The following is a 144,179-nucleotide window of genomic DNA, read 5'->3' as shown; positions in this document are numbered from 1 at the left end:
CATACTAACAGCTTTCTGTACAGATCTGTCATCTTTAGGTTTGTTTGTCCCTCCCCATTCCAGCATAACTATCTGTATAGTTACTGGTTATGAAAAAAAGCATTTTGCCTTTCTTACACATGAGAGTAAAAAGGCTACTTCAAAAATCTTTATACAAAACATGTCACTATGGATGCATATGATTTTATAATTTACAAGCATCTCCCTCAAACTTTTTTCCATTATTATTTGTTTCTTTGTGGGATGATACCCAGGGGAGGAAGTTTACGTTTATGCACAAACTACAAAGTATACACAGGAAGTATGGAGCTGCCAAACTGTCCTTAAAACAAGCACAAAGAAAAGTTGAACCTTATCTAGATTGTTGTTGCTCTCTAGGATATGCTTCTCATGAAACACTGACATACTCATCTCACTGCTTTCCAGTCTTTTCTGCTTGCTTTCTTTTCCTATGAACAGGATAACAAAAGCAAGCTGATAACTGAAAGCAGAGTGAGAGTTAGCAGAAAAGTGTCAGATAGAGTTGGGAGGGAAACTCTTTTAGAGTAAAAGAAAGAAGCAATTCCCAGTCTTTCTGTTTGGGGAAACAGTCTTTGCTATGAACTTCATTTTCTTCCATTTCCCAGCCTATTTTTCTATCTACCCCTTTAGCTGCATGCATGATGTACATAAAATACTTACATACACGGGAGAGTGTGTTAAATTTAGCCTAATCATAACTGGCATCTCCCTTATGTTGTTTTGTAGGATTTAGCTTTTGTTCTTCATTGTGGGACTGAGAGCTTCACACAAAAAGATGAAGAGATTTGTATGAATCATTGGATTAGAAAGAAGAATTTCCTGCTGGAGAGAGAGAGAAGGAAAAGAAGGGTATCAGTCTCTTTTTACAAAGGACCAAATTCCTCAGTAGCACAACATTCTGATTTCCCTGGAAGTCACTGTTCCCTGCCAGCATGACTTGGGAGTGTTTGGAGACCACAGACTGAGAAAGGAAACTTGTGATGGCCCTCTGGACAATGCAACCAGTACAGTGCAATCACACAGGGTTTCAGCATAGGCAGTAGGTGCCAGTACTGTGATGGGATGTTCTCTGCTCTTTCCTGTTGGCTGCCAAAATGCTACAAACCACCAAGTTGGCTTTAGTTTAAGGAAGAAAGCCAGGGAAGTAACAGCTAAGTGTAGTACTGTAGGCATTATTATTAAATACATATTACTTACAAATATGTACATATAACCTCCATATAATTATTTTAATAATTTTTAAATTTTTGATTTTGATGAAGAATATTATGAAATTTTTAAAAATACAAATACATACATTTAAAAAACTACCACTCTCCCTTCCTGTTTTTTCGACCCCTGCCTGGTGCAAGACCAGTCACAGGCAGTGACAGAAGTCATAGTGTAACCACCCAGTACATATCAGGTGGGTCAGGTTCAGCCTGAGGTACACGTTTTCTGATAATTGAAATTCAAAAAGCAATAGGAATACATTTCGTACTATCATTTGCTGTAGTTCCCTTTTCATGTACATGGTTCCATCTTTAGTTTCGATCGTTTAATTCAGGCTAGTTTATGATACAGGTACTTATGACTTACCTCTTACACCAGCTCGGATTTTAGCCCTCTGTAGGTATTTCTTCCAGCAGCCAGAATTACGTAAGACTGAGCTTGAGTTTTGTCTTCCTCCACCCTCCTGTGTTCACAGCAGTCACTGGCAGCAGACCTTGGGTTCCCATTCAGTCGGGTTGTATGCAACGTTGCAGAAATCATAGAGGAGATTCTTGTAGAAATACAGAAATCAAAACTGCTGGGGAAAAGGAGCCAGACAGTGCCTTTCAGAAAAAAAATAGAACAAGCAAAGGGATTCCAAATAGGCAAAGGATATCTTTAAATATTGGCAATTGCTTATTCAGCATGTGAAGCTGTAGAAGCCATACAGTCCTAGGCAACGACAGCACAATAGCATGGATATTGATGGCCTGAAAGTCCTACTGATCCACAAAAGATTATGTTATTATGTTCCTCTACTATAATACATGAATTTTTGCATGTAAAAATCTTTTTTTTAATCGAGTGGGATATGCTAAATGATGTTCTTACATGTTTTTGACTGCATTTGGCTCGTCATGTAGTGTAGTCAGCACATCCCCAAATTTAAGAAAACAGGACTTAAGCCAGCCAGCTGTTGAGTACTCCCAGAAGGGAATCAAAGGGAGCAAACACCTCTTAAGCAAAACTGTACATGAGATATTTACTATCACAGAAGACCTGCTAAAGGATGAAGAAATATACAGCATTTAAAGAGAGAGGATGTCTTCATGCTCATAGTGTCTAATAAGACAGGCAAAAGTGAACATGACGATGAACAGAGACTGGCTGTGGCCTTGGGGTTGGCCCATGACTGTGTATAAAATCTCTCTAGGTGTTCTCTGATATGTCTGCTCACCTCACCCTGCAGTCTGTTTAAGTATTAATTAACCTTTCAAGAAAACAAAGCTCAGATGAACAGAACCAATGTTGATTTCTTAGCTTGGGTCAGTGAAACTGGCTTCTGACAACATCTGCTTCACGTGCTTTTCCACTTGCACACTCTTGGGTTGCCCACGGGTGTAGGTCAGGTCAAAGTCACACCAGATACTCTGAGTGGGTGCTACCTCAGCAGCTGGAAGGAATAAAAAATTTGGAGCAATTCTCATGTGAGCCACAGTGATCTGGGCAGCCTCTCTAATTCTGAGACAACTCAAAGACTCTCCCAGAAATTTAGGAGCCTCTGTTGTTTCAGTGGACTCCCAGGGTCAACTGTGAGTGGCTGCAGGAGGTGAAACTTTAAGCAGACTACAGCCTTATAAAATTTCAGCAGACACATACTTGAAAGCCTAATGATCAGTTTAGCTTGGCTTAATTGGGTTTATGTGTTCAAGGATATCCTGGCAGCTACTCTGGGAGAAAATTAAAGCTGGAACAAAATTTTGTTGATCTAATGGAGGACCTGAGCCTACCTCTGCGTGAGAGGTTGCTCTTAGCTGGTTCCTTGTAGCTGGGGAGATGGGCTGAGCCCAAATATTTCACTGTTCATCAGTCATAAACTCTGTTTTGGGGGAGTGACAAAGCTCTGTGCTTGGGAAGCTGGTGAGTTGGCTCAGTGCTGCTTGCTCACTCACTTTCTCTCCCTTTCAAGTCTCATCCACCCATTGCAAAAATGAGTCCATGATGAATAGACTTTTGAATTGGCTTATAATTGGTTATTCTACTCTATAATATTAATTTTCATCTTCAACTGTTCATTGATCGAGGAATACTGGATGTGGATTGTTAGTTTTCTTTGTGACACTTAAATTGAAGAATGATTTGGAGAGCATGTTACTGCATATTGATGACATTCTCCATCTCTTATGTGTTTTTAGAGTCTTTCTCTTTGCTTCCTTGGAAGAAGCAAATTTAGCTTCCAAGGCTTGCATATTTTACCTATTTTTATTTAATAATCAACTATTATTAACTTCTAAAAATGCTGAAGAAAAATAACAAAACATGCAACTCTATTAAAATGAAGAGAACTCCCCTCAAAAAAGAATTAGTCAGCTTTGCCCCTCTTACCAGTCTTTCTGATTTGCTTTCAAATACTTCCACTTCTCTGTCTATGCTGCAGTATTTCCAGGTGCATGGTAGCATCCTGACTTCTTGGGCTTTCTTACAGACCACAGTGAAGCTGAAACAGAAGCATTTACAGTCAAGATTATTTATGCTAGTCAGCTCACTGCAAAATGTGTGAATACAATGGATTATGTGAACACTTATGAACAAATAATGCACTGAGAGCATCCATAATATGGAAATTCAACAATCAGCAGTTTGCCACCCACAACTGGAAGAGATGACTCAGTTTGATCTCTGGGAAAGGCTGACATTGTCATTGCTACATGCAAAGTGGAGAAGGGCACTGATGGCTGCTCCACGTGAGCATTTAGTGGCCTGGACACTCCTGCAACTCAGGGGACACTGATCCTCCCTCTGGCACAGTTGTTCCAAGGGCTTCAGGGACTATGTGCTCTCATGTGAGTTGCTTTCGTGGGGAATTTTTCTGTCAAAGCTGCTTGGTGGCTTTCATGCCGTCAGTCACACCCTGTGAAATAAGTTCATCATGCAAGTGCAATAACCTGCTTTCAAGCTTCCCTTGATGATTTAATTTCAAACAAAAAAGTATCACAAGGCTGTACTCTTTGCACCTCAAACTTCCATACTTCTAACAATTTGCTGCTAGAGCCTGCCAAATAATGTAACTTTGTTCATTTAAAAATTCGTTTATTTTATCATTGTCTTCCAAGAAGTGCCAAAATTAATTTTAATTAAAATTTGTATTTAGGAAACAATCAACAAACCACACACATAACCACAAGCACAGCTTGATTTGCTGCTGGGGTGAACCATGGTATGCCAAGCTTCAGCCTGAAGCTAATTTTTTACAGCCAAGTTATAAAGCCCTGAAAAGGGGGTTTTATTGTGGAAATGCTGACAGAACCATAGTGGTGCTACTAGCTGCCTCTCTAATTAGTTTAAAGAATGGAAAGTTGTATTTTGCAATATGTGGTAAGCCCTCTTTTCCTGATGTTGCTGGTTTATGCCAAAACTACAGCATTAATTTGATGTTATTACAAGTTTGAAAAGAGGAGTTTTTTGCTGTCATGAGAGTTTAGTACTTTCAGGCAGTAAACTGGATTTGTACTTTCAATTATATAAATATTAAAAGGTGCAGTTTTGATTTGGTTTTGGTGACAGTAGCAGATCCCTGCTGTGTTTGCTCTACTTTGAAGAAGATGTGGAGTCCACATGGTGTTTCTTGCATGTTTTCCAGAGACTACTTTTAAATTCCTTCAATAAAAGTTACTTTTATTCCTGCTTAAGTGTTTTGTGGTAATGTTTACAGACAAACATCCTGCCAGCAGATTAAAGTAAATAAAAGACAGGACACCAGTAACATAAAACACATCATTTTACTACTGTTCTCCCACCACCTGTACTCCATCTTCTCCAGAGCTGCCCATTTGTAATTATGCCTACCTGCTCTGGGTTCCACTGGTTTCAACTTTTGCAGTGTACAGGGAAGCTGGCAGAAGCCATTTACCCTCCCACTTTCATTGTCTACTGCAGGGTTGCTGTAGTATCACTGGAGTCAAGCAATTTCTGTAATTTACCATCTCTTCAACAATAAGTAGTTACTTTTTAGCTGACTGTGGCTGTGCATCCTATTGCAGTGCTTACCAGCTCCTGCTAACAAGCCCACACCTCGTACGCCAGCTACCCCTGACCAGTAACAAAAGAGCATTCCTTCCTCCAAAGGTAGGGCAAGCATAAGGGAAATGAATGGCTGCAATTATAAGATTACACAGTCCCATGACATACCAAGCATGTCTTAAAAACATGCATAATTACACAAAAATGAGTCGACCCACTGATTTAAATGAGACAACAATGTGATTAAGTGCCGTGCTATACTTTCATTTTGCTAATTTGTTTGCTTGTTTTTTTTTTTCTCCTAACACAGTACCCACAGTGTCTGGAAAATGTTACTCACTTACAGTTGCTATATAATTGCTGTTTCTGCTATTGTTAGTGTGCTGGGGCTGGGCACAGACCTGTGCATCAGGGAAGGGCTGTAGTGAGGATCTAAAAACTCATACATATTTGTTTAAAAAATACTGCTATTCCTTCAAGGGCCTACAAATCCTCATTAGTTATTATACTGTCAGGAAAAAGTGTTATATTTACACCTGAAAACAAGCCATTGCAATCCCTCTCTCCTTTTAGGATATGTCTCCTGTTGTAGTCAACATTATGCTATTTTGCACTACATGGATTAATTGAGAGACAATAAGAAATTAATCTGTTCTCTTTCTTCCAGTCCCTGCTTTCTACTCCCATCCATCTACAAGGAGTGCTTATGTCTGGTACTTGACAGTACCTGCAAAGGCTTTGACACTGAATTTTAGTATGTCTGCTGAGATTACACTAAAGGGAACAGCGGATTATTTTCTAAGTGCTAATCCTTAATGCAGAAATTTATGCTTGTTCAGCAAAGCAAGGTCTCCATTTCCTTTCTCCTTTGTATTTTATTTGCTGCCACCTAGGTGGGAGGCAGCCCCTTAGGAAGGACCCGATGGGCTGGTGCATCGCAATTTGACTCAACCAGATCTGACCCAAGAAGCAGTGCTCAGAATTAGATCACAGTCTCTGCATGCATTAAGATCTGCAATCTACAGTAGCTCTGCTAGTCTGCTGAGCAACCAGACTGGCTCTGATTGAAATTACCATTTTGATGCTCTGACCTTCAAATCTCTTAATAAAGCAGAAAACGACTTGTCCGCTTGTCCTTCTGGCTCTGGGGAGGCAGAGTGGCACCAGCTGAGTGAGCCAATACAAGATTTAACTTAATACATGTTCCCAAATAAGCACCAAGGCAAGAAGGAGAAAACAATTGAAGAGGCTGATCCTCATTTACAGTAGGGGCTGCTCCCACTGTCACACACACAAGGTCAACAGGGGTCCTGCCAGTGCTTTGCTAAATGGGCAGTAACAAACACCTCCTGCTTCAGCTCCAGCACCTGGGTACAGTTTAAAACCCACCACCAATCACACACTGCAACATTCACTCCAAATACTTTGTACTTACATGACCATGTACAGATGTCTGGCCACTCTGGAACTATGAGCTCCTCTTCAAAGCTCAGAGGAGAAGGAATGGAAATGGGGAGTTTCTTCAAAGGTGGTGATTGTAGCAAAGGGAAATAACTTCTGTGCTAATCTGAAGATCACGTATAAGGTAGATAGAATCAGTGATACCCCCTCCTAGGGCAGTTGTACCCCAGGAAGCCTGGAGGAAAAGACAACCTCATCTCTGAAAAATAAATTTTTCCTGTAAGTGTTGTGTCACCATTTGATACTAAGTAGTAGGTAAAAGCTAGTAGTCTGGTATAAGCAAGAGAGGATCCAGTGAAATAAACTGGATTATTTTATATCTATTTGCATTGATTCCAGAATAAATACAGGAAAATACCAAGACAACAGCTCTCAAGGACAGTAAGAATTGCAAGATTCTTTTTCAGCCAAGAGATATAAAAATACTTATGTCATGCTCTATGCAAAAATCACTGAAACAAGCTACACCCATTTCCCTGACAGACTTGCTCACAAAAGTAAATAACCATTCTGCATTAAACTACTCATCCTGAAATTCAAAGCAAAAGGAGTAAAGTAAAACAATTTGCCAAGGTCTATTGTAAAAATAAATAAATAAATTGGAGAAATAGTAAAAGCAAATTGAGAAGACTGGTAAAAATAAAAATGAAATGCATAGATATGTGAGAAAAGATTTTATGTTGCATTATCCATGAAGCTGATAACTGGATCTTATTTATTAAACATTGTCATTATTAAAACTAAAATATATTGACGTTTTTCATGAGAATCTACAAGTACTTTTATTGCTTTGTAAAATACTATTGAATTTTACTCTATAAATCTAATGTGTGCATAGATTTTAAGGTTGTTCACTTACATATACTTACAAGCATGCATAATTAATTTTGAAATGTACCTTTTTTTTCTTTTAGTAAAATCCAAATCTCATACATTGCAGCTGATCTCGTTTTTTAATATAAAAATCTGTAAATTGCAACTTAGTGTATCTAAATAACTTTGGTCTGGAAATCTTGTAGGAATAGAACTTGATGTTATATTTCCAGTAATTCCTTACCTCAGCTTTGGGGAAATATGCTATACACACCTTTCCAATGCTATTTACTCTTTCAGATTAAAGTAGTAAGAATAATAATTAGTATTTTTACTATAGTATGTTGTCAAAGTGGATGAAAAGGATGATTAAGTAAGCACTGAAGAATTGTCTGAAACCTGTATCAATGTTCCAAAGAGTCTGATTAGCTGCTAAGAGAGGACCTGGTTTGTTTTGACTAATTTTGAAGAAAGGTTCAGGTTGTTGTAAGTGACCACAGATAAACCCATAATGAAGACCCGGTAGGTGCACATTCAGGCTTTTGATGTTTGAGGAAATGTTACACACCACCATTTCCCTGGGAAAGCAGGAACTTCCATATGGAAGAAAAATGACCAGAGAACACGAAGTGCCTCTAAGGGGTGAAGCATTCTGTTTGTCCCAGATGTAAAGAGCATTAGAGGTACAGATCCTGAAGGTGACATCCAGCTGGAATTTGCAATAGTTTCAGTCACACTACATTGACAACAGCCTCAGGGAAAGGGCTTTGTGCCAACAGAGGCACTGTACCAGAAGGGACAAGAGGAAGGAAACATCTGATTCCTACTCATCTTACACCTATCTCTCCTCCTGCTGCCTACAAGCACCATGAGCAGGAAAGCCAGCAGCGCTGTAAGGGCAGCCTGGGCATATCCCCCACGCCTTTGCAGGGTCCCAGCCAAGGGGCTCTCCATTCCCTGGTGCTCCTGCAGTGGAGCAGTGCAGAGTTTCTGTGCCTCTTGCTACTGGGGCCAAAACTGAATCACAGCTGGGCTGTGAGGACCTCACCTTCACCTCTTGGGAGGGAAACTGAAACAGAGGGAAAAACGATGTGTGGAGAGAGCACTAAACCTGAGATGAGTAAGACAGTAGTTTTCCTCCAGAAATGTACCTGGGTGACACTGTGGGGAGGTGGCCAGCATGGCTCCAGCTCAGCCATCAGCAGCTTGTGGCTCCCAGGCACCAAACCAGCAGTGGGCTGAGGCCAGCACAAAATAAGCTGGTTTTGAAAATGCTCTGATGCTTTGTTCTTGGAGCCACGGAGGTTTATTTTGTTTCCGCTGATACCAGTCATGCATAGCAAGAGACTTTTGTGGACCCAAAATTAGCAGGGCTGTTATATGGGGTTTTTTTCCCTCCAGAAAAATTGTTATATACCTGAGACTTCTCTCAGGGAGGGAGTGCACCATAAAGATTTTATGTGTGTAGTAGAACTCTAAAAGCACTGTGATAACAAGCCCTGTGTTTTAAACAAAATATAAATACCGAATTCCGTATTAGAAGTGGTGTAGTGGAGGCTCAAAGGTTCACTCTAAAAATTAAGGACCACTAACTCTAAACCAAAATGAAATCCAGGGAGCTGGGAATACCAGACTGATTATTAACAAAGGTGTGTTATCCACAATGAGTTTGGGTGATCAAAGATGATAAAGATTCACCCAGACACAAATGGGATTTAGGAGCTGGACATGGGGGCCAGCAGAGCAGGGGAGTGGGCTGGATTCAATGTGTTCTCATTGCTGAATGAAGCAGATGAGATGCAGGCTTCCCATCCCTCTGCCAGCTTCCTGCTACCCTTATGTGGCCTCCTTGTCCTTGTGCCACCACCCACCCATGACCTGTGTCCAACCTCAAAAGATTCTCCCAACTCACACTGGGGCCCCATGCAGGCAGAAGAGACCATGGCAGCCTGTAGCCTCTTCTCCAGTTCTCTGTTCTATCACCTTCACAGAAGTCTGTGTCAGATCCCTTCAGGAATGTGCAGCCAGTTCCCTGCAGGGGAAGAGGCAAGAATTGGTGTTGGCTGCCACACACACTTCTCAGTATGAGGTCCAAATTTGACACAAGTGAGTCTCCAAATGTGCTGTGCATAGAAATATTTAGAATTGCTTTCTAGGCAGGTCTCACCAGTAATGTGTGTTTAACCTCAGCTGTATAGTAGCTCAGAACTTTGCTCAGTTTTGTAATTGGACTGCATATTGTCTAGTGTACTGGTAGCTATAGCCTGAGTCTCCCAGTTTACCCTCCCCTATCATTTATCCCTCTGCAAAAGAATTGCTAAGTGGATCTAGAAGATGCCATTCTAATCCAATAGGCTTCTATCTCCATTTTCTATTCTTGCTCCAGAAGCACAAGCCACAATTTTAGGGAGGCAGGTTTATATGGAATACGCATTGAGTGCTACTCAACACTGCTTCTACTGAACAATATGATAACTGTTCTGGTTCTTTGTTAATCAACAGGCAAAGAACAACAGCCAAATATGCTTCAATAAGCAGAAAATTCATTACCCCAAAAATGAGTAGGAAGAAGAAAATACTTAGTACTGTGCTTTCCTTCTGTTCCTTTTGAAAAATTTTAATGACATGTTCCAAATGTCTAAAACATTTATTAAGAACATGTGAAGCTATCATCTGTATACTTTTCTTTTAGGGCTCTTTAACAGACCTTCTGAGAAGTCCCAGAGATGTTAGCCAACCCATTAAGGGTAATGAATCTTGGCATGAAAGAAGAGCACAGCAGCAGCTACACATGAAGCAGCCTATACCATAAATTATCTCAAATACAAACCCAATTCCCCTTGTTTATCATGTATATAGAGCACCAGCATTCAAGATTCCCTCCAGAAGTGCTGGACTGTGTGTAATATTACTCATAGCATAACAAGGTCTAGTTCTGTCATTGCAATTGCTTCTTTCCTCAGATGATAAACTACAGACATGCAGCAATAGGAAGGCTATCCAGAGAAATAAAAATATCAACAGGTTTAACAAAAAGTCTGGGGCAACTGAGTGAAGAGGTAAATAAATGTTACTGCAGACGTCTTTGAAGTATTTAATTAAGTCACCATCGCTGACAGAAGTTCTTTGCTGGTGCAGCACAGTGCAGCCCTGTGGACCTCAATACTGAGAATGGGTCGATTAAGAGTAACTCAAGATCAGAATACATCAGAGAATGTGCAAAGCCCACCATTCTGCATGAAGATAGATTTATATCACAAGTAATGCCCCTTAGTGCCAATATTTACCTGCCTGTGCTACCTCCAAGAAGGAATCTCCACATGTATTGCTAAACCTATGAAAATAGCCCATTTTAGTACAGCCCTACCTGCTTCAGCTATGCAGAAATAATCCCACCAAAGGTCTAAGAGATGGTCAAAATCTGCAGGAATCAGAATACAAGTCTGGAAGTCATAAAGAATTAGAAGCAGAGAGGTTCCTGAACAAGGAGCTCTTGCCTTGGGTCCCACAGGCACGTATTTTTAGGCAGGCAGGCAATGCTGACATGATGCTCTGCCAGTTTAGCTATGGTTTGTAAATGTATTTATTTACAAATGCAATGGAAACCTCAGCCTGTACATGTTGCATTTGCACATCAAATAATACTGGTTTGGTGTGTCTTCCTGATTGTATTTCAGCAGTCCAGGTTTCCCTGCCTTTTTACACGGCATAACTGGCAAACTGTAGGTGAGGTGATTTCCCCTAAACACCTGAGGTACAAGGTTATGCATGTACAATCAAAATTGGATGCTCTTCCCAAGGAATGAGGTGAAACCAATGTTGTTTGAGAAATGTATGACCCTGTAATTATAACATTTCCTGTGCTGGGGTGGTCAGAGTTTTACACTTAAGATGCACATTACAGTTCTACTGACTGAAAAGTCAGCCAAAGACTGGATGTGAAACTGGACACTAAGGTAGGCAGCTCTTCTGGAATTCAGTTCTACAGTGCAAGGAAAATGGAAGCATTTATCTATCAGATTGCTTGAAAGAGAAGATTGTAATTAATTGGAAGCCCTTGGAGGTTTGCAATGTTGGAAACAATTCCCAGAGAGGAAGGTATCAGTACATAGTCACAAAAAAGCTGCTGGCAGGTATGGGCTGTATATCAGATTTCTGCAACATTTATCTGCCATAGTACCATAGTGTTTTTCCTACAAGCAAGTACAGTATACACTTATTTTGTATATTTATATGTACAGAATATCCATCGCCTGGTATCTATCACCTGTTTACACACACACATAAATGACATCCTGTTAAAACTTAAGAACAGTCAAATTTGAGCATCTGCAACATCTTTTTTGCTGTTACATATTTCTTGAAAAGAGTTCTTTTGTATGATTATTGCCAACCCTTAAAAATTAACCCATGGAGCAACAATGTATGAAGCAGATGTAGCCAATAAGAATGTAAAAAAAATTAAGTATTTCCACAAGACTTATGCTGCTTGGGAATTTGTTATCTCTTGTAGCTGGAAGATTCTGTTGGAATTTGTGTATAAGCCATGTTAGTTTTCTGTGGCAGGTTTTGTACATAACAGCAAGTTTCTTGTTAGTTCAGGGCAAAAAGTCATCTTTGGAGCAGTTGCCCCTGCAGGAGGATAAAAGATGATGGTTGGTAATTACATCAGGATTGCACTGTTGAGCAGATGTTCTTGCAGATAGATTTTGGCTGGCATTTATAGAACAACACTAGTGATTCTCATGATAGCATTGGAGGAATGCTGCCACAAGTAGATGGAGCTGCCTGCTTCTAATAAAAAGATTTTTAACAGAAGAAATAAATTAAAATAAGAAAGAAGTGAAGAGTGCACAAGATAAACTACCTCACAAAACGGTTTTTGGGGTTTAAGAGTTAGACTTAACCCTGAGTAACCTGAATGTGGCCCAGCCAGTTAGACCTTGTCTTAATAAGCTATACATGGTACCAGTTCTCAATATCTGGAATGGTCACAATGCTCTGCATAGGGCCAACATTAGAGAAATGGAGGCAGATTCAGGGCTGGGGGACATGGGAGCAGCAAAGAAATAGAAAACTAAGAATACCCCTTACCTGCCTAAAGCTGACAGCAGTTTGAAGAAAACTGGACGGCAACCAAAAATTCAACATAAAAGTTGTTAGAAAGAGAACTCAGCTCAACTTCCACGTCTGACTTTATAGGGATAGAAACAATATAGTGGGAAAAAGGATTCTATTTACATCTTCGAAGGCAAATCTAAATGTTTAAAAATGTTAACTAGTTATAAACCAACATTACTCACTGCTGGGATGGAGAAGCATTATTTCATTCACTTTATGTTTGGAAAATAAGCTGCTTAAGCCAATCAGCAACTTGGCTGCAAAAACATCATTGTAGCTCAAAATCTCCCACTCTCAATCCTGTGCTCAGTCTGTAGATAGGTTTCTGAACAGATTCTTTTTTAAGTGTTAAGCTCAATGTAAAAGGCAGAATGGTGGAAATATGCCACAGTCTGGGAAATTCTCAGTATTTCTACCAAAAAAAGCTTCTGAAGACTGAACACATTTCTAAATCACCTAATTCAATGTAACTTTCTACAAATTTGTTGTGCATTGAATAATGGAAATAAAATATCATAACTGGAGCTGGACTCCTGATTTGACTGTACTGAGGGCTGCCAGAATGTCTGTTAATGGAAAGATTTATTGACAAGAAGTGTTTTAAAAACAGGGCATTTACAATTAGATTAGAACCATTCCCCTTCATTCTACCTATCCTCAGGAATGCTGACTTTCAAAATCCCCTCTTTATTGTGTTGGGTGAACAATGCTAAAAAAAGCTGCAAACCTGTCCTTACTGGCAGGTGCCAGCTTGCAGAATCAGATCTGTGAGCTCCACTTGCTCTATCCTGAACAGGGCATCAGACACTGCAAGGAGTGTCAAGTGGAGTTTCCTGTGCAACGCCAAGGGTGTTGGGAGTAATAAAAGAGACTGCGTGCTTGCCCAATGCTTTGCTTTTAGCGCTAAGTTCCAAGAGGGAAAATTTCATCCAACAGTCAAATTACAATAAATTCAGAACATTTCTTAAGGCATTCCGGGCTAATACATGCCTCAACTGCAGCTAAAGGTGTTGTTTATTGTACTCACTCCAGGACTGAATTTTGCTGCAGTTCTTCAAGAAGAAGAACTGTGTTTGTGTCAGGAGAAAGATGTGAATAAGAAGATGGCTTAGAGCAAGGTTGCTAGAAGAGAAAGTATCAGGAATGGGGAGGGACAAACCAGCCAGTTTAAAAACTTGACTTTTAAATATAAATTTAAAATAGCCTCAAAATATCTCGCTCAAATTATGTTCTTTTATTCCTTTCTCCCAGTTTTGAATTGAACTAGACAACAGAATTGCTGTGAGGAGGGTATTGCCTCAGGGTCCACAATGGGACATGCTGATGCAGGGGGCTCTGGTCAGTATAGATTTCTAGAAGGAGAAAGCAAGCAGCCCATCTGAGTCCCAGATCTGTAGTGTCACTGCTCACAATGCATATTTGCCCAAACTGCCAGAAGACAAGAGAAAACCTTTTCTCTCAAGTTTACACTTAGGTAATAGGCATATTTTTTTTTAAATGTGTTTGACTCCTCCACCTAAGGAATAATTTGATTATTCTCAACAGTATGGTTTACCATTGCAAATGTATAACAGAAAATGGAATACAGCAACTCACATGGGTAATTCCTGATTCCATTGCGGTTTTCTCATGGTCTCTCCTGTCCACTGGCAAGGTGAGGTCATTCTGCCTTGCTTCCTTTCAACCCTCTTCAAGTGCACTGAAGTGCAACTGGTTCAGTTTTCCTGAAAATCTACAGTCTGAAAAAGAGGAAGTGCAATTCAGGGATACACTTCAGGTATCATATAGAAAGGCACCCCAAGGAAAGCGAGAGGATAAAGAATCAAAAAGTGGAGGATAAAGGAAAGGTTGAAAATACCTTGCTTCAGAAAGGTAAAATGAGATCACCTCAGTTACTATATGATCCACACAGTGTGTTCTTGACCTTTTTTTAAGAAATGGTACTCAATTCACCATGCCATCACCTATATTTGTAATAAATCAAATGACAAATGTCATTTATTAGAACACTGAGGTTTACTGTTTAAGTGATTAACCGAGAATTATTTGTATGATTAAATGCTGGAAAACAATTTGACTTCACCATGAACCTATAGCATAGTTCTCATTACACAGAAGTGCTGCATATTAGTTGAAGCAAATTTACATTCAAAGAGTTTCTGGAGTGGCTGCTAATCACAGGCTGTCAATTACTGTCATTACATTCGACTGCTGAAGAGACTAACCAAGGAATCAGTCTCATGATCTTGGTATTTGAAAGTGATCTTCACCAATAAAAACACATCAGACATACAGAAATTGCAAATTGCTGAATTTGCTGACGCAGTGGAAAATTCTGCTGACTATAAGTACCCATCTGGTGATAGATGCATTCTTGACACAGTTTCAGTGTTTGGACTTAGGAAATAATGAGTATCAATGTCCTAGCTAGGGAATATGCAAAGATGAAGGAGCCCTTTGTATCGTTAATTAAGGAAAGTAGTAGCAGAGCTCGTTCACAGATAAGTGACTGTACATAATAATCATGTATTTATATGAGGAACTGTTATGCTATATAACTATAGTAGCAATTAGGTTTTCACAAAGTAGTTTTAATAAAAGGCATACTTACGTAATAAATAAACAATTAATTTCCATGGCAGATTAATTACACACGGCTTAAAATGGTCACCACGCTAAGTGAAACCTACAGAGGCAGATTCTTACAAATGCAAATGTACAACTACACGCTTACAAGTGAACATATTTTTCACTTGTAAATCAAAAACTTACATGCAGGAATTTCAGAATAGATACCTCTGTAAAAAGCAGACCCATACATGATTTTTGCATGAAAGAAAGACCCAAGCTTTCTGTATTCAAGGGACATGGAAGGCCAGCCTATAAACAGTCCCAAGCAAAGAGAGGAATCTCTTGAAAATGTCAGATGCCCCACTTAGAACTTGTAACCTGATGATGTGAGAAATCTTTCCTGCAGCGTCTTCTAACATCTTTTCTTAGCTTAGTCTTTAACCTCGTGAAAAGAACAGGGAGGGGATAGCTCTATTTTCATCCATATGGCAGGGAACCATTAACATGCTTTCTCGGATACAGAATAGGCCTATAGAATTTGGAATTAATACATTGTTTATGTTATTTCTCACATAACTCTAAATTATATTCAAAACACTGCAATGATATAGCAAAGCCAGATGCTGTAGTATATTAATATTTCATAAAAATACGGTTTAACACTTTTTCAGTTCATGAATTATCTGTAAACAGACAACCGCCTTCTTGAATACATTCATTATTGGAAGTTATTGTACTATAACGCAAGGAAATAATTCCTGATTAGTTGCTTGTTTACAAAATAATTTGTTGCAGATACTCTATATTCCTGTTGATGGCATGCTGCAAAAGCCAACAAGCTTTTCTGGACAGAAAAAGGGTTACGCTTCTGAGATTATGGTCACCTATGGACAATGTATTGAGAGTTTTGCATGCTGTGAATGTTGAGGAACTCAAAAAGCTCAATTACATTTCAAAGAAATGCAATCTCTTTTTGGGTGTTATCAGTAACCTTCATGGGAGGGAGTACGCTAGGAATAACAGCTCAGAGAACTGTGTGCCAAAGTAGCATATAAATTTAGTATGTTCTCCTTCAAAGTAATGCTCTGTATTGTCCATGCCATACTCCTGGAAAAATACAGATTAGGATACAAATCCTGCCTTTGAACGTGCACATGAAGCTCCTGTTTGTTGCAGTGGCTAAGTTCACTTTATACCCCCCAAGTTACCCTAAAAGTGGTCTCTCCTAGAAGGCTCTCCCTTTGTCTGGCTTCTGCTGGCCACTGGCCCTCTCCCCCCTCCCATCCCTTTTCCCATTAGCCCCTGTTATATCATTCAACCTTGCCTCTGCCCCCTAGCCCTCAGACCACTGGTTTTGGATACTCTGCCCGCCTTTGGGAGCTTTCGGGATAAAACTGGCGCAGGCTTTCAGTTTTGTGCTCTTCTTGCCTCTGCTCCCTTCGGGGTGTTGCCATGAAACACCTCGGAATTGCCTGCAGAGAGCCCCTCTCGCCTCCCTGTCTGCGGTTCGTGCACAGCCTGTGGGTGTGAGGGCTGTTCGCGACCCTGCGAGGGTGAGGTTGTGCGCGCGTGGGCGCTGGCAGAGCGCCGCCTCAGCGTCTCCACGAGGGACCCAGTAGCAACAAACGCGGCATCAATCCACAGAAGCTCTCATCCAATACCTGTTGTGCTCCAGTTTAATGAGCACCATTTATTTTCTGAAATTGATTTGAAATTTCTTCAAAGAGATTCTTTTAAATTATTCTTACTTTCCTGGCTACAAGGGAAACCCTCTTCTTCATCCACAAATAGTGCTGCAGGACTTAAGGGCAGCTAAGTTTAAAAGTTGAGATACCCAGATATTTTGAGGTGGTGGTGGTGTCTTGGATTTTGCTTTTGTTTGGGTCCCCTGCCCCTACCATCCTACAGATTTGGAGCAATAGAGAAACAGTAACTTTCAGATTATCTAAGTAGAGATGGATCAAGTGATATTGGCATGATTTGACACTGCACCTGAAGAGCCTTAGTATCTAGAGATTTAAGGAATTTTGGGCATCTATATGTTTTTTCATAATTCTAACTTCCTCTGCAACATAGAGAATTAGAACTCAGCCTGGTACAAGCAAGTACAACCTAGGTAAAGCCCAGGTAACTTAAGAGTCATGTGTCTAGTTTCACTTGTAGAAATGACTGTATCACCAAAATAAACTTACTAAAGTTAAAACCAAAAAGTTTACAGAACAAAATATAGATATAGACTCTTTTAAAAATGTTTAATACACTGAGGATTATCTGTGTCTACTTAATTCCTCCTAAGGGAGTCTGAATTACTGTCCTTGGTAGGCTACCCAAGGATGACAGTGTCAGTAGGTCTGAACAAAAGTTCTGAGTTGTCAAATTCTTTGTGCTTACACCACAGCCACAGCAGTACTTTGAATAAATAATCAGAAAAATTGCTCTGCAATGTAATGTTCTTTTCCACTTAGGTTCATTGGGGTAGTGCTTTTGAGGTCTACTAAGTCACTATTAGAGATGTCACAAAAATACTGATTGCATCATTGGACAAAAAAGGGATGTTTTTAAGCAATATTTTTCCAGTTCTCAGGCAGCTCTATCTGCCAAGTTTGTGGATTTGCCTTTGTACACCACCATTGTGTTTCAAAGTGGAATGCAAAGGTGTAGATAAGTGTCTGAGGCATGAAGCCATTACACAGCAAACCCTGTGCCTTTAGCATTTCACAGGAAAATAAAAGCAGCTTAAGCAGCCTCTGTCATCTTCTTTTTCCCTATTGGAGACCTCCCACAAGTCTCATCCTGAAAAGTATTGGAAAGAGAGAACTTTCCATCTGCTGAGTCTCCTCCCAGTTTATGACACAAGCTGCTGTGAGAAGCCTCCAAATCTAATGTGGAGTTTTCCTCTCCTTACCCTTTCCTGCAGGATTTTCTGTAGCAGCAAGGATTTGGACCACATAAATTTGGTAGGATTTTGTTGCTGCTGTTGCCAATATTATGTGCTACTAAGAAGATATGACAAAGTTCAGTTATAAAATCACATACATGGGAGACGCTTAAAGCATTCCAGGAATCCTGCTCCCCTGCACTGAGGCCACACTACATTTACCTACAACAATGGCTAAATAGCTTCTGATAACCACTGAGAATTCAGGGACTATGTAAAGACCTGCAAGAGGCAGCAAAGACAAGCAAGCTGTTTTATCAGCAAGCTATATTCCCATCATGAGGGGCCACAATTCTATCAGGTGAGAAAGGCTTTTCAAAACACAAAATATTGGAAGTTACTGCTCTTGATCATTCCTGAGTGATGATCCTCTCTCTTTTAAAGAAATAATCTCCTGAGAAAAACTTCAACACAGCCAATTCTACTGTTTTTCTGTGCCTGGTGCTGTAAATTTTTCCCCCAATATTTAAATTTTGCCTGTACAAGTGAAATACAAGAGATTTTTCTACTAATTTAAGCAGACATTGCATATTCTGTACTTTTTATTTCTTCATCATTGAGAGTAACTATAATTGTTTTAAGAGATAGGTACTCAAAAAATCAGATTCATTTTCCCCTTTTCTTAGTGTTTCCTTTATTTTGTTATGTTGCCATTTGTGGCAGAAATAAGATCAAGTTGCATTATTTAATATTTGCTGCAGACTTTCGGTAAGTGATCTGAAATATTTACTAAGATTTTCTGCTGCCACAGAAGATGATGTTCCAGACCCCAAAGCTGTCCCAGCTCTATTTCTCAGAAGGAAGTGCCTGTGGCAGTCAGGGTCCCTCCTGAGATGCCCCCCCACTTACGGATGTAATGGTTCCCTCTCTGGAACCTCTGCCTCGTGTTTGAAGCCAGGCTCTCCACATGGAGACACAAACCAGCCGATCCCTTCACAGCTGCCCCAAGTAGAGAACTGTCTGTCTGTCACCACAGGGGTGGCACTGTAGGTGATCAAAACGAGACGGTCTCATAAAAATTCCCAGTAGTGCCTCAGCTTACTCAAACTGAATCCTAATCATTTCACACAACTAAACTACCCATCTTCTTGTCTGGTTTGGATCTTTGCTGCAGGCTGCTTGTGTTGTGCAAGGCTTTGTCCTTACTGAAGAACTAGCAGGGGCAATGATGCTGCTTTCCAGGTGGTAGAAGTATGAACAATGAGCCCAATATGTGCCTGGTCACCATGACACGTGACATTTAGAAGAAACCACTCTTTCTGTCCTTTTGACCCATGCTTTATTTGCATGGAAATTTTGTCCAGTTAACTTACCTCATCTATTAAATCAGCAAAGTACCGAATAATGTTTGAAACACAGCAACTTCATTACTAAAAATCAGTCTGTGTATTATTCAAATGCCCAGAAGATTAACTGCATAAAAAAAAGGTAAGTTTCAAGATGAAAGATACTTGCATGTGTTAAATGTTTTCTTGATCACATTTGAGTCTCCACTGGAGTAGTCACCTCACAGAGTTCAAGTAATTAAACACTGTTTCTTTCACTGCAACCGTAAGTTATATGTCCTTTTGGTTAAATGTGATTTTTGTGGGTTGTGGTTATCCAGATTGTTCTCAGTGATAAATTTTTCCTGCATAATTGATTAAATAATCTGCTTGCCAGTTTATCTTGTTAAAATATGTTTGTTCATTGTTTTAAGTGTGGATGACTGCAAAGAATGGAAGCCAGGAAGAGGGTAACAACCTGACGGTCAAATGTGTGCAGAAGGGACCTGCCTCAGGTAATCCTTGCATTTCAAGACCCTGCCTGGAAAACACGGAGGTGTTGCCCAGAAAAAGGTTTCATCAGGGACCCCTGATGAAAAGGAGAGCAGTTCGAGGACTGCAACAAAGGCGGTCAGCCACAAACACAGACAAAATGCTTCGGTTAGCTCAGGGCACATTCTGAACATACAAATCAATGACAATTAGAGCAGATTATGAAAAAGCAATAGTAGATAGTTGGGTCTTTGTGTGATTAAAGTGAGCTGAAGGTGCAGGGCCAGATTCTTCCCATATGCTGATGGGTTAGAGATCACAGTAACTCTGAGGAGGCAAAGTCTCATTTCCTGGGGACCTTTGAACCCGTTCCTGATGGGAGATCACATAATGACTGTGGGGCTGGTTCTGTTACTGAGATTCTGCTGCTGCTGCAGGCGCAGTAACTCAGCTGCCCATGCTCAGACAAGACATACTGCTGTAGCAGCTCTTGTGATTTTTTTTAGGATACTTCAGGTCAGTTTTAATGTATCTCTGATTAGCCTGTTTCTAAAAATGATCTTACAAGATTCCAAAGGCCACAAACATTGTCTGAAAGTATAAACTGGGTTAGGACAGATATCCTCCAACAGCTCTGGTTCTCTAGGAAGAGAGTAAAAAATCTAAGATGTGTACCGAGTAGTTTCTCCTCAGCTATATTAACTGAATCTCCAGTAGCCAGCCATTTATGGGCTGGTATTGAGAGTTTTCTCAGGATCCTTTCATTTAATTATTACTAAATAGCTGAAATATCTATGAATTTATCTAATCACTTAAAAAACTTATTAATAATTTTGGTCTTTGGGATATCCTGTGGCAAGGTCCTCAGGACCATTGCTGTTTGTACTTGACAGGGCTCTGCCAATCCAAAGAGTCTGACCCATTGATTTGAAGCAATTTTTCTTGAAAGCCAGCCACAAGAATAAAAAGCAGTAATGGCCCTAGAGAATCTATCATGTGAGAGCAGTGTGTTTAAGAGACATAGTTTCCATAAAGAGGCAAAAATAACCAGACAGTTTGCACAGTTTCCAGTGGAAGAATTATATGTACATTTTAGGAAGTAAGAGAAGTGAGTTTCCACATTTATGAATGAACACAACTGTTCAAAAGCCAGGTATAAGAGCAAATAAACTTAAAGGTTCCCTGCTGCAACACAGCAAAATTAGTGAAGTGCTTTTAGCACAGAAATAATGAACATGCTCAAGGCTTTGGGCTGCAGGGAGAAGTCTGGTTCTGGAGATCTGCACAAACTGCAAAAGCTCGAAGAATAATACAGGGGAAAATGAATTGCAATTAACAAGAGATTATTTTAAAGCAAAAGAAGGTCTGAACAGTTCCATAAACATACTGAAAGAATGCTTGAGGATGACAGGGTAGGTGACCTGAAGAGATTGCTACTATGAGATGCTAAAAATGATTTTACAATAAATCAAATCTTCAGCTGGATATATGAACTCAACAGTGCCTTTCTACACATAAACTTGGGAAACTGAAATAGCAGAAATAACCTACAAATTAAACAGGTATAGTGAGGGCAGTGTTACTGCTGTCTATTCCAATCAATAACTACTCTCTCTTATCGATGATCAAATTATTTAGCAATGCAAATGGGGACATTAAGGAGCCAACACAGCTGGAGGGATGTTGCAATCCCTAACAACTACGTCATTTTCCACCGGCACACAGACTTGCAAACCTGAGAACGAACCATGCCACAAAGGAAATTTGGTCTATGTGTGTGTTTGAATAACCACTGAGGCAAAAACTTAGGTACAGCCAACATCATCTCAAAATAGCATGGGCAATGCATTATGGATTAGGAACTGGAGTTACCTAGACTGTAGGTCAGTACAGAGCTACCAGCAGTTGGTGTCAGAACTCAGAAATCAAGTGGGACTATCTGAGCTCAAGTATACTGTTTGATTAAAGTGCACCTGATTGCCCTCAGCCAGGGTCCTCTACCAGCAAGGATTGCTAGAAACTGGCAATCTACCACAGTTCTATCCCAACAGAAAATATACCTGTGTATGGAAATGAGAGGAAGACCTTTGTTGCTAAGAATGGAACCCATGTTCCTAAATTACCCAAACTTCAGAGCTAAGTGACAATGACACTGAACTGCAGTGGTAGCTGGGAATAGTGGTAGAGTAAAAGGCCAAAGCAGGGAACAAAGACAAATATAAGTTTAGAAGATGCAGCAACAGCTTGTCAACACCTCTGTCAATTCTTCAAGATGCAATTCTACATCTTCATAATCAGAAGCAACATCAATGCATTGCATTTTCTCTGTGGTGGGCTCACTCTTTCTCCCCAAATACTTCAGTGCCCCTCATTCTGTCACTGGAAAGCTACCAATCTGTCAGTCATAGCCCCTGATGTCTCACCAGTAATTCTTCCCCTTGCTTTCCAAAAGCAATTGCTGCATTTACAGCACTCACAGCAAATCAATCTCTGCATCCTGCCAGATTACCAACTGCTTCCAGCACCTCCCAGCCCAGCTCCTTCCATGCTGCCCTTCCACTCACTGGCAACAGCTTTCAGGAGCTTTCTCTGCCAGTGCTGCTTTGCTCTTAGACACATGCTCTTGGACAGAGTTGAACAAAGCTCCTCAGTGCTACCCTGAAATCTTAATAACACTCTTTCCCATCAGTGCCATATAAAGATAACAAGGGAAAAACACAACCAATTTCAACTCCAGTGTGAAGTGTGACATTTCAAAGAAGTCTTTGGCAGATATTTGTATGACAGGTACCTCACTGTTGTTCAGAAACCTCCTTTACTCTCTGGTGTAATTATAGCATTTTTATAGAATTACGAGGAGCAATTTCATATAGTTTTCCATATAGTTGCCTGCAGAGTGCAGCAAAAACCACACTGTCTGAATCCAAGTTGGGCTACTCCTTGCTCACCTCCATAGTCTGTGGTCACCTCAAACAGGAAAGGGAAACTGGCTCACTTCATCCTGCCAGTTGTTTTCCCTTCATCTTAACTGATCCTTGAGAGCCAGTGTGCTAGGACAGAGCAACCATCCCCACCCACCTGCGAAGCAGTGAGAATAACTTAATCCAACAGAGGGGTGTCAGTGGGCTTTACAAAGAAGGGCTTGGTAGTTAGAGGGAGAATCCAAATCACAGAGACTGGAGAATACTTGCCCACAGCTACGCAGGTGACTGCAGCACAGAAAAGCCCAAACCCCACAACTCCAGACTTTGCCCCACGACTTACCCAGGACATCAAAGCACAGAACTGCCTTTTTTTCTTTCAGCTCTCCCACACAAGTACATGACTAAGGTGACAGCAACAGGAACTACAAGAAAGTTTTCCAGTTCCTTGTTAATCCTGATGAACATTTAGAGTAACAGTTCCAGCACAGGTATGTAAAATCTAGAAAATATACAACTAGAAATTTCAGGCCAATATGAATAGTACAAATACCCTTATTTGCAAGAGGGCATGTTGCACTTATCAGGATTACTTCAGCCTTTGAGTTTTTTGTATGGCTTTTCCCCTTGTCCTCTTTTTGCCTCAGTTAATTCTAATGAATATGTGTGTGCAAGTGTAGGGGATGCTATTTCAGTTGTACTTCAGTAGGTAATGTTATAAATGTGTGCCCTTTCAAAACCAAAAAGATGTATGTGGTACCTCTCCTGCTTTGAGAGACAGGCCTGCAGCACTGAGCAGCTAAATGCTTTCTTGTGGCAGCAGTATTTTTCCGTGGCTGCGTGCTGCTGAAGTGTTTATCTTTGCTCGAGTTGCCTGAATATTGCAAAGCTACTTGAAATGATTCATGGGTCTGACAGATGTCTGGTACAGCTGGATGTGTCCTTGATTATCCCAAAAGTCTGGACAATGCTGTCATTCACCATTGCCCAAATTATCTCTGTATTGACTGCAGAAGCCTCTGTGACAGTACTGTAATGGCTAATTACCCAGGATACCTTTGATACTTACTTTATAGTGCTTTAGAAGAGTTAAAAAAAAGGAGTGAGACAGAGGAAGAGAAAAGGAAAGAATTGGAGCAAAAACATACCAGTGAAAGTTATATTCTTAAATGTTCTAAAACTGTATATGCTTTAGTCTACATGAAACTATACTGCATGGGTTATTATTCAGCCTGTCCTTTGAAAATGGTCAGATTTCCAACAAAATAGATAAGGAGGAAATGCAAAGAATCCTGACAATGATAAGTCATGGACAATAGAAGGAGCTATTAGCCAGGAGAGAATTGTACGTACAACATTCTTGAAAAGAAGATGATGAGCAGCCATTTGCCTGCTTTATATGTTGCTGGAAAAATAACGTTCTGCTTAGTAGATAACAAAGACTGTCATAGGTAGTGATGCTAAACATGTATATTGCTATCTTGTAAAACTGCCAATAAGGAGGTGTGAAAGTAAAGATCTCCTTTTCCCATGCTATCATTAGCCTGCTTTGAAAAAAGCAGTTTCTGCAAAGTACAAGAGAAAAAGGGTGAAAGAAGATAGAGTACAAAAATGTCATTTTCGTGAAGATGAGGTCTTAATGACAACTCACGTAAAAAATAATAGCAAATCTCTGCTTTTTAGGGCAGTCACTCCTTGTGGTTCAGCATAGGTCCTGACTGGAAAAGCATGTGTAACCCTTTTCCCCATGAGATTCAAACAAATCAGAAATTGCCCAAGATCCACCACAGTGAGATTGTTCCCACAAAGTTAGTGATGACATTCCCATTGGCTTTGGTGGAGGAAGAATTTACTTACCAGAACCAAACCTTCCAGTTCAGACTTACATGCCATCCATCCTGGACTGGAAGATGCCACCCCAGCAGCTTCTGTGGCAATGAGCAGATGATTCTGTCTAGAAACCAAATTAGAATTAGGTGACCCAAATGCATGTGCCCAGTACTGCCTTAGTGACAACAAGATAGAGAACATAAAAAGAAAGATCACACCTCTGGTCATGTGTTTGTTCATCTTGCTTACTATTTATCTTTGTTATCTCAGACTAAATAATGTATTTGTTAGAAGGTGATGAATTATTGACCAGAACATTTGGATATCCCTTCAGATAAAAATAATAACTTTATAACTCAGAAATTAACAGTCAAATTCCGGTTAAATACTTAAGAGAAAGGTGCCTTCTCCTTGTTTTTCAGGCCAAAACTCCAAAGAATTTATGTTATTTGCAGGTATATGTTATACAAAGTCATTTGCTAAAATATAACAGTTAAATAAAAAAACAACAATTAGAATGTTTGCTGTTTAAAATGCAAGGGTTATCCATTCATTTTATTTGGGTAGAAGATGATATGCTATTATTTACATTTCTTACTATGATGGCATTATTTTTACAATTAGGGTTCTGCTAATGTTATTTAAATTTCAAAAATTCTTCTTTTTATGGCTGAAAATTTCCTTACCTCATTACCAGCAGAAGCGTCTATTTGTCAATCTGCTACAATATCTGTAAAAATTAAGAAATAATATTTCAACATTTGTAGCAGAGGAACTAACCACAGACAAGCACAGAAAAATATTGTCTACCTCTTTGCATGTTTATGGCACTGCAAATGGAAAGGCTACATATTAAATATTGAGCAGAACTGAAACATCTGTAGACCCATTGCTCAAGCTTCTGGAAGCTCAGACTCAAGTGCATGCAGACAAATGAAGTTTCTACATCTTGCAGTGTGAGGTAAATCCTGACTGCTGCAAAATCTTGAAAAACTTTGTTACAAGGCAGGACAAATATTTGGTAGCACAGGCCCACTGAGAACATGCAGCAAGGTGTCAGCTAAGGATCTGGCCTGACAACATATATTTGAAACTTGTAATAAGTATTAGAAAAGTTTGGATAGAATAAAACTAACTAATCTAAATGATCACCTGTGCTGATTTCAGTTTTAATTTTGCAGTATCTCAATACCTTGAAGACATACATGGGGGCTGAAAGTATAAATGAAAACTGTCAGGGAAATGACAAAAAAATTCAAGTACTTTTTTCTGCTAGAAATACAGACTCTTTCTCATGCAGTCCTTTTGAGCTGAGCAGTCAGGAAGAGAATCATTTCTGATATTCACCTTTTCAGCTGCCTAAACAGGATTGTGTGATGTTGGGAATACAGAAAACCCCAAGGTTGTTTAACACCAGTTATATTTGGTGACAGGCTTTGCCGTGCGTTAGGTTTCAGCTCTGGACTTCCCAATGGCTTTTGATCACATTGCATGGTAGAATTACTTAATTTGGGGCCATACATAAAAATTCTCTGAGATGAGTGTATGTTTTGCAAGCTCTCCTTCAACTCAGCATGTAGGAGTGAGACACTGACTGATGGTGTCCTGATGTGAAAATGTAGAGTGTTTTAGTGGAAATTTCTGAAAAGATTTAATTTACCAAAAAAAACCCCAACAAAACCAAAGCATTCTTGTATTTTGCATTTTCATAAAATTCACCAAGATCATTTGGCTGGGGCTGGACAGATTGGCAGGAAAAGGTGTCACAGAGCAGTGCTCTGCCAATCCATAGCCCTTAAACCCACTCTTGATGGTGGAGCCAAGAGATCTCCATAGCAGGTACTGGCCCTTATGTTTCAGTACTTCTTTCTTTTGTTCTAAATTATTGAATATTCTAAAGACGAGTTTTGTATTAGTATTCCATACCTGTGGTACTGGGGATGAAGTACTTGATACCCTCACCAGCCAGGTACCCAAGGAATGCATGTTCCCTGCTTTGACTGACCTTTTCTGCTGAATCTTGGTACCATGATTTTCAAGGGACCACATATTTCTACTTGTTGTACCTGAAGCACTTCAGATGAGTTTTGGAAAGAAGGTCCATAGTGTTTTCTAAAAAAGGCTGTATGAAGGACTCCCAAATTAATCTCTCACTCTTCCTTCTTCCTAGTCACTTTTGAAAACCTAGAGTTAAGAAAAAGAACAGTGTGACACAGATTTTAGATGCCACAACAGACTGTTAATTGTGAAACAGTGCAACAGTAATGATATCCATTCAGCAGCTTTTCCATAGTCTCGGTCTTGAACAGGATCATTCTCTAAAAAACAATCACTCTCCCAGCTAGCTATCAAAGCCATATTTATCCTCTCTCATCTCTTGTCCAACTGCAGGTAACAAAGCTAATTGTTTTACTACAGTCACTCAAGGCTGAGAACGGCAGTTACATCACCTTTACTCCTAAAAGGAATTTCTACAAGTCTTCCTGATTGGGTTTGAGCCAGTCCATACATTTATGCTCAGATCCAGATGGGACCTGAATTGGGACTATCCAATTCATGATTGTGAAATGAGAACTGGGATGCATAACAGGTTGTATGTGGAACAAAAATATTTCACCTCTGCAATGACTTTTGTTTTGGGAACACAGGAAATAGATAGGGAAAATGTTTTCTAAGGGAGAGGGGACCCGAGCTCTGCGGGGAAAGTGCCGTGCCCTGGTCACATCCCATGGCAATGGGTGCAGGGGGACTGTATAACATTTCTTTTAGGCTTCCTATGGAAAAGAGGCAGACTGTGAACTGCAGAGCTTGAACTCACTTCATGCTAATGCAGCAATTCAGAAATGTTAATTTTAATCAAGATTTCCTTTAGTATGCAGGAAATATGCTATACACCTAGGTCTTAAGAGTTTTACTGCAATTTTGTTTTAATACTGTAAATCAAACACTTGGCAAGAGATGAAAAAATGGGCATTTTGCACAATAGGCAATATATCCTAGGATTTAAAGGTTGACAAACACAATTTTTGCTTTTCATAATTTTTAAAGACTTTACCACAATGTATAAAAGAATGAACATTGTATTAGTTATTTTCACCAGAGTTTTTGAAAGATCTAGGGGGGCTGGGGGCAAAATAAAAATCTGTTTAGAAAATTGTCACAGAGCCCCATATATCTCAGTATTCCAACTACTAACAGGATCACTGCAACTTTCTTACCAGCTGTCATACACATTTACAATTCCAATGATTAAAAGTTGCAAATATATTATAAACTTCACCACGTGATATTTTCCAATAATACAAACAGCCTTTGCAGCTAGAGTAACATGAAATTTGAAGGAGCATTTTGATTACATCTAATCTGGTAAAGAACTAAAATCATAAGCATGCTTATTTCAACCAACAAGGAAAGAAAGCAAAATAATGCATCAAATCCCTGACTAAGCAGTCACAATAGACCTTTAAATAACCCAACTTTCTACCATATTTTATTATCCTTTCCTAGTTTTATAGCATTATCTGCTATAGAAATGCAGAGAGATTTGTAAAACACTATAGCATTTAAGTCATTACATTTTATAGCTAATTTCTAATGTGGATTTGATTTTTTATGAGCGCAAAAAGAATCTAATTTGCATTAGTGACAGTAACTAGAGAAATTTAACACCTGGCACTGGTTGTACCAGAAATTGAATATTAGTTACTTGGGTGCTAAAAAGCACATTCATACCTTCAAGGGGGATTTTTCATTTATTTATGCTGTACTCTCATGTTTATCATTACAGAAGTGTTCTTACATCATGATGGAGGAAAACTCTCAGGAATGTAAAAATACTATGCACTCGATAAAGGGAGTTTGCAGCAACAGCAGCACAATGAATCATTTATACACTAAAGAATGGACAAACCCAGAAATAAATCTCCATTGAGATATAAAATTAGAACAGCAGCAATGTACAGACAATTCATTTCCATGAATGCATTTTATTTATTTTTCCACAGATACTGCTGCTTTCTTGGAGCAATGTATTAGACCCAAATTAAACCTCCATTTAAGGAGGAAAAAACCCCAACAAACTATAGCTGACATGAAAAAGAACCACATTTCCACATGAACAATCCACGTATTTATAAAGGGTGGAAAATTAGGAGCTGCAAAATAGGCAAAGCCGCTGTAAAATGATATGGGAAGTGACATTTTACATAGCCGGCTACAATTAACACATTGATGGCATTTTGCTGGGCTCCTTGCAGTGATAATGCTGTTGTCAAATGTGTTTAGTGCACCAAATCTCCTGGAGCCTTCAGCTAGGCAGCAAGCTTTTGACAGATTGAAGGTTCGGAGATAGGCTATCATGACAGATGGAAACTGGCACCGATGTTCAGCTTTCGCCGATCACAGGGGACCTGCCCCCCTTATTCTTCAGGGCTCAGCTCTGCAACCTTCCCCCTTCTGATGAAAGCAGGGGATGGCATTGTTAAATAGTGCATCTGTGTGAGTTAGACTACTCTGATGAAAGCATAAGGCAGACGCTCTGTGAAGCAAAAGACAGCCTCTGCTCTAACTGCATTTTAGATAGACTTGGGGAGGACTCCAGGGAGCTGGGATAAAACTTTGGTAAATTTCAGACAAAAAGTAAAAGCCCACACTAACCATTAAATGGTGCTTCTTATAGATCTGTATTCATGGGCTGGAGGAATCCATATATATGAGCAACCAGGAGCTTTTGTGCGAGACTCCGTAGTAGCCTCTTCATTAGCGTTTGGATCATTTATTGAAATTGGTCTCTAAGAACCCCATCCAGACAGCAGATCCAAATAGAACAGAGATCCACATAAAGGGAGGCTGTGAGAACAAGTCTGCTTTGCTGTGAGCATCCAGCTTGTTCAGAGGCTAATTAAATTATTAGGAGAGGCTGTTCTTGCAACTGGTCTTGATTCTTGGATGCAATGTTAAAACCAGGGTGGGAGCTTGTGTTATTGAGCTTTACACAGCTGGGCATAAACAGGCAGATAATACAGTTAATTAACCTTTCACCCCCCAACACCTTTTGAAGAAAGGCATTTGTTATTTTTTTTAATCAGCCTCAGGATATTTTCAAGGCACTTGTCCTGGCTATATTTGCTTCTTTCTATCCCTGACAAATTCCTGTTTGATTTCTTTAAACTGGGCTGTAGAGCTTTCTTTTTGCTGTCTTAATCTTCAATTCCACTCTCGCTGATATAGTATTTGGAGCAGCACACTGCAGCCCATTTGAGGTATGATAATCAGCTGATTAGCTAGTGAAGTCGTTTTCCCTGAGGCTCTTTTGTGTGCAAAATCCTCACACTCAATTGACATGTGGACATCATAAAGCTGATGAAATGCAATTGTAATGAACAAGAGGGAGAGGCATCTGCAGCAGTCTAAATGAAAGACCCTTCCCTCTCGACATGCTAATTCAGAAAATCTGCTCTTAGCTTGTACTCCCTCTGGATCCCGATGGATGCGAGTCTCCATGAATGCATATTCAAAACAGCATATTAGCCTCAGTAGCAAGTGAAATTTGAGCCTGGATGGACCAATTCTAGTTTCAAGACAGATTATGCTGCATCAAACGTAGTAATGATTTGACAGTTCATTTGTGACGAGAGTCCTACAGTCAAGGTTTAATGCACAGACAGGCGCAGGTGTGCAGCCAGTACCAACAAAATCCAAAGGCTGCCAGTTAGGAAACCTCATGCATGTGGAAAGGTGAAAAATATTTAAGAAGTTAACACCATCTTCTTTAAAGCATCTCCTAGCAGTGGTTCTACAGCCAGCCCTTCCTTGTAACTCCATTGAGTCCTGGTTCGGAGGGACTGGGAAGGACAGCCCAATATTCCACAGTCGCTACACATTAGTCCCAGGATGGAACAAATTGGAAAACAACATCAGAGGATGGATTGCTTTCTTAACCATACTCTAGAGAAATAACTGTGTGTGCCTTCTGGTAATTTAGGCAAGCTCTGTCTCTGTCCCTGGAGAAGGTGTGGGGATACAAACTGCTGGGACTAAGCAGGCACCCACAGCACTGCTGAGCTGTGCCAGGCTCTGCCTATGTGTGTGCTGGATGCAGTTTTTCAGTTCTTCCCCAGTATCTACCAGTGTCCATTCTGGGCCCTTCTGCCTCAAAATGCTCTAAATTGTTAATTGCTTTTACCGTGTGGACACTGTATACACATAAGATTTTTTCATTCCTTTGTGATTTTTAAGACAGGGAGAGAAATTCTAACCTGTATATTCCTGTTACATAAGTGTGTGTATGTGTGTGTGTATATATCTATGTATTTTTTAAACAACACTTGTCTTGAGAGATCAGAAATTCTTGAAAAAATATAAACTTTTATGAGTTAAAAATAATTTCAATTTAACATAAAATTCATACATATATAGCCTTTGCTACGCAGATGTTTAAATACTAATTAGCTGACATGCTCTGGTAGCCAGAAAACTCCATCTAAGCTCAGGAAGAGTCATTGCTTGACAGGACCTTCATGTTAACCCAGTGAAATTTGTGCCATTGGGCAGGAAACCATACCTCAAGGAGTCTGCTCTTGCCTCTTTTCCTCTGTGGTGGCCAGGCATTCAATATGCAGGTAAAAGGGAGGGGGTGTGGGGTGTGTGCACCACAGTTCCCTTTAGTAAGATTTGTTCTAAATCCAATGCATATTAGGCATGACTCACTACTGGTATGAGAAGTTATCTACAACAGAGTTGAAAAGCACTCAATCCCCAGCAATACTTCCATTGCTGATGTTCAGTCCACATGATTGTGGTTATACTGTGCCTGCTTCAAGTTAAAATACATCTTCTCTTTGCAGGGACATTTCCTATAAAGATTTAATTCACAGTTCCATGTCTTAAGGTTTTCCACACAACTGTTTCACCAGGACACAGCTTAAAGGAACCATAAAACCTCCTTAGATTACAAGAATTCCTACTTTTCAGTGTGTAGTGTGGCTCTTTCAGCAGCACAAAAGAATCTCACCACACACTCTAAATAAATATCAGTGGTAACGACTGCTGGTTAAATAGTAGCCTCCTAAAAAGCCTAAGGACTCATCTTCACTCTGACAATACTGAATGGGTGGAACACTGGTGTCCCTCTATGTTCTTTTTTTCCTATTCCAAGTTGGTTTTTGGGGAATGTGAGGAACAAGTTTTAGCATCTTAACAGTTTAACTTGCCTTTTTTTTTTTTTTTTTTTCTTCAGAAGAGGAAAAAATGGGCCGGAAAGTACAGCAAGGAAGGTATCTTGAAATAGCACGGCTCCTGCCATGGATCTACTGAGAACAGCACTTCCCCTTGCCAGGAGATGTGGAAAGAAGGGTGATTTCTCTCAGTTGGCCTGCAGCTGCCTTGGCTGGTTTTATTACGAGCAGCTGGCTGATACCAAGGCCCCAGCATACTCATCTCTAAGTACTTCACTGCTCGTGAGCCAAATGATTGACTAGCTGCCTTCATTGTATTACAAGGTGGCAAAGCTACCAGAAAGTGGACTTGGGAGAAATCCTCCCTGGCTAAGAAGTCTGGATTTGGGAACATTCTATCCCCATACTGCAGGAATTGATCCATATTGATTGGCCCCCAAAGTAATGGGTCTGAGCCAGTTTCCTCTCTTGGGAGAAGGGCTGTGCCAGGGATTTAACTATGTTGTTTTAAAACCTAATTAGCCAAAGAGCCCACCAAAACATGTACAGATACCATTTTGTGATGGCACACACATGCTCTGCATAGAAGAGCAACATTATCAGGGGATGTGGCTACAGACATTTTCTGCTTACAAGGTACTCGTGTAAAATATAAACAAAGTAATAGATTAATTTGTGTAGCTTTAGTTTCTTACTGAGCCTCCCCAAAATAGGGAAATTATAGAGTCTTTACAGGACTGAAGAATCAGGGACCAATAGTTATTGCAGACAGACTAACAAGATAAACATCACAGATGTTGCTCAGACACACAAACATCATATAATACCAGCATTTTTAAACATTTCCCCTCACTCACCAACTCAGTAGGTACTTTTCAGTAATAGTCATGGCTTGGATATTATGCAGTCACTACCCATAATGTATTTTGAGGGCTGGGAGAGGTAAGAGAAGCAAAAAACCTGCAGAATCACATTAAGTTTCTCATTTAGTTCTACTTACATATTCATGAACACATCAGAACCAGTGGTTTGAGATCTTGCAACTCCTTATCTCCTGGTTTCTGCCATGTGTGCTTAGTGAGGCTTAGAAAGTGGACTTTTATTTTCTTCTTCTCAACAGTCTACAAGAGTTATATGGAATCATTAATCATGAAAATCAGTATCATTCTAAACATCAGACTTTGATAAGATGATAAATGACATTCCTACTATACATCACAAGCTTGGTTCATATTTTGTGCCGTCTTCAAATCTGCTCAAGTAGAGTGTGAACCTGTGCCACATTAATACATTACAGCAAGAATACCTAGTATTTGTTGCTTGTTGCTCCAGAAGCATCAGATTACAAAGATGTTTAACAGAGGGGTTTTTTCCTTTTTTTTTTTCCTCCATTGAATGCTTCAAACCAGTTTGGCAATCTTTAAAAGGTTAATGAGTACTGTCTGCTACAGAATACCAAACTGATTTAATTCAGAAAATGAGAAAGCATTCCTAAAATGTAATCAGCTGTCACTTAGGAAATGACATACAACAAGATAAAGGTGTTTTACATTTAATTTCCTAAGCAGAACTTCTGAGAGGTCGAGAGAAAATGTCAGGTGGTTCCTGAGCAAAATGCGTCTCTCCAAAATTGTTTCTACCTGGAAAAGCAAACAGTACTCATTCAGTGCCCTGGTTTCTTTCCCTCCAGATTGTCACGGCCTTGATCCCCCTTTTCATGTGCAGCACCTTGCACGTCTCATTGAGTGGCAGCTTTTGTGCATCCCAGTCCTCCTCCAGAATCTCAGGATAATGTGAACACAGCCTAGCTGGAACAGTGCACAGGAGCTCAGCAGTTTCAGGACCTCCTTCTTGTCCTTGGGGATGCCTTCCTGGGGCTGGAAGAAGTCTCCTTCAAGTCTACTCTACCCAGAAGAGTAGAGAAAAATGAGCCTGGGTGTGTGGGCTGGGGAGGTAAGAGAAGGCAGCACTTCTTTTCTCACCCAGGAGCAATCCACTACCAACAGCTTTTCAACACAGACCCATGGACAACAGAGCTTCAGAGGCCTTGCACTTCTCCTTATCAACATCTGCTGCAGGCCAGTTTGGCAGGCACACATTCTGCAGTTTTGGCAAATCTTCAGAAGAGTTGTAGAAATTACATCATTTTTCTTGAGTTGAAATGCTAAGCAATTTTAAATTGATGAAATTAGGAAAACAATTTCAGATAGTACGATCTCAGAATAAATGCAATGTCTTACAGATCTTCAGACTCTACAATTTCCTGTGATCCTGAAATTCTTGTGACAGAAATGAGCTCTAAGTTGGCTGCCAGATCCTGCCCCTTTACACAGCACCATCCTGCCACACTTTGCACAACATTTCTGCACCACTAAAGCCTTTAGTAGTGATACCTGACACAGAAGGCTTTTAGCCTACAAGCAGTAAAGATAAATAATTTTTATTTCTTTTATAGAGTAGAATTAAAAGAAAAATCCATCTTGAGTCACTTGCCAAAGGCTGCTGGAAATCCAGAGCACGGTCCAGTTTTGCTGCTTTCCCAGCTCCATTTTTCTGCAGTCTCTGTGCCCAGCTCCATGAAACTCCCAGGAACGATCCCCAGAACTTTTCTGAAGTAATATGCAAACAAACCATTATTAGGTGCAAGCTACTTGCTGATATTGTTGGAATATGATACAATGTGCTTCCAGCACTGTTCTTCTGATCACTTTACCCCTGCACTGCACTCCGTAGCAGAGGAATATCCATAACCAAGATCAGCGTTAATTACAAAAATTTAATCCATTAACACCATAATTTTTAATTTTTTTCTTCACAGTTGTATTTAGTGAGCCTCACTTTCTGTCAGCAGAAGGAGCCCTTCTTGTTTCATCTCCAAATTCACAGAAGTACAATGTGTTTCTGCTTGCTGGCTGGCACAAACCACCTTCCATACATTCTGAATGTATCAAGAATGCTGTAAAGTTTAAATTGGGCTATCTGTAATTAGCTATGTTTTTAAGAGTTTGTAGGCAATTTCAGAGCAGGGCTCTACCATATTAACCGTTTCACAAGGAGGAAGCAGAATTTAAACAGAGGAAACAAACACAAACACATTCTTTATTTGATGGCAATGAAATTCATTTAAAAAAATGTGGGATTGCAGTAAACTGATTTTTTTTTTTTTGCATGGCAGCTTCCTATAGACAATATTTAATTAACTACTCAATTAATTAAATTAACAAAAACACAAGTAAATTATAATTCTTGGTAAACAAAGTCACCTAAAAACTCATTAACTCAATTTTTATCCCATTTGGAGTTGGTGTAAGTGTAATGGTTTTTTTGTTTACCTGCAGTAATGATTGTTTCCTTAATGGTCTTTTATTTAATAGCATACAGGGAGGGGCAACACCAGATTCCAGGAATTTGGAGATAGACACAGAAAAGAAGTCACTTGCCACTAACTGAGAGGTTTTCCTCCTGCCAGCTCAATGTAAGGAATTGTTACAAACAAGTATTTTTATTCTGGGTCTTTACAGAGAAGTTCTGGTGTTGGTTTTATTTCCAATGGTTTCAACAGATACACAGGAAAAGAAAGCATTAGTAAGTTTCACAGCAGACTTTGAGAAACTTTGACAGAAAAGCATAAAGTAAAATTTACAGAAGAGCAGCAATTCTAATTGTTACTCTAACTGTCCTCTAATATAGAGGACAAAAGAACAGCAAAAGAACATATTTCATAGTCCTCTTATGTCCAGGCATCTTGTGGGGGTTTTTTTTCTCAACACCTCAGAAACAAAGACAAGAAGGGTAGTAGCAGGAGGAATGGGGACAAAACTGATAAAATGCTGCTTATCTCTTAGCTCATGTGAGCTTTACTCAAGGACTATCCTATACCTTAGTAAAGCATGAGAGTCACATCTTGAGCACCTCTGAGCCCCGCCAGAGTGCTGAACAGGCTGCAATGCCTGTGGAAGGTTTGGGACCAAGACCTCACAGTTCCCTCTCTGCCTGGGAAGCTCAAAACACAGCCTGGGCCTGGCACACGTTTCCTACCTTACCTCCCCTCTGTAGAGACTTCGAGTTGTAAGCTTAGGAGCAGACTGCAAACTCTCTGGGACAAGCAGGAGGGTCTGGTTTAAAGGCATGGTTCTGCAGCAATATAAAGGAGTGGTTATTAATAATGATACCTTGGAGCTTATGCTTCAGTAGTATGCTGCCTTCAAATAATAACTTTCTAATTAATCAGCTGATACTTTGTTCAGGATCAGCAATAACATCTCCACATCACCTCACTCTCTGCTGGTGCAGTGGGTGCATAGGACAGTGGCTGTGGTGAAATACAGCAATGCCCACAGCTACCACACATTCCCAGGTCTGGCAATCGATAGAAAGGACCCTGCCTCTTTTATTTTCTATCACCTCTTTAACGTCTTTATTGATACAGTACTTAAGGTTTGCCATTAGCTCATACATATTCTTATATCCTTTTTCTTTTGCAGTTTAGAGTACCATACAAAAAATAAGAAACAAAATGTATTACTTTTCTAAACAGGCAGGAAGATTTAAAGGTTATGGTGTAGTATGGTTTGATATAAATCTGTTGATTGTCTGTGTGCAGTACTTCAGATCATGTGGAAACTGCACATTTATATAAAGGTTCTCATGGTTCTGAATGGATTTTAAGTTCAAACTTATTTACAGTCACTTATTTCAATGAAGACCGAGAATAAAAAAATTGACCATATAGTGAGAAAAATGGCCTGTAAATACAGGGCTTCACCAGATCTCAGGACACCCCATTTCCCCACCCCAAACTGCAGTGCCCCCACCATGCTGCCTGCTCACCTCCTGCAGTTCCAGGCTTACATGCTCTCTCAATCCCCAGCTGAGCCCGTGTCTTCAGAGGCAAGGAGACACGTGACACGGCTGCCCACCCTGACACAGTGGTACAGCACCTTTCAACTCATCCTCCACAGACTTGCAGTTGGTGCTTACCTGAAATTTAGAGTGAAATTGTGGGTTGATGCAGCTGAAAAAAGAAAATTAAAAACTTCTGGATATGCAGTGTTTTGAAAATAAATTACTAGTTTCCTGAGTTGTATCTAGGAACAACATTACCTACAGCTAATAAGGCAAACCAAAGCCATCCCAAGTAGTCTTGCATGCATGCCACTGGCTGACAGTACCTCAGGTGACCCTGCCTCAAATCAATGGCCGAGTGCTGGACTTCACTCCTTCATACGACAAATACATTATATAAATACGAAAATTCATCCTAGGTGTTCACTGACACACCCTTCTTCATTCAGATAATTGCTTCTCCCTTTTACTTAGCCTGGACTAAGCTCTCTCATCTTGCCAAGACTTTAGAAGATTTTAGGGAGTTGTGTGGTTTTTACCATTTATCAAAGGTGGAGAGGTGAAGGTACTGCCTTGCTTGAAGAGAACCATGCATGCAAGTGCTGGACCACAGGTGCTCTAGTAAACCCCACATACAACAGCAATGAACTTTATACTCCAATAATTAGATGAACACACTTAATCAGGCTAAAAAGTGAACCTGCTTTTGGTTTCCCAGTACAAATCATGAAATCGAGGAGGAGTGCTTCCCCTTAATTCATCCCAAACATATGTAACCTGCTTATAAACCCCAAGCTTATTTTTTCTTCAAAGACAATTGAAGAGCAGACAGTTCTGCCTAAAGTCTCAGTAAATTAATCACTGGCACTGAAGTTACTGATTGTGTCTGAATATCTCTTCCATCTGACAGATCAAAGGATGGTTTCTGCTGTCTTGCCTGTTCACCTCAAGTGAACCTCAAAATCAAGCACCTCTGAACTGCACCTCTAACAAAGCAGTCGTGTACTCTGCTGATGCTACTGCTGCTTTTGAATGGCTCCACAAAGACAAAAATAATGGATAAAGCTTTCTACAGTTTTGCTTTTGTCAAAATGAATGGCTAAAATGATTTATTTTATTCTCTTGCCTCAAATATCTTTTCAGAGTTCAGAATCATTGCATACTCTTCAGTGATTGCTTTCACTAAGAGCAATATTTTCACAAAGCACTTTAACTAATACGTTTTCCCTGTTTTTCAGGACTACTCAGCATAAATTTCCTGGTGGTGAAATGGCTGAGTCCATCCCTGGGTGAAGCACCCTAACACAGCTGATAGCTTTGGGGAGTTATTGTAGAAAAGTCCCTGAAACCGTCAGCCTAGCACACAGCAGCAGGCAGAGGCAAATACCAAGTGGCATTAGCAAGGGGATAAAGCAGTAAACAGGAGGTGATATGTTTTCTACAGAAGATGATCCTTAATAGCTGTAACCCATAAGGAGCTCGCCCAGACCTGTTTGCAGAACCGTGCTGCAGGAAGCACAGTACTGCCTTGCCAAGGGTGCACCATAGGCCAATGAAGATGCTATCAGGTCTCTAGAATCTCAGTTGTAAGAAAAGGCTAGGGGGGTTGAGTTATTCTACCTGGAAAATAACAGCCACAGATGTGACCTAAAAGACATCTTAACAATTATGGGAAGGCTCTGATGACATTCTTAGGGATGCTTTGGTCACAGTGGCAAGACACTCACAAAAAGAGAAGTGTAAACATAAAAATGTTTATTTTTGTTTATTTCTGAATTCTGAAGAATTCAGAAAACTGAAATATTTCATGCATAGATAATAAAAAATAAAGGTAGTGTTCATTCCCACTGAAGTCAATGAATAATTATCATTGATCTGAATTAGGTAGAGCTATCCTGCAGTAAATTCCCAAGATGAACAAAAACTTATTGCACAGCTGTTAAAATGGTGTTTTCCTCAGCTATTAATTTGTGAACAAAAGCAGCAATGGAAGAGAACCAAATAAATGGTTAAATTACAGTAGAAAGAACAGGTGATGTTTCTTCTTTCTTCCTGAGAGATCGCATGTTGAGGGAAGTTTCTGGATCTGAGTTTTCTTGGGCAGGCACAGAAAGCTGTATTTTTCACAGGTGAGAAGCAAATGTCTATAAACCAAGATTTTACTGCTTTGTGCCCCTGTCTGTGCATTCAGAGATGGGGAAGAGAAATTGTTGAACGTTGCCACTTGGACAAGAAACCAAGGCCACAGGAGTGGGGATCTGTATCCTGCAAATCAGGTCACTGTTGAGGCTGATTTAGGCAGGAATGTGCCTGCCATTGAAACAAAGCAGCTGTGCTTCTCCTACCCAGGAGCACATGTGGGGAGACAAGGAGCTTTTGTGATCCCTAACCAAGGAAAGGTATGGGTAACCATCAATCCTGCCTGAAACAGGGGAGAAGCAAGTTCATCCAGCACACTGCAGGAATGGAAATGCTTCCCAGAGCTCTGACAGAAATGCTGGACAAGCAGCTAAATTCCTTCCCAGAAACTGCTCTGGTGACAATGCAATACCTCCTGGCTCCCTTCAGCACACCTCTTGCAATAAATGTCAGCCTGCAGCCGTATTGGGCATAATTAGCCTATGATAATAAATTACCCACATTTTCAGGAAAATATTAGAGACCATCATTATTTGGAATAGAGCTGCATTCAGCTGCACAACCCTACCTAATATGATGGATGGAGTAGTCATAGCACTGAATACATTTATCTAGAATGAAGTGATTATTTTGAAGATGAACACAGTCAGATGTAAGTGCATATGAATCATATACTACTGCACACTGGAGAGTATCAGAGTAGCAGGGGTTGTAGGTCAGCTGACCAGCCTGTAGGTTTTAGTTGGTAGATTATTTCACACATATACCCCAGGATTTTAAAGCTCAGTCTCAAAATCCCTCTGAATTTAAAAATGATTCCATGTTTTCTCTTGGAAAGAGAAGAAAAAAAAAAAAAAAAGAAGATATGAGAAGGGTTTTTTTTCTCCTACCTTAGAGAAAATCTTTGGTGTTATTTGACTCCATTGCCTGCCCGCAGATATTGCCTAAAATACCCAGGCAAGCATATTGTTAAAATAATGTTGCTAATTCCTAGTTATTCTAAGAAAAATAAAGTAAAAACTTAAGGGCTTCTTGTGAGAACTCACTCATGTCCAACTGACTGCAGGAAAAAACAGGAGTCATTACAGTAGAAGAGTCTTATTAGTGCTACAACAAAACCATGCTTCTCTTTTTGACATGTTCTAATTCCCAATAATATTTCTTTGCTATTTTCCAATCATTTTAGTGAAGTGAAGGAAATCATCCAGGATCATGGACAAGGCTCACAACTCTGTTCTGCAACAGTACCCTGGCACTGGCAGCATCCTGCCTTTTTTTCCATGTGTTCTGATAGTAGGGAGGGTCACTGAAGACATCAAGCTGGCATACCTGTGAATGAAGACAGGCCCCTCCTCAGAGTCTGGGGTCTGCAAAGGACTCCAAACAAAGTTAGAGGCTTTGAACAGAGTACTGGAATATGCAGATGTGTGTAGATTTGCCTTTCCAAAATGCTGTAGCATAAATATAATCTCTACACATTCCTCTGAATTATGAGCATGGTTTATGCAATTGGAACAACGCATGGACACTTCAGGCAAAGGAACCGTACCTTGCAACTCAAGCAGAAACAAAGCTCAGTTACTTTTTGGTTGCATTCCATGTTCTCATCATCATCATCATCATCACTGGAAGAGATGGTGTTTTTCCTCCCTCAATCTGTCCCAACCACAAAAAAAACTTTGCCATCAGAAGCCACATCTAGATTTCTGCAAACACAGGTGGTGTAGTCAGTTTGTGGAAAAGCTTGTTTACCAACAGTAGTAACTGTTGTATGAAACATCTCCAGCTGTGAAAAACTAATAAATTGACCTCTCTTACTGTGACTCAGACTAGTGAAAGCATCTGTTTGGATAAGAAAACCAAAAGCAATTTTTTAAAAGTGGAAATTATCTGCTGTTAGACGTATTTAAGATGAGTTACCACTACACGTATGGCTGCTTTTTTTATTTTAGATTTATTGTATTTCTTTATAGGTCATCCGTTAAAGATATTTATTACAACAAGCATCTGTCCTAACATCGAAATGCCTTGCTCATTGTAAATCAGAATTTTAGGCTAGTTTCTGAACACGGTACAATTCATATCCTAGAGCCAAGTCATAACCAGTGAAAACAATATTATAATTGCATAAGACTTAATGCAAAGGGATATTTCTTTGGATATAAAGGGTTTTCTGTATGAAATGAACTTTTTTTTTTTTTTTTGAGATTTCCCCAAATTACATAATTGTTTTAAACCATAGACCTGGTTAAAGGTAGGAATCAATACTACTCCCAAATTGCAAGTGTTGAATATTTCAAACCTACAACAAATTCAGAGAAGTTTAAATATTTTAGGATAATCTGAATATTTGTTTTCATATGTTTAACGCATTTAGGAAGTACTGAGGCAGCTGAAGCTCTTTAATAAGGCTTTCTGAAAGTGGCATACCAGTAAAAAAAGAAAAGGAGTGAGCAGGGAGGAGCCTTTCATAGCTCAGTCCATATTCAAGAACTGTGATGCTTGAAGGAAACACTGACATTGCATCTAATTTTTCAGACTTTACAGAACAGTGTGCTACTTTTTCTTTGGATGGAAAGTCTGTACAAAGAGCTGAGTAAGCCTCTTCTGCTCTCCTGCACTGAGCTGTCTACACAAAGCCCTAATGCATTGCTTCAGGGTTAGTGTTCAACCCAGAAAGGGCACTGCCACAGCATCTCTGATGTTAACAGGGAGAAAAATTCCCTCTCCTCTTTTTCTCATGCGAGAGCAGTGTCTCTTCAGCTCTCCTCTCTTTCACCAGCTGATAACTAAGAACTTGTCAGGCAGAGTGAACTCCAACATGAATAGGAAATATTAGAAAAATATTTCGTCTGTTTTGTTAGTGCTTTGGGTTCTCACCTGCACATGGTCATACAAGAAGAAATTTCCAGATTTCTTTACTCATGCTATGGAGGTATTTCACTCATAGTTTGTCTGTTCACCCGAAGAACGTGAAAAAGGGAACATCACACCTTTCCATAGCCAGACTTGTTTCTTCATAATTCCTGGTCAGTTGAGAAGAAAATTAATTCAAGACTGAGGGATTGAAGAACAGGAAAGCGAAAAAGAACAGCATAAGAAATAGAAAATAGTGAACTTTCTGTTTCCTCTTTTGTTCTTTTATATAGTTAATTGGTCTTTTTCTGTAAAATTGGCATTTTCAAGTAGGTGCTCATGCCCCAGCCTAGGTGAAAATTAATATTAAAACTTATTAATCCTTCAGAAATAGGCTGCTCCAGCAGGGCTCCCCCAAAGGGTCAATAAGTCTTGCCAGCAAACCAGCTCCTGTGTGGGCTGTTCTCTCCACTGGTCCACAGGTACTGCCAGGAGCCTGCTCCACCGTGGGCTTCCTACAGTCTCCCTCAGGACTCCAGCTTCTCCAGTGTGGGGTCCTCCAGGGGCATCTCTGCCTGGAGCACCTCCTCCCTCTCCTTTGCTGACCTCGGTGCCTGCAGAGCTGTCCCTCTCACATATTCTCACTCCTCTCTTCTTTGGCTGCAACTGCTTGTGAGTAATAGCTTCTTTTGCTGCCTTAAATCTGTTATCCCAGAGGTGCTACTGCCATCTCAGATGGGCTCAGCCTTGGCCAGTGGTGGGTCTGTCTTGGAGCCAGCTGGCATTGGCTTCACTGGATACAGGGAAGCTTCCAGCAGCTTCTCACAGGAGCCACCCCTGGGCACACCCCCTCCCCCCCCAAACCTTGCCACACAAACCCAATAGCATTTCCTTTATGCAGTTTAGCTATTCCATGTGAGCACACTTACAGAACAGACACACACTTGCAAATTTTGATACTGAAATAATTTCATGACCAGAACTTGGCGTTTAGAAGAAAGAGCTTGCTAGGTTAGTAACACCAACCAATACCCTCTCTGTCAAGGCAGAATTAAGCCATCATATTTCTTTAAGTGTTGAAAAACCTTCCTTTATAAATTTCATAAAACGAACTCGAATACGGAATAGAGATGTAATGATCATCTGCTTTGCTTTTCTGATAGGAGTTTGACTCAAATCCCAAACCTCTGAAGGTATAAGACAAATAGGAGACTTGCTCAAATTAATTTGCTAAAAGAACAGGTAATCATGGAAATTATCCCCACATTTGATGACAGGGAAGCCTGTGGTCATGCACACCCAGTCACCCACGCATCCTGTCACTGAAAACAAAGGATGCATATCAGAACTGAATTGCTAGGAAACCACTGCATAAGAGCTATTCATATATTCACAGGTAAATTAATTAGTAAATAAGCAGCAGCTTATATGAAGCTGCTGCATCCTCAGCAAACTTACAAAGCCACCAGAGGCAGCAGGTCAAAAACATAATTTTTTTCATTGTCATTCTGCAGGTATGTAGCAATTATTCAATGTAGTGCACTAAACACAGGGTCAAGCTTTTCCCACAAAAGGCAATGTCAAAACTCCAATTGACTGCAATGGGAACAGAAATGGGCATTAAGTGTGCAGGAAGATTTTTTTCTCCATCTCCACTAAGATACATAATTACTTAATACATTCTTTGTAATCTTTCTCTAAAGCTGTTAGTATTCCATGAGATTTATCCTCCAAAATACTTGTCTAATCTTTAGACATTGATTACTCAGAGATTACTAAATACACAGTAAAATTTTCAACTTACTATTTTGCAAGGGAGTCTTCTATTTCTCTGTGCATTTTGGCTACATTTTTACTGTACATTTACATTTTACACCCTGGGAGGTGTGTTTTGGATAGTCTTTCCTTTCGTTCATCCTCCTCTCACCAGCCAGAAGGTTGCTAGTATTCACCTTCACCCCAGTCAAACTGCTCAGAGACATGTTGCTTTGGAATAGTCACCATTGAACAAAAAAGTTTTACAGAAGATTACATGGAACTGAATTTCATCTCTGTCCATGGAGTCAATGTTCCAGATCTCACTGAGATAAGGATAAGCCATTAGATGTGATCTTATTTTAAGAAAATCTACACATAGTGTTTCTTTTATTTTCTGTCATAACTTTTGCCTTTCGTAAACATGTGTAAACTATGTTTTCAAGTTTTTTATTTTTACAAACATATGCCATTTGATGCACTTTACCTTACATTGGTTTGAGTTCTGTGAGTTAAGAAAACTGAAGAACAGCAAGGCAGTGTTGATCCTAAGGCCCGGCAAAACCTGCTCTCCTGCACTGCCTGCGTCCTGTGCCTCACCACAGCATCCTTGCCAGTGTCCAGCAAGATGCAGAGAAAATCTTTGTCTGCGCTATACATGTCAGGTGGAAAGGTGACACCACAAAGCTCGAGAGGGAAAAGTTTTTTCCAGAGACTCTGATGGCTCTAAAGCGTCTCCAGCCAGCAATAAGGTACCAGCATATGCCTTCAAACCTGAAAGCCAGAGGGGAAAGTATCCATCACATTTGCAAGCAAACCCACATTAATCCTTTCTTAAAATGTGTTTGCCAGGTCACTGTGTTTTGCAGTGAGGCTGCAGACACTTAGTTTCTCACTGTTTTACAGTGATACATTCCATACAGCAATAAACATTCTATATGTTTACTTTGGCTGAGGGCCTTTGACCATTTCCACTCAACAACCCTTACCTGACATGACAGCCACCACAAGTGACAACTATTTTACATCTCTTCTCAAAATTATTTATTACTGCCATGCAAATGTTATGTATAGCAATACAGGCACACTTCCCATGAAATTAACTTTAAAAAATTCTTTCCATCCAAAATCTGTTTTTCTAAAAATGAAGCATTTCTATACTATATTGCTGTTCTACGGAATTTCTGTTCTACGGAATTTCTACGTGCATTTCTTTTGGAGTAACATCGTTGTCACCACCAACAAGGAAACATGAAGACAACACCCTTATTTTCAGAAAAAGAATACTCTCTGAATGTCATGGCATCTACCAAGAGTTCTCTTGTACCAACAGCTCATAGCCAACCAGCTATGAAGAGAAAGAAATATTGGTGGAAGCAGTCTGTTTCAACTGGATTGGGAAAGTCCCTAACAGCAAGTACCTGCTGATCAATAGCCCCTGTGCATCAGATTTACTTTTGAAATAAAACCTTCAGGAAATACACGAATTTTGCTAGAACAGTATTTACATGAGTTTAGATGATACACCTTTTTAGCTCCTTGTACAGTTTCTTAACTACAGAATCCAATTTTGATTTTTTTTTTTTATTAAAAGAAGGGTACAAACTCTAATTCAGTCTGTGCTCAAACTACTAAGATTGCACTGGTTTCTAGTCAGATCAGTGAAATTATCCCAGATCCACTAAAGATTAACTTCAAACTGAAATGCAGTTTTCAGGGATAGCCAGCTGAACATTTGGGGTAAACCACTGCATTTAACAAACTTTTGGTAAAGCTTGCTGGAATATCTCATTTCCAGGTCTAGTAGCAAAAAGAATAAAAACCACATAAAGTATAAAGCATGTTTTTTTTCTCCAAATATAGAGGGATTTTAAAATTACATCAGTGGCGAATTTAATATTAAGGGGGGGGGAAAAAAGCTATGATGGAGCATATTTAGGTAAAAATTAAAGGAACAAGACCAACCTAAGAGCACCCTTGGCAGGGTTGTCCTTCCCAGCCTCCAGCAATTGATTGTGTAGGAGTTTCATGAGCTGGAAGATGAACCTAGTCCATTGTTATGAATAACTGCTGCTGAGCTCTCTTCCACAAATGTCTCTAATCCATTTTGGTCTTCAGCTTCCATAACATCACAAAACTGTGAATTCCAGCTGAAGAATCCCTTCATGTGTGTCCTGTGTCCTCTCACTTTTTCCCAAGGCATCTTCAGATCATCACTGGCTCAGATGCAGTTACAAACACCAGGGTTTTGGCTAATACAATGTCGCAACAATTACTTTAGCAATACAAGCAGTTGAGCATTATGTTCCTGAAGGACAATCTTGTGTAATTTATATATACTCTTTCATTATCTTTGTGTCTTCTATATAAAAACACACTCATGCCACAACAGGGATTTTTTAAAAGGCAACATATTTCACACTTTTAAGCCATCCTGCTGTATTTCTTGCTAATCCAAGTTTTTAGTACATTTAGTACACTCAAAAATGCAAGCATATTTTTGGCTGCTCACATAGGAGTACTTCTTTTATTAGACTTGCCTAATTCTTACTTGATTCCTTATTTAATCATGGGAACAGTAAGTTTCATGACCACTCCTACCATGAAATTCTTCCCATATTCTTTCCCAAAGGAGATGCAAGAGAGAAAATCAGGATCAAGGGTAACTCACGGTCAAACACAACTAAGGCCACAAAATATTGTTACATTATTCACCCACTATGTAAAATTCATATGTGGATATCATAGAAAAGGGGTCACATACAGTTACATCTGGTACTTCAGACTAAAGAATTCAAGGAAGTTTTATTCACCATTTCAAAACACATTCTCAATCACATTAGTACATCATCAAAAATCCTCCTCAGTCCTAATGCTACATTTGTTCTCATTTGCTATAAAGAACCATAAGAAGGAAGTAAAGCAGATATGCATGTGTTTCTGCCTCAAAAAACAGGTATTACTGGTGTGTTTGTCATGGGCTCGGAGATGAGGATGCACCCCAAATCTCTACGTCTGCAAACATACTTCTCCAAACCCAGGGGAAAACTGAATTTTAAGGTTTTTTACTTAATTTAAGCTCATAGAGATTTAGTGCAGCAGTGAAGCCTCCCCCATACCCAGCCTTGGCTCAACCCTTCCATTCAGACTGGCACTGCTTTTTCTACAAGAGTGGTTCAAGATCAGCCCCTGGCTCAGGATCTGGTCCTTACCAAATGCCCAAAGCTTCTGACCCTGGTGCAATGCTCTGGAAATGACTTGCTAACAAGGGTTTGTCAAAATAAATTTTAAAAAACACATGGGAAAAATCTAAGGTAGCAGCAAGCAAACATATATCAACATCAGTAAAAAATCAAAGCATGAATATACAAAAATGCAAACAGCCTCCCCCCAGAAAATGGGTCCCGTTCTCAAAGTTTGCACTCCTGTGACAAATGCACAAACAAAGCATCACTTGGTGCTGCTAACCATGGTGTTCGAAGAATGTTCCTCTTGCTTCTCTTTTACAGCATTTCCAGCCCAGCCTTTTTGTCTGTGGGGAGAGGCAAATATGTAAATGCTTCCACACTTTCTTCAAAACAAAAAGGAGGTCCTGGGAATTGAAATTCTATTTATATTTATCATAACTTGATAAGATAGAGTGTGTTTATTTAAATACCCTACCATTATTTCTTCTTAACAACAGGCAGCTCTGAAGTGCAGTTATAAGTCTGTTTACACCACACAGATATCAAATTGACTTGCTAATGGTAACTTTTATTCGGTATCCATGGGTTACTGTGTCATGTGATTTGACATCAAGTACAGACAGTGCTGATTAGTAGCATCCAGTTCTGTCCATCTCTGTGCATCACTGAACCATCTGGTCATTTATTCACTAATAAGCCCCTAATGGCCCAAATATTCACCGGCCTGTCATTGTGACATGGCATAAAATGCCTACATCTTTCAACTTGCTTTGACATGTTGCTTGTTTCACATCAAAACCCGTCATTTACAGGAAAAGAGCTCAGAGGGGTAAAAACTTGACCTAATCTGCAGTGTTAACACAAAGACAGAGGCTTTGTTATCTGGTAGCCTGACTGAAAGCATGTAAATGGGCATGAATTCATTTTGTACATTTTTCCATGCTCATTTTACAACATTCTTTAAGTTTGGTATCACTCCTAATATTGGTTTTTATGTGGGTTTTGCTGTGAAATCTCTTTTCTTAATCTGTTAATATGCTTAGGAGTGCTTTAAAGAGAGCTGGATTTCCAGAGACATTTGTCAGTTTTCTGTAAGGAAAATATGTATCAATGGGAATATTACAGGCAGCCACAGAAGTTTTCTAAGCCCTTCTATTAAAAATTAGTATGATTAATAATTTTACTTTGCATTTCTTTTATCTTTGCCTAGATAGCAATAGCCAGTGTATTACTTTCTGCCCTGAAGGATGTGAGATGCAATAATTATTTCCAGTTTAACGTGTTAGATTTTGCAGAATCTTTGCAGATGAGAAGAATTCGGCAGTATATAATCACATAGCACGTTATTAACTTAACAGTCATGAATACTCAGTAACTGAAAAATCTCCCTCTTCAGTCCCATCACACAAAATTGCTGGAGAAGAAGGAGGTCACAATCAATGCTTTATTTTTTTTTAATCTTACTGGATATAGCCACAGTTAAAAATAGTTTAAAAAAAGCAAACACCCATTAAACTAATTGCTGTTGAAATCTTGGTTAATACATCATTAAAATGTGATTAAAGCATGATGTAATTGATTGTAACTAGAACACTTAGGGTGGTTTTATTGCTCTGCAGTCATTGGTGTGATGGGACACATAATTCACCCAGTATGTTAGCTTCTCTTGGTGTGTGCCTCTATTGGCACACTAGCTCCTTGAAGCAAGCACACTCTGCTCCACAAAAACTTCCATTGTGTCGCCTTGTGGCTGTTACACTGGGTGTAAAGTGATAAGTAAAGCAAAAATAACAATATTTTAACATGACAGAGATTTGCCTTTTTGGGTTTTTTGTTTGTTTTTTTGTTTTGGTTTGGTTTTTTTTTTGTTTTTTTTGTTTGTTTTTTTTTTCCAAATAACTGTGGTGTTTGAAATGGTCTATTATTTTCTCTTTTTTTGTGGGCTGTCATTGTGTATGTTGTCGGTGGTAGTTCCTGTTAATGACACGAACATCATCCAGGATAAATCCTCTGACTGTGCCTGCTAGTAAATTTTATCAGAGAATTCAGGTCAGCTAATGAATCAATTTGAATGTTGGCATCTTCATGCTGAGACTCAATCAAGTCTAAATTTCATTTAATATTAGTTAGTTTACAATACTTACAGACAAATCCTTAAGCCGGTCTTAGGACACACACACGGAATTTAGCCTATGCATTCAAATGTTTCTATTTTTTGATTATTCACTTCACCAATCCTTGCTGCACAATGTGATCCTCAAGGGCATCAATAAACACATTCACTCCTGTCTCATAAGCTTGAGAATACCTTTTGCACTTACTCAGAGCCCTAAAACCTTGAGAGGGCTGAAAAACAGTTGTGTTTTGTGAAAAATGTTGAGGTTTTGAAACTAATCTCTATTCAGCATTAAAATAAATCCTAACAAGAACCAAGTCAGTCAATATATCAAGTGATATCTGATTCCCTAAATGGGCATCTTATTCATAATGCTGTTAATATCTCTTACTCTTAAAAAAAATAAATTTCTCTTACTCTTAAAAAAAATGTCCAATCTGATACATGCAAAATCTTTTTAAAAACATTTAATCAAAGTGAAAAATTTCTATTAACAACAAAAATAAATCTGTTTTGATGACCTGTCATGTTCTGATAGAAAAATCAGTTCTGTCAACAACACAAACGTTGATCAATTCAGGATACATTCCCATTTGTACAAACTGGACTTAATACCAAAATACTAAATGTGGGTTCTCAGATCCTTGTAGGATTTGGGCTTGGGTTCCAACCTCTCTAACATGCTGAGCATTCTCAAATCAGTACTTACAACATTAAGTAATGTTAAATATATCTATTGAGTACAAGTGGTATCTGGAGAGTCATTCTTTTGTATCTTGGTTTTTTCAGATTTTGAAAATAAATTCATGTTAGCTGAAAATTTTCATTTTAGCTGTTTCAGTCTTACTGACACTTCCAAGAAACTTTTACAGTTTTAATTTGTTTTCAGATACTGAACCTTTGAAATTTAGTTTTAAATTTTTATTATTTTAAATTTAGTTAGAATAAAAGGGAATACTTGAAATAAATCAGAAAGAATAAAAGATATAGTTTTAGTTAGGTACATTATTGAAGTGAACTGGTTTGTTATTGAAAAAAAATTATAATGTTGAGTAAGAGAACAAATTTTAACTACTGCCATGACCCTGATGTCTCTCAGAGAAGATGTGCTGTTTGTCTAATGGGCAGTGTCTCAGAAAAATTTCAGTTCTGCTCAGAGCCTAATAAGCCTGGGCTTACCACCAGCTCTCATGGAATAGTGCTGGTGGAATGGGAAATGGATAGAAGTGTTTACTTCTGTGATTTAGGGGAAAACTTCCTCAAAAGAGTTACACTGCTCTGTGTGGAATATTTTTTTTTCAGGAAGATGCAGCACAGAATATCTTAAATGCATCTTGAACTTTGTGTTTTGTCTTATTACAAGATTTGCGAAAACTTTAATGATGTTGTTAGTAGCAGGAATGCAGACACAAATGGCACATTTTTTGAACTAAAAAGGCATGATTCATTTGAACAAGTGTAAATGTGTCATGCAATGACAGTCATAGGTATTGGGTGCTAATATCTGCAATCATCAGCTGGCTTATTTTGCATACAGAACACTTACAAAAATTTTTTCCTGTTTTTAACTCTATAAATGCAATATCCTATTTCTGACATGTGCAGTTAATAGCAGAAAGACAACTGTGCACATATTGATAATGCATAGGTATTTCAATTATTGGACCATGACTTCAGCTAGATCCCTTTGAATCAGAATTAGCAAAAGACAGCACCACCTATTTTTCTAAAAAACAAAACAAAACAGAAGACATAAACAAATTGCTTGGCTACTGCTAAAACTCCAAAGCTGTACTTTTTTCAGGAAGAGGCATTTTTAATAGCTGATCTACTACACTTACCAGACACAAGTGGATGCATCCTCAAGGTGGCCATTTAAGAAGCCAATTAATAAGTATTTAAAATAAATCTTAATATTTCCATCTGAAATACAAGATTGTATTTATATCACACTAACCAAAGATCATACAATACTGAAAATGGGAATGGATGCTATTAATAAATTTAAAGCAGGTGAAAGAAAAATACATTTGAACAGATGAGAAAGGAGTTAAAAAATGCTGCAAGCCCAATCAGTGGAGTAGCACGGCTGTCCTGGATACATTGCTGCTATTGACAGGATAACTTTGGCCATCTTCCCCAGATCTCTTTTGCAGAGTGTTTAATTCCTTGCTCTTCAGAATAAATAACAGTGTCTTAACACTGGTAGTATGACAAACTGTCTCTCTGCAGCAAGCAGCAATGCTTCATTTTTAATGCATTTTTAATTCAATGTAATAACAAGGAAATAGTTTCTGGCCACTGATGAAAAAAATCTGCCACCAAGCTTATACACAGTGAAACAGCAGCATATTGCTACTGTTCACTTAGATGGAAATTAATGTGGTAACAGCACATTTTAATACTGAAAGCCAAAAATGTAAAATCTATTAGACCAGCCTCTGGGTATTTTTCTTGAAAATATCCATTTCATATATCCAAGTGTTTGTGAAAGTGGTACGTGTACAACCAACTAAAACAGCAAGCATTAATACTGCACACTTTTAGATTAGATAAGATCATAATGGTATTTTTTAACGTTCCACTTAATTACTTCCCAATCCTGCAAAGACATTTATGCATTTGCTTAACATTTCATAGATGAATATTTCCATTGATTTAATATGTATCCAAGTCTTTGAAATATTAGGGCCTGAGCACAAAGCTAATTATATGCAAAGAGCATTTGTAACTCTTTTTATGACATCAAATGTCCCATATTTGAACCTAAACATGCCTACTGCTGTGGTTAATTGAGGACTTTCTATTAAATGTTTTACTTGGAAAGCGAGTGGTAAAAAAATTGAATTTTAAACTTGCATATTCATGTATTCAGACCCAAAGTGATGCTGGTCATACAGAAATAAACATCATTTACTAATGCAGCAGAAGTACTGCTGATACATTAACCACACTATAATCAAGAATCTCAAAAATAGCATATGGGTCTGCATTGGCAGACACACAAAGTGCACACTGTGTGAACCTACATGTGAGAAAATTTATAAAATTCACATCCATTAGTACTTACAAACTGTTAAAAGAAACTCTCTAATTAAATAAATCTCAAGTTGGGTTAAATAGATATTGTAAGCTGCTGAACAGGTTATAGTGATATTCATAAGGTGATTTGAGATCCTGACCTAGATTTTTAGTGATTTTAGTCTGATTCCTTCTTTTGAAACCATCATCACAACCACTCCGACCCGTCACACTGATCTCAAACTCCCCTTTTTTACTACAGCAATGTCAAACATTTAATAGGCAATACAGAGGAGCAGAAGAACAAAGAGTCCACTTCCACACATGTACAAAGTTATCAGCCTCCTCGCATTTCCAGACCCACTAATCACTCACAAATTATCTGATCCCATGTTTGCTCCCCGAAGTAATTAACTAACAAAGGTGATTATCCCAGGTCACCAGCAGGCTACCAAGAAGCAATTGCTACTACAAACAGGACGACTGGAAGTGAGAAAACCACAATTGTGAGAGCAAACACATAGCTCTGCACATGGAGTACATTCTTCTGCAATAACAAAATAGTGACTTAAAGTCCAGCATGTCTTTGTGTGTTTGATACAACAGAGACTCTGAGCTCTACAGCAGAGATGCATCAAATGCTGCTTCGCCTGCCTACTTAGGCAAGCAGTCTTTCATTATATTCTACCAGAACCCATTGCTGCTGTAGCTTATTTTTTAGGTTTGCATGGGAACTAACAGAACCCCACGAGGGTCCTTGGGTGACAGAAGCTCTGCCATACTGCATTTTCTGCCAAGATATTAATTAACATATTTTAAAATTCCATGACAGAAAAACATATGATTGGTACAGCAGATATTATGTCATCCCTCATATTAACAAAAACTTTAGCCTCCATCAGCTGAAATGCACCTATCATACAAAAAGTAAGTAAATAAATTTGAGATAGAGCTGTCATATGAGCCTATCACTAAAGTTTGTCACTAACAACAGGCTTTCCTGGCTCAGCAATAGAAGTCTTTATAAATGTTTTCTTGATCCACTGTATCTGATGACAATTTCATTTGTGAACTGGCTTTCTACGAAACTTCTACTACAAAAACCACACATATTCTCTCAGCAGTCAGTCTTTAAAAAAAAAAAATCTGTTTTGTTTTGGAAACACACTTTCTAGCAATATACCTGGTATCTCCTGAGAGATTCTTAGATTTTAATAGGTATGAATCAATCCAAAATTAATGGCATTTAAGGATGTACAGTAATTCTGAAAAGAGAGTCAAAACAAACTCAGAAACTCAAAATCACAGATGCTTTAGTAGGAAAGAGGCTCCTGGTGTACACCCACCACAGGTCAAATTAAAGCTGTAGCACAAGGCTTGATCTTGTTCTACAACCAAGTGTAAGAGAGAGCATTCATCAGCATGCATTTCCCAAAGGGCCCAGTCCTGAAAACTTCACTCAGACAAGTGTTTTTTGGTTTGGGTCTAAGAGTTCATATTTTCACCCTTCAACCATCACCCTGCTGCTGCCTCCTTTTCCCCTCTGCACTGAGCAGATGGTGCCCTTTGGTCTGTGACACCACCAGTTTTGCCACTGTAAATTGGCAGAAGTATATCCTGTTTTGCAATGAAAGCCAATACTAAATACAGGCAGAACTGCTCTTCCTTCAGCTTTTTGTATGTATCAGGATCTATTTCTGCTAAGAAAAATCTGGAGGAATATTTGACTCATCTTTACCTGCCTATTGCAAGAATGACTTGCAGACAAGAGCAGAAGTAGGAGGAGCATGGGAGCCATTCCATACAGGTTATTGTTGCTACAGCAGATCCTGGAAAATGAAGCATTGCTGCTTTTTTCTGCTATTATACGGTTAAGTATCTAAATTTTGGATGTAGTTAAACTGAAAGTCTTCCTATGCTTTTCTCAAGCTTGTACCCTACTTTCCTCTTATACCCTTATTCATCCCAATCCAAATTTACGGACAATGCCAGTAGCCCACTATAGTGGCAAGACCCAATACATAACGTTCTCTGCATTCCAAGTTCTGACTCGTATTCTTTTCTCACATACATCCAAAATTCAATTCTCAGAAATAAGCATTAGGGCACAAACCACCAGACCTTTCTCTCCCTTGTCATGCTGCACTGCTCACTCACTTTAAGAGAAAGATGAGCTTCCCTTTAGCTGGCTTGCCTCCAGAACTAATTAGCTGAGATTAGTGACCTACACAAACCTCACTGATTTCAAGGAAATTCACCAAGCAGGCTCCAAAACAAAAGCAAAACCAATTTTTTTTCCACAGTGATAGCAGCAGTTTATTTAAAGTATTCTTTCCTTCTCTAAAGTCATGTAAGAAAATGCAGACCAAAGCAGAAACTAGGAGGGTGTCACTCTATGGTTTCAGATACTCTATTAACAAATCTCCCTGGTTTTATACATTTATTTACATTTTCTTTTTCCCCATTGATTTATTTCCTTGATTTACCCCCATAGGGTAACTCCTACTGAAGACTATATCCTGTCATTACTCTGTTTCAGGTCTCGTTTTTGTGCTTTTTTTCTTATCAATTGTGTTATGCTTTGTCCAACTAGACAGATACAGCCATCAACCCTAGCAAGTTTCTAGTGTAAGCAGAAAAAGGAGAAAACCAGAGAACAAAGGGTATAAGGATAAGCCTTTCCATTACAGTCCAAACCAACAAGGTTTGATTGATAAGCTTGTTCTAGATAAAGGATTGATAAACTGTTCTAGATAAAGACTGTCTTCTCACTGGTACGAGCATCTGATAATAAAATGAGATATTACGTGTGGGGATAAATACCACAATAAAGGAATAACAATGGTGTTATTAATATTGCTTCTGCTTTGACTCATTTTCTTGTGACAACTTAAAAATGCTTCCCAATCGCTGAGCTCAAAGCTGCTGTATACACAATGCTTGGCACAATCTTGAGCAGTATCAAGGGCAGCTTAACAAAAGCAGCATGGAGCCACCTGCCTCTGCATGGGCTGGGCTGGATCCTGCTGTCTCACACAGCTCCCTCTCCTTCCTTGTCACCCTCAGTTTACAGCAGTATTTTTACAAAGGCCTTTGTGCATGACCCTTGCAGGGGATGCTGCAGTTTTGAGCAGTTCACCATCATTATTGATTTTTAACAATATTTAGGCCACAGCAGCCAACTCTATTTACATGTTCAGGACATTCATTGACTTTTCCTAGGGGATCACAGGTACCTAAAATCTAGAGCTAGGATCATTCCCAAGTTCATGTGTCACATAAGGAACTTCATCATATCTGAGCCTCTTAAATGCAATGAAAACACTTTCTTCTCCAAGTCAAGATGTCTTCTATGGAAAAGCAAAGTTTCCCTAAGTTAGAGGTTTCTCACAGTTTAAATGAGAGAAAATTGTTTGTTAGTAATTTCCAGCTCATTTTTAACACATAAAAGTGAAGCCTAGTTAGACTACTTAGGCCCGACAGGTTAAGGAGGCTGCGAATTAAAAGTTTGGGTTTGGAAGGATTATATCACTGGAAAGAGAATAATCAATACTACTTAGTTTTGGCACTTTTATATTCTTTTAATTTCTACCTACTGTAACAAAAACAGTGCTAGGCAGCATTCCAGAAAATGTTGCTGAAACAAAGTATAATACAGAGGGCTGTAACTTTTAATAAAAGAAAGAAACCAAGATGCTGAGATAAATCATTCATATTTATTCATATGCTTGTCTGTAGAAGGAGCATAACTTTTATATTCATTCCAAGACTAAGTCTTTTGACTGAGATTTTACTGGCAATATTCTATTCTATAGACAAAATTGTATTAACCCCTAAGACTGCATGTTAAAGCCAGAAGGGTTATCTTCATATATAATTAAATCCAATGTATAAATAAGTAGCACTTACTGACACAAACTGTAGTGCTTTCTTATTCTGAGCATAGAAGAAATATAGGCTGGATTAAATCAAAGAAATGTAGGGGATTCTCTCTTTACAAAGGAAACATTAAAATGCAGTTGCAGAACTTCATTAATTCCATTGACTACAGCATTGCAGGGAGGTGCTTTTTTTCCCTGCTTTGTTGTTGGTGGTATTTTCTTTGGGTTTTTTACGATTAACTAAGTTTGCACTTTTTTTTTTTAAATGTGTAGCACTGTGAATGAGTGTGCTAAGCATTATTTGCTTATTTTCCCCAAACTTGTCAAATGGACAGCTGAAAAAGCGTTCAAGCATTTGTATCATAAACAGACTTGCTGCCTTTTAATTTTGTGTGGTGTCGAACCAATCTAGAACTTCAGCTCAAATGGGCAACCTCTAAGTCTGCCAGACAACAAGCATCCTGATATCAGATACTACATATAAAAGAATAAGTCAGTTCAATGCTCTAATGGTTCTAGTATAATCACAATTCATACAGATATTCTATTTCTTCCTCAAACAGGTATTTTCCTCTGATGTTGATCAGAGGAGAATTTTAACACCTCCCTCAGTTTAATGAAGGTAAGATTCCTGCCATGCAGTAATAATTTAAGTTTATAGTACAGAGCATTATAGGAAGAAAAGGCAGAGGCAACAAACTGAGAAGACCAAGACCCATCATTCCCAGTTCCACTTCAAGTCTGAATACTTACTGGCTGGAAGGATCTCAAGCCTATCACTTGTTACTTAACCACTTTATTCACAAAACAGAAATACGGGTAGTAGAATCTCAGGGGCACTGAGAAAAAAGTTGAGATGACCCATAGATCCCAGGAAAACATTAATTTCTCTCCTGAGTTTTGTAAGCCAATGAATCCTGTCAGAAATTAAATGGTTGTGAAAGAAATGGTCACACACATTTATTTGTACGCTTTTTCTAAACTCCATTAAAGCTCCTGCTTGCAGACCTTTAGCAAAAGATGAGAAAATTTTTATTTATTCTCTGAGAGAAAAGCCTTCTGTGTATTTAACTTACACTTTATTTGTTTTTAAAATATATTCAGGCACTCCTATGTGATTTCTTGCTAATGCTTAATGAACCAAATCCTTTTAGGTATTTGTCTACAGCTGTAAAATTCTCAGCTGGCTTCTTCCTCAAACTAGAGGTTTTAGCCCCAACTTATTAATGGATGCCAGTGAAATCATCAACTCCAGAGACCTTCCCAGGTGCCTTGTTCAGCCCGCTGCCCTTTACACTTTGCTTGTAACCGATAGAGAGCCTTAACGTGCATATCCACAGGTGTGTAAGGCAGTCCAGGAAACACTATCTATGCACTGGTATCACTCTGAAGGGCAAACCAGGCAATCAAGCATCTTGATTTAGTCTCCATCCAAAAGGTCAGATTAGGCACTCTCTTGAGGTCCTTGCTATGTTTCCAATTCCGTGCTCATGCTGTGACGCCTACAAGAAATCCAATAGCTAGATAAAGTGGGGTTGTAAGGAACATGTGATGAAAAAAATCAGCGTTTGTTACTCAAAAAAAGAGAAATTCAAAACTATGACACACAGTCTCCTATCTGCCCTTTCTCGATATTTTTATTACTCTTTATACAAATCCTACCTAGACAACCAGCTTTTTATGTCCAGGATGGCAGCCAAACCCCCACAAGAAGGCTTGACTACCTTGCCTCACCACTCAGGTAGGGTCTGCACACCCAGTACCTCAGCTCCTACACTGGCAACTGAGACTTCTGCCACAGGGAGTTTCCTCCCTGGCACACAGCCACCAGCTTGACCAAAGCCCTGCACAGTGTGGAGCCCTGCTCTTGAATGTGGAAACCTAGCAATGGTGCTTTGTTCCCCACTGGAAGTCCTATCTGAGGGCATCACGCTCTTCCTCACAGTCCTGGTAGGAAAAGCTGCTCAGCAGGCAGACAGTGATTGCTTGTATTAGCTGGAGGTTCAACACTGCTTTCCAGAGTAGTTCCATATAGGGAGTAATTCAGTCTGGGAGTGAAGAAAACCAGCAGGGAACCTGGTGAGGTTCACCCGCCTCCCCAGAAAAGCTCCTTTGCTAAGTGTGCAGTCAGCAATCTCTTCCAAGAATGTTTAACCCCGCCAAGATTTAGGCAGACTGTGTGTGGCAGCAGTACTCAGCTCTAACAGACTGTAAGCTGGAAAGCCTGGAAGGGACAGGGCTGCATGGGTGGTCAGCACCATCAGTAACAAAATTCCCTTGCATGGGGAAATTTGGGTCCTCTTTCCTTGTGGAGAACATCACACAGGAGATCTGGAAGAGACCAGCTCTCTTGGGCACTGTTGGTAACCTGCTCTCCAGAATTACAGTAGCAGCATCAGAGTTAACTAAACTCTAAAACTGTTAAGATGGAGAAACCTTAGATGAATACAGCACTGCTGGGAAATGAAAAATTAGAAGAAATTCAGCTGTAACCAATCCTGACTTCCTTTAGACATGGCAACTAAAGAAAGAAAGACCTATAAGAGCCCTCTGTAGGCTATTCAGACACCTTATTTAAGTTTTGTGAGAGGATCTGAAACCATAATGATGGTCACATGTAAATATCAAATAGCTCAGTTATGTCAGGGATCACTTACCCACAATTTTTTTTTTTTTTTTGCAGAGGATGCCAAACACTTATGGATTTAAAAATAAGATTCTAATACATAACAAAAGCTTTATTTCTCTTTAACAGTAAAATCAGATGCCAAAGCTACAGCCAGAGAAAATCCTAACATGGTCTTGAATCCACTTTCTGCCAAAAGGTCTTCCCCTAAATTTTTAATGGAACACATCTTTGGGTCCTAATTTTCAAAAATATTGATACAGAACCTATCTTTCATAAATAAAATCTTCTGTGTTGAGCAGATATGTATATAAATCAGGCCCTGGGGCTCTATAATCACTGCATTTTAAAATTTCTTTTAAAATGCAGTGCAGTTGTCAAATATGTGCTCATTTTAGTTATGCATAGGTAGGTTTGCAGTGGCATCAAGTGTTCAATTAGCCTATTCCCAGGTGAACATTCTCTGCAGATATGTCACTGGAGAGATCCCTTTCACATCTTTGCCTATTTGAAGACGGCAATAAACCACTTCTCATAGCCTACTCATCTCAAACTGATTTCTTGAGCTATGTTGTGACAATACCTTCCTACAAGACAGCACTCTAGTAGTTCTGAAATACTCATTGCAGGAAGCTACAGAGGAAGGGATTTGCTTTGCTGTGGTGCTTTTCTTGGGAGAGGGCTGTAGCCACAGTAGCAACTCCTAAGCAAAAGCACTGATTAATAATGCTACTTTAATGGGACCTGCTTGTAAGTCAAGCAAAACAGGGTGGCTGAAGCACCACAGCACTCTGCCAGTAATTGTTTGAGAAACATCCAAGTCTAATCCTTCACAAACACCAACTAAATGACACCAACACCAGCTCCAGGGCAGTCTTTGGCTCAAGCTGGTGGAGCCTCAGTTGAGCACAGCCAGTTTAGTCCAGCAGAGCCTCTACCTTCACCTTTGCACACTAAAAGTGTCACATAGTAAATAAAGACATAAAAAATAAAAAGAATCAAAGCATTTTCTTTTTCCCCTCTTGGCTGTTTCTCCCAGCACCATCATATAGGTAATTGTTAAATCACTACCCACCCACTCCTGGAGCAGTATGCAACCATGTTAGAAATCTCTTTTCAAATGGTTGGTGTAAAATGAACATACTCTGACATGACAGCCCTTACACAGGGCACTACAGGCACGTGGCTCTCAGTTTCCCCTATTTGCTGTTAAGTACCACCAAAAAGCAACCAAAAGACCCTCGCCATTCTAGCTGACCATTAATATGCTGCTTTCCTATGCCCCAAGCCCCTGATCCCCTCCTTAAGGCCAGAGCATGCTGCAGTGGCACAAATGGACAACTGAGGCTGGAGGACAGGGGTCTGAGGTCCCACAGTGCCCCAGTGGCCAGCATGCCACCCTCCCTCCCTCCCTCTGCGGGTCTCCCATGCCAGCCGCCTGCGCTCCTGGTGTTTGTCACCATGGGACAGACCGCAGGGTGCTCCCAAGGCTTTACAACCAGTGAAAATCGGCACCAGCTTCGTAATTCTGGCACAACATGTCTTCGCTTTGAAGTCTGGTTACTGGTTTTTACAGTTCTATTTTTAAAATGTATTAAAGATGTTTAAAAGTGGCAGGGACTTCCAATAAAAGCCATGTTGTCCAGAATCAGGATGCTGGTCCCAATTTAAACCGGCTGTTAAACAATAGTATAACCAAATAAAAGTTGTCTGATTTACAAAATACCTCAGACTGATTGAACATTTATTATCCAGTTTTTCTCTTTTCAGGTCTTCAGAGGTCATTCTCTCTACTTTTTTTTCATTTAGATCTGCAATGCTTTTCACAACTACTGTATGGAAAATGAATTCACCTACCATATTTTAAAAATAACTGTTAATGGCATATAATAAAGTATAATAAAGCAAAGAAGCTAATAAAGATTTATATTTCTCTTGGCTCTATGACTGGTTTAAAAAGCTTACATCATTGTCAGAGCTCCATCTTCTGAAACACACCCAGGAAATACTGCTTCTGTTTTTATCACTGGGCATTTCTATCTCCCAATATAATTTATATTTAAAATTTTATTTCTGCAACACATTTAAATTTCTATTTGGAGAAGTGAAAGAAGATAAATAGGACAACGTCTGAAGGAGAACATCACTCCAAGGAGGAGCCTAAAGGAGCCAGGGCAGCCTAATACCCTAAGTCTTCCTGGAGTTCAAAGACCTTATGACCTCCTGTTTCTGGAGTGATCCTGGGTGAATAATTTCACATCTCCATTTGTCTCATCTGTTAAAGCTGAGCTCCTCAGAACAGGGGCTTTATTTTGCTTTGTATACTTATGCAGGGTAACTCTGTAACTTAGGAACTTATGGTGCTAGTATTACAAAGCAGTACAAACCAAGCACAATGTGAGTAAAAAAGGTTTAATATACAAAGGGACCAAGTTTGATGACCCAGGAGGAGTCAGCCTCTGTCTAAAACTTTTGTGCAGATTTTCATCACTAAATGTTGCATTTCAGTGCTCTGTGTTCATATCTTTTAGTTATGTTCTAGAAAAACACAACTAAGACAGGCTTCCTGTCCTATCAAGCCCTCCGGTCACGTAATTCCACCACAAAGCTTCATACTAATATCCAAAAACCTACAGTATTTTCTAATACCTTGGGCAGACACATGTAGTAAAAACTTTGTGCAAGACTGATATGTAAGAAACACACTTGAACCTTCTCTCCTGTCAATCCCTTTCCTATAAATGGGAAAATCTCTATTTCCCATTCCACAGACTGGAAAATTGGGGCAAAGGACAAACAAAGTAACCTGCTCAAGGTGATGCTGACTTGCACTTGTACATCATCTGCAATAGATGACACCCCTTGTCAGATAAATTGCACAGTAATAGCTAAGTAGTTAGGCCTTCAAGATTCATGGTTAGCAAGTATCCCTAAAATTCTGATTAAACATTTTGTTTCCTAGTGGTTTTAAATTGGATGTGTCATTTTGTAAATGACAGATGGCTACAACAGAGTTAGTGATCAGGTTTTTAGTTTAGAACAGCAAATACACAAATACATTGGCATCAAGTTTCAGGTAATTCTTTCTACTGAACCCTTGCCAAAAGTTATGTATTTGTGTTACGCTTCTAGAAACATAGAGATCCGTAAGCAGGTTTGTTTGCCTTAAGTAAAATCTAGTGTGCTGAAAAAGATCACATTAAATAGTTGTTGAAATAAAACACTAAGCTGCAAGGAAATAAAAACAAATCCTAGCTTACCACTTTAAAAAAGAAAAAAGAAAAAGAAAAACCCAAACACACACACACACACACACACAAAAACATTAACCCACTCCCACCCCAAATTAACCAAACCATCACACTGAAAAACACAGCATATATCTATATATACACACACATATATAATGGAACAAATGTGGAAGAATGCTGTATATTTAATAGTATTATTAACTACATTTAATATATTCATATAATTTTCACTTACTTCCTGTTGACTGTTTTTGAAAACAGTGAGGTTTGACCTTCACACAGAATACTTTCACTCACATATTTATTTCTACTCACTGGTCTCACCAGCTTAAAAAATTGGAACCTACATCATATAAATGTTCAAGAAATCCAAAACACATGGACGAATGAAAACAATTATTTGTTCAGGTCAGAGCAGAACTTTTTAGAAATTTCACGGCAGCATAAAGGACTTCAACAAAGAAATCACAATGTTGTCAGTTCACAATGACACCCAAAAACTCCTCCAGAATCTACAGATCTCATTAAGCCAGCCCGTGTAACACATCTATCCATGAGGTCCACAGCACCCTGGGCTGGGCAGCAGGACTGGCCATACTCACGGCCATCTACAGGCACAAGCTCTTCCACATACCTGGAGCAAAGCCTACAATTATGCCTCTGTCTTCAAACAGAAATGCTTCCACCACTGGTATTCCATCTTCACAAAAAATTCTGTTTAGAGGCAATAATTGGACAATGGGTAGCAACAGATGAAAATTACTCCAGCCTTGACTATTCACCTACTGGCTATCAAATCATGTGCACATTTTAGCAGCTTTTTCCTGTGAACTCTTCATTCTTCTGTCAGTGGCCATTATTTGGCCATTCTTTTTCCTTGGCAATTAGAATCTGAGTTGTTTTTAAACCTGATCTGATTCATTTTTCTTATAAACCTCTATTCCCTGGAAAATGCAGTCAACAAGCAGAAGAGACATAAAATTGAGTCTTATCTCTATTCGACTAGATTCCATTCACAGACCAGAGCTACATAAAGTAATTTAATGGAAAGGAGAGGTGATTTCCTGAAGCTATCTGGAAGAAAAGAGGGGGGAAAAAAAAGACATACAACTAAAAGAAACAAAAAAAAAACCACAAAAGAAAACCTAACTGCGGGATCACTTTGATATTGGGAAAACAATTATACAGATTTTTGAAGAATTAGTAGATGGTACAAGGTGACTTAAACTTTTTCTACTTGAAAAGCCAGCTAATACATGTGGTTTCTAGTACCCACTAAGTGTGGGTGCCAGATGAGGGATCTGAAGGATAGTACTAGGGACAGTGGAAATGAAGAGGTAGCTGCCTACAGAATTAAGCTTCTGTGTAAACAAAAACAAAAAAATTAATTTCAAAATTTGATTATATTTTATTTTATATGAAAACCAAGAAAAACAAAGCAGAAAAAAATTTAAGAGCTTTGCTGAAAAAGGAACATCTCGGGAACATTAAAAGAAATATTAAAAAGTGCTTGTCCATAGCAGATTCAGATCCTGTTATAATGAAGGACCACATTTGTAACACCTGGAGCTTCACAATACTAGTCAGCTGCTTAACTGCTACACAATGCTAAACCTTTTCATATTTCCTTATTAGCCCTTTTTTTCCCAGCACATCTATGTATGAGTCTACAGTAGAGTATCACACCCAGATTTCTCCGTTACTTAACATTTGGACTGGGATGCAGCTATTTCAATTACTAATGTATTTTTTCAATATTGAGAACATCCTTAATTTAACCTGCAAGATGCTGAGTGTGACACTTTCATTATTTCTATCTTTTAGGGGGTGTGCACTAATTGCCCTTCTGCTAGTTTTTTCCTCAGACACCAGAGCAAAAGTAACAAAGGCATGAGTAGATTATTATCCACTGAAAAAAACCATATTTAAGTTTCTGGCAGAGTGGGTTTACAGCTGTTGCATGTTTGCTTTGAGAATCTGCCACTGTAAACTGGCTTCTGGAGCTCAATATACACATGCAATCTTCCTGGCCTGTATGGGCAATCATAGCACTTCATTGTCCAGTGCTATCATTACAATATTGTTATCATCTGATCTTGAGTCTGACACTTTCTCTAAGACCTTTCAAATAACCCCTTTACTAGGCTTCAGTACCAAACCATTCAGGGCAAATCTCTGCTTTGTGCTTGTCAGCCTTAATAGACTGGATGTCACTTTTGCCTGTAAAAAGTGCCCGCTCTTCAGCTGTCAGTCAGTCCTTGCGGTGTCAGCCGAGAGCGTGGCTGGAGCTGCTGGATTAGAGGGTAGTTACCATAGCTGTCAGATTACTGACAACCTGACACCCACATCCCCAACTTCCTTTGACTGTATTTGGTTTCCATCTCACTCCTTGGACCTTTCTTAAGGTGGATCCCTATGCTCAAGTTAAACAATGTTGTAGCCAACTAGGAAAGTTTTGTTCTCGTCTCCAACTCCGCTTTTAGCCTGGTTTGTCTTTTGTAGACAACACTGTCAAAGTGTTTTACAGAACATTTTGCTAATTTATAAGGGGAGAAAATAAATTTTCACTGGTCTCTAAGTTAACAGCATTAGTTTTTTGAATCATGCCTCTGTGTTTGGAGGCATTTTAGTTATTCATATCTACCTTTAGTCAAAGGTGTTGGAGAGCTTATACAGTTTTCTCCACATATTTTAAATGTACTCAACACCCTGCTCTTTCAATGCTTCTTTAGTTCTACTCTCAAAAGGTTACAGACTATGCAGTTCTGTGAATAGTTTACAATTATTTAAAGTGGTGTGTATTATACCAACACTTTATAGAACCTGCCTTGTGTTTCATATTCCACAGTTGACACATATGTTTCTCCTACTTTTAGAGGATAAACTAGAACTAAGCAGAAAGAAAACAAAAACCACACCAAAAGTTATGCTATTTAGGATCAGAAATAAACTCACAGTCTTGGCTGTGTCTTCACTTTTGAGGGACATAGTTTGCTTGAGCTTGTTCCATTGCTGTTACATCTCCCAAGGGACAAATCCTGTGGCTCCATTCTAACCATGGCTCATCAGGGTAATTCATCTGTATTCTGCCTGTATTTGATCTCAGCCAACTAGGCTGACACAAAGACTAGTTTTACCCTCTCTGCTTAGATTGCAAATAGAAATATCTATCTTTAATATTGCCTCTGTAGGCTTATGGAGAATTGAAGGGAAGAACAATTTACTAGGAGTCCCTCCTGTGATCAAAGACAGCACATATGGAAAGCTGGACAAAATTTGTACTCAGATCTTCCTTACCTGCATTAATATCTAAATTTCTCTGTAAAAAGGGTCTGGTTTTAGTTATTTGTTTCAAGATAATTGTAACATGTCATATAAGCCCAGCCATTATATTTTTATCTCCTTGCATACAAATTTCATGGAAACAGTTCCATGTAGTGGAGAAAAATGTGGTGATGCATCATTAACACCAAATACTGTGGGGTAACCTATACCTTAGCATACATAAAATGGAAAGTATCCAGACTATAATAAACACTGCTCTTTCCATTTCCATTCTTCCTGATTGCACACTCATTCTTTGGGTTCTTGCAGTTTCAGTACACTTGGGTGCATTGCCCAAAAAAGCTAATGAGATATATCCTATCTTCATTAGCTGCTGAATAAGCACATACCAAACAGCTTTTTCAGGAAAGATCAGAGAACTGGAACACAACATGAATTATTTTGCCCAGATGACACCTGCCTGCTACTTTGTCTCCATTTTTAATTTGCAATTCTTCTACAAGATTGCAAACACAAATTGCTTCTTTTTTGTAAAATCTAAAACATAAGATGGCTTATACCTAATGAGCTTTACAGAGATACTATTAGCTCCTCCATAAACAAGGCCACTTCAATTTTAAAATTGAATTTAAATTTGTGTTTAGATTGAAACTACATTATGATGCATGAACTTTGCTACCTTTCCACATTTCTTTTCTGTGTTTTCTTTCTTATTACATTTCATGCTCGTGCAGCTATTGCCTCACAAGGCAGATGTGATTATGAATACTCCACACCTCATCTGAGCTTACTATTCAGAAAGGCAGGCAGCAATGGTTTTCTCTCTGGAACCAGGAGGTGAATCATCCAGACACCGGGAGTGCATCAGTGTGACAACCTCAGAGTAAGGCAGCCTGGATCAGCTGCTGCAGGGCTGGAACAGACAGTGCAGATTTGCCCCATAACAGCCACTTTCTGGATTGGTGTTGCCCTGTGGGCAGGTACTGTGGCAACTACAAGGATACAGGTATGGTGACTGTACAGAACTTAATGGCAGTCTATTTGTGAGGAGGGGAACTCAGGGAAACTGGTAGGGTCCGAAGTTCAATATCTTACCAAGCTGCTTTCATTAACAGACTGATTTCTGGTTTCTCATCACTATCATAGAGCAAAAAGAAATAAACAAGTAAACATGGATTCTTGTTGTGCTTGTCACACATTTTTCCAATTTGTATGAACTGCCACCTCAAAACACGATTGATATGCTTTAATTTCCAAAATCTTGCCATTGTTCCAGGTACCTTTATACTTTTTCCCAAGTTGCAGACACTTTACTCAGTTCTGTGGTGGGGACCTTGACATATTGCAAACAGACCCAAGACCTAGGAAAAACTTCAGGATTTGGTCCTTTGTTCTTATGGTAAAAGATACAGCACTGGCATTTCCCAGCCACATTTCTGGCACATGACATTTCCTTGTGAAATCAATTAAGGGGAAAGACAGAAAATACCTCCAAATTAGTGACAAGGCTTCAAGAACATGCATTGAGTGTTTTTCTTCTTTTGCCCATGTCTACCCCAAATGAGCCAACTTTATTTTAATATATTTAAACTATTTCTTTTAAAACTAGAGGCTATCTCAATACATTGCACTGTAATATATTTTTAAGTGAAAAGAGGATCATAAAAATGCATTATTAATCCATTTCAGCTGAACAACTGTCAGAAATGTCATACCTAAATCTATTTGCAGAAATTAATGCATAATATTACCCAGTAGATACTAAGGCACAATTCACAGTAGTGGATAAATCCCTGTTTGAACAGATGGGCTGAAATGTTGGGACATCAAGCTGACTAATTTGGGTACCTCCCAAGTAACCTCCATAACCATGGGTGTGCTGTTATTTTTCTTTCTCACTGCCAGGTACAGTTACAGAGCAAAATCCAACATTGCTCTTCCATCCACCATGCTGGCACCTGGACAATATTCACAGGATTGAATAAAGGAAAGAGCACTGCAAATGACAGCCACACCTTCCCCTTCCAGATGCGAGGAGAGGCAGTATCACATCTCCTGTATGACAAGTCCTCAAACTCAACTCGAGGCACATCCCTTCTCTGCTCAAGAACTTTCAGGGAATTTGTGGCAGGATGAGGGGCTGCATGGCCTCATGACACAGCTGGTGAAAAGTGCCAGTGTGTCACATAGTGGCTGAAGCCATCAATCACCTGGAGACTGATGAGTGAGCCTCTCCCCACCGAGCAGTTCGCCAGCAGGGCTGCCTCCATAGGTATCCGTGTAATGCAAAGCAGGAAGGGAGCTGACCTCCGTTGTCTCTGAGGAGGTGCAGTGCCAGGCTTGGTCATACACGCAAATGGAAAGGCTCTCAACCCATTTCTAGAAGTTCTCTTAACCTCTACCACTTCCTGATCATTTCTTCCTGCAGGAGTGGAGAGCTTTGAGGAGACATTCTGACACTACAGTGACTGGGGCTGCTGCTGCCATGGATGTGACTTAAAAATCACACCTTGGTTTCCCAAAGAGCCCAAGGAGAAGCCTAAAAGGAAACAATTCTTTTCAGTCCTTGAAGGAGTGAGCACTTCAGAAAAATTAGATCTATGTTTGGCGATGGCAAGGACCAGGCTTATATTCTAGAGCTAAAAAAATTCTGTAGTTAAGAATCATCTACTGCGCTCAGTAGTCAATTTTAAGCTGTAGTATCCTGGTATACAACTCTCTTTTGCAATGCCCAGTCTATATTTCATTTGCAGAACAGCACTAGTGAGTATAACATTAACAGATTGTTTTCTAAATTTCTTTCTCTCTTTTTAAAGAAAGGTTTGTGAGTTACAGAAGTGCAAAAAGTGCTTTAAACCTCTTAATTTGTTTTGTTTACTTCTGTAGCTTAAAAAACAGCCAATTGTTTTTAATTGGTTTAAAAAAAATTGCTCGAGGCAGAAACCTGGAAAACCAATCTTCTGTCTGGAGTAAATTTTTACAGCTGCCTTTTAAACCTCTGAAAATAGGGTTTATAATGGAAGTGCTGACACAACCTTATCTACAATATATCAGTGTGAACTGTACCGCTATAATAAGCGGTTATTATGTATGTGTAAAAATAATGAGAGCCAGTGTCTGAAGAGAGTTAATGTAAAATGCTAAGCAATTGTGGTTGGTTGCACAGTATAGGTTAATATTCTTTCATATAGCTACGCTTTTTCCCCTTTTGTCCTCCAGAACTCCTAATGAAAATTCTGATACCTGACGGTAATGATAAGCAGCCATTCACACATCCTTTGTGTCAAGGCTAGAGCATTAATGCTTTCCTTCATATAACATTTTGCATAGCCTAAAGCATCTATTAAAATCCTTTGTAAAATTCATGAAACAAAAGTGGTGGGTTGAGTCTAGTGGGAGAGCAAGTAAGCTGCTTATTAGCAAAAAGTCAAAAACACAGGGCCAATTACAGATCTGAACAAGAAAGGCTACAGAACAGCATGGGGAGTAATTCTTTCTTCAGCCCAATGGGCTCAAGTGAGAGGCAACCTAGATAAAAATATAGCAAATATTCTAAGCAGTAATTAAACTAAAATGTTTGGAGTTAGAAACAGCTCTATAACAACTGAAGGATATGCTCAAGTAAAACAATTGTCTGGTCTCACATAGATGCTAAATTGGCAGGATTTAAGACTGCTCCCTAAAGGAATGACTAAGGGGTAGCCAAGAAGAGCTGCGAGCTCAGGAGATATGTAAAAAATCTGTTTGGTATTTCAAATGCTATAAATTAGATAAAAAATGAGCTTTTCTACTGAACAAGCAACATAAAACTGAATAAACCACAATAAGATTGCCCTTTTTCTGTTATAAACTTTACATTAAGCCTGTCATGTTCGATGACAGCCTAACAGACCTCATTCTTTACCCTTTGGAATTTGAAAGATTGGCAGATGTCGTGATTTCCTTAACACAAAAGACCTTGCAGATAGTGTTCAACACACATAGTTTTAGTTTCCTAACTTCACTTCCTTCCAGAATCATCAGGTAAAATTTCCAAGTAGAACTTGAGATTTTTCTCTGGTCAATAATTGTTTCTGACCCTGAGGAAAATCTTTTATAGACAAAGAAAAAATACGACATGGGCAGCAATTTTTATGATTTGCTTTAGTAGTCCAAACATGCCCTTACATTCATAATAATGAGCTGCTTTGCACAAAACAGCTCATTATTATGAACAGAGGGGTATAATATTGTTAAGTAAGCTGAGTCAAAGCAGAACTCGTTGAGGCTAGCTCTCAACTGAAAGCAGTTTTCCCTTTAAAACATCCCTCCTACCCTTTAAAATCTTTTGAAAAACCACACACAGTTATTTTTTAAAAATTGGAATGTGGTAAGAATCACAACTGGCATTTTCTAACACTTGGTTAGCAAAGTTTGTGTGTTGTTATTAATTTACTTTTCAATGTAAGAATTGTTCCAAGATGTTCTGTAAGTCAGGGTCATTATGCAACTTCTTAGGGGGTCATGCTTTATTCCTGTGAATCTGAGAGCGAATTTAACACCTATTTAAAACAAGGAAATCTTGGCCCTGCACTTTTGCAGCCAAGCAGCATCAAAATGCAATGGAGCTGCTGTGCCATATGGTGGGAGGGAGGGAAGCAGAGGAAAAGCTGCAGAGGCTTCTGCAACCTGCCCCATGCAGCCAAACCCTGCATTCACCTTCCTGAGGAGGAGTCTGGGGGAGACCAAGGGAAGGGCGGTGGGAAGTCATTGACTCCCCTTGCTCTGGGGTCAGAGATCACCTCACCACGTGGGAGAGCTCCTGTGCAACCCTCTCCTGGAGGGCAGGGTTGTGAGGACGATGGCCAGGAAATGCCCTGGATTTCAGGAAGGGTCGGGATTTCATCCCTCCTGCCATTCATTAAGCCACACCTTAAAGATATGTTCTTAAGCAGATAGCAGCAGTGAAGTTCAAGCTACTCCTCATTCAAAAGCTTGCAAAATGTATTAATGTAGCACAATCAATTAAAGAAATTGTAATATGTCTTTCTTAGTCAATAGCAATGATATAATAAAATAATCCATTTCTATTTCTAATACATTTTACTAGAGAGATTTGGGGCCTTCAGGTTTTCAGAAAGTGAAGAGGTTTTGTTTTTGTTTTTTTTTATTGTATCCCAAGTAGTCATATAGCAGTTTAGCTACTACCTCATCAAACATAGAACAGTCTAATTTAAAAAAAAATTGTTCAAGAGGCATATAGCATGGATGACATAATTGCATTAGAATAAGGAAATCAATCGAGCCAACCAGCCTTTCACTCCAGCTAGCCATTTACATACATTAAAGTCACCATGTTGATTGGAGTAGCATAAATATGACTAAAGTATGCTAGACTCTCTATCTAAATGAAAAAAAAAAAAACCCACACAAACCAAATCTACAAAATTATTCCAAATATAGCATCAAGAGATTCTTGTGGTTTGTGTTTGCAAAATGAGATTTCTTAAAATAAGATTTTTTAAAAAATACATAACACTGAACAGACAAAAGATTTCAAAGCTCTATCTCCCTGTAGTTTCACTAACATGTTAACCTACTTACAGCAATTAGTGCTTCATTAGTAAGGCTAACTAACTGTTGCTATGCCCTGTAATGATTTGCCAGGTTTTCTATATACAAGTGCATAATCAATGTTTTCCAATTACTGCTATAGTGCAACCACTATTTCAAATAAACTAGATAATAATACAAACCCATTACTGAATCTGAAATAGCAGAGGCATTTAATTGCAAGGCAGTTCTTTTCAGCTTTTAAAATTTTTCACACTAATGAAGTGTCATACAAAAAAGTTGTATTGATTTTTCCACCACATGGCTTCAACCACAAATATGTAATTATCCCTTTTATATCTAGCAAGGGGATTAAAATAATCTATAGTATATAGCCTTTACTTATCCCTGATGGGTCTAGTAGTACTTTTACCCTTTTCAAAATATGCAGCTTTTTGATGAATGAACTTTCAGCAAAATGTTGCTTTATTTGCTTCATAGCTCTACTTTTTTGAAGCTGTCTAGCATGCAAGGATTGGAATTTTAAGTTTTCAGTTCTACCATCAGCAGAGGAGAAGAAAGACTGATCCTGCACTGCCAAAACAAGGACAAGTCTCTGCTGCAGATCAGGGCCACATCACCTCATCCTGATCCTCTTTCCCACCTCAGCAGTTCACACCAATTCAATTAAGTGCCCAGAGTCAGCATGTTGCTGGTAACATAACTTTTAATTAGTACTTTCAAATTCTTCACAGAGTTCCTGTGCAGCCCTCCTGGCAGAGACCTACATACCTGTGGTACAGCTTGGGCAGGGCAGCTGATCCTCAGTTTGGCTGGAGCTCCCAGGACCTCTGTAAGCAGAGCATCCCCTCTGCCAGGAGGGTTTGGTGGCCACTTCTCCAACAGCAACAATGGGACTGTGCCCAACACCTACAGCACTTGGGATGTCTTATTTTCTCAGCACCAGTTGGGTGCCACAATTTAAAACAGCAGGATTCACCAGATGCAAACTATATCAAAGGAACTACTGTCCTACCAGATGAGGCTAAGACACATAATAAAAATTATCTTCTTTTCATGGATATTGTACAGATTATTTTATTCCTCAAATGCCTGAAAGGAATTCCAGCTTGATTTTAATATTGTTTCTATTAAAGTCTACAAAATGCTTTAACATGGATGGAAGCTAAAACCCCATGCAGAAAAGTTTAAAAAAAAAGCCCAAATGAACACAGTTTTTTCATGAAAAGAGGCCACATTCTTCATGTTATTAGGGCCAAAGCAGTATCTCCCAGTAGTAGTTTCACTAATATGTTAATTTATTGGCAGCTGTCAGTTCTTCCAGATATGCTGAACTTCACCAAAATTTGCTGGTCTTCTGTCTTGTGGAATATATGTTTTAATAAGAAATTTGTGCAAATCAGATATGATTGAAAATCATACACCTATTAAAACTAGATAGATATTCTAAAAAATCTTATAAATGTAAGTTAAAACTCTTGGATAAAATATAAAACCATAGTACAGTCATTGAATGAGAAATATTTTTGTAGAGGTAGGTATCTTTTTTCCCAAGATTTTTATTTACAGGTTAGTACTTGAGGGCCAAATATTGATTACCATCAAAGTAACCAGATAGAGAAACCTATCTAAGCTTGTTACTAAAATTTAACTTAATTAACAATAAGTACATATACTAGACCACTTTACAAAGCTCTGAGGAAAGTTAAAACTTGCAAAAACATTTTAAATATTAGAAAGTATTTAATATGCAAAAGAGCAGAGAAAACTTGAAATATTATAATGCCCATTTCTTTCTCAAATGGATGCATACTATTCCTGGCAGTATATACATGTGTTACAATCATTTTCTTCACTAGTACAATAGACTGGAAAATTCCATTTAAAAATTAATATTTTTAACCATAATAATAATAAGTAAAAAATTCAATGAAACACAAAATTATGTCTCATCCAATTACTGCAGAATAAAGCTGCTCTATGATTTTTAACACTGAAACTCTCTCAGTGCTGCATTTTGTACTTTTTTAAATAGGTCAGTTGCATATTTCCCTTTCTATTTTCATAGATCTCAAAATACTCTAAAATACTTCTACAGTCATCACAAAGTTTACAATAAGACAATTCAACATTCACTTAATTTCTTTCTGCCCCAGCACACAGTAATAAATAAAAATTAGTATATTATTCTTCTTTAATTAAAATGCCTTATAAATCAGTTACGAAGGACAATGACTAAAATTGTATGCAAAAGTAAAAAAAAAAGTCTCCTCAGAAGAATTTAAGAAAAATATACACACTCCTTGTGGAAGTGTGTTTCCAGGGTAATAAAAGGCCATTACCTTGACCGTTGACATGAAGCCATCAGAGTCATATTTATTGATGAAACTTTCAGCTCCCAATCTGCTGCACTGAATGAGCATCATACAGCTGTCAGCAAAGGCAGAGCACAGAAACAGTGATAGCTTGTGACATTTTCCTTTCATAATTTATGAAAACAAAATACCTTAGGAGTTTGCAGAACACCAGAAGGAAAATTTTAGAATAGTCCCTTTAAGGAAAAAGCCCATAAGATAAATATCTTAATAGTTTATTATCAGAGAAATGTACCTGTTAGACTGATATATCCATGCAGAATTAATTGATAATGCCTAAGTAATGTACTCAATGAAAAAAGAAATGCTGCCACACTGCAAATAAACATAAAGTGAAAAAGACCTAAAATTAGAAACTTCAAAGTAATGGTACTGTAAGAATGCTTTGGGATCCTTTACAGGGAAATAAGCTTTTAAACCTTTATAAAATTAATTGCATTAATAAATTGAAATTAGCATAATTTCAGAGGAACTAAGACACAATTAAATGACAGTATTATAAACTCAAGGTGAACATTTTTTAATATTTTAAAATGTCATTTACACATATTAGAAACAAGCAAAGGGGGAAATAAGTCATGATATGTTGTGTATCTTCCACCTCTTCATTTCACGCTGGTTGGATAAGCTACAAAAATGAATGTGCTTGAAGTTTCTCAGGTACCAGTACTTTTGCTCACAACTCAACTTTAAAAATGTTTGGATGCCAACACCCACTCTGCAGTATCCCCATCAGGATGGATGCTGTTAGCATCAGATAAACTCAGGAATCTTAAAGCAGTTCTGCCAACAACCCCAGTTCAGGATGCTCAGCATAGGCCTCCCACTTCGCCCAGGAAGATTCCCTTTACAGGTTGAGGAAGCGTTAAAACCCACACAGCATGCACACAGTAAATATCCTCCCCATGTTTTTCTCCACATGCTTTTCACACACCAGCTGCCACCAGAGAGGAGACCATGCTCACAGTGGGTTGCAGTTTCTCCCATAACAACCCAGATTAGAATATTGTATATTTCATATACACGTGCATATTTCTGATTAGATGAGGCTTTCCACCTTTGAAGATTCCAAGCGAGAGCTGTGCGCAGCTACTACTGCTTGGCAAAGCTTTGGCAGCAGTTTTGGGGGAAAGAAGTGGATATCATGAAAGTGTTCATTCACCAATCCATTATACCTGCTGCACATTTTAAAACTATCCACTAGACGCTGGCAGGTGGGTTAAAACATACTTACAGAAGACTGAGCATTTTAAGATTTTGTTGTGACTTCTCTCTACAGGCAGGAGTGGGTGAACACACCCTGGCCAGCATCAGCCCTGGGAAACACCATGTCTCACAGGGAACACTTCACAGACAGCTTCCTTTACCCCTCCTGAAGAGCATTTGTGGAGCTTAGTGACAGCTGGGGAACAGGCGATAGTGATCAGCTGTCAGGACTCTTTTAAAGAGAAAATGGGCAGGGTCAGTGCATGAAGCTGGCCACTGAAGTGAGTTTTGGGGCACAATAATGCCAATGGTGCCATTTCCCTGTAGCAAAATCTAAACTGCATCCTTACACTGCCCTTTGTAGGAAGTGGCTTTTCCCATTTTAAAAATTACTTGGAAACATAGATCAGGCAAAGGAAGAAAGAATAACTTACATCAAGTTATCTTAAAGTGGAGGGAAAAAAAACTTAGACTTTTTAATAGTGGATGCTCCTTCCTTCTGTTTCTCAGGGAACAAACCCCTCTGTCTTCTCTTTCCCCATTTCTTCCCCCACCAGTCCAGCAACAGGGCAAACCCCTCGTGTTGTTTGCATAGCTCTCCTCCTGGGGACAGCCATTCAGTACTAACCTCGTTAATAAAAGATTATACAAAGTTGCTTTCAAACATCACGCGGGTCTCTTCTACAAGATTAATAGCTGCAGCAAGAAGCAGTGGCAGCTGCAGAAACAGGACACTTTTTACAGCTACAGTCACATGGCAGATCTTGGAAGTTTCTTGGTTCTGTAGGCAAAACGCTGTGGAGCGGGCTGATGGATGCCCATGCACCCTGGCACCAGATTGCACAAGGGCAACGTCTGGATGGAGCCTGGAAAACAAAGCCAAGAGCAGAAGAGAGAGGCAGTCAGGCAGTGCTGCCAGGCTTGGCTCGGTGGAGGACGGAGTATTTGTATCCGTTAAGGATTTGACCTCGAGCCCTACGGCCATCAGCAGCGAGTTCAGCACCCGCACCACTGCTCGAAGGGAAGATTACCAAAGTCATTAAACGAATGATTAGCCTCCCAGTAGGTCAAAAATAGTGAATCAATCCACTTTTGTAAAGCATTACAGCCAGAATATGTGAAAGCTTTATAAACCGATACCCTATGGATTTCTGGACGAAACCTCTTCTCTGTCTGCTTATAGCCTTTTTTGGATTTGCTCCTTTTTGCTTAATAGGGTCTTAAAAATTGGATATCTTCTTTGTAGTATTTTATAATAACCTCTGAAGAAACAGTCAAGTTTTAAGGGAAAATGCTAGGAAAGATGAGTTCAGAAGATCTTCAAAAACAGGAGGAACTGTTGAGGAAGCTGTAAAAGTACTACAGATTGAATATTTACAATTACCTATCTCTACTTTAAAAAAAGAAGTGCTTTTAAAAACAGGATAATTCTGATGAGGACTTAAAAAACCACAATTACACAATTGTCCACTGAACACAACTGAGCCTGCTAAGAAATGAAGAATACCTATCTATACCTGTTTTCTTTAGGAGTATTAAAAGCATGCTTTCATTGTCTAAGCAAGTGCACAGACTATTGTGTTTTCAAATAAGTTACAAGAGAAGGACTCTGCAAATATTGTATGTGTGTCTATATATTTTAAGGCTTGCCTACCTATATGACCACAAATTAGATGGCCGATTTGGACCCAGCAACCCATCACTTTTCAGATGTTCACAGCCACAAAAACTTTAAGGTCTCTTTGACCTCAAAGTAAGAAATTAATCATCTTCAAGTCCTGCATAAGATATTAAAAGAAGTAAATTTAAGCCTAACATAACTGCAAAGTCAAGTGCTGAAATTCTTTTTGTTAACCTCTTCATTGGTAAACTCTTAATTAGGTCAAATTCTGAGAAGCAACAAACATCTGGCAGCTGCAGTGGTTTGCCCAGCATCTGTGCTCCGTTCCCCTCTGGATGCAGCTCCCCGGGAGCTCTGCCAGAACAGCCACTCAGAGAGGTGTTAACACCTAGAAATTATAGTGGCATTTCTAACTAACCCTGCAAACCATACTTGTTGCGTTCACATGGGCATGTGTGGCTTGGGTAAATAATAATTTATGCCAGACTTTTTTCCTCTTGTGACTTTAGTTTTGATATCACATCATGATTCAAAGCCTGGTGCACCATAAATTTTCTCCAAATGTGTAGTAATTCCTTGGCGCAGTCTAAAGTTATGATTCATTTATACTGGAGTGACAGCATAATACCTAGGTGTCAAAATCCATTAAAACTGTTCAATGTCTTCTGTTTATTTTTAGAACCAATTGAGACTTAACTGATGGTGAAAAATATACAGTCAAGTGTGTTTACTTCACCTTTACAAAGAATCCGTTATAGTCCCAATTAATTTGTTATTCCTGTCACAACAGGTACTGGATACTTCAAAACTGTCATTACCGTTTCTCTCGGTTTCTTTTGCCTTTTTTTTTATATGAAGGCTTCTGTTTATTTTTAACCCATTAGTAGGTAATGGCTTATTTTTTTTGGAAAATAGGGATTTCACATCACTTTCCATTCTAATTGAAATAAATGTGACGAATAAAAACGTTTCCTAGTCAACTTACATTTATTGTGCCCAAAATTCTCTTTGTCAAAATCAGGTGTCCTAGCCCTGAGTTTAATGACCATTCACAGGATGATACAAGTTGTATATCAGTATGATTGGCTAGATAGAAATTAAAAGTATGCTATGTCACAGGTGCAAACATCAAAACAACTCTTAGCAAAAATTCAGAGCATCTTTTGCCATGCTAAGTGCTGACAGTTCATTCTCGCTTATAGAAAACTCAGAACATAGTTTCAGGGGGGTAGGGAAGGGCAGGGAGAGAACCCCACAAAACCTCCATGAGATGGGCACCAAATGTCAGAGCCAGGCACCAATGCAAAATTAATCAGGATAATTCTCTGCAAATAGCTGTAAACATAACTCCAAAGAGTTTGTAGTGGTTGTGTTAGAGAAAGGGCAAATGAAATACTGATGTTCAAATTGGTTTTACAATACTGGAACCAAGTATCTCCCCATCCCACTTGGGGAGATGGGCCCACAGCCTCCTTTTCCCCTTCTTCTCTTGCCTGGGAATTTTGGCACATCGCAGGCACTCATCACATCCCTGCCTACCGAGGGAGCAAAGCAAGGGGTTCCTGGTCACTGCCTCCACTCCAGCAGCAAATGTGACCCAACACTCACAGGGACAAGACAGAAATAATACCCCACAACTCAAAACCTGTGGCTAAGGGTACCAGCCCAAATACGAGTCAAACCCAGGGTATCACATCCTCATGGGTTAAGAACCAAATGGGAAGGAGCTCTGGAGTATGCACTGTAGTTCACAGTTTTACAGCACTCAGAATCATCTACTTTTGGGCTTTTACTTCTGGAAAAACAAAATACAGGATTACAATTGAGTGTAGGACTTGACATTACTTAAATGTATCACTGGTGACCCTGCTGCTGCCCCAGCAGCACGGACTGTCATTCATTTCTGAGGCATGTTAGCTCACTGAAGCAAAATGCGACATCATTCTTTTTTTATTAATCTGTTATAAGGATTTTATTGCAATTTGGATGATTATACTCTGTAGTCATAACTATGTAAAATTAAGCATAAATAGCTTAAGTGACTCGGAGGAATTAGAAATTAAATAGGCCTGTTGGAGTAAATCTATCCTCCTATCATTATATTATGCTATCTATAGTATATTTTCTGGTCTTTTGACTTGTACAGTTTTTAAAAATCTCAGAAATTGGGCTGTAGTGATTTTTTTCTTTTTACAATTGCTGTCTAACCTAATAGACCTTACACTTAGCTAAATTTTTAATACTTAGTTTCACTACAATTGGGTCTCTGATTCACCCTAAGGACTGTATCTGCTTCCTGCATCCTTAATCATTACACCCTTCCACTTCTTTTACCAGTTGCAAACGCACACTCTGCCCTCTCCCATGTTGGTGCTTTAGCTCTTAGAATACAATTTAGAGCTCTTCAGTAATGCCATCATGTCTAAAGCCTGCAGCTGTTGCTGCTGGACACCAGAGTCCCAGCACAGTGGGAAAGACCTGAGCACAAAGCCATGTCTCAGCTCCCCCTTGTACCTTGGACCATTTGCAGATTTCCACACTGACCTCGTGCTGTTGCTTCCCACCACAGTCATAACCAGGAAAAAAAGTATTTTGATAAGAAAATAAGTGGGTTCTCCTTTACAAAACCATCCACTCTCTTTGCAGGATGGGGTTTTTTTTTATGAAAGTGAATTAAATTTTTGCAAGAGAGAATTTTCAGACATTTCAGAGTAACTATGGCAAGTGAGGGGAAGCACTGCAGTAGGGGGAACAAGCAATGAGAGATTACAAGGGACTGCTAAATTAGCAGATTCCTCCATATTATTTCTTGCAAATTATTCCTTTCCTGGTCCAAACTAATTTTTCTGACCCTGTACCTGTAAAATCACATCAGCTTATGCTACCAGTTTACAAAGTTAGAACTCATTCCTCTGAGGCTGCCCAGAGTGACTTAACACACTGGCTTACTTCCTAGTCTGCACTGCCTTTATACAAGAAAATGGAACCAGCAGGAGACAAAAATCCCTCACTGCATCTAGCGGCTCTTTGTGAAAATCAAAAGCAGTAGTTTGGAGCTGCTTGCATATAAAAAAGAGGCTTTTTTTTGCAAAATCCATATACAACTCCATGCAACACAGCAAGACCAACTAGCCAAGCACTAGAGGTTTCAGCACAATCACTATCACAGCGAGTCACACTCTGGGACTCTTTTCATGCCAGAAACTCACCACTTTTAAGCCCAGTCATGACCAGGAATAATATGACTTACACTCAGTTAAAATCAACTGGCCTTATTTGGGTAGTTTCAATTCTCATCAGCTAACTCTGCCTTCCAACACTTGGCTGCCCATAAATCTATATTTATATAAATGTTGATGTTCTATAATAAAATGTAAGTCTAGTGAGAATGTCATCTCCATGTGTTAGGGATGAGGAAAAGAAAAGACAATGAAACATTTTGGGGAACTTTGTGTTAATTATCACAAAGCAACCAATGATACATGGCCAGATAAGTACTAACATCATGCAAATACTATTTTAAAAATCTCAGCACTGAATTTTTCTTTAGAAAGAGTGTTGGGGCTTGCATAGACACTCATCCAATTATTGGACTAGTTTAGGAAACAGGCAGAGGTTTGGAACAAAACTCTTCCCTTCTACAGAACAGTTTTCAAACACGTGCGACACCCACAATGAAAAAGCTTTAGGGTTCAATTGGACACTTCACTATACAGCTGAATTTTTTACTGCAAAGCATCACCTTGCAGGATTGGAATTTCTAAGACAGAACACATATTTTTCTCAAGATTGATGTTTGTCCACAAAGGGGTGGTTTTGAACACAGGCTAAGGGGAAGTTTTGAACACAAAGGGTGTTGGACTTACCCTACCAGCTTTCAGGTCCTCCTCACTACAGACTTTACAACAGCTGCTTAAAGCTGGTTAATGTATCTTAAATCACAATACACAGATATTCCTCTTTGGGTTTTCAGAAGTGTTTTACACCTGTAAGAAATGGTTCCATAGTTATGAATATCTGGATCCATAAACATGATACTCTGACTTTGAACCAGCTGTAGAACGGAGCAGTAGTGTCTGTTTCAGAGCTCTTGCTGGCCTGTGGCTTTAGTGGTGAGCTAGTGCCACACGTTGTATGGGTGAGCTGTTTGGGTTTTGTTTGGATGTTATAATCAATGTCTGTAAGAGACAGACATTGGAATCAAAGGCTAACACACTAGATAAATCGAGAAATTATTATTCAGTTACTGCAGCTTTTTCTTATTAAAGAAGAAACCTCATGGAAAGCTCTCCCCAGCATTAAGGTGAGCTTTTCTGCCATTTGTTTCATTCACAAAGATTCCTCTCTTTTCTCGAGAAGAGAAACTTAATTTTTGCAAGATGAGCACCCAGTGTCATCCCATATTATCAGTTTCAAACAAAATTTAATACCTTGCATTGGAGAACACAGTTCAAATAAAGTAAGTTCCTGAAGAGATAATTTGTGTTAAGAAATAATCTTGAAGGTCTGTGATTTTTTTAACATACAAGGAAAAGAGGAACCAATGCAAGTAGAATGGCAGGAAAATATATGCATTTACAGCTACTCCTACAATTTTGTAATAAAGGGGAAGGTTTCTTTAACTTTTAATAAGACCTCACTTTCCTCATTCATTCTTTTTTCCCAAATAGTTGCTCCAAACTAACACGTTGCCTTCTTTAGCTTTCACTATATGAGCTCACAACCAAGCTACAAGGTTTTTGTGTGCACAGTTATGGTCCATCATTATGAAATGTCTCTGGTTGGGCAGGAGAGGTGCTCCATCACAAGCAGCCATTCATCAGCGCTTGCCAAGCCGGCTCACACCTGACCTCTGCAGCAATAATGCCGCATCAAGTAGGCCAACTACCCGGTTTAGCAGCAGAGGAGGGAGCCAGAGCCAGCCTCAAGATTAAGTGCAGTGTTTCAGCTTTGCATTCCCAGGAGCTAGGCGGGCTCATGCTGGATCGATTGCGGAAGTTTACGGGTAAGTATCACAAACAACAATAGCCAGGTCAATGATCGGCAGGGCCTGCTTCGGAATCCCCCCGGAATGCCGCGCGCTCCGGGCCCAGGCGTCGCGATCATGACGGCTGAGTGCAGGGTGAACGAGGTTTATGGGGAAGGGAAGAGTGAGAGCCTGCAGCATGAAATGACATTTAAGCAAGTTACACATGGGAGCACAATGAGAGATGATGCAATTATATTTTTCCAAGTTTCCAACTTGGAAAAACCCTGTCAGCTCTCAGTGTTTATGTGTTCAGCCAACTCCATGCTCATTGCACTAAATAGCTGCTCAGGAGCAGAAGAAGGATACACAAATGCAGGTATTAGTGAGTATAAACTATAAGAATCTATTTATAAAATCTGTGTGTGTTCGCTTTGAAGACAGAAAACCCCACAGACTGTTCAAAACCCTGGCCAAACTTTTGAAATAAAATATTTTTTCTGATGCTATGATTAAATGGAAGCCTGCATTTAGATCACACTAGGACCTAAATGAGAGGAGCCTTGAGAGTTGGACTTGATGATCCTTGTGGGTCCCTTCCAACTCAAGATATTCTATGGTTGTATCAGAATTAACATCCAGACTTATTAGCTATCCTCCCGTGTGGAACCAAATCCCACAGACATACTGAAAATCCAGTATTAAATTTTTACAGTGTATTACATTAAATGTCTACCTAAAAGCTCAAACTTAGAAGTCTGGAAGTTATACTGAAGTCTTGTTTGATACCAGTATTAATGAAACAATTTTGAGTGATGTTGTAGGAATCTACAGAAATTCCAAAGTCTGCCTAGGACTCCACCAGTTCTAAACCTGTGTTTTAATTATCCTGCTTAGAGTTCAGTATACTCTTAAGGTGCTTTGCCTCTATGGAAATTCTAACATTAAAAATAAATGACAGTAAAATTGGAGTTAAATTGTTGCATAGAATACACTTTAACTATAGTTTCCAACCTTTCAAATGATGGAGATTCTAAGGCAGTGTCATAGGGGCTTAACTATGGTATATTTTTTCTTCTACCTGAAAATGAAGACAAAATAATTGTCCATGTGTATCTATGGGAAGAAATTAATAAAACCTGAGCAAACATACTCCTTTTTCTGTTTAAATAATAATGTACATCCAAAAATATTTCAGTACCATGCAAACAAATGTCATTTATCAGATTGCAGCAAAGGACCCCTAATGATGCTTTAACTGTTCAGAAAAGTAATGCTAGTGTCATTGTAAGTCTATGCAATTACTGAAAGGGTCAATGTATTTAATACGAATATTTTAACTACTGCTGTAACTCAAACAAACTGCATTGCAAGTTTTGCTTTGGGGACCATATATTTTTACTGTACTAGTTCAATGGTGTTCAAAAATAATTGAATTAGAAGAAAAAAAATGTATGGAATTTATATTTTCTTCTGTGAGAATTCTGGAGTAGTCCTAAACAATAAGTTAGGTGGATGAAATAAAGAATACACACTCTTATGTCTTGATGAAATTAAAAAAAAAAAAAAAAAAACCTAAAGCTTTTTGCTTTTCTTTAAAAGATAAAGGTATGTACTCCAATAAGACACAGGGTAAGAACATCCCTGATAGCTCAATCTATTCTAAGATAATGTAAGAATTTGGTTACAAGCTTGCCAATTAATGATGCTATTTGACACTTGGGACCAGCTGAAGTCTTGCTGATGTGATTAAACACATTTTATCTGCTCTATGGAAACATTTATGCTGCAGTATTTATAATGATTTCATTTTAAAAGTGATTGTTACATAAATTTGATAAGAGAAAACAAAAATTTGAAAATAACTTAAGGCTTTAGACAACAAAAGAATCCAAGTGCCACAATAGGCAGTCCATCTCATCTATATCCTAGCAATTAATAGGAAAGAAGTCTCACTCCATGATCATTGTTTCATCCCTATTGGTAGAAGTGCTCAGCAAACACGTTATAACCCACAGGTTTCCATTAGAACAGCACACAGCACCAGTAGTTTATGAATAACACAGATCCTGCAACTGTAACAGGGGAATAGCATAACAGCCTAGAAAAAACTCACAGAAACGTTTTTTTAAGGTGCTATTGGGTACAGGTTTTTCTTCACAAGTAACCCCTCAAAGCCACCCTGTAGCAGCAGAGGAAGGTTGGTCTTTCATCAGCTTTCCACATACCCAACACAGTCACATTTTTCGGATGGGATTGTCTTTCATGAGACAAAACCGTGTGATCCCATCACTGCTGCCCACCCAAGGCATCAGGAAAGTACAAGTGTTACTGTTCTAATCATTCTTTCTGTGTATAGGGTAACAATCATAGAGCTCCTTCCTCTAAGCTGAGTGTTGTTACCTGACAGAAGTAATTAAAACAAATAAAGAGAAAAATTTGTCTGGCTGCAGCAGCTAACTAGCCTTGACAGGGTTTGCATGTGACAGCACCAAAGCAGCACTTGGTGCCACTGGACTATAGGCAGAAAGTAAAAGGTGGCTGAGGGGAAAAAAACCAACAACAAATAAATTAAAAGGATTTTTGCCTTTTAACCACTCAGGATAAAATAAAGTCTCTTTGTCATAGTCAGTTTATCACATTAAGCCTGAACGAATATTTTCTAATCATAGTGACCTCATCCTGCCAGAATGCACCAGCCCCTAATCCTTGCTGTAATGTTTTCTCATTAGCTGCTCAGCATTGGCCACACTGGTTGTAGCAGCTAAGCACTGCCTCAGGCACCACTGGAATTAATTACCAGAAGAAACACTGCTGTTTTGAATTGTCATCTTGTATTTATCACTTGCCACTTAATGTACCTCATCTGACCTAATAGCTCCTCCATGTCACCGGAGGCTCGGGACCAGCCCGGGGAGGGCAGCGGGGGGAGCTGCGGGTCCCACCTGCCCGGGCAGCCCGGCGGGCAGCTGCTCCCGGCCCGGCTGCAATCCTGCCCCGCAGGCAGAGCAGGATAACGATGCCCCCAGCAAATTGCAGATTACCCGCAGCTCACGCCGCATCCGAGCCCGAGGAGGGCTCACTGGGAGCTGGAGCTGATCCACACAGCCGGCCCTGCTTGGAGACAGCGATCTTTCATTTCGCTGGATGGGGACACATCAACCGCTTGTTTCACTCATGTTACATTTTCAAAAAATAATGAAAGTGGCTGTTCACATACAGAGGAATAAATGGCTGCAGGGGAGCTCACAGAATTAGACCTGTGGCATTTTCTCCCAAATCGTGAAGAAATTGCTCATTAAAACAGAATGGAAGTCAGTATTATAATACCGGTACTCCATCCCTCCCCCCACATACAGTTTCCATGTGTGTCAAGATGAAGGATCTTTCTAGGGTTTGCATCTTTAAAGTCCATAATAAATGCATTCTTTTGCTTAAGGCAAAAACATTTACCCAGTATAAAATACAACTTTTGCTGTGCACACACTCTCATCCCCAAGCCTGAATTTTATTTGTGAAGAACTTATAATTACAATTGACTCATTTCATCTCTTTCTGACAAAAAACGAAATACTCAGAGCACCCAAATTTCTGCTCAAAGCTGTGTATTTGCAAGCTCCACTGAAGTGCTTAACTCCTTAAGAGATGTAATTTTACTATTGGTGAAAACAGGGATGGCTCAGTGTAATAAGCCAAAACTATCCTACAGATAACATAAATATTAAAAAAATTGCCTTTTAGTAGGCTTCTAACAATAACAATTCTGAACACGTTTCCTAGGCAAAAAGGTTTCCTCTTGTTATCACACTGTATACTCATCACAGTAAACTTAGAGAGATGTATAATGTGATATAAACATTAATAGTTTCACAATTGTGTTTTAGAAAGACTATTTATAGAGAAAATACAAAATGCCTCCCAAAAGTATACTTAGACGTAAGCCACCATAATCTTCTTGCTCATGCAGCAGGAAATCTAATACACCAGCTCAATAAACCTGTAGGAAACAAAGGTTTTATGTAGCATTAAGAGTCACAATATTAAAATACCACATATTACGTTCAACTACTCTTACAACACTCATTTTAAGAGCCAAGAAAATTAAGTGCCAGTTTGAGAGTAATAATATCAGAACATGCAGAAAGAGACTAGAGAAGCACAAAACTAAGAGGACTCCTCATGATATATTTGATGTTTGGGTCAGATCCAAATATTTGATAGTATTGACATTCTGGGTTATCACCAGAAAATACTGCCCCAACACTGTAGTATTCCCTAGAATGTGCTGAAAAATGTAAATTCTCATCAGCTGACTTAAAGATGTTATTTTAAAATGTATACTTTACCCTCTTTATTATTAAGACCAGCAAAGTCATCATTATCGTTGATGTGTCAGTCAAAATCCATGTTTAAATATAGGTGCTTGAGAAAATGCATAAATGGGCTTGTGAGACTACATTAAAACAGGGTATAGAGATCACTGACCTTGAAGTGGAATAATCTAGATGACTGATAAAAGTACTTGTGATTTAGTCATTAAGTCCTTTCACCAACATATTTTTATTATTTGTTGAAGGTGTTTAAGTGTTAACCTAGTAACTGCTCCTCAGATTTTCAGTATAGGCAATGCTTTGTAGGATTCAGCTCCTGGACACATGGCTCTAGAACTAAAGATGAGACCAAGAACTGGGACTCTAAGTTTCCCATTCCCAGAATTCAAAGCCTTTGCTTCACTTCCAGCTAGCAGTGAAATACAAAATCTGTTAACAATTTATATTTTTTTTAGATAGCACAAAAGGCCTAACATGGCTTTTGCATTTGTTTATAAGTTCACGACTGGATACTTGGTGGGGTAGGTTTGGGGAAAATAATTGGATGGAGAAGAAAAGAGTCTTTTCCAGCCATTCTTACTTTGTAAATGCTTGCTGGATGGGCAGAGCTTTGGAATGTTTTGGTAAAATGGGTTAATAGATGAAGAACAAATGTGGTGATTGAGGTACATTTATCATATAATTCACACTTGAATATATTGTTTATGCATTTATCTAGTTATAACAGCCCCTTGGGAGCAATATCAGTTTTATCAAGTCATAGGAAGACTGCAAACCCCTTTAAGATCATGAAAGAAACTTTTTTTAAATAGCATATCCAATTGTAACTTCAACCAAACTTAGATAAAAACATAATTGAATAATACAGTCCTCACAGTGGGAGTATAAGTATTCTGAGCTTATATTTGTATCACACATCTGGAAAAATGACCTTAGGTGTGCGTTTGTGGAACATAAGTGTTTATTTCACCCTGTTCTTTAATTATAAAAATCCATATTATAAACTAGAGGAAGCACCAGCTGGCGTAAAGAGATTCCTTACAAGAGTGAAGTATATCTAAAAGCAAATTGTGTCTATTTGTTATGGGGAGACTGAGTTTATGCAAGCAATTGTCATGCAAGCAGAGTTGGGAGTAATAATGTGGCCTTTAATGACGGAATGATGGACCTGCCAAACACTAGCTCCTGCCATAGACTGCTTGTATTTCCCTGCACAAAGATGCCCATCTGGGAGTTATTAACATATTCTCGTCAATTCAGAACCTACTTTAACATAATCCATATTTGTTGGAGAAAGTCCAACATCAGCCAGAGAACAGTGGACACGTGATCTGATGACACATTTCAAGCAGCACACATAAAGCATGCTTGGGCAGCTAAGCAATTCAGAAATGCAAATAGCAAAAACATTTCTCTTCCTAGATAAAAAGGACAAATCCCTTCTGGCATAACATCTTCTACACTTTTAATACTGAATGGAAACAACAGAGGTAGGAAAGGGACAGGTAGGTGCTTTTTCATTTCATTCCAAGCACACTGACAGAGTCTTGCAGAGAAGCTGCTGTTTCCAATGCCTAGCAAATGCTCTGCTGCATGGAGGCAGTGAGAGAGAATACAAGTTTTCTTATAGCAGCAGAATCTCACACTTGTTTGGACGGTTCTTATGAAAGTGAGTGTTGTTTTTTTTAAAGGGACCAGAACTCAGCATCAAAGAAGCCCTTCATTACAGGACAGTCTACTCTTGGAAGCTCATGTTTTCATAGAATTAGATTTCCATTGTCGTTTATAATTTGGGGTGATTCACTATTAATAAGTTTTCTGATGTTTGAAATTTATTTTAAAGTCTTCACTGGTCCTTCTGAGGCCTCACTGCATTATCAAAACTTCAGTGCCAACGGGAAGTTCTTCTCACCACTGTGGAAGTGCCAGAGAGTGTCACAGAGGGTTTGGTGCAGCACTCAGATGTACAGCATTCCAGAATATATATATATATATCTATATCTATACATATATATACACACATATATATATACACACACACACAGAATGTTGACACCTAAAAACTAAGCCCCTTTTTAAACCCTCAACTCAATGGAATGGGATGTTTATCGACCTCAGTTTCTGAATGGATAAAACCCCAGAAACTGATTTTTTCCTCCTTTTTCATCCAGTCTTACTCAATTTTGTAATTTTTGGTGTTCAAAGTAATATTGCTTATGACCTTTAAAGACCTTCAGGGAGATACCACTTTTCCCATCACCCGGCCACTATGGATTGATTCCAACACGTCTGTGAGCTACAAAAGGAGAGTGTAAACAATAGCTTCCCATTAAACTTCAGTTAAACATTAGGCCTGCTGTCCAAAGATCATACTTAAAGATAACTGAAGTGTTACTATATTCCTTTGTGTAGCTCAGTCATGACCCTAATTAATGTGTCTAGTTTAGACATGTATTTCTTTAAGTAATGGGTGGTTTGTTTGGACAATTAGGCAGAGTTGACAAGGAAATTTTCCATCAAACTGGGTCATAAAAAGTACATTATTCAGCATTATTATGAGTAAAACACTATTTATTACCCGAACTTTACAATACACCATTATCAATCATTACCTGTCATTAAGGTATGTTAACATGAGATCAAAGAGACAAAGCTAACTTAAACAAACAGGGGTGCAGAGAAGGCTTTTAGACTTGCTTATTTAAATTGAAACAAGTGTAGCTGAGTCCATTGATTAGCTAGAATTTCCTTTCAGCTGAAGATGCAAATCAGGTAATCACTGCAATCTCAGAGCAGCCCTTATGCCTTGACACAGATCACAGATGTGCTCTTTCCGAGAGTGAAGTGGCTGGATGCACCCATTGAAATAGAGGAAAATCCCACAGGGCTTTCTAGCTGCAAATTTAGATTTGCTCTCACATTAACTCTCACCTACAATAGTATTTGATCATTCATTAAAAAAAAATCAACAGGAATAATCTAAAACAGAGGGATGTTCCTGATTTTAAGGGATTCATAACTTGCAAAAAACCCAAAGCGCTCATTCAGCAAGTTGTTCCAGGCCCAAGAACCAACTTTTTTAGCTCTTTTCTTAGCAGCAACACCCCAGTGTTTGAGACCTAGCACTGGATCCCTTTTGTCCTAAGTGCCATGCAATGCTCTCAAACACAAACTCAGTACACTTTGTGTCAAATAGAGAAGGGCCTACAAGAGTTCTCTCACCACACTGTGCCATGGATCTCAGCAGCCATCCTGAAAATCAGGAAATGATTCCTGAAAACACAACCCTGTTGTGCACTCAATAATACTGCTCTATGAGCAACATAACAATCAAACTGATGCAATATTTCCTTGGAGCTAGCAAAACATGTAAACTGTTGGGCAAGGTTTTCACTCAAAATCACAGATTTTAGATGTGTGAGCATGTTTGGATTTTTTCCAGCTACATTATTTAACAGTCTTGCTGCAGTCTGCAATTTTATTCTGCCCTGCAAGATTCAATCAATATTCCAGAGAGCTGAGAAGGACAAAACTAGAAGTCTCAAGCTATTTCTGATCAACCAACCCTGTGCCAGATCTTTCTGAAATTTTTGAACTATTTGAATGCCTTGTTTCTCAGTACACAGTTAATCACGTTTTTTCTTTTCCGAGTAAGATTATAAGTCATAGACACACATCAATCCTCACTTCCATGGAAATGTTTCCCTCAAAAAGAAGTTGCATATCAAATGCATCCATATCATACTCTAATTTCTTCTATTAATCACAACTTCTGTACTATGATAGAACCAAACATTTAGAAATAATTGACAACTATCCCCATGTTTTCTCTAACACTATATATAACTGGAAGACTATTGTCAAGGAAATGGTACTGTGTCAGAAATTCAGTTTCAGAATGCAAATGAGGAGTAGACAGGCAGAAATATATAGCCCAAATTTGTCAAAGTAAATAGTGCTGGGGCCAATTTGAAACCTTCCCAATGCAAAGAGAATATGTGGTAGGGCCAAGCACTTAAGAAGCGAGTGAGACCTATGAGGTAGAAAAAAATTGTAAGAGAAAACACTAATTGTACCTCACACTTTTCTGATTAATTATGGTATTTTCAGGGGGTTTTTATCTGGGTGCTCCATTAACATGTTATAAATATTCTGAGAAAACAAATCCTGCAAGCATCAGGACACCTGTTGTTGTGATGGAGCTACCCCTGTTGTCAGAAAAGCTGACTATTCTCCCACATTCCACTTTCAGAAACAACTTCATTGAAAACAACACTCAAAATTAGAGCACTTTCCTTTCATTCTCCTATCTTTTTCTGGTGTAGTTGTTATGTTGCTTTACTCAGCCTGGTCTATTGCACTGCATATTTTACCTTTTATAGCTCATTTTTAATTGCATATCATTGCTACCTTTCATGTAAAGAGACAGGGCTCTGCCATTCTTACTAATTATCCAAATCACTAGTCACTGTTTGCATGTGTGTGGCCTCGCCTAAAGCTTTTAACCACAAGTTATGTCACTAAATCAAAGCAAGTTGGAGGTGTCTCTGCTGGAGTGATAAACTAATAAAGGTTGCATGACATTCCTTTTAAGCCTTTGGAAGTATTTTTTCTAGGATTACAACACTCAAATACAATGAATGATTTGGTGGAGGCAGGCAGACAGGGAAGGCTGGAAGGGTATCCCATGCTGTGGGTTAGTGCACTGCTGTCCCACTGAACTGCAGCCACAGCAGCACTACAGCTCTAACTGCACTGACTCAGTCTCAAGCACATTTGGTGACAGAACCCACCACAGTGAGGGCACCACCTTAACTCTTGCCTCAGGATAGCTCCAGATTCAACAGCTGTGTTGGGGAACACTCTGGAAAAGGTCTTCATCCTATTCACACTGACCAGGGTCTGCCTTTTTCCTCACAGTACACTTCAGCTTACTCTGATTCTTAGGAATTTTAGTGTTAATTAACAATATCACATTTATTAAATGAAGTAGTAAGATCCAAAACGGAGAAAAAGCTGACATGTCCCTCATTGAGCCACAGTGGCAGTGTGTACAGGCATGTGTGCACTTTTGCCATGTCCTGCTCTTGGACAGGATCAGAGTGATGCAGCCGAAGTGTCATGGCAATGTAGACATCACACCTTGTTTTTCTGAATGGATACACCTTGCCCTGTCTCTCACATAAACATCCACTTCCTCTGTATAGCACTTCATCCTTTATTTTTCACTCTAAATCCATCAAAATAAGAAGTAATGGATTAGCTGTACCTGTCCAAATCTTCCCCCTTAGCCTTCTCAATTCCAATCATATGTGAAGCAGGGTGGCAACATTTTTCTTTCTTTCCAGATTTTCTCATGATTTTCTCAGATTTTCCTCAAAAATACTAAGATCTTCTAAAGTACATCACTGCATCATGAGAGAAGGAAAAGGGAAGAGAAAGCATCTCTCAGTAGATTGAGGGGGCTCATGGAGCAATAATCTGACATAGGGGGATACTTGCACCATTTCTGACTCTCCAGTTTCCCTTCTCATAAATCAGTCTCTGGGGTAAGACTAAAAGGTAGCTCATGCTGCTCCATTCTCTGGTCTCCCTAAATCTTTAATACAAAGTGGTTCACCTGTAGCATTGCAGGTGGAGGTGCTCATTCTGAAAAGGACACTTGGCTGGAATTGCAATGGCAGAAACAGCAATTTTCACCTTACAGCCCTGACCTAGGCCTACATGGTCCAGACTAGAGAGCACACACAGGCCTTTTGATAAGTCTGTGTCCTCTCTGACAACACTTTCCACCCTCAGCCCTGCAAACCTTGTCCACAGGAGAGTTGAGACAGGCCACTGTGCTCCTACAGACTATTTAAGCTTTGATGAATCTGCTTTTGCCCTTCACAAGAATATGTTAAAAGAAAAAAAAAAATCTTGGATTGGTGCTAAATGAAGCAATTGCTGAAATATCAGTTAAAAAGAAAATTAAATTTGATTAGTGCACATTTTCCTCTTTTCCTCTGCATTTATTTTTTGGTTTTTTTTTTAAATACTGGTTAGTAATTTTACATCTTGGCAGAAAAAAATTAAATACTTATAATACCACTGTTACAGTGAAAATATTTAGGTTTTATAGTGTCTCTCCAGAGACAGATATTTAATACTCTACAGATAGGGTAATTTAGCATAAAATATCTTCCTTATGTAATATCTTCCTTATTTCTGTTCATTCATTTTCAAAGTATGATGCCAGGCCTAGAACAAGTTGCACATCACACACTAGTCATCACACACAGATTTCCCATTTCACTAAGAAATGCAAAAACCTTGCAGCTAACACCAGTTTGTCAGCTCTGCACTACCTCTGTCAAAAAAGAAATGTCTGTACACTGAAAACAAGAGCAACCACCAGTTGTGGTGCTCTGAACTGCCATCACACAGAATTCATTCAGGTCACCACAACTTCATGGTCAAGTACAAGATCTCTGTTTCACAATTTTGCTAGAATTACGCTTGTCCAAATGGGTCTATTAAATTTTTTCTTTGGCCAGTCTTTGATAGAATTCAGAGGAAGTTTTCTCTGAATCAAGAAAAATACTTCAGAGCAGTTTGCCTACACTTCATGGTTATGAGTGCCAGCAAAAGCATGCTCAGAGCCTCTCAAAGGGGGAAGCCTCCCCCAGACATCTCACCAGCACTAGCTCGTGGCTCGTGAGGGCAGCAAAGGCTCTGTGCTGCAGCTGAGCTGGGTGCTGGCAGAAGGTGGGCTCATCAGGGCTGGGCTCAAATGCTGCTTGCTCTTATACAGCTCTTCTCAAGAAGACCCAGAAGGTTCAGGGAACATGATCTTCAGTTATTATGAACATCAATCAGCTTCATGCGACCACATATTCCTCTTTCAAAAGGATTAACGCAGGGCAAATCCCCAGTAACCGCACTAAAATCCATCTGCAGCAGCTCTAAACTTGTAGGAATTGTGTGCCTCTTCTCTCATGGCAGGTCACCCACAAGACTGAGCAGGCCTAAATCCTAATCTATTTTGCAATGAAAGTATTGTGTGAAGCATGCAGGATCTGGCCTCAGGGTGGACTGGTGAAAAAACAAACAAAAACCAGGTCACTGCCCCATTAATCCTCATTACGGATGTTACCAAGGAGGAAACCTTTCTCTAAAATTTGCATTTCTGTGTTATCCCTTGCCCTTGGGTCAACTCAGTTTTGACTTTCAGCAACTGGGGTGTTCACAAAGGCATAAAAAGTTATACAACTGACCCAATCTTCTGTTAGAGTAATGAGAAAATCATGTGTTGTTGGTAGGTTTTTTGTTAAATCACAGCCTTTGCTATTCACTAACAATCAAGTGCTGAAGAGCCAGTAATTTCCAAAAGGAAATGTAAACAACTTTCTCTGAGGAAGGACTGCATACAGTAGGCTGGAACCTCCTTCAAGTTAATTGCAACACAGTTCACTAATGAAACTTTCCATCTATTAAATCTTAACAGGCATAACTATAAAAATGGCGCCAAGCTCTCTCTCACCTCCCTAGGAATGCCCCAGACAGCATCTGCAGAGACTTTCACACTTATTGTCTTTGCAGGGATTAGCTATTATCCCTAAGCAGCAATGGCGACACACAGCTAACTCCACACCAGTTATGCTCTTTTTGAATTAATTTGAGCACTGTAGCTGGCTGCAGGAAAGATCATAGCAGTGGTACCTGGTTCTTGCCAAGTACTATGCAGTAGATCTGCCCCAAAGAGCTCTGAAGTCAACAGGAATCAGAGCTTCCTCTGCTTTCACAGAGTTCAAAATTAGGGTCAGGAGAGGCAAGGACATAACTTGCACTTCAGCCAAGACCTGTGCTTACTTTAGAGGCAAAAAATTTAAATTCCACCCCTTCACACTGTTTAAAAGAGAACACATGGTACATCTCTCCTGAAACACAGCATCTTGCAGGGACTACCTCTGCTTGTTTGTGCTCCTGTAGAATATCGTGATCTGCTACTGCTCTTAATCTTACATTTAATTTCCTATCACCAATGCTTTTAGCTGTTCAGACTCTTAACTGATGCCTGTGTTTCTCATCTGCAAGAGTTATCCGAGCTCATCTGCTGGCTCACATCAATGCATTTTTAAGCCTTGCTTTTCTGCCACCTCCTCCATGTTTTCAGCTGTCCTTTGCTCCTTATCTTTATCTACAACACATTAAGAGTGACCCAGAACATGTGGATTCATTCACTCCTGAATACTTTAGTGACTGTTTTATAAAAGAGTAAAAAAATTCTCTGTGTCCTGGTTGACTTGAGACTTGCTGTCCAGAGAGGAAAGACTCTGTTCTTCCCCTATTCAGTGAGACTACTGAAATTTTATGGGAAAGGCTTTTTAAAAGCTGTCCTGAACCATTTAGTTTCCTACTGAAAATAGGAATCTGCAACTCAATGGCAATTTTTTATTTAAAAGGAATGACAAAAAATTTGGCTTGCAGCAACTGCTTATTTATATTAGTGAAAATATTAATGCTCAACTACATCTTTGCTTTGCATGAAATAATCCTAGAGTAATTTCATGTCTGCTAGGTGCCACAGATATGAAGCTGAACTATTCTAGAAAAGGAAGTAATTGCAGAAAGGAGGGTTGGAGCTAGAGAGTGGAAAAAAAATCCCGCACTGCTTTTGTTTTAGTAACAGATTCTAGCATCAGATGCCTTGAAATAGCTTTTATATTTTTACAGAGACAGGGAGAAGAAGTCAGCCTATGCTGATCTCATACTCCTGAGAATTTCTCTGGGAGCATTTTGTTGAACAAGTCTTGGCAACCCATCAGCATCTCAGTTCAGGGGCAAACACTGAGATGAAGTATTGAGAGTTCACTAATGAGTTCTGGATCTAGCAAACACTTCCTATGGAAAGATATAGTGCTATCCATGCAACAGATAAAGCACCTCTTGAACTCCAAGAGCCATTAACTGACCTGGATATTGCAAGTACAAGTCCTAAAGTGCTTTTCAAGGTGTTCCACCTCCAAGATTAGTCCAGGCAAGCTGTACATAAATGTTAAATATTAGCATGACACTGAACTACCCATAACATTAGAGTATTCCCCTGGCAGGACAGCTATGGAGTCAGCACCGGTCTACACAAGCTCAAAGTGAATCATCCTCTGCCTAAATCCCTTCACTTGAAGGGGTGTGCAATCAGGTGATGGTAGAATGGAGCTTTTTCTCTTTTGAAGGTCAGCATCCTCTTTTTGTCTTTCCACCTGAAATTAACTGTTGCTGGTGAGTATCGTGGACCAAGAAAACTCTGCAGATATCTGGCTCACAAGGAGCTGGGTTGGCCAGAGAAGCAGTTCCAAAGGTGTAGCAAAGCACTTGGCTCCTGCTGAAAGGCTTTCGTGAGAGAAACTGGGAATGAAAATTGCTAAAATAAAATTAAATGGGCTATCCTTAGATTTCAGCTGGAACCCTATCTTGTCCACTTCAATTTTCCAGACAGCTTTTTCATGTTGGAGCTGCCTTTGTTTTCTGTGTTTGCTGTACAGCACACTGTGAATTTTTGGTAGTAAGCAATAAATAAAAAAATTCCACTGGAATTATTTTGATCATTATCTATCCATAGGATACTATCAAGGCATTTCCAGTTGTACTTGGAACACAGATACTAGGAAGTGAGATAGTTGTCCAGCACAGATCTACTCTCATCCCATTAGCCAGTTTTGAAGTATAAACTTAAAGTAATGTTAATAACGGTAATTGAGATGCAAGATTAACCTCATCCAAATTTCTACAGCCATGAATTTCTTCCCACCATATAAATGCAAACACACACCCCTGCAATCCCACCAGCAACCAACAAGTACCCTACTCACATTCAACTTCACCTGTCTGTGGCATTTCTTTCTGTTTGGCACCTTTGGTTTGTGTTTTTGTGCAGTTTCATTCTTTTGCTCCTTCAAACTTCCAGTTGTAATTCTGCTGACTGAACCAAACACTACATCAAAGCAGAGGTAATCCATGCAGCCAGTGAGGCCATGTAGTGTATGGGCTCACACAGCACCTGGATCAAAAGGAAGGTTGGGGTGCAGTAGCAGTTACCAACAGCAAGAGCAGCCGAGGGGCTGACGTGGGAGGAGCAGAGCCTGCCTTGTGTGTGGTAGTTCTGGTGAGGGGTAACACTCAGCCTTCCTCTCCCAGCTCACTGCAGTGCAATACCAGCTCTCTCTCACACGGTGTCTGCAGACAGCACTGTCACACAAGCTAATCCCTTGCATTTGGATGATGGGCCTTTGGCTGTAAGTGACATCCAGTAAACTGGGAGGTGACTGGTGGCCAGAACCTGCACAACCTACGTGCCATAAGATCAGCTTGTTTGCTCCCCAGCCAAGGCCCACCTTCTCCCAGGATATCTTTGTCTTTTCTCATGGGTGGGACAATTCTCTGTACCATAGGAACCAGGACAATATATACAAGAAGGGAAGCAGGCAACTGACTGGTTTAAGATGCTTTAGCAAAACTTGCTGAAAAGTAAAGAAGCAGCAAAGAACAGGAGACAAAAAATGGTTTCTGATAATCATCACACACAGTGAAACTCCAAAACTAGCGGAGAGTTAAGAAAAACACTGAAGGAAAATGGAGTCCTACTTCAGTGAAGAATTTCTGCTTTAAAAAAAAACAACCCAAAACCTCCATACAGAATAAGCAAATGATTCTGAACCATCACAAGCACATAATTTTCTCAACTTTTGTTCAAACTTTTCATCCCAGACCCATTTGAAGTTCATTACATTGTCTGTTAAGACTTAGGTGGAAGGCCTTTAGATATTCTGAATCCCTACATGGAATCCTATCACAATGAGAACAAATGTACTACGAACAGACACTGCAAGAATAACTGATAACAGAAAACATCACCATGCTTGTACAGACCAGACATGCTACAGCTCGGAATCCCTTGCTTTGTGTGTGTGTGTGTGCCAAAGACCAAAGAAAAACAGAAATAACTTTCCTTAACCAAGACTTGAATGAATACTTGAAACTCCAGCTTTTCCTTGTTATCTCTGTTAGAGTCCTTACAATTACACGTACTCTTCTTTTTGTTATGTTTCATGACAGCTTCCCAGAATCTATGAATAACAGTGTGGTACAATTTTTTAAAGGATGTGCATATTTTTAAGGAAAATGAAAAATAGGATAAGACTGTGGTGTTCAACCTTTGCTATACTGCATGATGGATATAGAGCAACTCTGCAAGAATTTATGAATACTACATGCTGACCTGGTTATTGAAATGTTTATTGTTTGACTGTATCGACTTAAATCAACAGGACTATTGCAGAAATAGCGAGAAATCACTCAAAATAAGATGCCCCAATGTAGCTTCTTAGAGCCAGTTAAGAAAAAATTTCCCAAAGTATTTCCTGTGAAGATTCTGCCTCCTGAACAAAGCAAGGGTGTAAGTCTTTCTTGCCACGTGAAGCCATGTTTGGCAGCAGAATAAGGAACACTCATGTTCTGTATAGATAGGAAGTCAAGAGGGAGTTGTTCACACAGGGGACATCTGCCAAAGCATTTAGTTTTTTCATGCTTTGTTTGAGCCTAGAAATTGATAAATTTATAGTCAAAGCTGAGAGACAGGTAGAATTTCAAAGTTATGGTTTTTTACTTCAGATTTTAAATTTATGTAGCTAAATAAAAATAGTTGGCCATTACCAGTATTATATTTGAACATAGCCCCAGCTAGAGAAGTATGATTATGAACCCAGGTCAGTGGCCTGGTCTACTGCACTGTTCTCAGAGTTCATTTTTGCCACATGAAATGAAAACAAAACATCTGCCAGTTATTCACATTAAACCAGAACTTGGAACTACAACAGTGTGGTTTAAGATAAAAATCAACATTAGTAGTTGGTTTTGCTTGATTATTTTGCTTCAAAAAAGGCTCAGTTGTTTTAGTAAAAGAAAAAATATTTAGTGTCAATATTGTTGCTATATAAAAGTTTTGAGGATTATTTCTGTAATAAATGACAGAAAATGAGACTTCAAATTTGCATCTGAAATAGATTACAATTACTTGATTAGAAAGATACAGCATACTAGAAGCATTGAAGTAAGAAGATTGTTACTAAATTTTGTATTCAGAACTATTCTTTTATTTCAGAGGATTATAATTTTAATAAGACATTTGCTATTTATGTAATTGTTTCGAGAAACCTTTACTTTCTAGTAATGTCATTGGAATGAAAGAAAATAAAATTATTATTAGGAATTATTTGGGCATATCTCTCTGTATATAATAAACAAGTTTTCATTCAAAGGAAAGTCTTTTAAGTGCACTTTGCACACATTCATTTGCCAAAAACAGAGAAGCAGCATAGTGAGAAATAAAACTTCTGTCAAGCAGTGAGCAGGAAGGGCAACATGACAAGCCTGAACTGAAGTAGGCATCCTTTCAGTCAGTTATCCACAAGTAGCCACCTTTGCCATCTGTTTTCCCTCTGGATGGCTGCATTGCCCTCTACAAAGGGCTGTACCTTGATACCAGTCCGGGTGCAAAGCTTCGCCCTACTCAGCAATTTGTGCTCTGGGAAAGACATTTTGTCAAGAGCAGATGACAGGAGGGCTCCAAAACTGCTGTGGGTAACATTGAGAGGGACTTGAGTACCCAGCTATCAGCCATAGGTACCACAGAAGGTCTCCAGGTGGCTGAGCAGAGGGGCTCATCACCCTCCTGTGTGACGCTTCCAGGAGAGGCACTCCACGTGGAAAGCTTCAGATGGCCATTTGCAAGGTGTTGTTTGTGGGGCTTGGGAGAGTCTGGTACTTGTTCCCTCACACTCAGCCCCAAAGCAGACAAATCTCATGCCTCCCCAGACATTCTGCAAAAGCTGTACATTTAATAGGGCTTGCAAAAAGACCAAGGGTTTGCTTCTCAAATAAAGAAGGGATGAAAGGAACTTTCCTGGGGTTGTGCTGGCTCAATTCCTGTTTGATTGACTGCTCATGCTGTTGCAATGGTGGTTATTAGAGCTGGTAAAAACACAATTTCTGTCCCACAGGAATTTCCTATACTTCAACATTTGTTTTCATTCTGAAACAGCATTAAGTATTTCAAAATAATGAACACTTTCAGAGATTGCGTGGCCCTAAAATAAATTTAAAAATGTCATTGTGCATGGGCACATTTTCAATCTGAAGGTCTAACCTCTTTTCTCCCCTAGCCAGTCACAAGGGTTTACAAGAGTTTTATTTCCAGATTCATCATATCAGTATTCTAGCTGATTGCTATTCCTTGGGAAGACCAGAGTGCAACACTGAGCTGCCACCACGCTGCTTTCCCCCCTCCCTCCTTAGGTTCCCCAGTCTGCTCAAATCCACGATATCTTGGGAGCATAAAGCAATCATTTGAAGATTTCTCCAGAAAACTCAGAAAGCCCCAAGTTGGCAACAGCTAGATTCTGCACCCTCTTTTGCTTACTGTCTTTTTGTGGGATGCACTGAAATGAGGAGAGTAGGTTATTAACGATTGTGAACCTTAGTGTTCTCAGTTGCCAAATGGTCATTTGGTTCTATAGATATCCCAAGAAGTTCACAGCAGTCTTTACACAGAACTAATACAATTGCACTTCTTGCTTAGCTGCAGTGCACAACCAATGACAAAATCCACCTTCTTTTATCTAACATGGCTGCATTTTGAGGGAGGAGGAGGATGTGAGAACCAGCAGCTGGCAGCAATGGGCATGTGATGACCTGCAGGGTTTTTCCAGCATGGCAATTGCCACCTTGCTCTTTTCTTCGCCCTTTAAAGCAACACATAGCCTAAAATGGGCAAGTGACATCCTGTTCCTCGCTAAGGACACACATGAAGGAACCAACTCTCCTATCTTCACACCTTTCAAGGTTCCAAGGAGAACCTCGTCACCATTTTGCATCATTCACCCCTCAGTCACAGATCCTCCCATCCCTGGCTTCATGAACCATACAGCACTAAAGGTAATATTACTGCATCCCAGCCTACTAGGTGGAATGTAGCTGCCCGACTGTCTTTGGGCTTAAAATAGTCTCTATGAAAAGCTCTGCTTTAGGGAAATAATGTTAGTAAAAGAATGTCAGGTTTTGCTCTCGTCACTGAAGAACAAAATCTAACAAGGGTGGTTGTCAGCTATTATGCTTTTGTACTGAAAAATTGTACAATCCTTTTAAGTTACATATAATGATTTTATAGCCTTTTAACAAGAGGAGCACCACTGGGTAGAATTTTAACAAGAGAAGCAGGATTGGCAATTTATTAATTTATTTTAAAACAGCTGAATTCCCCAAGTTCTTCCTTGATTTAAGCCATGGCCTGTATTACAAACAGAAGGTATTATAAGCATCTAAAGTAGCCATGGTTTTGATAAAACTCTCTTAAGTAATGATGATCCTGCAGCATTCAGACAAGTCAGGGGTCAATATGACCTTATTTGCCTGGGCCTTTCATTAGGAACACTCCTTCTGCAGTACCATGCTTCTGGTACCTCTGAATACACAGAGGATTCATGCTTCAGTTCTGCATGTATTAAGAATGCAGCCATAGCAACTACTAGCATTAATGAACTATTTGCTTATGCAGTAATAATTAACTTCCATTACATTACTTTGTGTGATTACTTTCTTAATTGCCTGAATTATGCATCCATTTAATATTTAATAACCATTCTCAGAAATCAGACACTGGTAAAAAAAAACAAATTGCTCACAGTTTCCTTGCAATAATTAAGCTCACAAGAATAAATGAAACCTTTTAAAAATGAATGCCTTGTGATTATATCCTTGCATATAGAGCAAGATCCTAAATTAGCTATTTATTAAGTCTAAATTTAAGACCAAATAGTACATTTTTCACTTACGCCTTGGGAAATCAACCTATACAATACCTGACATCACCAGCATAATTAAGTGCCATCTATTTACTTTGAGAGTCACGAATTCTACATTAGTAGTTAGAACATTCAGAAGTGTGGAGGGGAAAATATTTTAAAATGCTTCCTTGGAAAAATAGCATCTTCTTTACCTGAGGTAGCTGCTTAGTTGAGCTTAAAGTACTGGAAAGATCTGTGAAGCATAAATAGCCTTCTGATGGGGAGGGTTGGGAAGGATTTTTTTTTTTTTTTTTTTTTTTTTTTTTTTTTTTTTTTGGTCATGTTTTAATTTACATACAAACAATGGAAATACATTTATGCAGCCTGAGGTCAGGCTTACCAAACAGGACGAAATTCATTGTTGTATATGAAAATAATGTTTGCAATCAAAAACAAGCAGTCTGATCTACTTCTTTTTACATACAAACAATGGAAATACATTTATACAGCCTGAGGTCAGGCTTACCAAACAGGATGAAATTCATTGTTGTATATGAAAATAATGTTTACAATCAAAAACAAGCAGTCTGATCTACTTCTTTTTTCATGTTGTCATCTGTCTCTGAGCCCTCATGCCCTGCTAGCACCCAAGCAAAGCCACATGCTGATTTGCAAAGTGATAATGCCATTACATTATTGCACACCAGCTTTGTTTCCCAATGGTTTGCAATGCAGTCCAGCTTAAATAAAATGTGCAACTGCTTTATTGGATATTGTTTTGATGAATAGAGTCTATTGAGCTGGACAAGACCAGTAACCTGTTGTGAGGTTTTATTATTTTGCCTTTTTTCCTCCCTTAAGTTGCATTTGCAAAACTGCTCTGCTGTTCCACATTGATTATGGCAGCCATGTACAGATGTGTTTATCCAAACATTGCTGCTGAAGCTACAGGGATACCAGCATATTACTCCCTCTCTTTTCCCAGACACATGCACTACAAATAAAATGTGTACAATGAAAATCATTCCAGGCATCCTGCACCCAAATACACCTAATCCAATAAAGAAAATAACTGAAGGGCTTATTTGCCAAGAGGTGGGTGAAGGAGGAGTGCCTGCTCTCCCCCTTCCCATACAGGTGGATCATTTTCAGCAAGATGCACATGAAGCTGCGGGGAGCCAGCGAGGGAGCAAGGGATGGCTCCCATTTGGGGTGTCAGGAGCCAGCAATGGCTGCTAGCCCGAGTTCCCAAACTGAGCTAAATTGATGCCAGTCTCACTGGCTGTTGCTACAGTGGGCAGCATCATTAGGATTTGCTTTTTAAATGATCTCTCAGCCTGTAAGTCTGAGAGCTGCTAGCAAAGCAAGGTTAGAAAGAAAATGATGGCAGCATGTTGATGCTTCACAGACCTCATGATAGTTTCCGTCTGTCATTATTTACGTCTGACTAGATGCGTCATGTCAGCTACCTAGAAGGCACTTTAATATGAAGCTCTTGTTTTCCTCTGCTTTTTCACATCCAGACTGGGTATTATTATTTTTTTTGCATCACTACACTTAGGTGAAGCTTGCTTCAATCTCTCCGTAATGACACACAAAGAAATAAAAATTGTTTAGCTCATGTTATTATACATGCTTCTATTCTAACAGACCTCTTTGACATTGTTCACAAAATGGTGAATTTAAATCAATAAACAGACATCTATCAAAAGGTCAACTTAATTTTATTCTCTCAGCTTTTTTTACCAATATTTTAAGCAAAATCATTTCTTCCTTTATTTTTCAATAAATATTGTATTAGTGGATTACACCAGCAACTGGTAATTTTAATGGCTGATAGTATTTAGTAGTTCAGTTAACATTTTATTAATATTGCTTTATAAAGTGAGGAGTTCTGTCAGAGTCAATGTAAATAAGGTTACAGCTATCAAGTATATGTCAGTTTTGCCATTATACTACCTCTTGGCAATTCAGATTCAAAGGATTCACTGGCACTGGTTTGGGATGAAATGTGTAATTCAGTCCTGAGTAATACAGCCAGCCCTGAATTCGATCCGATAACTTTTTACAACGATAGCAGCTCAGTGACAGAGAAGGACCCAATCCTTTCAGGTTTCTGGTGGACAAACCTCTTGTTCAGAGATGCACTGTGTCTCAGCATGCATTCCCATCCCAAATGGACTTTAAAACGCATCCCTCTGCCATTTACCAGGGAAGTACTCAGCTACAGCATTTTTATTTGTGCCCAAAAATAGCAGTTCAATCATTCTGTGGCCTGACTTTGCTGAATAATCATATAAACTTATTAATACAACCTTTTCTAATCCTTTAACTCAGCAAGCCTGCAGTTCTGTTTTCTCATTTTGCCCTCTGTGAAATTTAGCGACAAGCTTTTTGCATGCTTTCATTTGTCTGAGCTGTGAGGGGTATTTCACAGTCTTCAGTACAATAAAACAGCCAACCATATAATATTGCCAAAAATTATTCAATAATATTTGATCAGCTGAATTTTGTTAACTTCTGTTTCAGTTTTACACATTAGAAAATACTTTTAACCAGTTAATGGTATATTTGCACTGTGTACACTTCAGACTTTCTTATGATTTTATTACTTTCTTAAAAGTAGAACTGGAAGTGTAAACTATTTTTGTTTCATAAGCATCGCACATTATGATCTTTAAAATTTAGTAGGACATCTAGGCTTCGGTAAACATTACTTATGCAAAAGAAATTTTAAAGGTCATCAAGTTTTCCATTCATCCTCTCAAAGAGGAGTTTTGTTTGTTTTTTAAGGGGCAAATTAACATTACCAAATCAAAAAGCATTTTCTCTTAATCACTAAAATAACATTTACCTTCACATGGGCTCCAGACAAACAAACAAATGATAATGTTTTCCCAAAGTTACAGGTACAGCTAGCTCATCTACTCATTGAGTTGAATTCTATGGGTACATTATGGGTATTTTTGGGTTCCTGAAAAGCTCACACATAGATCACAATTATTAGAAAGGTGCTGGATCTCTGACATTCTCCAAGCAATCTACTTAAAGCAATTTTAAGCTCAGAATAATGTATAAAAGGCTCACCCCACACAGCAGTTTGTTATTCATTATTTGTGTAATTTGATTGGTTGCCTAAATTATAGGATCTCTTTCTTTGTTGCTCAGTTGGGTGATGTTAGCCCTACAAAGACACTGCTGATTTGTCTCCATGGGCAAGGCCCTAATGGTTAACTCTTTGGGAAGCATTAAATCAGTTTTCCTTTACTCCTGAAATAACCCATAGGGCTCTGACAGAACTTTGTGAAGAGGAGCTTAGTACTCCTTTGCTTTTCCCCAGCATCATAACAGGGAGAATCATAACACCAAAAACATAGTGAGAATGAGCTCTTATTCATGGAAGGAGTGAAAGGCTTTCATAGGAATAAAATCCATCTTCCATTACTGGCTATTAAATTGTGAAAAGGAGTGTTGCAAAGGAAACACTGAAGGTAACAAACTGGCTCACTATCAGCAAGACAATTACACCAAATCTCCTCTACATGTAGCTTATGGTGACAACACTTATACTTTTTGTAAAGAAACTTTATTTCACCTCTTATTTGGATCTCATTAGTAAAGGTTAATACAGCAATCCAGTTACATCCTCATGCTTATCATTTATCTCATACAGTGTGCGTGCTCTCGGTGGTTTTGGGCAGTACCTGTTATAACTACTGTAGGGCACCAAGTGACACCAACAGCTCTGGCTGGTCCCTAAAGTAATGGCATAAGTCTGTAGATTATAGATTGGGTTGTTCTTGAGGTTTGTATGGGTTTGTTTTTCAGGTTTTGGGGTTTTCTTCTCAGAAATGTTGCCATGAAAGGGTCTGAACTGAGTAGTGTGATTCCCAGGATTTCAAGACTGCACAGGACTCTAATGGTGGGCAGTGCCAGATCCCCATGAGAGCCACTGCTAGAGCAGGCAGTTCTGTGTGATGCAGGATGGGGACCTTTTGCAAGCAGAAAATAGAGGGTGTTTGGCAGCCAGCTTCTCTGTTTTCCCCTTCACCAGGAATTAATGCTTGCCTGAAAATGACCTGACAGTCCCCACTAAAAAACTGCTAGGTGCTAAAAAAATATATGAAAACCTGTATTTCCATTTAAAGTCCAAGAGCCTTCTAAATCAAGCTTTCTCCTTTGTTTAACTTCGTAGGTTTTAAAATTCAAATGTGTCTTCTTTAGCTTGTTACCAGCTCCACATGCTAAACATATCTCAAGTTCTTCAGCATCTCTTACACCGGGAATTTATAGACTGTAAACCACCAGCAACATTTAATTTGTAAGTTCGGTTGTGGCCTCTTCATAGCTCAAAAAACGCCTTCGCCCCCCGCCCAAGTTTGGCAGAAGCGCTCTCCCCGCAGCCGCCGGCGCGGCAGCCCCGGAGCGCGGAGCAGTGAGCGGTAGGTGGCAGTCAAGCCCCTGAGCTCTCTCCGTCGTCCTCCGGCACCGCATCCTTGTTAGGAGCAATGTGAAAATAGTGTCTTTTAGGTTTTAAAGGTATCATTTCCGAAACGATCCTTTCCAAGGCCTCGGGCTGCAGAGGCAATAATGGATAGTGATATGTTTTAGATAAAGAGCACCAGAAGCCCTTAAACTCTGTTGCCTGCTTTTGAGTTTTGAGTTTGTATGGATCCCAGTTTTCTGGGGAGTGTTCTAAACTTACGGGAAGGTTGTCTAGTGTAAAGAAGTGCCATAATTGTCCGGGAGCGTCCTGAGGCTGTGTACACGGGATCTACCCCCGCCCAGGACAGACACAGCCCCCTCCTAGACGGGGCACAGCTGGGTCAGCAGATCTGCCCACATGAACTCTAATGGGCTAAAGCCCTTGTTTCACAGGCACATACAAAAGACAAAAAAAGCCTCCCCGTGAATTAATGTTTCATTTCCTTTCCTACATTGCACTGAGAAAAGCAATTTAAGATCATCTCAATCTTTTTCCTCCTATTGAAGTGGCAAATATCATTAAACATAAGTGTCTAGCATCGGGAAAAGTTACACAGCAGCACAAATATGTCACACTCACAGCAGGGCTATTAATCAAAGAGGCACTCCCCATGCACACACAGGCCTCTCAGTATATCTCCTAATGGGTCAGCATCAGTAAGTCCTCAGGTGTCTTCTATAGCAATATTCAGCAATACTCCAGTGACAGATCAGACCAAAATTTGCATTCATACTTCATAAAATATTGCCAGTTGCATGAATCCATTTTCTAAGTAAGATTCTTTTATCTTATTCATCGCCACATGTATGAAGTAAACCAGAAATAAACTGAGAAAGCAAGACATTTTCAAATCCTTAGAATCAAAAGAAAGTGCATCTCTAGTTATGTTTTTTAATCACTGAAGCTATGCCACTAACAGCCCTCTCAATCTCACTTTCAGTTCCTGAAGTATTTTGTTTATACAAGAATTTTTCTCATGTTACTTGATCACGCATAAGGGACTTCTGGAGAAAAAGGTAAGGAGAGGTGGTACATTAATATTTCATTTTCAGATGGATCATTCAGGTTTCTTCATTATGGGGTAAGAGCCATAAGTTTATTTCTACATGGAAGTACAATAGCTCTGGGAAACCATTTCGACCCCCCTCCCCCCCATCTTTCCTGGGATCTTAGCTCGAGCAGAAGTTTTGAATTCTGTGATCACAGAAGTGGTCCAGCTAAAGCACTCCACAGCTGTTAATTAGCTTGTATCACTCAGCAGAACCATCTGAAGAACACAAGGAAACTTGACTTTTCAGAGTGATTAAGAGTACCTTGAATTTGAGCAATGACTTCTGTCCCAAACTACAAGATGATGCAACCCAGCAAACATGAATAACAAAGCATCAGAGCTGTACAGTGATATCCAAAATTATACTTCTTTTGAAGGTGTGTTTCTACAAGGATTGCTATAAGATTAATCAATTAAAGCTCAGAAATATTAAAGGTCTGACTGAGGACATTCTCCATGTTCCAGAAATATTTCATCAAGGGGTCAAGAAAGTGAACTTATGTACTTGTTCTATAGGTAAAATGAAAAATGAGAAATTGAAGTGCTGTTCCATGAGTTGTACAGTGAAATACAGTGATAACACAGGCAGACTGTGGGCAAACTATCACTTCTTTAAATTTTTTACCCGAGAAAATTGAAGAAAAAACTTTATATTACTGTAGAGTAGTAGTTTTAATTACAAAAAGAAAAGAAATATTAATAATGTTTAGTCTTTCAATTATGCAGTTTTCTTCCTTTTTTTTTTATCCAGAGCTATGTGACATTTTCAAACTTACAGCAAAAATTTTGAAACCTGAATAAGATTCTCTTTGTAACAAAACAGTTTAAGTTGCAAACTCAAATTACCAGCTTTGACAGTGCCATAGACTGCTCAGGAATCATTGGTAGATCAGAATCTTTTGTTTTAATGCTGGTTTAAAATTTCTGGCTCTGCCAAAAGGCAATCAGGGACCATTAGGTGGGAACAACATTAAACTCTGGGTCAAACTAAAAGCAGTATTCAGACTAATACTCAGTCTTGAGCTGACAACTCTTGCTGATGGGAATTCTACATATTTCCAGTTAAGCAAGTCCAAATCTGACTTGGTGAACATCTGCATCTTTTTATACTGGAAAGTGGAAAGGTAGCAAAGGAAAGGGAAACTTCCAGTAATTTATCTTATTACCTTCAGTAGCACAAAAGCCATCTCAATTGTCCAGTATCCTGGTGATAATTCCTTGATAGTATCAGCTGACATTTGAGAGTCTGAAAAATTTATCATTCTACTAGCATAGAGAGAAGGACCACTGAACAAGTTTGTTTACATAAAACAATGCAGAACCACGCAGAGGTGCTAACTTTGGCCCAGAGCAGCACCAGCATGACTGAGTAGCTCTGAAGATGCAGCACACTGCTCTCCTGAAATCAGGTGCAGGCTTAGACTGCTCAGGAACCTCTTTGCAAATCTCTTTGCCCTTAGCTGCCTTCTACATGTACAGTTAGAAATCCTCCATCAGCTACTTGCAGTGGTTCAACACATACCATATGTCTTTGCTGGGAAGCACTAAAGTAGGCAACAGACTCCTTTTACAGTTGCCCACCTTTTCTCCTACAGATACTAAACTTTTTTGCACATTTCTCTAGTAGCACTCTTATCTTTCATTCTGAAAGAAAATACAAAGCATGAAACCAAGATGTGAAGCATTCAAACTCCACAAAGCACATTAAGCATTTAAGATTAACCTGTGTAAAAAAATAAAAAGGATTCCATTTCTTTGGCCAATCGACAGGATCAAGCTAATGACATCACCAAGAATCCAACAGAAATGTTGGAACCGAAATCATCCACAGAACTAGCCCTACAGTAGCAAGCACTGTGTATTAATTAAATCATCTTTGAGAAAAGGTGTTCAGGCTCACAGAAAAGCTTCAGATGGCATAGCATATTAGGCTGGAAGGCAAAACCAACAAGTTTACTGGTTTAGTGCTTGCTATAAGATATTAGAATTCTATAATACTTCCAACAGCCTGCTGAAAGCACTTTACTGAAAAGAAAAGTACACCATAGCCATGCCAGGGTTGCTGGTCAACACATTAAAACTTAGGCCCAACGATCACATGAACATTATCTCATTCACATCATCCAATACAAACAAGCAAAATATAAGCATTCTACAGAGTCAGAGCTGCTAAAATAGGTGTAGAATTAGAAAAACAAACTGATTGCTACAGACAGAAAGCAGCTGGTGTTTTCCCCCCAGTGTTGTAAGTCTGTGTTCAAAACAAAATGGGTGGTAAGGGACAGCAAAAGTCATAGGAAAACTTTTGGCAGGCTTTTTTAAAGAAGTCAATTATAGTCCAAAGAGCTGCAGAGCAGTGTGGCTGGCTGCTGCTGCAGCCACACTGCACAGAACAGCTTTTCCAGTTAATTCTGGAGTCAAGTATTCCTTACCTGAGAGGAAACTAAATACCTTACACGAGGTTTTTTCTTTATAAGCACACGCTATGCAGCACCGCTCTTTGCTATGAATGGCACTTGTTCTGACCTTATACTATTGCTTGCTCCTTATTTTCAAATTTTCATTGTGGAGGGTTAAAAAAAAAAATCAAAATAAATGAAACTATGCATACGCTGTCAGGGACTGCTGTAACAAGTGTATTTTAACAAGGCTTTTATAGACCTACTAATATAAATATTATATTGGAACAGGTCAGTGTAGACCTAAGGTTCATCAGTCAGCAAAAGAAACCATCATTTGATCCTCAAAAGCACTAGCTAGCATGCAACATTGCATTGTACCAGCAGCGTATTTTAAAAACAAGTGCATATTCTTGGCTCATTGTAAGATATTACTAAACTATATGTATAGGCCAATACTCAGAAGATTATTTGAATAGGTCACAGTACTTCTAGCTGCATAATGCAGACTTGTGGACATAACATGCTAAATGGACACTGAGCTGAAAACTCTTCAGCTCCTTTCCCTGTAATACATATGACAGGGTATTTTACATTTGATTCTTCTACTTTCTGAAAGAAACAGGAAGAACATTCCCTTGTGATAAAGACAACTTATGATAACATATTAATTAAATGTCTCATTTTCTAGTTCTTCTCCCCTTTTGGTTTGCTATGTTCCTCACCTTGCATTTTCCTTTAAAGACAGACATAAGATGTTGGTCAAGGAATAGGTATAGAAGATCAGAAAAAATTAATTTACTCATACATAAAGGAAAACTTAGGCTCTCCTGGCCTTTTAAAAGTTTTTTTTGTTTTTTTTTAAACAGAAGGCAGATCAGGAACAAAAAGGGTAATAGCAAAGTTTGGGAGTAACTCAGCAGGAGTTTTTGCTTGGTTAGACTACAAAATGATTGGGAGATTTAAGTCATTCTTGCTTCTGTCTTAACACATGAGAAAAAGTAATTTAATTGATAAAATAAGGTGTCATTTTGTTTAATTTATTCATAATGCAAAAGAGCTTTTGCATATTTGTCATGTCTTTGGTTCTTTGTGGCACAAACGTGAAAGTTGCAAGTCAGGCTATCCCTGAGGCAACCACTCATCTACAATAGTTCAAAGCAAGAAGAACATTACATAGGTGGCCAGGGTTTTTCAGAGAGCACATAACCTGCTCGGTGGAACAGATGTGGAACATCTATGTTACCAACCAGTTTGAAAGGAGTACATGTCACAGGTATAGGACACATTGAGACAGATGTTAATCAAAGTTTAGGCAAGGCATTCCGCTGCAGGTTTAAGTTTTTCCATCACTAAAACCATCGGAGGAACTTGTTTACCACCCTAAGCAGAAATGTCAGGTCCTTTTTGTCACCACATGTGTCATGCAACCATCTGTCCTTTCAGGCAATGGTCACAGGTTTTAAGAAGCAAATCTCTGATTTAACATATCCTTCACTGTGAGAACAAAGTAGAGGAAGGGGTCTCTGGAGAGGCTGCAGAGCCAAAGTCCTTCTCTTTCCACCAGGGTCAGACTCAGGACTTTTAAATCCACTAAAATTCTCAATACTGCTTTACTGCATTGGTTGACATTTAGCCAGTTATGTTTTCCTTCAAGTGTCAACTTATGCTCTGTTAGAACCAATGGTACCTACTACAGTAGCAACCAGCAGTCTATTTTTAAAGGCTTTTAGCAATCAACTGGACTTTGTTTTTATGCTCAGCCCTTTCCTCTCTCCTGCACATCTAATATCCAGTCCACAGACCTTTCATAATTTTTGCAGCAGCCACCTCATAAGAAATGCTGAATTTAGTCTTTGTCTCTATTATATTCAGCAGACACATTCTGATTTGGGGAATGGAAGACATGAAAAGTGTAATACTGACAAAACAAGTAGGCAGATTCAAGAGAACACTCTCTACTCACCTCAGTTTTACGCACTTTGCACATTACGTTTGCTCCTGATCTTCCTACAATTTGCATTGCCATGTTTGCTATACACATCATACTACTTTGTTCTCATCCTTAAGTTAGATTTCTCTTCAATCCCGAGCAGTGCCACTCATGTAAATCAGCACTCCTTGGCAGACAGGTAAGGAAATGAGTGGTTGATCTGCAATTGCTACACAGTAGTCCATTTATTGGAATTGAGTGAGCAATACTCGATCTCTCCAATTGAATAATTGTGTAGTGAAATGAATGCTTATATATAGTAATAAATGCAGTAAATACAGATGACTGACTTTACAAAAATTTTAAATGTATGAAGGAGAATGCATTTATTATTTTATTGCAAACTTTATAGCTTTATATGTTTGGAGGAGGGTCTTACCAAAATCTTTGATTCCCACCTGTGAATACCTTTATGCATAACTTCAGAAACTCTTTGATTTCCTTGAATACTACTCCACGAGGTCTTCGTTTCCTACTACTGATACGTGCTCAGAGACTCCAGCATCAGTCACATTTGAATTTGTACTACAAGCACTTGTAGGAGCATTAAGAGTACATAAGACTGGAGCAACTGGCTTGCTGTGTTATCAGAGTCCTTTCTCTGTAATGGTCTTTGCACTCACTGTTGGACAAGGAGAAATAGAAGTCCCAGTAGCCTGCAATTGGTATATGAATTGTCTGCATGCATCCCCCTCATAGATCTCTGACAAGGCTCAAATGGTCAGTCTATAGACCCTCCCCTCTCAAATCCACTTATCAGTCTCAAACAGAAAGCAAAAGCAGTCACAATTGAAAGTACACGACAAACATACATAGTATTTCTAACAAAGCTCTTGCAGTCTCCAGCATTTTTTCAGGAGATTTCTCAAGCTTGTTTTGGTTTCTGCATCTAGCAGTCCTTGACCTGCCATTTCATCCAATTATTTGTCCATTCTCCCCCAGACCCTCTGCACAGCTTTGATGAGGTACATTATTCTCTTCTGGAAGAGATGCCTCCCCCTGCTCTGAATCAGTTTCTACAAGTTTCATTCAATGGTCCTTAACTCTTGTGCTGAAAGAGATAGTGACAGATCTGTCCCTCTCCACCCATTCACCGTTTTTTTAACCTCTCAATCATTATCATCCTTTGCTGACTTTTCCCCAGACAAGAGAGTCCCAGCCCACTCAGCCCTTTGCATGCATCCTCCTTTCCCACCTCTGAATCTTCCCATCTTAATGTATCTTCATTGAGATTAGCAAGTCAGACCTCCTTGTGGTACCCAAGGTAAAGGTGAACCATAGATTTATATGGCTGCATAATGACATTATCGGTTTTGTTCTCTGGTCCTTTCTTCATAATTCCTAAAATTTGATTTGCTTTTTAGCCTGCTGTCAGGCACAGGCTGATGTTTTCATGGAACTATCCATCATAACCCAAGGTCTCACTCCTGAGTGGCAACAGACAGCTTGGAGCCAATCATTTTATATGTGAAGCTAGGACTGGTTTTCCCCACTTGCATCACTTCACATTTATCTACAATGAATTTCATCTGCTATTTTATTGCCCAGTCACAGAGTCTCTTCAGATCCTTGTGTAATTCTTCACAGTCTGCCTCCATCCTCACTACCTTGAATAATTGTGTATCAACAGTGAACTTAGCCACCTCACTGCTCTCGTCCCTTTTCAAGCCCCTTTTTTATACATTCTCATAAACAGTGCAGAACCCTTGGAACACTACTGCCAAACACCATCTGCTGCAGTAACCAAGTGCTCACTCCCCTGTCTATCTTAAGGAACTATCTCCTACCTTAAGGAATTATCTCTCTGTGCAGGGACTTCCTCTGCTCCTAAGACTTCTTAATTTCCTTAATTTTGGTGAGGGGGACTGTTAAAAACCTATCAAAATTTCAGGTAGAAGATAACTTAAACACTCCTTCCCTTCAGTTTATTGGCTCCTTCAAATAAAACAACTCCAAACTTTTTCCTCTATTAATATCAATCTGTAGAAAAAGTACTTTTAAACAGTTTTTTGTTTTCCAAAGCAGCTTAATTTTGAGATGTTAGGGAAAATGCCAACCAGATGAAAGAGGAAAGAAAAGAGGCAGAAAACCCACTTTCCCCTTCAGCTCTGAAACTGAAACTTCATTCAAGTCTGACCCAGTAGCCTGACTACTGTGATCCTCCATTTCTTAAACCACAACAAGCAGTCTGGTGAATGGTAGAACTAATCCAGAGTGGTTTCAAATGAGTTTTTTCTGACACATTTGGGTGCCTTAGAGGCTTCAGAGTTCTGCTGGGCTCATCTCTCCTGTGTCCAGCAAGCCACTGCAAACCTACCAGAAGTGAATCCAACAAAGCAACCTAGCAAACAGAAAGCTGTTTGTCTGAGCAGCGCTATTTCTCACCAGCTCAAGTGAATACAGGAGGACAGAGGCAATGGTGGCATGAGCCTTCTTACTATGACAAACAGGACAGGCATGGAAATAAATGAAAAAATTCTTAGTAACACTAGACGTTATCTAGGTATTTCTAATATACACTGGACTCATCCAAAAGGAGTTTATGAAGCTTCAATTATTTTTACTTGTGTAACCCTATTTGGCCATAAAAAAACAGCCCTGATAACGTGTACACAGTAAACATTAAGGGCTTTTATGACTTGGGCTTTGAAGATCAAGTAGCTTGGCAAGTCTCTTCTCCCTGGTGCAATGAGCCAATCTCACTTTGCCTCTGCAAAGTGGGGTTTAACCTGACTAAATTAAGCCATAACCTGTTATTAAAGGCACCAGTTTGCAATCATATCCAGGTGCAGTGGCTACAACAATTTCTCCCACATTCTTCTGGAAATCTTCTTTAAATGAACAATGTTTTCCTTGTTTATGAAGGAAGATTATTTTGATCCAACCACAGCACAAACACAACCATAAATTTTCCATCAGAGAGAGCACTGGCAGGGAGAAATTATGCAGGACCACTCAGCATGGGCAGTTACAGATATACAGGGGTGGCTCCAATTATCTGCTCCAAACCAGGTATTTTTAAGCACTTACAGTTTTCTAACTTGAGCCATATCTACAGGAGTGAAGCTAAACAGGGGATGCCTTCCCTTACCTCTGCACACCTCCCTGCCCCACAGCTGCAGGAGCCCCCTCTAACCTGGCTGTTCAGATCTGCCACTGCACAGCCACTTTCTGCTGAGAGTCTCAGGGGACTGCACAGCAGCCCAAAAGGAGGGTAGCACAGAAACATTTGTCATGGGTTTCTAAGTAATGTGATCTTAAGGGAGAGGTGAAACAGCAGTTTTACAAGGTGAAAACTGATATATATATATATTTCATATTTGAATCATTCAAACTTCATAATTAATTTAAAGAGAATGAAAAATTCATTTCACACACTCCAAGGAGTGTACCCAGTTTTGACACTCAAGCATAGAATAACTTAAAGATATAAAATAAATTAAGGGCAATTTAGGATCTGACAGCTATACTCAGGGATCATGGAAGAAAGTTAAGACTCCAATTCTTTAAATATAAGAAGCTTAGAGTTTGCTGCTGTTTGAGCAGCAAGAGGAGCACATACCTCCCCTTTATCAGAAGAAAATACCTCAGTGCAAATCCTAAAACTGAGGTTAAAATAATGCCTAAGCTAGGTGCTTAAACTTGTTGTTCTAATACACTCTGTAGGCTTCCAAAATCAACCTAGATTCACTTCTGAGAGTCTGGACATTGTTATTTAAAAGCCTCAGTAAGACCTGAAAGTCTAATTTCAAGCACTCAGATTTGCAACTTGCAGCCTTATTTACTAAAGAAGGAAAATAAAGGAAGTGAAATACCTTGAAGACAAGGCTGGGGAAAGTATTAAGCTGCTTGCTTGTAAATCTCACAGTATGATACTGTTCACGCAGTGAGGGAATACAGTTCTTGCATTCAAACAAGCACTTAAAACTACAACACTTGAAGGCAACTGGAAAGATGAACTTACTAACCTGGTAATTGCTGGGACTTTTTTGAAAGAGCAGATTGAATCACAAATAATAACTAAGCCCATTCTTTCATATGTATGAATAATATCAGCTGACAAAAATTATTCCAAATCTCATAAGGGTAGTTTTCTGGATTAAGAAGAGGGTTGTATTTTCTGAAGGCATAAAATAACTTTGTAAATGAAAATTGGAAAGGAAAACCATATTCTAAAATTGTGCCTTTGAAAATTAACCTTTATTTTTCAGAGTGAAAAGTATAGTTCTAGAACATCTATAAAGCAGTTTCTCTGAGTTTATTTTTTGCATTTGATATGCAGCAGTGATGCATGCTGATGTAACTAAGTACAGCTATGTGGGGGGGAAGGGTTCCTCCTTGACTTTGGTAATAGGGGAATGACCATTTTGAAAATAAAATGTACTTGTATCATTGAATTGTGAAAACATTCACACAGCTTATGAATAGAATAGAGTGCTATTTGAAATCTAGATCTTAAAACTTACAATCATATTTCCAAGGAAAAAAAAAGGCTATGCAAGAATACAATATTTATTAGAGAATCCCTAACACAATGCAGGACTTAGGAATAGAATAAAATTAATTTACAATACTTCCCGATTGGTAGTTGCCCATAACAATGCAAATTTTTGGTAATTGAAATAATATTCACATGAAGAAATCTTGGTTCATTCTTCACCCCTCCCATTTATTTTTTCATGGCAGGAGAATGAGCTGAGACACATTTGTGTCCTCATCTTGCCCTTTTGGAATCATATCTTCAGGGTTTCCAGGGAAAGGAAACTACAGATACATCAACCTAACAGCAGCCCAGCACATCTTTCTTACCCTTCCCTAAGCAGCCATACACTTTTGCTTCAGGACACACACTGGCAGTGATTACCAATGCATCTTCAGTTTAGCAGAAAAAGAGAAGAGGAAATCAAAAGTGAGAAGGAATAGCAGCGTTTCACCCATACTAATGTCAGAGGAAACAAACTGAACAGTCAGAGCATTACAAGTGAACTGAAGAGTTAACAAACAAATCCTCATATGGACAAATACATTACTGTTAATAACCTATAAGATGCACAACAGCAGCTCACCAAACTGAAATCAGTACTCATGTTTTCTAACTTAGCTATTTCTACTTAAGGCATTTTTGTGTATAAATAACCATGCAAGAAGCAAACACAAGGTTGGATTGTTTTCTTCGTCACTACATTATCACCAGCTCCATCTGCTTGTCTCATTTCTGCCTCACATTGAGGACCAATCCCTGCCTCTCCTGCCAAAATGGTTTTTGGCACTGAAGCCCAATACAGTAACATTTTCAGATAGTCCTGCCTGAGTCATCATGGACAGGAACATTATCTCTCCCTGACACTAAAACTGAGTTATCAGGGTTACCAAAATACTGTGTTTGAGAGGACCACGCTTCCACCTTTTCAAAGAGTTTGAGTCCTCCCTAGCTAAGCAGTAATTTTTAGAGAGCTATAAGCATGACCTGTGCTTGATGCACCAATAAAAGCCGTGATCTGCCTCTTGAGGTCTGTCTTGAGTCTTTCCCTCCAGGACCATAACAGTTTTCAAACAGCTGACTCGCAATGAAGTCTCAAAAGTTAGTCAAACAAGAGCCTCTGGAGTACAAAGGATAATTTTTCCAAGATTTTCTCTATGGAACTCAGTGCTGCAAGAGCCAAGTGAAAAGCTCAGCTTAACTCTCTGGCAGTAAAAGAATAAGCTCTTCTTACTGATGTGACTTTGATGCAGTAAAGTTTCCCACACATGCACTTCATTCAAACTCATGCAAACCCAAAGAAACAAAACTATTTCCTGTACAGTCTTGGAAGAAAAGCAGAAGAAAAAACTTTAAGTAAACCTGCATTAATTTCTTTTTAATAGAGAGGAACACTAAAGCCAGAAAAATGCACATCAAGTTAGGTCAACTTAGTTTAGCAATGCAGCTGGCAACAGTAACGTCATAGTGGAGATTAGCTGGTTCCACCAAGTCAGAACCCTGGTGTCTCATGAGAAAAGCTCTTCATGGTCAGCTTTGTAGCCAGAGAACACAATAGGTCGGTATAAGCAAATGTTACTTAAAACAGCACGGGCTGGTCAATAGTCAGGATCCTGCTTATCCGGAGTCACAAAGTTTATTTGCTTTACTGTCCATTGTGGCAGTCATAAATTATATTGCTCACCTAGGCAGCCATCTCATCTGACACCAGATGATTATTATCTGCTCCCTGATGAGTCAGGAATCAATAAAATAACAGCTAAAACCAGCAACAAAGGAGTCACTTTTTTTCCTTCTGTATCACATTGGTCACATTTTCTAAAGCTGCTCTGTACCTTGAAGGGTGCAGAGACTCCATGTAAAGTACCAAAAAAGAAGAACTATCACTTTTAGAAGCACAAGAGAAAAAAAAAGGTATCTTCACTCCAATTTAGTCATACGATGACACAATATCTGCAAGTCCAGTACTCAGTGCAGACTGACCCGTCACAAAAAAAATTGCAGACAAATGCCTTTGTGCAAGGTCTCAAAACTAATATTTTCATATGTGATAGAGCTATTAGAGGAGAATCAACTAGTAAAGAATACTGCAATTTCAAATTAATATATAAATCCTTCTTTTAAATGGGTACAATGTATTTGCATAACCTGGATCAAACTCTGCATCTTGAAGATAGGTTTGGTTGTCACTGATTCAGTCACGCCCATATTGCTGAACTCTCAGGAAATGGAAGGTGTTTTGGCTTTCTCTATTCAGTACTGAAAAATTAAGAAAACAGCCAACACAAAAATCCACAGACAGTTCCAGAAGTTATATACCGCTGACCTTAAGTTTTTAAACTTCCTAGTTATCTATAACATTTTATATTATAGCAATTGTATCACTCTGATGCCCATCTCAGGCTGATCAAAGTGCCCAGTTTGATTTTTTTAATGGGTTATGTTTAGAAAGGTTATGTAGTTAATACAAACAGGCTTTTCCTCTTTCAGCATGTGCTCCTTGGGGGGATCAGAGGCAGCAAGGGCTGCCTAAGAACTAAGAAACATTCATAGGGGAGCATTTAATCCTCACTGTGAAGACACAGTTATTCTGCAAATTAAAGCAAAAGAAAAAGATCACAAGTTAAAGTCCAGTTTGCAGAACCCTAAATGCTACACCCCTTGAATTCAATATCCTTTTACATTGAAATAACTTTTTTTTTTAAAGAAAACAGAACACACTGAAAAAGAGGTAGAACTGTTACAGCAGAACTGACCTTGGCTGTAAGTATTGGTTTTATTCATACTTCATCATGAGACATAAGAGAAAAAAAACATATACTTTTTTTGCCAAATATGTATCTGCAAATTTTTTCCTGGCAGTATTTATTTCCAAAAGAAAAGCAGAGGGAGCTTACTTTTTTTTTTTTTAGTACTTGAAAAATGTGTTTAAACTATTGAAAATTTTACCTTTCCTTTTGAGATTGTTTTGTAATGCTGTTTTCTCAAACACCTTGAGTGTCATAGATCTGTAAAGACTGGACACTTCTGCAGCTCTATGAGTTGTTTCTCCATATAAAATGGATTCATCTTTATATACAGCAGTTTAAAGCCAAGTTTAGTAGCAGCATAATTGTTATAGGTGAAGTAAATAAAAGTCCATAAATAGTTCACTACTTTGAGCTACCTAGTGATGTCAAACCAGAAATTTTGAGTAAACAGAGTCTAGTTCTGAAGACCTGTTTGTAGAATTTACCCAAGCACTTGGAGAAGGCAAGTAAAAAATAAATCCATAGCAAGAGTGTCCATGAGAAAACCATATCTCATTTTGTGGCATTACCTAAAGTTTTCACTGCCATTCATCTCCAGCTGAAATCTTGTTTCCTTTTTTTCTTTTATCTTTAGATTCATGATAATAAAATCCAGTTATTAAAGAGGTTTTTTAAAAGGAATTGCCAGTGTTTCCTAGCCAAATGCTTTTCTTTGAAGTCAACAGTAATATCACAAAACATACCAAGCTTCTTTTATAGATAAAAATCCTATGATGAGCGCTGAATGATTATAGGAATAGGCCAGAAAGCATTCATGCAGTGTCAGTCCCTGTGCAAGCAACCTCTTTTCTTCTGAACCAAAAGGGACAGAGAAAGGAAACAGAAGCAAATACCTTAAGAGATACCTCCTCATCCTGGTTTTCCCACTTGTGGGAGAAATTAGCTGTTGTTTCTGAACTGTATGTTTTGAAACTTATTTGGGTTAGAGCTTTCACATTTTCATTTTCAGAGGGGCAATTTTAAATACAGTTAAAACTGGTGTCAGAAAGAAACACCTGCTATATCAAAATAGAGAGGAGAGGGACATTCAGCGTGCCATGACACACATTGTCACCTTCCTACTTAGGTAGTTTCTGAACTGCTACTCATCACCACTCCACAAGGACTTTAAGTTAAACAGAAAAAGTCTAGTGCTGTTTCTACTGTATCTTATTTTTATAGTCTTGTTTGGTTGTGGTAGAATTCCCCTTTCAACACACTTTTTTCTCCTCTGTTGATTTTGCTAGGTGATATTTTCTCTACACATCTATATCATTTAATCTCTGCTTTTTTTTATGAGGCAAATACGTTTGGGAATGAAGCACAAGTGAGACTTGGATAGCTCAAAGATGGCTACAAAAACCTCCTGGTGCCAAAGTCTTGAATTGGCCCAGCTATCCTGTTAGTTGCTATTATGTAGTTTCCAGTTTTCTGAATTTTTTGTAGATGAAGTACATGAGGGTTGTTCTCTTTAGAGTGACGCGTAGTTATTCACTCAAGGACTCATTTACTCCTGTGGCTCTAGACAAAAGCAGCAACAGCCATCAGCTGTGTGAAAGAACAGACAGAGAATACCCCTAAATACCTGCTTCTGGCAAATTCATAAATAAATCAGGCCTGAAGTACTTCCGTGCATACATATTGTGTGGCTTTGGGAGAAGGAAGAAAAAAAGGCTACCATGGAAAGGAGACAAAGAGGAACCTACAGAAACACAGAGCAAAAAAGAAAATTTCAGAATGAAGCACTTAGCAGGAGCAGATGCAAAGAGATAGAATGGTAAGAAAAGCTACAATGCACAGAAATACATGGGCTGAAAAGAGCTTACTATAAGCCTAGAAAAATAATTTTTCAAAGTACAGACAAAAAACTATTTCAGAGGGGAAACCCACAGACACATGCAAAAGCAACAACTGTTTCTTTTAGGGAAAATAGCAGCTCAAAACCAGCTTTGGCTTCTGGACACTAAAAGGTGCAAGTAGGCAGAGGATATACACAAAATTACCAGCTTCTGTTTTGTCTCTTTCACTTGTAAAGCTCAGTTTAGAAGAGTTGGCATTCCTGGCATATCTAACCATGATAGGAAAGTTTTAGCTGAGTAATATAAATTATAATAGCAATGTATATGCCAGTTTTAGTCATAATTTCTGTGCCAGTGAGTTAAATTAGGACAGCATAAATATGCTTGTATTTCTGCAACAAAATGTCCTAGAGCAGACTTAGACTGAATCTGTATCTGAGCAAGACTTCTCATTTCCTATTAGTAAAATTAAAATTTCATATCAGAAGGTGAATAGTTGCAAAAATAGTTTGGCTTTGTTCAGCTCTCAGTGTCACCTGTCCCTCAGTTCCTCCACAACCTGTACCTGCAGCATCTCAAACTGCTTTGTCCCTCCAAGAGGTTGAAGCTACCATGCAAGTCTTACAGACACATGGCAGGTTAGTATTTCATTATTGTTTTGTCAATGTTGAAATTTTAACCAATTTGGGCATGTGACATAGCCAGTTGCTTCATGTAGGCTCTCAGGCTAATTGACACTTTCACAGGCTGCACAGTATCTCTCCCCTGCACACCCAGCTGCAGTCAAACTCAACTCCAGTGACAATTTCATCAGCAATGCAGGAGTGTGGTCAAACACCTTGCTCAGAACAGCTGCACATACAGCTGTAATACACTGTGCTTTGAACACTTCAGCCTAGGTATGAGCTAGTTCTAATTTACACAGGTATCTTTGGAAGACTTTTCTTTAGTCAGAAGCAATTCTGCAATGACACACAGGAAAACAGACCACATCAAGGTGCTGAACCTGGCTGTCATTAACGATTTCACACCATCCCTACTTTTTTTGAATCCTGTGTTTGTCACCGTGGATGAGCCCAGAACAGACTAGCAATGGTTTTGTTAGGAAATTTTGCAGGATTTCTTAAAAATTCCCACCGTAGCACATTGAGTTAAAAGGTGGTGGCTTTTACTTTAAATTAAAACACTTCAGGCTCTCATTGACTATTAGCAGTGCATTAGAAGGCAGAATTCATCCCCTGGGCTTTGTTTAGGCCTCTCTGTAACCTATACTAGTATAGTGTATATATGTAAAAACAAAAAAAATAATAGTGGCAATAAAAAGGTGCAACAGCTAACATTAAACTAAAGAAATGTGCTCTGCAGGAAGGCTTAAAAAATTTCTCCATTTCAAGGTACTACACAGACTGCTTGCTAGCTACATACTTTGCATTCCTGTGGATGAGCAATAGGAAGTACTGGATAACACCTACTTAGTTTAACTGCAACATTTTCTCAGCTCCTTAATTTTGCATTTTCACTCAAACTGAGAAAAAAGTAGTATATGCTGGAAGAAATTAAATATAAAGAAAAATATATTCAGACTACCTTTTCCAACACACAATAATCTTACTCTTTTGATCATATTTCCTCTGTAAATATCACTAATTCCTCTAGCTTAAAATAATGGCCAACGATTTACACTATTTTTCCTTCCTTTGCTTCCACTATGATGCTCCAACTTCATCTCACAGGGAATATATATAAAAATTGTAACAATCTTGGCTTTTGCAAAACAGCTATGCTAATGTGGTCCTTTTAGTTTGCCAGACTTAAAACCTAGCATCTTTCTACTCATTTCATCTACTACTGCACAGAAGCTTTGAATTCTTTTAGTTCCTTTCAGTGGATTTAAACCAGTTACAGATTTTTGTATATTCTCCCTCAGAGCCGCTGGTCATAAAATGTTCAGAGAACTTCCAGGTTGGACTATCAAAACATCTAAAAATGCCCGTGCCTGACACTTTCTACTGCATTCCTTCAAAGGCTGTATGCTGCGTTTTCCTTCATCCAAGCATCTCTGCCATACCCATTTAAACCAGTATGTTTCAAGAGACTGACACCAGTAATGATGCCAGCTCATTCAAGGTTTCCTGTGAGGAGGACTCCCCTTCTTTCAGCAGACCTCCAAAAGTGAGCAATCCCAGTACAGGAGTTGCTGGTGCCACCTGTCCAAAATACATCCACTTGCATTGCTCTCAACCTCACTAGCACGGGCAGTGAATTCCTGGGATCCTGTGCTTGTTACAGTAACTCACACGACTGAAGGATCCCACAATCTCGAGGAACAGTCTTCAAGCATCATGCACAAGTTCATTTTTGGACAGGGCTAGACTTCAGCAGCCTGGTGCTGTAACTTCTTTAGTCTGTGCATGTTACCTCTCCCAGCAGAAACACAGACCTCCATTAGAGTTGGGTACAAGTAGCAGTCACTTGTATGGGTACCAATGCTCCCAGCTGCTCCCAGCTGCACAAAGTGAAAAATCTGCTTCACCACATGAACAAAGCCACATGAACAACCCTAATATTTTAGTAAATACTCTCCCCTAGAATGCACACTGGACACATCCTGAGCTGCTTGGGACATTCTTATACCCATTTTCTGGGTTTCTCTCATTTATTTTTCTTTATTTCCTTTTTCTGTGGCACCTCTATTTCCAAAATACTTTGTATGTTTAAATGAATTGCTACTATTCCATCAACTTTAGTCACCATCTCTCAACAACTGCACTGCTATTACTTTTCATTGTGACTCAAGCAATATAGTCATAGCAACTACATTTGTAAATCCTCTGAGCTGTCACTTCAAACAGCTGCAACCTGCTGATTGCTCCTTTCCTCCCTGCATCCTCCAGCCTTTTTACCTCCAAGAAGTTTGTTTGAAATGTCATTTTTTTGTGGAATAAATTCTGCTTTTAAATCTAGAGACCTTCTCCCATGCTTTTGAGCTTGACTGAATTTTAATAAGGGGATTTAAACAAAAATTAAATTAGCATATGCCAGTTTCCCCTCCATGTACTCACATCACTTTTCCACCATCATTTATCTACCTCAAGGCTGATAAACACACTGCATGTATTAGCATTCTAGCTCCAAGATGCACCAGCAAATTCTTTGCAAGTCCCATAGTAGATCCACGAGATAGTTATTTCTTTCTGATTTATCTTCATTGAAGTTGATTTTTGCCTAGCTGTAACTGCTACTGACTGCCCAAAGAACAGAAACCCTTCCCAACCCTTATTTCAAGGCAGGATTAGACCAATCCTACAAAGTCAGAGTTCAGAATGCCCAGGAATTTTCTGTCCCAATTTCAAAGTCAAAAGAGAAACAGAGGTGTTTGAGTAGTTCAAGGCACAGTTCTCTAGGGTAGCTGAATATGACTGGTATGGAAATTGGTATCAAGACAGCAGAGAGGAAAGGGAATGCCTTCCAAGGCTGTAGACTCAGGATGCTCTTGATATACTAATGGAAAGTATTGGCATTTTCTGGCTTTGAGACAGAATTGTATTTTAAAACTATGATTTTGTGGAAGAGCCTCACTATTGCCTTGCACAGGGCCCAGCTCTGATCAAAGCAGAAGAATTTTTTCTTTTACTTGAGCATACATCAGATGTGCTTTAACACAATTCACAATAAACACATCAAAGATTTCCAAGATCAGCAAAACAGTATTCGTAGACTTAATTGCAACTGATTTTTATCCATTTTGACTACAAGCTTTTTTCCAGATTACTCTAACAGTAGAGGCAAATACTGCTTTTAGAGAGACTAGTGGACGTAATGGGCCACTGGTCAGACCCATAATGATTGTTCACAGGTTCCTGTACCAATCTAGGTTTGTAACACCTTTAACACCCCAACACAACTGTCTGGCATAAAGAGTATTGCAACTAAATATCCTGAGTGATCACCCAAAAGTCTGTTGTGTGTAAAAATAAAAGTTTAGGTCAGAAATACAGCAGATTGCCAACACAGAACAGAAATTGTTTTCACAGTATTCCCTGAATGTCATCAACCATGAACCCCAAAAGTGTTTGTCTTTCAGGATATTTGGCTTCTTATTTTTCCTTATTATTTGCAAGCATTAAAGTCCCTAAGGAGCTCCAAACTAACATGTTGTCTTCCTCCTCCATCTCATAATTCCCACCTATCACCAAGTGTTTCACAGCCTCTGTATGAGCTTTTTCATCTCCTTAGCATTTCTCTTCTACTAGATTTGGTTTGCAGCTTCTTTATTCGGAATTAATAACATTTCTTAAAATTTTCTCCTCCATGGTAATTTACTTTCAGGGTTATGAAAAAAATTTGGAATATTTTTGCTAGCATGTAGAGGGCAATTTAAATTGAAAAAGAAATCCTGTTTGTTTCAATAAAATGATAACCCGTCTCTCTTTAATTCACGATAGAGTTTTTTTGGTTTTAGGGTTTGGGGTTGGTTTTTTTTTTTACATCCTTTACTGGAAGGTATAACATGAATATAAAACATCAAAGTTGCTATTGGAGAGATAAGTAACTATGTAGTAGGGGGAAGCTATTAAAAAAAATGGATGATGTTGAAGAGTTTCAGTGAAATTTTTTCCCCTTGTATGGCTATGTTAAATCAGCTGAAAGTAAGGACTAATATTAAACATTCTACATTGTCCACAAACAATATATCTAACCAAATGAATAAGTCTTCTTTTTCAATAAGTAATTCTTATTCTCCAGACTGTGTAAGAACCTTAAAAATGGAAGTTATTTATATCAGGACTTCTCATTTTACTGAAGATTATTTTGGTGAGTATGAGGGGTGTTACTGAATACACCATAAAAACACTGCCAAACAGTCAAAAGATTATTAAAAACCAAAAAATATTCTGGGAAGTATATAGATGTAATTTCCAAAGTATTGCTCTGAATAACAGGAATGCTTATTTTTTTGCATCTGATAATTACAAATGAAAATAATATTACAAAAACTACCAAAATTTTTGTTGAAAGGGAAATTAGGTTTTTTTCAGTCAGAGAACCTGAAAAACAAAATTGTTTCCAAATGATAAGCAGGATTTTAGAATTGAAACATTTAAATAGAGGCAGATCTTCTCTAACACTGTAGAGTTTTTCTCTATTTTGACACTCAGTGTTAGAACCTTTTTTCCCCTCCCATAACTAATCTTTGGAAAACAAGCTTTGCAGGACTGCTTCCATTTAAAGTTAAAAAACTACTTATTCACGGATAAAAACCAAATTCTTTTTCTTTTAAAAACAGGAAAATATAAAAGCATCCGTATGCTTTCCTATTCCGGAATTTTCAAATTCACACAATGGATTTGACACTCATTCCTCTCTGACACTCAGCATTTTTTGCTCCAGCATAGACAAGATTCTGCCCACACTCTCTTCTCACAAGGTGTGTCTGAGCAGTGCCCAGGTCTCAGTAGCCACTCTAACCAATTGCCTTGCTAAGCAGAAATAATTTCTTTTGCTTGAACCTGAAGAAATCTTTCACATGGCTTACAAGTCAATCCCAGAACCACTTTTGGATCACAGACCTTCTTGATGTCAGACATGGAAACTCTGAAGTGTACTGGTAAGACCAGTAAGAGTTCTCTGCTGAACATTTAAATAAAAGGACTTTCTGATATGCATCATTCATTTGCCACATTTAATCTCCCCAAGAAAAACTGTGTCAATCACCATACAGCACACCAGTTAAAACATTCAATATTTATGTAGTTTACAATACATGGACTGCTTTCACTAAACACAAGTTTCCTGCTATATACAAAACCTTAAAAGAATTCTAGCTGGGTCATCCCTTTTTGCTATGCTCAGCAGAAGGCTCAACACAGCCATCCTCTAAATCATATCTACAAAACAATTTAGTGATATTCTCTGAGATCTCTTTCTAAGGAAGTATCCTCTGGCTTTAACTTAAAAAAGCTTACAAAACTCTGATTTATTGTGACCATTTGTTTCCAAGAGCTTTATTGCCTAACCATAGATCAATTTGGCTTGCTTCAGTCATTAACAACAGTACATTATTAGACCAATTATAACATTCTCAAAGTTTAATTTGTAAATTACTACAAATAATTATTGTTGCACAAAATGAGGTTTCCATCCTATTACTAACATATATTAGCAATGCCAATTCTAGTCTAATTGTGGCTTTGATTTAAGATGTTTAAGTCAATTTTATTGATAAGGAGTGTCATCTACAATATATTACAGATGATCTGAAATTTTACAGGCACAAAGCTAAAGATACAGCCCTAAGGATATTTTTGTTGCTCCCTACACCTTGATTAGTTTCAGGAACCAGAAAAATGATGCCAAGGACAATCCTGGGAGGGAAATTATTGCCTGGCGATGCAACTTGTCATTTATTTTAAATCTGTAGGAAAGTTTCATCCTGCCAGTGAAAGAGGATGTAAATGTTTCCTGCTGTATTTACAGATCTTTCCAGAAACCCAGTAGAATTAGGGTGTATCAGCAAACTCAGTATTCTGTGGGGTTTTTTCTTGCATTCAAATCAAGTAACTGCAGAAATCTTGGTACAATTTTTCTTTCTTGATTATTTAATAAGAGCTGTCTGGGTTATGGTTAGAGACCCATGGAAACATTTGTTCCTGTCAAGCCAGATCTGCTTTTATTATGGTGGTGTTTACCCTAAGGCTTTCCAAGGGAGACTCTGCTCTGCTAGAGGCTAGGAAGGTGTATCAAGTTTGATTGGTTTAATTTTTGATTAGACTTCTAAAGAATGCAATCAGGCTGTCTTCATGTTTTGTCTTGCACAGCAGTAAGACAAGATCCAGAGAAGCACTCAAGACAACAAATAACGTCCCCTGTCACATTCCTGGGAAAGACCTGCCAGCTCCATTAGTGGAGAAAGATGTAGGTCAGGCAATATGTAAGATGCTTAGTGCCTTCATTTTCCATATTATAAAGAGATTCATTTTAGCTGACATACAGGCTTACAAGCAAATTTCAGGATAAATGGCATAAACCCTGCTATTAGCTATGTTGGAGACACTTTAAATATCTCTATCAATACAAACATCATAGCCCTTTTAGCTTGTACCCCTCCAATATCAGAAGAAAAGCAGTAATGCACGATGGGCTAAGTGATAGAGCCAGGGACATGCTAAATCTCATCAAGGCTTCTTTAATGGAAGCAGTGTCATCACAAGGAGCTAGCATTTGAAGGTGAGAGGATGGAACTAGTTTTGCCTGATTTCCAATACTTATGATGTCATATTGAAGTATTATATTTGCATCCCAGGTAAAAAGATGTGGAAGTAGAAGAAACGAGATAAAAAAACTATGCAGGGAAAAATTCTGATAGAGGGAGATAAAAGAGCTGAAAGAAATTGAAAGCATCAAAAATAAAAGACTCAGAAGTACTCCAGGGAAAATTGTGCTGTATATAGATGGCAGCCACTTTGGGTACTTAATTTAGCAAGAGTGGATAAAGTCATAATTCCTCAAGAACTGCACAAGTCTTCCTTCAGCTAGCAAGAGACATTAGTACTGTTGGTCCATCACATGGAAAAGCATGCAGGCAGAAAGGAGGGAGGAGGCTGTGGCCTGGAAACACTGATGTGGTGACTTGGCTCACTTGGCTGGGCTTCAGTTTAAGCCAGCAGTCCCTGCAGTCCATTTAACTCTACCCATCATCCAGTGGGTATACAAGGTCTTTGTAGTATCTTGGAAATATGAGAAAAGTATTGATGGTATATCTAGACACCTGAAAAGACAGTTTTGCATAAATTGTCAGAATATATCTAATCCCTTACACATGCAGTGGAAGTCAACAGTATTCAAAAAGCACCTGGAGCACACCAGGTGAGGGACAAACAATGGGGGCTGCACATTAATTCTGTGGCTTGAACTCAATCCCACAGTGAAATTAATAAAGGAATTAACTTGATCACATCCCTCTTCACTCTGAAGTTCGTGATTCCTTTCTAGGTTCTTGTGAAGGCAGTTATCATGCAAGGCTGTAATTCTTACCACCTTCTCCCAGGGCTAGCAAGTCCAACTCTATTTTTTCCCCCTTTCTGTTTAAGGAATGCCAGTAAGTGTAAGTTTTAATCAAGGGCTAAAGCAACAAATGTATTAATACTGAAGTGGGGACATTTTTAAAACAAGCAGTTTATTGCTCTAAGCATCACATATTTACGAGAAACTCTCCCTTTATTTTATAGCACCAGAATTACTAGTGTGCATAGGAGCTCTCTTACCAAAGCAAGTCTCACAAAAATAGAAGTTTTCACTGTGTTTTGCTTATTAAGCAGCCTTATTGTTTTAAGCAGTAGTCAATTAATCATTGAAAATGTTGCCCTGACTATAATTAATAACTACAGACGAAAGACTATAGGCAAAAAGACGAGGTAAATCAAGAAAAGCAAACATCTCCAAGAATAGATTTTTGCTCTCTTTATTACTCCAGGAGCTCACAGATTGTTCTAACAGAACCTATGGCTGAACTACTTAGAGTCAAAACATGGAGAAAAAGAAATGGCTGTTGAACTACAGCCACTTTTGAAGCTTTATATGCCAGAATAGAGAACAACTGATCAGACAAAAAGGATTGGACAGTAGTATAGTGTAGATAAAAATGGATATCAAGAATATGAAGCCAAGTTCTTCCATCTTTCACACAGAAGCACTAAAATCACAAACTGGTATAACTATATAAAGATTTACAAATCTGAAAGCCAAATTTTGTTTGAATGTACGAGTTTTCTAATCACTTCCCATGAATAGTTCATTGGCAGCTCTAGGCAAGCAGGGATGGACAGAAGGAAGTAAGAGAAATAGTTAAAGCCATCCTTCAGATGCCACCAAATGCCCCGGCTACTCTGCAGTCTCCAAGACAGCAGAGCTGAGAGCTCCTTGGCACAAAAAGCAGAGAGAAAAACAGCTTCTTCCCACCTGCTCCTGCCAAAGTGCTCCCACTGCTTCCCCAGCACCACCCTGTGACTGCCCAGGTCCTTCCATCCAAACTCCCTCCTGCTCTGCAGGCTGCCACACCCACTGGCTCACATGGCAGCTCAGAGCTCAGCAATGCCTGTGCCAGCACAAATTGGGAGAAGGAGGGGGTGGAACTGAGTGGCAGCAGGGCTGCAGCACAACCTTTTGTTTTGTCTATGCAACTGCCACCAAAGTCACCACCAGCTGAGCTCTCCTAGGGATCCAAACCTTTGCAGAATGACACGGATTTCAAAAACCTGGTCTCCATCTAAGGGGTATAATGTAGGATAATAACACAACATATTTTCCTCCCAGGTTCTACAGAATCTTCTGTTGTTCCACATTATAAACAGGGGTATGCACTCCTTTAATTCCACCTATCCCAAAGTAAGTTCTAGAGTAAATAAAATATATCCAAAGCATAAATATCACTAGCCAATATCATTAAGCTAGAAAAAATTTGTAATATAGAGTTTGCAAATGGAATTTTAAATAAGTAGAGATGACAGGCATAACTGGGAAGAACTTGTTCTACAAAGTCATCAAAGGCCATCTCCACCACTTGCAGTTAAATAAAAGGCAGTCTTGGTTTTTGAAGCTAAATTGAATACTATTTTTGTAAAACATTCCCACTGGCTTAAAACAGGAACTCTATATATGAAATGATTGACAAATATTTATGGTTTCCATTTTTTGTATGAGGACATATATAACATGATATAATACATTCATTTTTAGTTGTGTATATACTAAGTAAATATAAAGACTAGGAATGTATGCATTATTCCTTACTATTTTTTTCTGAAAAGCTATATTTATATAACTCCAAATCCTATTTCTATTCTTTCCAATTTCCAGTCTCTCTTTTGCAACACATTTCATTTTTTGAATTATGAATGTGCAACACAGGGTGTCATTTGGATGTCAAAGAAGCAATCAGCTGAAGACTACTATCATTCAGAAGCTACTTCAAGACATACTGAAATCTTTTTTTAACCTTTAAAAAAATGCTGTATTATATTAGGAATATAAGAATTGCTTCTATTACTGCCTGGAATGCTGAATTTTTATTCATACTTAGGATTATTGCCTTTACAAAGTACTAAATCCAGCAAGTACATGTCTCAAATTATGACAGTGATTTCTATGTAAGGAGACATACTGCTGCACTCAAGGAGTGGACCTGCTTCTTACTCTCAAATTTAATTACATGGAAATTATCTTTGGTTTAGTAATAATCATTTACAGGTGCTGTGCATCCTGCATATGAAGCTCCCAGTAAGCCTCTCAGATAGTTTTTGTGTCTCAGACACACTTATTTGAAACTTTTAGTCATTAAAAGCAGCAACACAGAGGATTCCGTTTCACTCTCAGATTTAACCCTGAGAAGTTATGAATGTTGTAATGAAGAAATCAGTGAAATTGAAGCTTGCTGAGGAGCAGGTTGTGGTTCAAGCTGGGACAAACTAAGGGACCAAGGTGCAGAGCCAGCCACCTCTGCAGGGAGCAGCAACTTCACAAACAGCACCAAGGGAGAGCAACTTGAGAGAAGTGGGGGGGGGGGGGGGGGGTGTGTGCCAGAAAGACAAAAGGAAATTAAGATGAGCAAGATGGCAATAGATTCAGAACCCATTTCAACATTAAGCTTCTTCAATATCTATCCAATATAGCCAATTTTGACCATTTAAACTGCTTAGAGATATTTATAAAAATGGATTTTTTTGCTTGCATTTTATTGGGCATTTTCCAGCTCAAACCTACAGTTATAGAAACAGTTCCAGTCATGAGAAACCTAAAGTCCACAAAAGATCAAGAATCTCTAGCAAAAGTATCCTGAGATGTAATAAGTGGATTCTACTTTATTTTTAATGGAAACAGACACAATAGTGGTGCAGGGTTTAGACCAGGACTGTCCAGAGTCAGAGTGAATACAGAGCTTTAATCAATTAACAGATTTTTTTCAAACAGGTTTAAATGTGAATCCTATGGATACAAACAAGGTTGTCTTATGTCACAGATACAACAAAAGCAAGAGCTGAATATATTATGACTACATTTTCAAATGAAGTACAAAATTATTTTTAAATTATGGGAACTCTTTCACATACAAGATTTTGTACTAAGTACCTCAGTGCCTTTCACACAATTACTTTCCAGGTCTGCTAAACCACTGAAGCCTGCTTCTTGGCCACTAAAGGCACATCCTGGTGTTACTGCTAAGCAGCATATTAGAAGCTCGAGATAGTACAGAGCAAGGAATTCACCCTTCTAGCATTTTTCTTACATAAAAATGCATTTAGTTTTATTTGATTATTGCTGATGCCTCCTTTTTGCACTGATGGAATATTCAAATGTGCAGTTTGAGATGAGAAAACAAAAGCTTTTCCAAAGTAGTGGCAATCTTGACTGTAAACATTAACTTGTATTGCTGAGGCACACCTGCACACACAGACAGTGCCCCAGACCTTTTCCTCTCCTGCTGCACAGAACAAGCTTCTCCAACACACATCTTTGATTGATGAGGCAAATTCTTACTCCTTTTACATTCTGTAATTGTTCCCACACAAAACCAAAACTTTCTCTTCCCCTTTTTAAACCTCACCTGATGTGTCTATTTTGCTTTCTGATTAGAAGTATAACACTGAAGGGGAGATCTTGAAATAAGCATAAAAATTTTTTTCAAAATACAAATTCATGGAAGACTCTAGATTTTAATATTTACACTATGATGGCAGCTCGGAATTGTATTTATTAGCAGCTTTGTAGTGCACACTCACTATGATTTAGTCACCTATCACTTTTGCCTCTTCTCAGACATACTTTGGCTATACTTACTAGAGACACCTATGATAAAGGCAGTATCTTTGAGAAGGGTTGTTTAAACACTTTTATATCCTTACCCATCTCCCTGCCTATTGGATTTCTATTATGGAGTGTGAAAGTCACTTAAAACACAAGAGGCACAAGGAAGCAGAGCCACTATCCAGTTCATGGAATTCAGAGTCTGTGACAAATCCACAGCCATGATCCTGACCTCAGTAGGAAAGGGTTACATAGATGACAACACCAGAAATTTGTACCTTGGGATCTAAAATAGTTGCAACATATAACACATCAAAACAGTTGATGCAGTTCCTGTGCTAAACAATTACTGCACTTTCTGGGACAGTTAAGGAACTGCAGACAAGACAACAAACAGCCCTCACACATAGTAACTTCCAATAGGAATTCATAGACTTTGGATCTATACTGAAGCAGAGGACCTTTGACTGAAGCAGCATTCACCAAGTAATAATATGGGTAAATAAAACCTGTTTGGGAAGGATGGGCTTGTATTGTCTGTGACAGTGAATTAACCATCAGGGACCAATTCCTGTCTTACAGCAAGTATTTTCAGAAGGGTGAAGGGTAATTCCACATTTGAGAGTAGAAAGCATCTCCACAGCCATTTTCCAGCCCCCAGCTGCAGCATCCAAGACTCATAGCAAACTGCAGTATTGGGCATGGGAAAAACGTTTTGATTTATAAGTTCAGGAATAATCTTGATTTTAATTTTCTTTCTATACGTTTAAATTTGAACAGGAGGCGAACTATGAAGCATTTGGAAAAGCATTTGGAAGAACACATTCCACTTTGCAGGTACATCTGCACAAGCTTATTTCAAGCTCTGAAGCTCAGCCCCAGCGCTGTAATCAGACACTGCAGTCAGGCAGAACAGCCAGTACCTCCCCAGCCCACTGAAAACAAGTGGAAGAATCTGAACTATTCCCTCTAAAGCAGGGCTTCAAACATTCGATTGCACAAGTAGTTTGGTCTTTTCCCTAAAGATTCAGTATGGAAAAGTGGTAATTCATTACTATTGCAGTTATTCTAAGCTTAAAATTTTATTATTTTGTTGAAGGGTAAAAATAAGCATCTGAAAGACTCAAAAGACCATCTTAAAATTAAATAAATTGACTTTTAATTTCTTGACTGGGAGGACATTAGGTGTCAGACTGACAATACCACATGAATACTTTTCAAATTTGCCATTTCAAGGCTATAAGGGATCAGTTTGGGGATTCTGCAAAGTTCCTTCCAACTAAAAAAAAGAACTAGGCTAAACAAAGCATTCAGTTAATTCATTGTGATATCACAAAATTACACTGAAAAAAGACTGCCAAGTAACTTGAAGTTTGTTGACATTTAATGAATAGTTTTCCTTTGTGAAAAATGCAGGATAGTTTACTTCAGAAATGTTATTTTAAATGGAAACTATAATAGTAATTTTTCAAAAAAATAATTCAATTTGTAAATTTTCTGAAAAGTTTAAACAACACTATTAAGAGCTGAATCTAAAATGCAGGTCAGCATTTGAGTTCCCAAAGCCAAGAGTCCATTGTTTTGAGACTTTGTCTCTTTACAGCCTATCATTATTACTGAAACAATTATAATCTTAGGCTTTCACTTCAAAAGGGTAATTTAACAGTAAACATTTATTTTCAGACACATTCACATTCAAATACTACTCTGCAGTATGGTAACATCTCACATGGCCACATTTGATTGCTAAAGTAACATCTGACTCCAAATTCAACACATGAAGAGTTTTTCTGCTCACTACAACTCCAGATCACTGAAAGATTACAAAGAACAAGAACACCATTTGGAAACATTTAGTAAAAATGCCAAATTTCGCCATTTGTCATTCAGCAAGTCATATTTGACCTGCTGAACTTTCAGTAGTTCAGGGGCATGTTAGTCTGAACTAATGCCTTGAAGGTCTATGAAACTTAAAATCAAAAATACACTTGGAAATATTTTATAGTAGCAATAACACCACAAAGAATAGAAGGGCTCAAAACACAGAGATGGACTCTGGATGAGACCACATGCAATGAGTATCAAAATAGTGCTTCACACACTGTTCAGTCTAGTCACTGGTACCTTCATTGCTGCCACTGAATTGCCATGGAAATACTGCTTAATAATGTCAGGGTGGTACAAAGCATCCCACTCTTTCTGGAAAGTCATCAGTAGAATCTAGATTTTAATATTTACAGGATGAAACAGAGGTGAACTTCCCAAATGAGACCTATGCACTCTGTGGGAGGAAAACAGCTTGTTCTGCAGAGTGAGGCTCCAGCTGTCTCTCTCTCCAGGTGCAATGCTGTATGTTGTATTATATTGCTTGAAAACAAACTGTATTGATAGGAGACAAGAATAGGTTTGCCTAATCTAAATATGTAGTATTCCAGAAAAAGAAGGGCAGACAGAAGGCCAAAACCATGAATTATGCATACTGAATCATCAAACTCCTATCCTGGTTTAGAGCTGTAGCAGGCTTTGTATGGAAAATGAAATTAGGATGGAACATATATTGAACAATTTTCTCCATAACTGGTTCTTACTCACCTTAAATGTAAAATTTTATTTAGCTTATACCATAGGAAGACATCCTTATTAAAGTAGCACACTTACATGCGTCCCTTTGAAGGGATTTAATGCAAACAAGTCTAAAATAATTGAAAGGGAGACATTTTCTGACTGTTCTTAGAAGAGCTTAGTGAAGAAGAGGATAGCAGGAAAGAATTACTTTATTATATTGATTTCCTTAGGAAAAAGAAAAAGAAAAAAAAAACAAGTAAGGTAGGTCAAATAAACCAATTTGCTTTTGTAAAAATCAATAAAATCATACAGAACATGAGTGAATTTACATGTCAAAAAGGGTTTGCAACTATACTGCAAAACAAGACCTGCACATTATTACTCTAATAAGGCAGGTAATACAAGACACAAACTTGGGTCATTACTGCACCCTGCTATTTTAAAATAGCTTGAAGTACAATGTGTATGCATTTTTACTAATTTAATCAAGCAATTAGTCTGAATGACTGATTATACATTACAGCTCACTAAAACATGTTGAATCACAGCATATAACATAACAGACCTGCAGCTGCTTAAAACACACCTACCTAAAGCTGAAAAATTGCTCTACATGAAGCTGCAAAGAAAGTTTTCTAAACTTCTACCCAAGTTGTACATTCTTAAGCTCAAAGTATCTTCTGCTCTGCGAGGAAAAAAATTCAGCCACCACCTAAAAACTAAACACACTGATACATCCTTGGTATTTCCCTGGTTTTTCTACTAAGTAGAAATTAATATCTAATAGTACTTTAGTACTTGATAAATCCCAAAACTCTACTAGCTTCTTCAAATTAATGTAATTTCATATAAAATACCTGGAAAAGGGCCCCTCCTTCATCAATACCTTCAAGGAGATATTTGCAATTCCAGATACTTGAAATGGTTGTTTGGATAATTAACCTCAGCCCATTGCTAGCCATTATTGTCATTAACATCAATTACATGAAAACCAGCTACAACAATGACCCCAGATTCTAACAGGGTCCAAGCCAAGGGCATAACTTCTCTTATGTCCTGACTGTACAACCTGGTATCCAGCCGAGAGACTCAAGGGCTTCTCCACTAAACTCCACCCACTCCACCTTCCTCTGACCTGTAAAAGATGCATGGGATTCCCTACATTTCTTCTACAGCTTCTCTACCTCATTCTTTTAAAACAGCAAAACACTTCAAATGCAAGAATGTGTATGCATAAGCATCTAAACTGCTTGAGGCATTAAACACCCCAATTTCACCAGAAGGTGCTAGACCATCTACTGGAAACAAGGACTTACAGGTCAATTTTGAAGTTATGTAATTGATGTTAAAACTTGCCCTGACTTTGCCAAGGGTAGAACTAACAGGAAAGAAGCACAGGGTTTGAGGTATCTCTGGCTGATAAACCTTTTCAAGAAAAACAAAGAAAGGGGAGCTGACGCCTCTTTTTAAAAACACTCAGGTTCACACTGATGACTTGATCCTGTTTTTACTGACTACACCTCCCCCACTACAGAGTCCAAGACTCAAAAACTTTTCTCAGCATTATTTAAGCCTTTTCTGAGATTATGCATTAGAGAAAATACAAGAAAACCAAACAGCAACCCTAGCAGATCTTCCAATATTAAAATTAACATCACATCCTCTACTGAATTCATATTGGAAAATCAATATAAACGAACTATTAATAAAAGTCAGAAAAGGCATATGCTTCTCACTTTCTTGAGGAGTAAAATCTGCCTTCATACTATTGAGTGAACTGAGTGCTGTCAGGACAGGCAAACCCTTGAAAAAACTAGCAAATTTATTCTAAAAGCAGCAATTAAATCCTCTTCCCCCAAGAAGAAAGTATTCCAAAGCAGTACTAAGTATTTTTTTCATTTTAAATGAGAAGTTGTGGATTTACTTGGTTTCTAATCACATTTTAAAAGAAAAAACCTTTTCCATAAGTAAATAATTTTACACTTCTGACAAACATAGCAAAGTTATAACAAGAACAAAGGTCAAAATACAAGTCTGCACTCAGCCTTGCACAATGTCCATTATTTCCAGTAGAAATTCACCTAATTTCCCCAGGTGTTCTGTAAATATGGCTTATTATTGTTACCTCACCTTCACTCTAACATGCATCAACCAGCAAGAAAAAAAAATTTCTTTAGATACTCATTGTACAGCTCTCTGCAACTTTGATTTAAAGAAAACCTCCAAGCAAAGCCCACTTTGGCAGTGCTGAGAGGGAACATCCTTTCCATAACCCAAATGTAGTCCACCTCAACAACAGCAGAACCCAGTCACAGCTTTTCATTTCTACCAGCTGAGTTTACTATGTGGACAATCCAGACCTTTGCAAACATATCATAATTCAGTGTTTGTTCATAGTAATAGTTAAGACACCACTAACTTTCATTTTCTTTTTGACTTTTATTCACTCTTACAAACTTCTAAGCCCCAGAGGAAGGAAGGAAGGAGAAGGGGCAGGGTGAAAGCCTTCCTTGCTGGGTGCTCCCCCAGTCCCCTGCAGACATTCACACAAGCATGAGTGAAGCACCAGGAGCAAATGAGGAGTTCAGTATGACAAGACTGCTCAGAGGAGAAGCATAGAATAGGACAATGAGATAGTCAGGCCACCCCTCTGCGTACACAGCTTGTGGTTTCCTTGCAGACCTCCTGTGCCTTGACAGGAGAAGGACAAAAGTGAGCACAGCTCCTCTCATTTCCTGCTCTTCTGTCTGTTCTTTAAAGGTTTGACTTCCTGCAGTTACTCAACAAGAGTCCTTTTCAGGGCTGCTCATGTTCATTTCTTTCTCCTTTTTTACTCAGTTCATTTTGTTTTCCTACCTAGCTCTTCATTGTCTGCATATTTTCCCCTCTGTTACCTTCTCCATTTTCCCCATTTGAAAAGGCCAGTTTGTTTTCACTGATGAAATGCAGGACCCCATTTCTAACTCTGCTTTTTTGTTTTTAAAGACTATGAAGGTAAAAATTTATAGCCATTGAATAATAAATATTAGAAGAGTTTCCTTTAGAAAGTTTTTAAAAAATATATAAATTCATGAATGCCAGATATATTTGACATATTTTTGGTACCATTTACAGCAGAAAGTCTAAGTAAATACAAGGTAGAAGAATTCAGATTATGTTACTCACCACATTCATTTATCCTGGTAGTCAGATGTGAGTTTTATGTCACCCAGAGGAGCTTCTCATTTTCCTTCTTCACAATTCTTTCTACTAGGTATTAAAAAAAAAAATATATATATATACAAAGTAATAGCAGCATACAATAATGGGGGCAGCGGGGAAGACACAGGCCTTTCACTCTCTGTTTAAGAGGAATTGCCATCTCTGAAGTGGGACTAGACTTAGACCCCATCATCTCAGGGTATTCTCTCCTTTGTGACAACTGGCAGCCAGTTATTAACATGGATAATTCAGCACAAACTCGGAGCAAAGCCAGTGGGAGCAACCCTGGCTCCAGGAGTCTTTGCCTCCTCCTCACAGCCACATGGAGCTCCATCAGCACAAGCTGCACCTTCCCTTGTCTGCAGCGTAAGGCAGAGTTGTATCCACACACAGCTGCTGAGCTGGCAGATCAACACAGATACAGCTGCAAAGGGAGACAGTTTCAGTCCTGGGCAGACTTGGACCTAAAGAAGCCAGTGAACTTAAACTGGCAAGAAAACAGGTGGGCTTCTTTTCTAATAACCATCACTTAGAGCAGCTGTGTTTGCTCCCTGAAAGAGGCTTACTCCACACAGCTGAATGAGATTTCACTGAGCTTTGTCAGTATAGTCTTGTCTTAATATCTCTGAGAGCTGGTCTCCTCTCAACCATGAGAAGACCGGGCTACACAACAGAAATATTGCTTTGTTTTTCCAGCAATGCTGCACTTGGTTCCCACCCAATAGCACTCAATCAACTTTCAAAAGTACATTACAAAGCAACAGTTACAGAAAGGCCTTGAGAGTTAAGGTTGTTCAGGCTGAAGAAGAGAAGGATCCAGGGAGACCTTAAAGCACCTTACTTAAGGGGGCCTACAAGAACAATAAAGAGGGGTTGGTTTGGGGGTTTTTTTATAAGAGCATCGAGGGACAGAAACAGATGTAACAGATTTAAACCAAAAGTGAGTAGGTCTAGATCAAAAACTAGTAAGAAATTCTTTACTATCAGAGTGGTGAGACACTGGAACAGGTTGCCCACAGAAGCTGTGGATGCCTTACACTTTGAGGCATTCAAGGCCAGGTTGGATGGTGGTCTGAGCAACCTGGTCTAAAAGGAAAACCTGACCACAACAGGGGGGTTGAAACAAGATAATCTCTAAGGTCCCCTTCCAACCCCAACCTTTCTATGACTTTATGAATTACAAGGCGCTCAAGACAGAAAATAGAGCAAGATATCACCTGAGGGATGAAACACAGATTTCTACTCTTCTTTCAGCAGCTCCAGAAGAGACACAGCCTCTTAAGTCCACCCCACAGTAAAACCAAAGAAAGGTTTTTAGCAAAGCACCCCTCACGGCCACTACCATAATGAAGCTGTTAAAAAAAAACCAAACTCCACACCACAGTAGTAGACTTAAAATAAAGGAGTACCTGGAAACCAATACAGAGACAGAGCCACAGCCCCATCACAGCCACAGCAATGCTGAACCAAACAAGAACAAAGCAGCACCTCAGCCCCTCCCTAGCTCTGATAGGGGCTCCTGATCAGGGGAACTCAGCACAGCTGCCCTACCCCACACTCAGCTGCTCTCCAGCTCCCTTTGGGCTGCAGAGCTTCCCTGCCCACACCTGTGGCCAGTGCAGCCTCCCCCAAGCTGCTGGGGCTTTGCTGAGCACCAAGCACGGTAGGAACCATGCCAACTACCTCCTCTTCTAGCCTGCTCTCTTTTGGTGGAGACAAGCAACTCACAGAGTACAACAAAGATTGTCTGAAGGTTTATAGGCAAATGTTTGCTGCTAAAGTGATGCTAGGGCTTCATGGCAAATTTAACCTGCTGACACTGTAGTATATCTGTAGTAATATGAGATCAGTATTGGCCCAAAGCTTAAAGAAGCGTTTGTGTGGGAAGGAATAATCTTGAAATATAGTCCATGTTGTGCTCCATCCTGTCTGAATAAATGTTTGTCTTTTTACTGAAGTGTTGTTGTTTCAGAAATGCAATTATTGCTGAAAATCATTTAAATCAGGGACTAAACCAGATCACCACAGGCGCTATGAGACCACTAAATACAAGGAAAAAGAGCCTCTTGAATTCTCATAGGAACAAAAATCCTGTAACAAATGCAAGTTCTCTTTGCCTGTTTTCTGCTTGTGAATGGTCTGGAAGCACACCTCAAAACACAAATATTAGGCACATTTGTGGCGAAATATATTTATTGACAGACAGATTTGGTGATATATATATATATATAGTAAAATTAGTGGCAAAGGAGAACAGACAGTTTGGTTACACACCTTGGTGCTTAGCTAACTGAAATGTATCTGAATCTTCTTTTTGCCAACTGTTAATGGTAAGAGGTGATCAGCATTAGCCTGTAATAATGAATCAGGACTCGGCAAGATCTGTGCACAAGCAGATTTTTTTTTTAGGAGCTATTGAGAGCCTCTGGGTTGTAGTGAAGACCACAGGAGCAGGGGGCGGCTTCTATCTCTCCCAATCTGAGCATAGCTGGAAGTTTGATGAGGAGATCTTGCAGTAGTGTAGCACTCCTAGACTTGCCTACAGTCCTGAGGCAGAAGGACTGAAAGCTGTGTTCAAGACCTGGGTAAAGTGTTCTGGACATCACACTGGGAGGTTGGAGTGATAGCAAGGGAAGAGGCCAGAAGAGATAAGATAGCACTGCTCTCCTTTGTCTGACATGCTACTATCGTAGGGCTACTATCCCTATGAAATGCAAAATACATGAAACAACACATTCCAAATGTATTTTACATCTTGAAACTGATACAGGCTGGTATAGAGGCAGGCATGTTTTCTTATAGCATGGAATTAAAGGGAAAATTTTCTGTATGTCTACTGCTTCTCTCCTTTTATGACTGAAAACAGAGATACTTGCAGAAAGGAAAAAGCCAAACAAACCTACTAGCATTTTGAACAGAAAACAGGTGTGAAAAACTGTCTTTGTCACAAACTGATAAGGGTTTTATTTGCTTTGACAATGAAAAAATAAAGAAAACAGAAAAAATTGTCATAGAAGATTGTATGTTATTAGTGACAATCATCTGGCTGGCAATATCTCCTCTGTGATGTACTTTTCTTTAGCTGAGAGGAAGAGTTTGCTGTTCTCTTGAAGTTCACCTTTTAAACTGCAAGATTCTGCCTTCAAAAACACAATTTTTAAATAACCCTTATGTCATTGCTGAATTATCTCTGGGTCACACTACTGAATTCATAATGATTCCTATCTGATTAGTGAGCTGCCACAGACAGGATAGAGAAGGGGACATTTTGTCCTCATGACATGTTTTTCTGTGACTACAATAGAAATACATTATCTTCATGATATCAGGTGGTTTTGAGCAGGGCCAGGAGTGGGGCCTGGATGTTCCTTGTGGGTCCCTTCCAACTCAGTATATTCTATGATTCTATGACATATTTTTATCGTTATAACTCACCTTGTTATAGTTTGCTCCCAGGAAACTTTTCTGACTTCAAAGTCCTTATCTCCAAGATTTTCCACCCACTCTATTTAGTGTAAAAAGACAGAGTTAGGACAACTCTAACCAAAACATTCTTTAATGTAAAGGTACTTTTCATGCACTGAAAATGTAAAACTCAGTAGCACTGCAATATTTTTCTCTGCAATAAGGATGAGAAGTCTTCAAATCCTTTTTCTTTTTTTTTTCTAATTTGTTGGAAGTTTTGATTTATATGCTAACTTCCACACCTGTAAGTGTATGAAAGAGTGGAAAAAGAAGCAGAGAGTGCTTTGCCACAAGCTGTTTGTTTTAAGGACAGAAGGTGACTGCTTTCATTCTGCTCACACGTGTTCCCACAGTGAAAGAGCTCATTGCACTCCAGTGTCCCCTCCAGGAGGTAGCCAGGTGACTTCTTTCTGTCCACCTGCTTCTGCAAGACCTTGAAATATCTTGTGCTGGAGAAATATGTCTGTCAGTTCCCAGGCAGTATTGGCTTTGGCAGCTGTTTACTGTAATAAAATGGGGTTGTTCATGAAAGGAAATAGTTTTCTTATTGGAAAATTGTGCTGTTGTACATCTGTGAGAAATAAAGATATGCAATGGGTAAATAAACATATTAGAGTGAACCCAAAAAAACAAAAATGGAAATCTTTAGCAGCTTAATTATTTTCATAAGTATACTATCTGTCTCCAAGTATCCATTACATAAAACCAAGGAGATGGATATAAATACACGATAAATTGTGGGCTGCTTGAGTACACATTTGTTTTATAAAGAATGTACTGCATCACAGCATAACTTTATTTATGACCTTAAATAAATACTATTACAGGAGACCTCTCACATTCTAACCATAACAGCAATAACTACTTCTGGAAGAGACAACCATTAAAAATTATTTATATACATGTTAATGACATCTACTGACAAGCATCAAATAGAAGTCTGCATATATACATTTTGTTAGATTAAGTGGGAAAATACTTTAATAATATATCTGGCAGAACTGAGAGAAGTCATAGCAATTAAGAATGCTTTAAAATTCTACAGTATGTTAATATATTAGACTATTAAAAATGCCTGCAATAGTGTACATTAACATGTTGATTTAAGGAATCCCCAGCACATTGTCCAAGGTCAAGACTGTAGCATTATCATGAAGCTTGTATTTCTTTGTATTTGGATGAAAGTGTGTTTATTAGGGGGCTGGTATTTATTTCCTTTGTTTTACAAAGCTTGTTTTCTGGTTGTTAGTTACTACCATTTTCCCAGTGAATTAGATTTTAAGGCTAGGGTTTATTTTTCTCCTAGAAACTTTTACATAGTAAAGTAAGCTGTTAAAATCACAGAGGGGGAGGTGCATGCAGATCAGCTTGGCTGGGCTCTCTACAGCCAGAGCTAGAGCATGATTGGATGGCACTGCAGGACATTGTCCCTTCACAATCTCCTTTCAGGAGCACTTATGGTCCTGCTATGAGCATCTTTGCAGAAAGCAGAACCCAAAGAAGAGTTTGCATATATTTACCTCTATTTGGTACCCCTTTGCCCTGCCCTGACTACAATTCTCCATACAGCTCACAAAGAAATTCATAAAATTGAACCCAAATGAGATTACATTGATAATACAGCGCTCCTTTGGAGACCACCTTTTAGAACAAGGTACAATACTGCAAATCTCCAAGCTGAGCAGGTGTGATAATGAATTCAAGAGCTGAGAATGTGTCACTGTGAATTCAGTTGTTCTCAAAGCTTAATATGTGCATGTTGCAATTTGATGATGCTTTATGCAATCGCAGGGTTGTTACTGTCAGAAACAATCTGTTTACTTTGCATATTTTCACATTTTTGTGAGCTGCCTAGATTCTATCTTCTGCAATTGGCATAGAGATTTACCAATTTATTTTATTTTTCAAGATAAGTAGCCTTGCAAAGGATCTGAAAAGGTCCCAGCATGCAAAATTTGGGAAAATTCTGGGGCATAATGATATTCATGAGGATTCAGATTCCACATTCATCTGACCTTGACAGTTGAAATGAGGCCAGAGGATCTCAAAGACCAAGCTCCATGGGTCAGAAAGCCCCAGAAGCAGAGCAGAAGGAAAACTACACATTCTTGGTTTGCCAACCAATATTCTGACGTTGGATGGAGAGGCTCTTAGCCAAGAAAAACCAATACAAATAGCCTGGCAGAAACCATGCTGGCTTTTATGGGTCCAAAATAAAAGGGAAAGTAAACATTTCTGCTGATCCGCTGTCCATGCAGCCTGTGGAGAGGGCAGGTGTCTGAAGGTAGGGCAGCAAGACCACTCTGCAATGGATCATTGGACAGCGGAGCTCAAGATGCTGCCCACCCATCCATAGGCTGTGAGCTCATGGTAGGACAGGGACATGCAAGGAGCAAAGGGCTTCTGCCTCTTCTCATTGCTTGAATGAGCTATTATGAGCTCCTTTGATCAGCAGAGGACAGCTCAAGACCTGCTCTCATCTACCCATGGCTGCTGGGCTAGAGGGTGCTCACAGCCAGGATGCTAATGCACGCACTCATCATTTCTGCATCCACTCCAGCATCCACACTCAGCCTAATTTGGCTCCTCCCTGCTGGCATCACTGCTTCTCTGACTTGAGGGACTTGGAATCCCCTGGATTTAAAGCAGTTGAAACTCTGAGCTGTGCAGAGGAGGTTGCTCACAAAGCCTACCCCCAACTGTTCAATTGCTTGGATCTTGCCTGCTCTGCAGGACAGCAAGGCTTTGCTACCCTGTATTGTAGAAACTCGTATATAACTTACTATGCTCTTGGAAAACAAATTCCCGTGGAGTCTTTCTCAGTGAAAGAATAAATAAAAAACTATTGCAGTAAAAGCCATGAATTATATGTTGTTATTTTTCTGCTAGTATTTCTGTCATTAAAGATAACATATTTAATTTTTTGTGAAGTCTTGAAACCAAAAAATACCCCATGTACTCCTCCTATGTACTACTTAAAACATTATGCACCTTTTAAGTGACCTTTTACATTGCCAATTGGACCTAGATATTGTATTTTGCATATTATATTTCTAACAGACAGATATGCACTTCATTTGCTGATCCACAAGCTCCGTTGATGTCACTAGAAATGACACAAGCATACCTTCTAGAAAGTGGCCAATGCCCAGTGTCTGAGTTGTTGAAATAACAACAAAGTTATTTTCTTGAAGTTGTTCAAACTTTAATAGGGAGATTTGTGAAGTAGAATCCTCCTGTAAGGTATTTGCATTATCAGACTCACTACACAATTTTTTTATGCCACATGCAATATCCAAAGAAAATGCAGGACTTCATTAGTTGTATCTAGACTGTGAAGCAGGAAAAGAATAAAAGGGTATTTCCTTTTATTTAAGGGGTGGCATGAACCAGCTGGCATTTAGAAAACAACAACAACAACAAAACCAACAACAAAACAAACAACAACACCACCACCTAAGAAAACCCCCCACATTGGTTCTTATGTTCACAGGCCAGACTTAATTGTACTAAGAGATTCCAGACAAAATACTGTACTCTAAATTTGAATGTAAAAAAAAGTTCATTGCATAAAATTAGTAAAGACAGTGGTTTATAATAAAAAATGAGTAAAGAAAGTTGTTTTGGAGCCTTAATTCCATTTATTGTTACTTATGTGACTGCAATTGCAATTCTTAATGATTTCTGGACAGTGCCTATAACCCTGATATTTAAATAAGTGCCACATCTCTGAATTTAATGGATGTCATATAATACAACACAAGATTATATTACCTGAGTATCTTGACTGCCACATGCACATTCTGCACAGTATTTGCTAAAAATGAAAACATCTTGTTACATATTTCCCCCAAGTACAGCTGGCAACATCCCCTTCTGTGATTGCTGAGTCCCAGAGGCTTTCTGAAACAACATGTTTTGTTTGCTTTCAGTCATATGCTTATGTGATAAAAGCCTTCTTTGCATTATGAAATCATAATGGTTTATAAACTTCAATATAAATTCAGTTGAACTTTGCAGGAAACCAAGGTGGAGTGAATTCAGGACATGCCATACTTCTAAGGCAGAAGGTTTCATGAACCAAGTATCTAATGGAGCCAAGGATGGATAGGTTTAAAAGTGAAACAAAATTGTGTGTTTAAAAGGTTTTTTAAAATTAGACTCTAAAAGCAAAGCATTTCTGAAAATCTTCAGACCCACAGTTTTCAGAAGTCTAAGGTTTACATTTGAAAACAACCTAGAAAAAGGAGCAAAAAAATAGATGTACTTTTAAAGTTTGTCTACAGCTTTTGTGACAACACTAAACATTTTCCAGGCTTTTCCAGTGAGATATTATTTAGGTAAGATCAACAGTTAGTATTACAGAAAAGAATGTCAGAACACATAAATTCCATTTAAAAGAAATAAATAAAGGTTATTTTTTCTGAACTAAAATTTTGTGTTTAACCTGTTTCTAATAATGTTTGATCTGTGTTCTTTTCTGGAGAAAAAAAAGTCCT

At 38.9% G+C, this 144,179-nt stretch overlaps 1 long non-coding RNA gene across 6 annotated transcripts; it reads right to left on the bottom strand.

The window, feature by feature from the left end:
• Positions 1-43,819: 43,819 nt before the first annotated feature.
• On the bottom strand, positions 43,820-137,756 carry LOC138112949 (uncharacterized). Of its 6 annotated transcripts, none has more exons than XR_011151933.1 (8): positions 137,625-137,756; positions 136,180-136,263; positions 74,545-74,782; positions 73,945-74,148; positions 72,678-72,765; positions 71,107-71,696; positions 45,380-46,946; positions 43,820-44,188 (listed from the first exon to the last, which is right to left on the bottom strand). It is a non-coding gene; the product is annotated as an uncharacterized lncRNA (long non-coding RNA). The 6 variants fall into 6 exon arrangements; XR_011151934.1 differs by lacking the exon at positions 73,945-74,148 and adding an exon at positions 72,946-73,025; XR_011151929.1 differs by lacking the exon at positions 73,945-74,148.
• Between the last annotated feature and the right edge of the window lie 6,423 nt (positions 137,757-144,179).

This window comes from Aphelocoma coerulescens, chromosome 7 (genome assembly GCF_041296385.1).
Source record: "Aphelocoma coerulescens isolate FSJ_1873_10779 chromosome 7, UR_Acoe_1.0, whole genome shotgun sequence".
NCBI classification, from domain to species: domain Eukaryota; kingdom Metazoa; phylum Chordata; class Aves; order Passeriformes; family Corvidae; genus Aphelocoma; species Aphelocoma coerulescens.
Note: the sequence above shows the minus strand (reverse complement) of the source record. Positions and strands in the feature narration are given on the sequence as shown.